Source organism: Cherax quadricarinatus, chromosome 1 (genome assembly GCF_038502225.1).
Source record: "Cherax quadricarinatus isolate ZL_2023a chromosome 1, ASM3850222v1, whole genome shotgun sequence".
Lineage (NCBI taxonomy): Eukaryota > Metazoa > Arthropoda > Malacostraca > Decapoda > Parastacidae > Cherax > Cherax quadricarinatus.
The window spans coordinates 83,096,321-83,240,499 of NC_091292.1; the positions used below are offsets into that span (position 1 = coordinate 83,096,321).

Below are 144,179 nucleotides of genomic sequence, written 5' to 3' on the forward strand. Positions count from 1 at the left end.
GGCTGGGTGGTCGGGTCTGTGGTTGGCCGGGTGGGTGGGTGGCTGGCTGGATGGGTGGGTGGCCAGGTGGGTGGGTGGGTGGGTGGGTGGGTGGCTGGATGGGTGGCCGGGTGGGTGGCTGGATGGGTGGGTGGCTGGATGGATGGGTGGGTGGGTGGATGGGTGGGTGGATGGGTGGGTGGCTGGATGGGTGGGTGGGTAGTTGGCTGACTAGCTGACCGAATGTGGCTGTCTCTTTGTATCTCTCTCTCTCTCTCTCTCACTGGCACACGTGAGTCAAGTTACCTGGAGTTTACCTGGAGAGAGTTTCGGGGGTCAACGCCCCCGCGGCCCGGTCTGTGACCAGGCCTCCTGGTGGATCAGCGCCTGATCAACCAGGCTGTTGCTGCTGGCTGCACGCAAACCAACGTACGAGCCACAGCCCGGCTGATCAGGAACTGACTTTAGGTGCTTGTCCAGTGCCAGCTTGAAGACTGCCAGGGGTCTGTTGGTAATCCCCCTTATGTGTGCTGGGAGGCAATTGAACAGTCTCGGGCCCCTGACACTTATTGTATGGTCTCTTAACGTGCTAGTGACACCCCTGCTTTTCATTGGGGGGATGGTGCATCGTCTGCCAAGTCTTTTGCTTTCGTAGTGAGTGATTTTCGTGTGCAAGTTCGGTACTAGTCCCTCTAGGATTTTCCAGGTGTATATAATCATGTATCTCTCCCTCCTGCGTTCCAGGGAATACAGGTTTAGGAACCTCAAGCGCTCCCAGTAATTGAGGTGTTTTATCTCCGTTATGCGCGCCGTGAAAGTTCTCTGTACATTTTCTTACCTTAAAATATCTGTAGTTTTAATGTAGAGTGAGAGGTGAGTAAACAAGATTAAATGAATAAATGAGAGAGAATGAGAATGTAGAATGTTCACGAGTTATGTAAACAAATGTTGTTGTTGTTACCAGCCCGGACATGAATGATTCCTGTTCACTGCCAAGCCGACCAGAAAAACATCTCATATTTGTTAATTTATATGTTATGTAGCATGTTTATTATATAATTTTGAAAAAAATCATAGATGGATTAAGCAAAATGTCTATATTAACATTTTATACACATTTAATGTGCCTCAGTGATTATTATTATTATCATTATTAATATGGTGTCTTCAAGACCAAGTACACTCTTAATGAGTGGCTCTGAGACAGACAAGCGGACAAAGACGGACACACAGGTAGACAGACACAGAAAGACAGACACACAGGTAGACAGACAGACACAGGTAGACATAAAGACAGACACAGGTAGACATAAAGACAGACACAGGTAGACATAAAGACAGACACAGGTAGACATAAAGACAGACACAGGTAGACAGAGACACACAGGTAGACAGAAAGAGACACACAGGTAGACATAAAGACACGCAGGTAGACAGAAAGACAGAAAGGTAGACCGAAAGACAGACAAACTAGTAGACAGACAAACAGACACACAGAGATACAGACAGATATACAGGCAGACAGATACAAACACGTTTATGTGCAACAGTGAAAACAAATAGAGTTCGAGAGTAAGAGCCTTTCTTGCCACAATCTCCAGTGCAAGATTCAGACTTCATCTTAGGGGACATGGTGAAATTTACTGTCCAGTTAATACAGTATGATGCTGTTGATAGGGCAGGGTTACTCAAACTGATGCTGCCTGTATGACGCATTGCCACCGTGAGTATTGTCAAATATTGTACAGCGGTGTGCATCAGCCAGCCCAGCCCAGCTGCCAGATGCAGAGTGGAGGTATGTCGACAGGTCGTAAGTCGGATGGTAGGTGTATATAGTAGGTTGGTAGACAGCAACCACCCAGGGAGGTACTACCGTCCTGCCAAGTGAGTGTGAAACGAAAGCCTGTGATTGTTTTACATGATGGTAGGATTGCTGATGTCTTTTGTCTGTCTCATAAATATGCAAGATTACAGGTATGTCTTGCTACTTCTACTTACACTTAGGTCACACTACACATACATGTACACATTTATTTATACACACTCATCTGAGTTTTCTTTGATTTTATCTTAATAGTTCTTGGTCTTATTACTTTTCCTTTTATATCCATGGGGAAGTGGAATAAGAATCTTTCCTCCGTAAGCCATGCGTGTTGTAAAAGGCAACTAAAATGCCGGGAACAATGGGCTAGTAACCCCTTTTCCTGTAAAGATTACTAAAAAGAATAATTAGAAAATTGTCAAAGTGGGAAGTCTGAATGTGCATGGATGTTGTGCAAATGATAAGAAAGAGATGATTGTGGATGTTATGAGTTATGAATGAGAAGAAGCTGGATGTCCTGGCTTTAAGTGAAACAAAGCTGAAGGGGGTGGGAGAGTTTCAATGGAGAGGAATAAATGGGATTAGGTCAGGCGTTTCAAATAGAGTTAGAGCTAAAGAAGGAGTAGCAATAATGTTGAAGGATAAGCTATGGCAGGAAAAGAGGGACTATAAATGTACTAATTCAAGGATTATGTGGAGTAAACTAAAGATTGGATGTGAAAAGTGGGTTATAATAAGCGTGTATGCACCTGGAGAAGAGAGAAGTGTAAAGGAGAGAGAGAGATTTTGGGAAATGTTGAGTGAATGTGTGGGGAGTTTTGAACCAAGTGTGAGAGTAATGGTGGTTGGGGATTTCAATGCTAAAGTGGGCAAAAATGTTGTGGAGGGAGTAGTAGGTAAATTTGGGGTGCCAGGGGTAAATGTAAATGGGGAGCCTTTAATTGAGCTATGTGTAGAAAGAGATTTGGTAATAAGTAATACATATTTTATGAAAAAGAGGATAAATAAATATACAAGGTATGATGTAGCACGTAATGAAAGTAGTTTATTAGATTATGTATTGGTGGATAAAAGGTTGATGGGTAGGCTCCAGGATGTACATGTTTATAGAGGGGCAATTGATATATCGGATCATTATTTAGTTGTAGCTACAGTTAGAGTAAGAGGTAGATGGGAAAAGAGGAAGGTGGCAACAACAAGTAAGAGGGAGGTGAAAGTGTATAAACTAAGGGAGGAGGAAGTTCGGGTGAGATATAAGTGACTATTGGCAGAAAGGTGGGCTAGTGCAAAGATGAGTAGTGGGGGGGTTGAAGAGGGTTGGAATAGTTTTAAAAATGCAGTATTAGAATGTGGGGCAGAAGTTTGTGGTTATAGGAGGGTGGGGGCAGGAGGAAAGAGGAGTGACTGGTGGAATGATGAAGTAAAGGGTGTGATAAAAGTGAAAAAGGTAGCTTATGAGAGGTTTTTACAAAGCAAAAGTGTTATAAGAAGAGCAGAGTATATGGAGAGTAAAAGAAAGGTAAAGAGTGTGGTGAGAGAGTGCAAAAGGAGAGCAGATGATAGAGTGGGAGAGGCACTGTCAAGAAATTTTAATGAAAATAAGAAAAAATTTTGGAGTGAGTTAAACAAGTTAAGAAAGCCTAGGGAAAGTATGGATTTCTCAGTTAAAAACAGAGTATGTAAAGAAAAAGGACACAAGTGCAACTAATGTGACATTTATTGTGGCAACGTTTCGCTCTCCAGGAGCTTTATCAAGCCATTACAAACAATACATGGACACAGAGGGTATATAAAGGCTCAGAGTGAGGTGCAATGCTAGTGAGGTAACGTTTCGATGTTCACTAGTGGTAGTAGTAGTAGTAGTAGTAGTAGTGGTAGTGACAAAAGTAATACAATATGGTAGAGCAATTAATTCGTACATGAGTAAAAGGATATAAAAGCTATTACTTGGGTAACATAAAAATAGGTTGGACAAATATAGACTGGAAAGAGGCAGCTTGTTTCAGTGTTCACTCTCTGTAATGTGCTTTGTGTAGTATAACAGGAGAGACTATGTGATGGCAGGGTTTACTGTTTTCAGGAGGATTCTTGCTAAGACTTCGGAGATGGTGAAGCTGCCGTTGTTTTGTTTAATTGTATTCGAAACAGCGATCAATGCTGATTCGAGGCACTTGCGTCTGCGGAAATTAGTTTCTTTGATCACTAATTGGGCGTCTCTGAATTTCATGAGATGATTGGTGGAATTTCGGTGTTGTACACAGGCGTTGTTCAAGTTATCGTTCCTACATGCGTAAATGTGTTCATTGAGGTGGGTGTCGAGGTTTCTTGCTGTTTCACCTACGTAAATCTTGTCACAGCCTCCACAGGGTATAGTGTAAACTCCTGCATTGACTGGTTCGTGGTGCTTGGATTTTGTCCTGGTTAGATCCTTTATTGAAGTGCTAGAAGCGATGGCGACTCTGGTGTTATAGATGGGGTTGTAAAGGAAGTAAATGCTAGGGTGTTCGGGAGAGGGGTGGGATTAAATTTTGGGGAATCAAATTCAAAATGGGAATTGACACAGTTGCTTTTTGCTGATGATACTGTGCTTATGGGAGATTCTAAAGAAAAATTGCAAAGGTTAGTGGATGAGTTTGGGAATGTGTGTAAAGGTAGAAAGTTGAAAGTGAACATAGAAAAGAGTAAGGTCATGAGGGTATCAAATGATTTAGATAAAGAAAAATTGGATATCAAATTAGGGAGGAGGAGTATGGAAGAAGTGAATGTTTTCAGATACTTGGGAGTTGACATGTCGGCGGATGGATTTATGAAGGATGAGGTTAATCATAGAATTGATGAGGGAAAAAAGGTGAGTGGTGCGTTGAGGTATATGTGGAGTCAAAAAACGTTATCTATGGAGGCAAAGAAGGGAATGTATGAAAGTATAGTAGTACCAACACTCTTATATGGGTGTGAAGCTTGGGTGGTAAATGCAGCAGCGAGGAGACGGTTGGAGGCAGTGGAGATGTCCTGTTTAAGGGCAATGTGTGGTGTAAATATTATGCAGAAAATTTGGAGTGTGGAAATTAGGAAAAGGTGTGGAGTTAATAAAAGTATTAGTCAGAGGGCAGAAGAGGGGTTGTTGAGGTGGTTTGGTCATTTAGAGAGAATGGATCGAAGTAGAATGACATGGAAAGCATATAAATCTACAGGGGAAGGAAGGCTGGGTAGGGGTCGTCCTCGAAAGGGTTGGAGAGAGGGGGTAAAGGAGGTTTTGTGGGCAAGGGGCTTGGACTTCCAGCAAGCGTGTGTGAGCGTGTTAGATAGGAGTGAATGGAGACGAATGGTACTTGGGACTTGACGATCTGTTGGAGTGTGAGCAGGGTAATATTTAGTGAAGGGATTCAGGGAAACAGGTTATTTTCATATAGTCGGACTTGAGCCCTGGAAATGGGAAGTACAATGCCTGCACTTTAAAGGAGGGGTTTGGGATATTGGCAGTTTGGAGGGATATGTTGTGTATCTTTATATGTGTATGCTTCTAAACTGTGTATTCTGAGCACCTCTGCAAAAACAGTGATAATGTGCGAGTGTGGTGAAAGTGTTGAATGATGATGAAAATATTTTCTTTTTGGGGATTTTCTTTCTTTTTTGGGTCACCCTGCCTCGGTGGGAGATGGCCGACTTGTTGAAAAAAAAATAAATAAAAAAATAATAATAATAATGAATTGATGAGGAAAAATGTGGGTGGTGTACTAAGGCATCTGTGGAGACGAATGGCATCCATGGAGGCAAAAGGGATAATGTACGAGAAGTGGTACCAGCTATCTTATATAGTGTGAAGTATGGGTTTTAAGCATTGCAATGAGGGCTGAGGAGGCTAGCAGCAGTGAAGCTGTTGTGTCGGAAGGCAATGTTTCTTGTAAATGTTATGCAGAGACTTCATAGTCTGGAGATTAAGAGATGAGTTTACCTGGAGGCTGTTCTGGGGGTCAATGCCCTTGCAGTCCAGTCCATGACCAGACTTCATAAAATTATTATCCAGAGGGGTTATAAAGATAGTGTGGACATTTAGACAGGATGGAGCAAAATAGGATGACTTGGAGGTTGTATAAATTTATAGTGAAGGGAAGGACGGGTAGGGGCCATCTTAGATAAGATTGGAGGGAGGGGGTGAAGGAGGTGTTGTATGTGAGGGCCTTTGACACTCGATAGGTGTATGTGAGAACGTGTTAGATAGGAGTGGAGGCAAGTGGTTGTTATGACTTGATGTACTATTGGAATGTGAGCAAGTTAACATTTATGAAGGGATTGAGAGAAACCGGTTAGCTGGACTCAAGTCCTGGAGGTTGATAGTGCAGTGCCTGTACTCTGGAGGGGTGGGGATAATGGTTTTGATGGGCATCAGAGTTGTAATGTTGGCATGCCTCTGGCAAGGCAGTGATGGCATTAATGGTGTGTTTCTACTTCTTTAAGGCACCCAACCTTGGTGGGAGACTTCCAGTGTTAAAAATAATAATAATGAGTCATGGGGAGGCATTAAACCTGGGGAATGGTGTTCTCCCAGGCATTTAGGCTCAATCTAAGGAAAGGTCCAATTACTTACATCAAGTGCCCCTCACCAGCATCAATGAAAACTCCCTTGAGGAGACTACTACTACTACTAATAATAATGATGAAAAATTTAAAAAATAGGACAACAGCAAATTATATTATAGAACTGAAGAAGGGGACAAAGAGGGTGGAACAGGAGGGGTCAGTTTTTTTTAATCAGGGAAAAAGCTCTAAGCCTAACAAATAGAACACAAAGAGTAGTAGTAAACAGAGTAAAGTCTGAGGTGGCTACGGTGAAAAGCTCTGTTCCACAAGGGATAGTACTTGCTCCCATCCTGTTCTTCATCATATCTGACATACACAGATATGTAAGCCACAGCACCATGTCTTCCTTTGCAGATGACACCCGAATTTGCATGACAGTGTCCTCCATTGAAGACACTGCAAGACTCCAGGCAGACACCAACCAAATCTTTAAATGGGCTGCAGAAAACAATATGAAGTTCAATGATGAGAAATTTCAATTACTCCGATGTGGAAAACATGAGGAAATTAAAACTATATCGGAGTATAAAACAAATTCCAACCACACAATAGAACGAAAAAACTAATATCAAAGACCTGGGAGTGATAATGTCAGAGGATCTCACCTTCAAAGACCACAGCATCGCATCTGCTAGAAAAATGACAGGATGGCTAATGAGAACCTTCAAAACTAGGGATGCCAAGCCCATGCTGACACTCTTCAGGTCTCTTGTTCTATGTAGGCTGGAATATTACTGCACACTAACAGCACCTTTCAAGGCAGGTGAAATTGCTGGCCTAGATGATGTACAGAGAACATTCACCACACACATAACTGTGATAAAATACCTCAATTACTGGGAATGCTTGAAGTTCCTCAACCTGTACTCCCTAGAATGCAGGTGCGAGAGATATATGGTTATATACACTTGGAAAATCCTAGAGGGATTAGTAACAAACCTGTACACGAAAATTACTACTTATGAAAGCAAAAGACTCCACAGACAATGCACATCCCCCCATTGAAAATCAGGGACACCACTAGCACGATAAGAGACAACACAATAAGTGTGAGGGGCCCCAAGACTGTTCAACTGCCTCCCAGCATACAAAAGGGGGATCACCAATAGACCCCTGGTTGTCTTCAAAAAGGCACTGGACAGGCACCTAAAGTCAGTACCTGACCAGCCAGGATGTGGTTTGTACAACAGGTTGCATGCAGCCAACAGTAACAGCCTGGTTGATCAGGCTCTAATCCACAATGAGGCCTGGTCACAGACCGGACCATGAGAGCATTAACCCCTGACACCTCTCCAGGTATAGGGGGTATATTGCCTAGGGAACAAGAGCATTCAGGTTCAATCCAAGGAAGGGAAGGATAAGCCTGATTCCTTGGAACAAATGTTTCAGTCAACATCAGACTGCAAGTTGCAAAGAGAGGGTAGAGCATCTGCAAGCAGGTGGAGATGGGTGAAGTGCTTATGTCCAAGTCTCAATCTACAAAGCTTTATACATATATGTTGAATTATATTAATGGAAAAGAGGTTTAGCACATACAATGAAAGGGTTATTAGTGTAGCACAGGAGAGTGGTTAAAGACATAGTAGAGAGCTAGAACAGTAGGTATTGAGGAAAAGAGAGTAGCAAAGGTCATATTTGCTTAGTTAATTGGTGATGGTTAAGAAACCATAGATTAATTTTATTATATTCATGGGAAAGTGTTAAGCACACACAGGTCTTGCAGTATTACATGGCAGAGATGACAAAAAAGGAACAGAGGGGGGACCAACAGAAGCAGTAATAAAATATTAACAAAAAGAAAGGGGAGGAGGCAGGCCACAGATGGGCCAGAACAGGTTAGGTCTGAGGAGCAGGTGACTGTGAAGGAAGGTGCTGCAGCCTCCGTGGAGTGCACTGCCAAGGGAAACCCTTCACCTACCCTCACCTGGACCAGGGAAACCCCCACCTACAGCAGTTGAGCCATTCAGATTAAGTCTGCTTTTACCTAGGCTGGATTCCTACAGATGCTTAGTCTGCATTAAGAGCAGAGCTGTTCGAGAAAACCGTTTTATAAAAGCAATAGCAGTGGCATTGGAATTGGTGGCATAAACAAGAGCAACATCAGTGGAAGCATCATTAACTATTGTGATACAAGGCAAAATTCATTTGCCTTGTATCACCAATTCTTAGGCTATAATCCATAGCAAATGTCAACACTATTTAAGCCAAAAAGAAGAGAAGTGGGGGTGTTCAGGTTTGATCCAAGGAAAGGAAAGCTCAAATTCCTCCATCCAAGAGCCCTTCACTTCAGCACAGAACTCCCTGTATAAGGCAAGCACAGAGAATCTGAAATAAAGGTGGAACAATGAGGAAGGCAGACAGCATATGCTGGGACATTAATTAAAGTTGGCATACTCTATGAAGAGTATGCCAACAGATGCTGGCATACTCTTCAACAGATGTTGAACTGTTAGGATGACTTGACAAACCTTGCAAAGGGCTCCCAGAGTAGCTGCAGAAGCTAATTATTATTTTCATAAGGAAAACACTAAATCTGTATAAATCAGATCCAGGGGAAATAGGAGGCAATCAGATTCAATACAAGGGAAAACAAACTCCAATTCCCTGGATCAAGAGCCCTTCACTGGCATCAAAGAGCCTCCACTGAGGGAAGCAGAAGCTGAAGAATATACCTGATCACCACTCTTTAAACTTAAATAACACTATGGCTAAATGAAATCAAAAGAGGATTTACATGTTGGCCCCTAAGGAGAAATGTGAAAGAATTTATGTAAATTCATTCTGCTAAGACACGTAGCGTTCAGGAATTCCAAGATTCACAATGCAGACCCAAAACTAAAGGTTGCAAACTGAAAACTTCAATAGCGAGTTGTACACGAGTGAAGGAGCATGCAACCTGCCATTAGATTGCAAAGCATGAACAGTTGATTGATTCATAGCCAATAATGACCCTCCCATTACCATCTGTCCATCCACCAAAACATGTCACCCACTGGACTGAAGCTCCAGGGCCAGGCAAAAGGAAAAAAAAATATTATTCTAATTTACATTCTTATACAAGTCCCATTCTACTGTCCTATACACATGCCAACATGTGCATCACTTCCCTCATAAAAACTAAGTTTTCAGAAACTTACCACTTGAAAGTCATACAAATTACACTATCTAAAACAAATGTGGATTATCATATGATGAAGTCATCATGATTAAAAATACATACAAGCTTAAAGTCAGGTTTATTATAAATCTTTCCTTCCTTGAATGTTGGGTTTCATATTAAAAAACTATAATTTATTAATGAAGACAACTTCAGTAGTGTAGTTATAAGTACATACAGTATCTGTAACATTGTACAGGTTGGCCATCACTAATCCGGCAATCAGTTATCCGGTTCCATCAGTAATCTGGCACTAATTTCGACTAGAATAATTTTAAATTTCATCATATTATATTGACTCAGAAATTGTGCAGACGGTTGTAAATCCACAGGAGCAAGCCAGTAGAGGAGAAAGCAGTAATGAAAATGAGGAAGATATAGCAGAAAGTCTCCACTGACAGGTTAATTAAGTGTATTCTAACCTAACCAGGATGTACATGTTTATAGAGGGGCCACAGATATATCAGATCACTTTCTAGTTGTAGCTACACTGAGAGTAAAAGGTAGATGGGATACAAGGAGAATAGAAGCATCAGGGAAGAGAGAGGTGAAGGTTTATAAACTAAAAGAGGAGGCAGTTAGGGTAAGATATAAACAGCTATTGGAGGATAGATGGGCTAATGAGAGCATAGGCAATGGGGTCGAAGAGGTATGGGGTAGGTTTAAAAATGTAGTGTTAGAGTGTTCAGCAGAAGTTTGTGGTTACAGGAAAGTGGGTGCAGGAGGGAAGAGGAGCGATTGGTGGAATGATGATGTAAAGAGAGTAGTAAGGGAGAAAAAGTTAGCATATGAGAAGTTTTTACAAAGTAGAAGTGATGCAAGGAGGGAAGAGTATATGGAGAAAAAGAGAGAAGTTAAGAGAGTGGTGAAGCAATGTAAAAAGAGAGCAAATGAGAGAGTGGGTGAGATGTTATCAACAAATTTTGTTGAAAATAAGAAAAAGTTTTGGAGTGAGATTAACAAGTTAAGAAAGCCTAGAGAACAAATGGATTTGTCAGTTAAAAATAGGAGAGGAGAGTTATTAAATGGAGAGTTAGAGGTATTGGGAAGATGGAAGGAATATTTTGAGGAATTGTTAAATGTTGATGAAGATAGGGAAGCTGTGATTTCGTGTATAGGGCAAGGAGGAATAACATCTTGTAGGAGTGAGGAAGAGCCAGTTGTGAGTATGGGGGAAGTTCGTGAGGCAGTAGGTAAAATGAAAGGGGGCAAGGCAGCCGGGATTGATGGGATAAAGATAGAAATGTTAAAAGCAGGTGGGGATATAGTTTTGGAGTGGTTGGTGCAATTATTTAATAAATGTATGGAAGAGGGTAAGGTACCTAGGGATTGGCAGAGAGCATGCATAGTTCCTTTGTATAAAGGCAAAGGGGATAAAAGAGAGTGCAAAAATTATAGGGGGATAAGTCTGTTGAGTGTACCTGGTAAAGTGTATGGTAGAGTTATAATTGAAAGAATTAAGAGTAAGACGGAGAATAGGATAGCAGATGAACAAGGAGGCTTTAGGAAAGGTAGGGGGTGTGTGGACCAGGTGTTTACAGTGAAACATATAAGTGAACAGTATTTAGATAAGGCTAAAGAGGTCTTTGTGGCATTTATGGATTTGGAAAAGGCGTATGACAGGGTGGATAGGGGGGCAATGTGGCAGATGTTGCAAGTGTATGGTGTAGGAGGTAGGTTACTGAAAGCAGTGAAGAGTTTTTACGAGGATAGTGAGGCTCAAGTTAGAGTATGTAGGAAAGAGGGAAATTTTTTCCCAGTAAAAGTAGGCCTTAGACAAGGATGTGTGATGTCACCGTGGTTGTTTAATATATTTATAGATGGGGTTGTAAGAGAAGTAAATGCGAGGGTCTTGGCAAGAGGCGTGGAGTTAAAAGATAAAGAATCACACACAAAGTGGGAGTTGTCACAGCTGCTCTTTGCTGATGACACTGTGCTCTTGGGAGATTCTGAAGAGAAGTTGCAGAGATTGGTGGATGAATTTGGTAGGGTGTGCAAAAGAAGAAAATTAAAGGTGAATACAGGAAAGAGTAAGGTTATGAGGATAACAAAAAGATTAGGTGATGAAAGATTGAATATCAGATTGGAGGGAGAGAGTATGGAGGAGGTGAACGTATTCAGATATTTGGGAGTGGACGTGTCAGCGGATGGGTCTATGAAAGATGAGGTGAATCATAGAATTGATGAGGGAAAAAGAGTGAGTGGTGCACTTAGGAGTCTGTGGAGACAAAGAACTTTGTCCTTGGAGGCAAAGAGGGGAATGTATGAGAGTATAGTTTTACCAATGCTCTTATATGGGTGTGAAGCGTGGGTGATGAATGTTGCAGCGAGGAGAAGGCTGGAGGCAGTGGAGATGTCATGTCTGAGGGCAATGTGTGGTGTGAATATAATGCAGAGAATTCGTAGTTTGGAAGTTAGGAGGAGGTGCAGGATTACCAAAACTGTTGTCCAGAGGGCTGAGGAAGGGTTGTTGAGGTGGTTCGGACATGTAGAGAGAATGGAGCGAAACAGAATGACTTCAAGAGTGTATCAGTCTGTAGTGGAAGGAAGGCGGGGTAGGGGTCGGCCTAGGAAGGGTTGGAGGGAGGGGGTAAAGGAGGTTTTGTGTGCGAGGGGCTTGGACTTCCAGCAGGCATGCGTGAGCGTGTTTGATAGGAGTGAATGGAGACAAATGGTTTTTAATACTTGACGTGCTGTTGGAGTGTGAGCAAAGTAACATTTATGAAGGGATTCAGGGAAACCGGCAGGCCGGACTTGAGTCCTGGAGATGGGAAGTACAGTGCCTGCACTCTGAAGGAGGGGTGTTAATGTTGCAGTTTAAAAACTGTAGTGTAAAGCACCCTTCTGGCAAGACAGTGATGGAGTGAATGATGGTGAAAGTTTTTCTTTTTCGGGCCACCCTGCCTTGGTGGGAATCGGCCGGTGTGATAATAAAAAAAAAAAAAAATAACCTAACCACTCTGTAATCCGGCAGACTCACTAATCTGGCACACTACAGGTTCCAATGATGCCAGATTAGTGATGGCCGACCTGTACTTACACAAGATCTAGCTTTTCAAAATAGTTACATGATAATAAATTTACTTAAAAGGAAAGCATAAAAAAATTGGCTTGAAAAATTGATTTTATTTATTTTCCAAATCATTGTTTTTTTTATTATTGTTAGAAAAGTAACATGAAGTTTCAGAATTTATTAAATGTACTGGTATCTTTTTTTCTCAGATTATTTATGAATAAAAGAATACACAATAACAAGGTGCAGTATGACTAGTTCCTGATGCCCACATCATCACTACCACAAACAAAATTCAAGGTTGTAAAAACTAAACTTTCTCATTTTATCCTCACTTCCAAGAACCATCATCATTGATTAACATTCATGTGGTCTTGTCTAATGACTATTCTCACGTTGTATATAAAGTCATACTCATGTACTATATACTACGTACGTCAAAATTTTAGTACCATAGTGAGGAGAAGAAAGAAGTTGGAAAGGAGTTTTGGTTGTGGGTTTTTGAGGTTTTGAAGGAAGAGATGAGGGCCTAGCCAAAGGAAACTGTAAGGGAGGAAAAAAGTGAAATGGAAGACGAAGTAGGAAGAATAGGAGAAGGCAAAGACATGGGAATGTCAGAGGTGAGGGCTACATAAGGATTGAACACAGGATGACTGTGGAGAAGGGAGTTGACGGTGCTGAGCCACTCTGAAGTAGGAGTCGAGCTACTGCCATAGCGTATGAAAGGCTTCTCCTCGAGACAACAGATTTCATGTTCTTTCAGTTAAACAGGGCATTAACAAGAATAAACGGGTGAACTTCACTACAGTTAAGGCAAGTGGGGGGTGGGGGGGCAGGAACAGGGAGGTGTAGGGAGCAACTCTCACACCTGTAAACATTGGTTCACTATATGAATGGAAACTGGATGCTCCTGCCTGGCAAAGGTTAGTTTAGCAATGTTGTTAGAATAATGTCTCCAGCCCTAGGCAAGGCAGACATAAGTTTCCACTTTGGTGACTGGGAGGTTCTGGGGTGAAATGAAATGTCTTTACTAGTGTATGGATTGTCAAGTATAGGTTAAGGTTTGGATAATGGCATTGAGTCAGTCTGTCCTATGACGTGTGAATGATGTGAAAATTGATGCACCACTGAGGAAGAAGCCAGAAGCATAGTCAAAGTAGAGCAAAGGTCAGAAGTATTAAAAGGGTCAACTGGAATGCTGGTACCAGTTGGGTAACAAGGTCTTGCCCAAAAGTGGTACTGGGTTTGAAGGAAGGTCCATGGGCATACCAGGGTCAGTTAGGATATCACAAGGGTATGGGGCCTAGAAAGAAGCAAAACATGAACTAGACTATTCCTGAATTAATGTTTTGTTTAGTTTTTTTTTTTTTTGTGAAAAAAAAAGGGGGAGGAACAGACAGCTCAGAGGAGAAACAGAAACAATACATCTCCCTCCCTTGTTATGACAAGTTGTATTGATACTGCATAACTGCTCCTTACTCTACCTGGTATACCAGTACCACCAGGATGGCACATCCCTCACTAACTGAGCCAGGCTCAGTCAACAACAGAGGTGGTCAGCTAGCAACATGCCAAGTCATATCTCTGGCTCCAACCTCCCATAACCAATACAGCCTCCAGAAATACTCCCATCACCCAAGGATACATGAGACCATCCACTGGGGCTCCTGGAAGGTGGCATGGCATATCCTGACAATCAAATTCCCACAGCAAACAGCACTACCACCATGGTCACTAATGGAATGGGATGGCTAATGATCCCTGTTCCCTCTGTCTAGAAGCTAAAATTAGCAAGGGAGAAATGTCTGCAAATGGAGAAAGATGGTGAAGGGGGATGGGGGGTTATTGAGATTTAATCCAAAGAAACAAGAGATTTAATTTTTCAAATCAAGAGCCCTTTACCATGCCAAGGGATTCCCCCTTCCCTTGAAGGAAGAGCCTTAGGGAATGGGTGGCATTCAGGCTTTATCCAAGGAAGGAAAGGGTAATTCCAGTGCTTTGAATTAAGAGCCCCCTTCATATGTCCAACAGGCACATGGTGTTTACAATCATTAGTACTGTTTAGTTTTTATTTCTATTATTCTTACATTCATGGGAATGTGTTAAACCTGCCTGGTTGCATGAGAGGTAATAAAAACTCATCCAACAATGAGAATTGTAGCTCCAATTCCTTGGATCAAAATTCCTTCAGTGGCACCCCAGATGACTGAAAATGAATACACTTCCTACTTGTAGCAACAGCCAACAGGGTATGGATTTTTCCATACCCTGTTGGCTGATACTGTATAGTACTGCAGTCATAAGGATAAATATATGCGTATGTATATGTATGTACATAAATTCCAGGGAAGGCCAAAACTGAAATCAATTCTTATTCCTACATAAATTATTCATCTTCTAATAGAACCAAAAACCAATAAATAATTGTAAGAGCTGCTTTAGTTCTACAGCAAAATATATAAAATTAAGTGAACCATATTTAAACACTGTACAGTATTGTAATTTAAAAATATTTATTAGCAGTGGGTTGATAGTATGTTGAAATAAAAATTACATTCTTATATACAATATTACTTTTAAATGATACAATAAATATATCACATTCATGGCACAACAGCTACCATATTTAACACTTCTGCTGCATTGCACACTCTCCCAATTGCTTCCCAATAAATGTAATTTTTCCCAAAAATTAAAGCTACTTATGTGAAACCCCTTTATTTCTTTCCTCATAAAAGACCATAAGGTTTCCATTACTGGCATAAATTTTTCTTAAGATCATTATTAGCAAAGAATATTATTTTTGAAAGTACATATAGTAATGCAATTTTTTTTATTAATGTAGGGATATGAAATTATATTGAGCTACCATTAGTAAATTTTTTTTCAACATGCTGGCCATCTCCCACCAAGACAGGGTGACCCAAAAAACATTTTAACCATCATTCACACACAATCACTGTCTTTGCAGAAGTGTGCAGATATGACAGTTCAGATGTCACTCCAAACAACAAATAACCCAAATCCCTCCTTTAAAGGTCAGGCATTATACTTCCCACCTCCAAGACTCGGGTCAGGCTAACTGGTTTCCCTGAATCCCTTCACAAAATATTACCAGCTCACACTTTAACAGTTTGTCAAGTCCCAAAAATCATTCATCAACACTCCCATCTAACATGCTCACCTATGCCTCTTGTATATCAAAGCCCCTTGTATGCAAAAACCTCTTTTACCCCTTAGACATAACATCTCCACTGCCTCCAGCTTCCTCCTTGCTGCAACATTCACAACCCATGCTCACACCCATATAAGTGTTGGTACCACAATACGTACTCTCATACATTCCCTTCTTTGCCTCCACAGATACCTCAATGCACCACCCACCATTTATTCCTTCATCAATTCCATGGTTTACCTCGTCCTTCATAAACCCATCCGCCAACAAGTCTACTTTCAAATATCTGAACGCATTCACTTCTTCCATATTCCCTCCTTCCAATTTTTCCTTGTCTAAATTATTTGATACCCTCATTGCCTTACTCTTATCCATGTTCACTTTTAAGTTTCTACCTTTACACACCCTCCCAAACTCGTCCACTAACCTTTGCAACTTCTCTTCAGAATCGCCCAAAAGCACAGTATCATCAGCAAAAAGTAAATGTCAATTTTCATTTTGTTTTTAAATCTGCATAATTTAATCCCACCCCTCTCCCCAACACCCTAGCATTTAGCATTTAGTAACATATATATGGACTAAGAATATTCTGGATACAAATATCTTGTACAAACATTGATGAGCTAATAATGGCAGTGGCAAACTAGCAGGAATGACAAAGTTATACACCTTCACCTGCCACTCCAGGATCATTAACCCTTAAACTGTCCACACGTAGATATACGTTCACGTGCGGTGGGCTCCAAACGTAGATCAACATTTTATTTTTCATTCCTTCAAATTTGGTGCGATAGGCCTGAGTCACCTAGACATGAAAGAATGGGTCTGTGCACTCAGTGTGCGCACTATGAAAAATATCGGGGACTACTTAGTACCTTGTGGGAGCACCAGTTCAACTGAGCGCCAGCTAGAGCAAATAGCATGGCAAACACCAGTGATTCACTGATGTCATGTCATATTAACATTCACATTTTAAGAGGAAAGTAAAAATAGGTTAGATAAATGCATGAGTGGGTGTGGGTGGGTGTGAATTGGACCTGACTAGCTTGTGCTACTGGGTCAGATGTCATGCTCCTTCTTTCAGTGGATGTGACCTACTAGGTGGGTCATTGGTCTAAGCCGGAGGGTGAGATGAACCTGCCTTGCATGGGCCAGTAGGCCTGCTGCAGTGTTCCTTCTTTCTTATGTTCTTATGTATTCGGCTGGCTAGCTGGCTGGTTTTGGCTGCCTCTGTCTGTATCTGTCTATATCTCTATCTATATCTCTGTCTATATCACTGTCTATTTGTATCTCTGTCCCTCACATGTACTCAAAAATACAATTATACATAATGTAAATTACCTAGGATAACCCAAAAATTCCAGGCCAAGTGCTATACAGTGTTTGTAGATATAAGACATAAATAAACATGACGCAAATAATAGCAGTGTCACTTGCTCAGCAATCAGGGAGCAGCACATACACCACAAACCAACAGGTTTACTAGCCACTCCCTGAGACAGAGACAAGCAGATGGAAAGACAGACACACACAGGTGGACAGACAGATAAGCAGAGCTAGGCAGATAGACAGGCAGATAGCTAGACAGGCAGACAGATAGACTGATAGACAGACATACAAAGACATGTTTGTGTGGAAGAGTAAAAACATATAAAGGCAAGGTTCCCCCCTCCAGCAGCGCACATTCATCAAATGTCACTTATCTGACGCTTGTCATAACACCATTATTCAAGGAGTTCATATTATACTCCAGGCACACACACAAGACAGAAAGACAGATAAGCTGAACTGGACAGACAGATAAGCAGAGCTAGGCAGACAGACAGACTGATAGACAGACATACAAAGACATATTTGTGTACAAGAGTAAAAACATATAAAGGCAAGGTTCCCTCCAGCAGGGCACATTCTGACCCTTGTCATAACATGATGCTTCAAGGAGTTTCATACTCCAGCATGTCTAAAACATTGCTGGGACCTATAAATACTTTGTATATATTTCTAGACAATAGTAAATGACCAGGGCAGGTGAAAATATTCACCTGTCAGTGTGATTGTTACAATTTGAGTACTATTTCAATACATAATATTAGTGTCAGAACAAAGATTGGCTATGAAATCACAAGAACTATTATAAATTGTAATTATCAGAACATAAAAATTATATAAATTAAAATAAAAACAAGAAAAAAAGGTAAATCGGTAACACTTCTGCAAGCGGCAGGACTGGATGTTGCCATCAGGTGAGCATCCAGACCCACCTTCACCGTCTTATATCTCGGTAAGTACTGGTCCTAAATTTTTTTTTTGGTCTTATACCACAAAGAAAATTGCCCTCTTTAATTTAAAAACAAAATTTTTTTTTTTATTTTTCAAAATATTCAGAGCGCCATGCAGGTGAACGTAGATCTACGTTTGGACAGTTTAAGTGTTAAGCAATCTCCAGTAGTACTTATAACAGTGTCTCACCAGTGTCAATTGACATGCCCTAAGGTGGTCCAATTTCCATTGTGTTGCATGTCACAACAACTGTACCATTATCAATGGAAGCTATGCTAGAACAGGGATATTTTCCTACTAATGAGGCCAAATGAAGAGATGGAGGGTACAGGCATTTAGATTTGATCAGAGGCAGGGGATAAGAGAGGGTTAACTACTGTAAGGTAAAAACGTGCCTTAAAATACTATTTGTGTTAAAAGAATTATTTTTAATATACTCCTTTAACAGGCATAAACCATTGAAAAGCATTTTCTTTTTTTTACCAACATTCAGATGTTTTCACCCTTACTGTTTTATTGATAAAGCCACACTTATAATTGTTATATTCTTGGGAAAGTACCTGGGAAATAGGAGGTAATCAGAGTTGATCCAAATTTGGCAGGTAGTTACAATTCCTTGGATCAAGAGCCCTTCACCAGCATCAAGGGATCCCCCTCCCTATGCCTCAATTATCAATACAGTAATTTCTTTTATTATACATTTTTAATCACACTGCAACATTTTCTCATTACAGTCCTATATTAAGAATGCTGCTGTATTCTTTTGCAATTTTAGTAGTTTTAAATGATATTTACATAATAAATATGAGAGAAGTTATGGCCATCATTAATGGTGCTTTGAAAATAGGAACTATGTATATTATGTACAGTGGAACCTCGGTTTTCATATGCCCTAGTGTGTATGTAAAACTATAGTTATACTCTATAAAATGTATTTTTTGGGTGTCTGGAAAGGATTACTTTGTTCCGTTCCAGACACCCAAATTATTATTATAATCAAAAAGAAGCGCTAAGCCACAAGGCCAGACACCCAAAAATATTAACAAAAAATACATTTTATAGAGAATACAGTAACTATAGTTTTACGTACAAACTAGGGCATATGAAAACCGAGGTTCCACTGTATAGAAGTCATTCTTAAAATTATTTATAATATAGGAGAAAGTGACTTCTAAGAATTATTCTTCAATAATTACTTTAGCATATTTTTTTTTCAATACAATGGCCATCTCCCACTGAGGCAGGGTGACCCCCAAAAAAGAAACACTTTCACCATCATTCACACAATATCACTGTCTTTGCAGAGGTACCCAGATATGATAATTTAGATGTCACTCCAAACAGCCAATATCCCAAACCACTCCTTTAGAGTGCAGGCATTGTATTTCCCACCTCCAGGACTCAAGTCTGGCTAACCAGTTTCCCTGAATCCCTTGACAAAATATTACCCTGCTCATGCTCCAACAGCTCATCAGGTCCCAAGAAACATTCATCTCCATTCACTCCTATCTAACATGCTCACACATGCCTGCTGCTTAGTATAAATGTTGCTTTATAATTATTTTCCAAAATTTTACAGAATTACTTTTATAAAGTGTTACAGTACTTGGCTTTTGTAGTCAATTATATCACTTCTGTTTATTGTGTTTACCTTATTTATCAGTGATAATCAAAATGAGTTAAGCATCTCATCTCATTTACACGTTAAGCTTATTAGAAAATTACATAAATATCCTAAACTACATAAATTATTGGTGTATAATGGGAGAATGTTTGTTAGTTTCTATGTAGGAAACTCTTTACTGTTACATTACAATGGGATCACTGGCCACAGGTCTTCATTAGTTCTCGCAAATGAAAGCTCTTATTGTATTTTCCAAGTTTATAAATGGTCCTGAAACTAGAATTATTATATTTACAAAGAACACTAAATCCTTAATATGAGAAAATGCTGGAAGACATAATATATCATCTAAGACAAAACACTGATCACTTCTGAGCAGAAAAGAAGCCATAATGGAGATATGCTGTATGTAAATTTGTTCAGGAATACAAATAAAACATACATTATGATTCTGCTATAATTTGTACATGATAGGCTGACTAATGAATGATTTTTATTTGTCTGCATCATTTTTTAACTCTCTAACTGTAACATACCCAGAAATAAAAAAAAATGTTTGTGGTGTGATAAAATTAAAAAAAAAAAATGTTTTCTTATGGATTGAAAGAGCATATTTTTTTCTGAATAGAACAAGATGAAAAAAAAAAAATCTGATAATAACATACCATTTTTGCTCTGTTGAAGCTGTCATAAACTGACGTGCTGTTGGCAACATTGTCGTGATGCTGCCAAGAAATATTTATGTTTTTTTTTTTTCATTTCTTATGCAAATATGCATATTTCTCCATTTTTTAGTGTATAACACTAAATACAATATATTCTAATGACTGTAGAGTTTATTTCATTTTTTAATGCTTAAAATATTCTAAGCAGCACATAGCACCATATTCACGATCACAATAAACTTATTTGTATGGATACTTTTTGTGTTCAAACATTATGTACAGGTAAATATATGTACTTACATTACAGTTATTTCAAGGTGTGGTATTCCTTGAAACATGGAATAAGGCACAATGGAATATCACACAACTTATAACAATATTGTGTATTTGTGTGCTTGTTTCTTCTTGTCAGTGAAGTGTGGACCAGCCTTTGGCCGAAATGGATCACTTTGTGATTTTTGTTGGTGACCCTGGTAGGTTTCTATTATATGTCTTATTAAAAATAAATGGAGATTAACTAGTTTGAGTTTCTTTCCATTTTTTGCAAGGAAAACATTATATGCATTTAGCACTGTAACAGCAACAGATGAAAAACAATTTCAGATACACTACCATCTGCAACTTTTTTCTGACACATTTGACAGATCTAATCTGCATGTCATATTTGTCTACCAAATGCATGATTGTGAGCGATTTCTCAATAGGTTCACTGGTCTCTCTAGCCACCTTTCCAGTTAGTTTCAAATTATGCCTCTGTAGGGCTTTCAACAATGTCAATCTCTTATGCAAGCAAAATGCCATGATATCACTGGTATGAAATATGTAACACCTCATTTCTATCAAAATGTATTTTGAATACTGGCATATTCTTCATAGTTTCTCTCACTGTCCTACACACTTCTGTTCTGTTTACCCTAAGAAAATCAGTGTTGGGCTTGTGTGCCAATTGTCAGTAAATATGAAATGCCCCTTGCTAAGGTATGTTTCCTCCATTCTCATGACAACAGCACCAGAATCCTAACAGATTTTTCAATATTTTCCTGCCTGTATACACAATGACATCTAGTACTAGACCTACTGCACAATCACGCATAACAAGTAGTTTGATACCAAAACTGATATCTTTTGCTGGGAATGCATTGCTTGAAGGAAAGCCTGTCTTTGAATAAAATCAAAGATTCATCTACAAAAATGTTTGAATGGATAAAAGAAATCACTAAATTTGTTTTTCAAATACATTACCATTTCTCTGATTTTACAGAGCAAATCATCTCTCTGGGGATTACTTTTATCACAGAAATGAAAAATCTGCAATAACAACAGAAAGAGATCAACTGATGTAATTTTCCTGAAAGCTGACGTTGATACCAGTTGATCTGTGCTCCAACATTATGACATTTTGGTTTTATGAACATGTGGCATTAGCATAAGTTATAAAAATGTATATTTCTGCAATACCAGTATGTCTCCACTCTTGCAGGTATGATTTCATTGAAATAGCTGTATTAACAATTGTGTACTAGTAATACTTGTTTGTTTGTGTCACTATTATATTCACTGGTTTATCATCAAAGTATAATAAGAAATAATCATCGGTTTGTGGATGATTAGGCTGATGTCTACTCTTCATTCATCAAAATTAACACAACTGGTACAAATGATGCATCCTCCCTATTTGCTGGTGGTTGCATGATGTTTGGTGTTGTTGGTCAGGCAAATGCTGCTGTCATGGCTGGTGCTGGTGTCACATCTAATGTCACTCTCATGGCTAGTGCTACTGTCCCGGCTAATGTTGCTCTCATGGCTGGTGCTGCTGTCACAACTAGTACTGCTCTCATGGCTGGTACTACTGTCACAGCTAGTGCTGCTGTCATGGCTGGAACTACTGTCACAGCTAGTGCTGCTCTCATGGTTGGTGCTGCTGTCACAGCTAGTGCTGCTCTCATGGCTGATGCTAGTATCACAGCTAGTGCTGCTCTCATAGATGGTGCTACTGTTACAGCTAGTGCTGCTCTCATGGCTGATGCTGGTATCACAGCTAGTGCTGCTCTCATAGATGGTGCTACTGTTACAGCTAGTGCTGCTCTCATGGCTGGTGCTGCTGTCACAGCTAATGCTGCTCTCATGGCTGGTGCTGCTGTCACAGCTAGTGCTGCTCTCATGGCTGGTGCTGCTGTCACAGCTAGTGCTGCTCTCATGGCTGATGCTGCTATCACAGCTAGAGCTGCTCTCATGGATGGTGCTGTCGTCACAGCAAATGTTGTCATGGATATGGATGATGGGGTCAAGGCTAGTGGTGTTGTCATGGCTGATGGGGTCAAGGGTGGTGGTGGTGTCATGGCTAATGGGGTCAAGGCTGGTGTTGTTGTCATTACTGATGTGACAGCTTGTGGTGGTGGGGGTAGTGAAGCAGCTGGAAATGCCACTACCATTGTCAGTACCATCTAGGTCAATATTGCTTTCATGTTCTCCTTAATCATATTATTAGTATTATTATCATTAAAAGGAAGCACTAAACCTACCAGGGTCATACAGCACCGCTCCTTAACAATAAAATAAAGAAAGTGTGTAGGAAGAATAGGACCTCGTATGCCTCACTGTCACTTTCCACCTTAGAGATATAATTATCACAGCCCTCATCAATACTGTTTCAATCAGTCATTTTTGTGGGTAAATACCTTTTTTCACTTCTGTTGTTGTGTATCAATGCCTGAGGTGGATGCCACGATATATTGTCTGTCGGACTTGCATTTAACACACTCAATGTGTTACTATCATTGTGGTTACCTTCAAAACCAGAATAGGAATCAGCATCTGTCATACAATCCTCACTATCGCTGGTGTCTAAACGGAAGATAATTCACTTTATTTTACTGCTAGTAAGGCTGCTGTGCTGGCATGTCATCATGAGGCTTAGTTTACTAAGTGATATTACCCATAATCCATGCAGCTTGGAATTTTTTTTCTTATTACAAATCAGACAAGGCCTAAAATGACAGCAAGTGGCAAATTTGAGGCCTACAAAAATTTGTGTATATACTTACATCAAGCACACTACCCCCACCTGCATTACATAGGTTATGTATAGGGAAGACTTGAGAAAAATTAACAAATTATTTAAAAAAAGTATCATGAACACAACACATGGCAAGGTCCTCATAAAAATAAAATTTTTATGTTTAAGAAAAGCTCTAAACCAGTGAGAATCATTCAATGCTGCATGATAAAAAAAAAAGAACTAACATTAGGGGGTTAAATAGGCACGAGGAAAATTACCAAGATTGGGTATGAAAGTGGAATGAGAAAGTTAGTGTCAGAGCAGTAGTCAATCACTGTTAAAAAGTCAGAGAATCTGCATTAAAGGTGAAACTTTCAAACAGGGATTAAAAGCATGACATGGCACTAGTCATCATGTTTCCTGATAATATGGACAATCAGTCAAAAAAGTGATGGACTCACAGCATGACCTGGCATTTCCTTAAAAGTGGAGCTGGATATTCCTCCGTAAAATGACCATGGATGAATCTAGTATAACCAAAGCATAGTCAGTGAGGTATGGTTTCCCTTATACAGTCAAACCTTGGTTTTTGTATGTCCTAGTTTTCGTATGATTTGGTTTTAGATGACTTTTTTCGTCAAAATTTTGTCCCAGTTCTCGTACATCTGCTCAGTTTTCGTAGTTAAAAATGGTCTGTACCAAACTCGTCCATCTGCCCGCGTGACTTGGCCACTCATTTCCTGGAATCAAGTGCTCACACAAAGCATCTCATGCGTTCATGACTCAGTCTGTCTTTGTTTCTCGTTGAGTGAGCATCACCCTGCACATTCATCTGAAACATTTTGTAATAATCCATTGTTTTTTGTGCTTGTTTATTGAGTGTGACTGCCCTTTGATAAAGAAGGTGAGAAACATTATAAAATTCAAGAAAGAACTCATAGCGAACTTGTGGCATACGCATGGCCGATCTCGCCAGGATGTACGGGAAGTTCGCATCAACGATCAGTTCCATCCTGGCAAAGAAAAAAGAAATCAAGGAAGCTTATGTTGCAAAAGGGGGTAAATGTGCTAATGAAACAGAGATTGCAGACAATCGACGATGTTGAGAAGTTGTCGTTGGTGTAGATCAACGAAAAATGGTTAACGGGAGGTAGTGTTTTGGAGGCGATAATTCGCGAAAAGGCAAGGCAGTTGCATGTGGATCTCACAAAGAATATGCCTGGAATAAGTGCTGCTGTTAGTGAATTTAAGGCCAGAAGAAGCTGGTTTGACATATTCAAGAAATGAACTGGCATACACAGTTTGGTAAGGCATGGCGAGACTACAATTACTATAATCAAAAAGAAGCGCTAAGCCACAAGGGGCGAGGCTACAAGTTCAGACAAACGTGATGCTGAGGAATTCAAGGAGTACGTAGAGGCTGAAGGTCTTCCCCCAACAAGTGTTCAATTGTGATGTGTTGCAACCCCTGAATGGGTCACAATGTATATAATGTATATTACCGTTTCAGATAATTTTATATTGCTTATATTTGCAATAATAGCTAAATCGTAAATATATTGCTTTATATTATTATTTGACTTAGTTATATTGTTAGGTAGGATGTAACATTCATATATTATTATTATGTGCTCGTAGTTCAAGTCTTGATTGTCTAACTATTGTAATTATCACTCATGGCTCGTTACTCTGCCGGCTTCTCGGTGTTGCTGGGCAGCAACTGTCCACGGAGCTATCACGTGATCAAGGGAAAGGGGGGTGTTCACACCTCGCCTGTAGTAATCAGTCTGGGCTAGACTCTCTTGGTGGTTGGACGTATTCCTAACTCTCCCTTATTGGCCCTTGTTGGAAGATCGTCTCTGTCGCTTTTTTGTTGTTGGTTCTGTATAACTCTGTTCACAGAACACTGTCTAGACTTAGTGATTTTCGACGTTGTACTGAGGTTGTGTGTCACATAGACACTGGTATCTGGTATCTGTGTACTGTCACAGTCGGTGATTTTCTTACGCTGAACTTAGATTCAGTAGTATGGGAGTTTGGTGACTTTTGTGGAGGATCTGCAGATGGTCCCTACTTAGTGTCGTTATATTATCTCCTTGTTCCTGATTCTGTGTCGCAGTTGCTTGTTATATTGTTGTTCGGCTTAGCAGTCGTTTTATTGTTCAAGCAAGCTATTCTGATTGTCAGGTGGTCAAGAAGTTAGTTTATGTGAGGACTTTGTCAGTCACTGGTTTAAATCTAGTCGAGTCGTGAGACATAGCGAACTACTTAGAGCACTTACACACATACACACAAATTTATTTGTATATATGTATTATTAAATGTTAATGTACCAGATGGTACTTAAGATGTATAAATGTGATATGTGCCATCAGCACAATACTACTGTACATGAGAGAAGTGATTATTATTAATTTGTTTAAATCGATTAATTTATTTTAATTTGATAATATACTCCTAGACATCATTATTAATAAAATGATTAAATTTTAATTTCTTTAGTTAGTAGCCTACCAGTTGTAATCCTGAAGCACTAATAATTCTTATTGAATTCTAATGGATAATTGGACCAGGATACTGACTACTTGTTATGAAAACCCAGTAACAGGCTGAATGCTAGAAGGGCAGTCCATTCTAGTATTCACTGGAGATCTCTAAGCTTATTAGAAATCGTGTTTTTTGTAACATGATGAAACAGGCCTCTTTTGAAAAAAAATGCCAAAGAGGACCTACATCACGCAGGAGGAAAAGGCACTGCCAGGACACAAGCCTATGAAGGATAGGCTAACTCTTTTGTTCTGTGGTAATGCTAGTGGGGATTTCAAAGTGAAGCCTCTACTGGTGTATCACTCTGAAAATCCCCGAGTGTTCAAGAAAAACAAAGTCATCAAGAGTAAATTGTATGTGATGTGGAAGGCTAACAATAAGGCAAGGGTCATGAGGCAAATTTTCATTGAGTAGGTCAATGAAGCGTTTGGCCTGAGTGTGAAGAAATACCAACTGGAAAATCAACTGCCACTCAAGTGCCTCCTGGTAATGGACAATGCTCCTGCTCATCCTCCAGGCTTGGAAGCCCAATTGTTAGAGGAGTTTAGTTTAATCACAGTGAAGTTCTTGTCCCAACAAGAGTTTTCAATATAGGTAAAAGTGATGTTAAATGTTCATTTATCCATTTCTTTAGTCATTTATATTAATTTTTCATTGTTTTCTTATATAAAACTATAGTTATTCTCTATAAAATATATTTTTTGTTAATATTTTTGGGTGTCTGGAATGGATTAATTGGACTTACATTATTTATGGGAAATATTGCTTCAGTTTTGATACGATTCGGTTTTCATCAGACTTTTCGAATGGATTAATCATGAAAACCGAGGTTCCACTGTATATCAATATGGCCTCTTAACCTTAAGTGGAACAAATTTACAATTTAGGAAAAAGTAAATAAATAAACAAAAAATTAACTGAAATGTGACTGCTGGAATAATTTTCAGTTACAAGTAATGAATGCACATTATTGTTTTATAAAAAAAATTTTATGAGTCACTAGCTGACATCACACTCAAGAAGACACCTACACTTTTTTTTTTTTTTTTTTCAACAAGTCGGTCGTCTCCCACCGAGGCAGGGTGACACCTACACATATGGTTGTATTTCAAGAAGCATTAAACCCATATGGGTCTTTTTCTCCACCAGTTGACTTATGCCATAGTTTATCATCCTTATTTGTTAAATTTGAAATTTTCTGTTTATTAAAGATGCAGAAAAGTTAACAAAACAAATCATCATTCAGATGGAATGTGAAAGTAATTATTTTAACTTTCATAAGTGGATCACACAAAGTGTATTTCCAATCATACAAAGTAGTCACATTGACATTATACCATACAAATTATTCCCTGAAAGTTAACTTATAAACATCAAAGTAAATATTATTGATAGCATATATTATCAATACATTAAAAAGTCCCTGAGATTAATTAAGAATCTCAAAGCAATGATTTTAACTCTTTCACTGTCCACACCCCCAAAATGAAACTTGATCTCAATGTTAAAAAACTGAAATAGAGAATCTATTTCTGAAGACAATGACACCAAAAGTACAAAATTTGAAGGAAAACTCGTGGAATTATGCTAGCGAAAAGTTAACTTACACACCGGCAATTTCACCCACTTTCAGTCCTATTGTTCCCGTCAACCAAATTCTTAGCTATATCTCAAGTATGCCTTCCATTCTATCAACTGAGCACAAGAAATCACCCATTCAACTATTTCAATTACCCAATAGTGAACAGAATTTAATTTGATTAATTTCACACAAAATTAAAATCAATACCAATTTAAAAATTGAGTCCATAATAAACAATGCAGACATTCCTGGCACTAAAACATTTCCTCTGTTCATTAGTAATGTCCCAAGGGCTCTCCTGTATTACACTTGCTTCCAATTTTGAGTTTTCATTCACATAAAAAATAATAAAATAAAACCAGGAAAGACTGTTCATGGTTTACAGCATCCCAATAACTGAATCAATCCTATTAAAAACACACAAAACAGACTGGGGGTTACAAGGAGGGGGAGTTGCCTTTCCCATCCTTTGAAATATCAGCAAAAATAGAATATTTTCATTACTTTGACTTCAATTCAAGCTATTTCCAGTTCTGAAACCAATCAACATCATCTCTATTTCAGTAAAATGTCTTCCATTCTATCAAAGGGTACCAAGAAACAGCCAATAAAACCATAAAAACCATCCAAGAAAACCACTGCAATTCTGATATTTTAAACCACACACACAGTCAAATTTATTTTTTCCCATCATGCACCACATTGGGCAGGATTTTTTTATATATGGTGCACACTCACCGCATAGACGCAGTCTCTTTTTTTTTCTTTTAACACGTTGGCCGCTTCCCACCAAGGCAGGGTGACCTAAAAAGAAAGAATAAACCCCAAAAGAAAGAAAAAACTTTCACCATCATTCATACATAATCACTGTCTTTGCAGAGGTGTTCAGGTACGACAGTTTAGATGTTCCTCCAAACTATCAATATCCTAAACCCCTCCTTTAAAGTGCAGGCATTGTACAGTGGACCCCCGCTTAACGATCCCCTCCAAATGCGACTAATTATGTAAGTGTATTTATGTAAGTGCTTTTGTACATGTATGTTTGGGGGTCTGAAATGGACTAATCTACTTCACAATATTCCTTATGGGAAAAAATTCGGTCAGTACTGGCACCTGAACATACTACTGGAATGAAAAAAGTTCGTTAACCGGGGGTCCACTGTACTTCCCATTTCCAGGACTTAAGCCTGGCTAACCGGTTTCCCTGAATCCCTTCGCAAAATATTACCCTGTTCACACTCCCAACACCTCATCAGGTCCCAAAAACCACTCTCATATCAACACCAAAATTTACCACTCACAGGTTATCTAAATAAGCTGAGCTCATGATGAAGAACTACATCAGGGACCCCTGGCCTCAATGATGTAGTTCTACACAATGGACAGCAAAACAGATAAACAGTACTTACCCAGTGTCAAAAGAACAAAGCTTTAAAAACATTTATAAATTACTTCAAAAACTTAACAGTTGGTGCAAAGCACTTCAACAAAGCTAATAAAAATTTAATTAATCCAAGAGAACTAGTGTAAGCCAAATTATCAGTGTGCAGTCTTCTTTGACCTCCACTTCTGTAACATACAAATTACTGCCGAGGATAACAGTTTTGAAAGAATTCATTAGATTTTCATACAAAATTTAATATATATCATGCAAATTATATTTATATTTAAGTACTATTTTTAAATGAATAGCATTTTAATAAGCCCCCAAAGAAATTTAATGCAGATTGACCAATGCACATAAATTACTACATTATATGAAAGCAACATTCTTCCTTGAAGATCTTGGATTTCCTTTAAGAAGTACTTTCATAAAAATATAATAAGTAGGATATATCAATAAATAATATGATTAGTTAAAACAAATAGACACTACTCTTTATCTAATACTGTTCATTTTTTCCTCAGTAATGGAGAACTGTTCTCTTCTGCGTGCATCAATTTCACGAGCTTTACTGTAGAGCAGAACTCCACCAATCACAACAGCTGTCCCTATACCACTCCACACTGTGACTGGGTTACCAAACAGAAGCACTGACAGCCAGATCAAGCAGGCTCTTTTGGTCGTGTTGGCAACACTGAAATATGAGTTGTCATGCTATAGAACACACAACTGAGGTACACGTATTAGTTTATTCTTTTAAATTAACAAAGTGAATAATAAATTAATGATATTCTAACCAATATGTGATGACCTTCGATGGTAGTAAGTAAATGCAAAATAAGATCTGATTACTAATACAAGAGGAAATTAATTTCAGATTCATTATTTGCTGTATGAATAAGTTATAGGGTTGCACTTCAAAGACCTGCTGTAAGGAGTTCTGCAATAAATAAACATTTTGGTACAGAACTGAAAAAGAATACAAAAAAAGAGAGAAAAAGAGAAAGAAAAAAAAGAGAAAAAAAAGGAAAAAGAGAAAAAAAAGAAAAAGAAGAGAAAATAAAAGGCTACTGCCGGAAAGCAGACATGCCAGAAAGCAGAACGCCATTTTTTCCACTTATAAATGAGAATAGTGAGGCTCAGGTTAGGGTGTGTAGGAGAGAGGGAGATTACTTCTCAGTAAAAGTAGGTCTTAGACAGGGATGTGTCATGTCATCATGGCTGCTTAACATATTTACAGATGGGATTGTAAAAGAAGTAAATATTAACCCTTTGACTGTCGAAGGGCCCAAACCTGAAGTTGCTCCTGGTGTCGCAAAATATTCGAAAAAAAAAAAAATGATTTTTTCTTATGAAATGATAGAGAATCTTTTCCCGATTGTAAAGACACCAAAAAAACGAAATTTGATGGAAAACTGACGGAATTACGCTCTCGCAAAGTTAGCGACTTCGGCGATATTTAAAAATCGGCAATTTCGCCCACTTTGAGCCCTATTTTCGGCTAATTCCGTTATTCCAGTCAACCAAACTCATAACTATTTCTTCAGAACTCTATTTTTTCTATCGATTGAGCACAAGAAACTGCCCATTTACCGATTTCAACTACCCAATAACATGGTCAGAAATTTGCAATTTGGCCAATTTCACGAAAATTAAAAAATACGACAATTTCAAAATAAGGTCCAGAATGAACAATGCAGACATTCCTGGCTCTAAAATAAGATTTTCTTTGTTCATCAGTCATGTCTCCAGGTCCCTGTGATATTACTCTTGCTTTTTATTTTGAAATTTTATTCAAACAAAAAATAGAAGATTTACTGTTATGCAGACTACTGCAATACTGTAATAATTGTAAAAATTACATCAACCCATTCATGACTGCGTATTAGAATGGCTATTTGGACATTTATTGGACAATGACATCATTTGTTTACTTTTGAACATCGGCAAAAATCAAACATTTCCTGTACTTTGTGCTCCATTTCCAGGTTCTTTTTATATTAAAATTAATCAAAATCACCTCCATTTCTATAATATAGTTTCCATTCTATCAAATGAGACCATGAAAACGAGAATACAACCACAAATACTATACGAAAATAGACCACAAAGTCGGCATTTTAATTAAAAAAAACGGTCGGAGTTTTTTTTTTCTCATTATGCACTGCGTGCTCCAGGATTTTTTTTATGTGGTGCACACTGACCACACAGACCCATTCTCTCACATGTGGGCCTACTAGCTTTCTCCTGCCTGATTTGAAGCCGCTAGAATTTATGAGTATATATACGTCAAACACGGTACCTCACAAACGTATATATACGGCCGCGACAGTCAAAGGGTTAAGGTGTTGGGGAGAGGGGGTGGGATTAAATTATGAGGAATCATATACAAAATGAGAGTTGACACAGTTACTTTTGGGGGATTCTAAAGTAAAGTTGCAAAGGCTAGTGGATGAGTTTGGGAGGGTGTGTAAAGGTAGAAAGTTGAAAGTGAATATAGATAAGAGTAAGGTGATGAGGGTATCAAACAATCTAGATAAAGAAAATTTGGATATCACATTGGAGGGAGGGAGTATGAAAGAGGTGAATGTTTTCAGATATTTGGTAGTTGACTTGTCAGCAGATGGGTTTATGAAGGATGAGATAAGCCATAGAACTGATGAAGAAAAAAAGGTGAGTGGTGCATTGAGATATCCATGGAAACAAAGAATGTTATCCATGGAGGCAAAAGAAGGGAATGTATGAGAGTACAGTGGACCCCCGGTTAACGATTTTAATCCGTGCAAGAGGGGTAATTGTTATGCGAAATAATCGTTATGTGAATGAATTTTCCCCATAAGAAATAATGGAAATAAAATTAATCCGTGCAAGACACCCAAAAGTATGAAAAAAAAAATTTTACCACATGAAATATACATTTTCCCACACACAAAGAGAAGGATACATGCACAATAGTAGAGTAGTACATGCACAGTATATATTGTGCATGTACTAGTCTACTAAATGAAGAATAAATGACACTTACCTTTATTGAAGATGCAGCAATGACTGATGAGACACTGTGTCCTGGGAGTGCCTTTTCCTCCTGAGTACTGTAGGTCCTGTTTGGCATTTTCTTCCAGAACAGGCCTTATCACACTGTGTATGCCACTACGATTCTTAAATCTCTCAAACCAACCTTTGCTGGCTTTAAATTCACCAATATGAGCACTAGTTCCAGGCATTTTTCCCTGTTCACCTGGGTGTTAGTCGACTTGTGTGGGTTGCATCCTGGGAGATAAGATTAAGGACCCCAATGGAAATAAGTTAGACAGTCTTCGATGACACTGACTTTTTTGGGTTATCCTGGGTGGCAAATCCTCTGGGGTTAATTGTTTCTTGGTATTCTCAATAAGCCACACCAACAACGGTGCTACAGCAGCAGCAGCAGCTGACAGTGCAGCAGCAGCAGCAGCTGACAGTGCAGCAGCAGCAGCAGCTGTACCACCAATAGTAGCGATGGTTGATTGGGGTTTATTATACAACCTGGCCAGCTCGGAGACATGCACTCCACTTTCATACTTATCAATGATCTTTTTCTTCATCTCTATTGTAATTCTCACCCTTATTGCTGTAGGGTTGGCACTAGAAGCTTTCTTGGGGCCCATGGTCACTTATTTTCCAGAAAAAGCACCGAAAACACTGTAATAATACGAAATATTCCGATTGTATGCTTGGATGTTACCGTGGAGGCTGGCTGGTAAACAATGCCACCGGCGGAACATGTGAGCGCGTCTCGGAAGAAAATTGGTAAGCGGGTTTTTAAGCGGTATGTGAGGCAAAATTTTTGCAATTAAAGTAAGCGGTATGCGAAATAATCGCTATGTGATGCCATCGTTATGCGGGGGTCCACTGTATAGTGGTACCAACACTCTTATATGGGTCTGAAGCATGGGTTATAAATGCTACAGCTAGGAGGTGGCTGGAGGCAGTGGAGATGTCATGTCTAAGGGCAATGTGTGGTGTAAATATTATGCAGAGAATTCGTAACGTAGAAATTAGGAGGAGGTGTGAAGTTACTTAATGTATTAGCCAGAGGGCTGAAGAGGGGCTGTTGAGGTGGTCTGGTCATTTAGAGAGAATGGAACAAAGTAGAAAGACTTGAAGACCATATAAATCTGTTGGGGATGGAGGGCGGGAGAGGGGTCGTCCCTGAAAAGGTTTGAGAGAGGGGGTAAAGGAGGTTTTATGGAGGAGGGGCTTGGACTTCCAGCAAGTGTGTGTGAGCGTGTTAGATAGGAGTGAATGGAGACGAATGGTTTTTGTGACCTGATGAGCAGTTGGGGTGTGAAGTACAATGCATGCATGGGAAATACAACGCATGCACTTTAAAGGAGGAGTTTACGATATTGACAGTTTGGAGGGATATCTAAACTGTTTTATCTGAGCGCCTCTGCAAAGACAGAGATTATGTATGAATGATGGTGAAAGTGTTGAATGATGAAAGTTTTTTCTTTCTTTTTGGGTCACCCTGCCTCGGTGGGAGGCGGCTGATGTGTTAAAAAAAAAAATGCATACAAATGCCAGATAAAAGTTTTATTAATATAGTATATTAAGATAACAGTATAACTAGGCATTAAAAACAATTAAATGTAAAATAAATACACAGTACATTCATTACTTACATTAAAATATTTGTAGTCTTAATGTAGGGTGAAAGGTGAATAGTATTTATTTGTAGGTAGCGGTAGGTGTGGGTAGGTATGATATTTAAAGCAGCCAAAAGCGATAAAATACACATACAGTACACTCATTACTTACCTTAAAATACATGTATGTATAGTCTTAACCCTTTCACTGTTGGTGACATACAGGTAAGGCTTAAAAGCCAGTGTCGGTGATGTATTAATACACCAAAATTCTAGTGGCTTCAAATCTAGCAGGAGAAAGCTGGTAGACCAACATGTGAGAGAATGGGTCTGCGTGGTCAATGTGCACATTATGAAAAAAAAAATCCTGCAGCACGCAGTCCATAACGAGAACAAAAAAACTCTGACTGTGTTTTTGGTTCAAAACACCAACTTTCAGGTGTATTTTTGAATGATATTTACGGTTAAGAAAGCTAAGAAAGTTAAGAAAGCCTAGGGAACGAATGGATTTGTCAGTTAAAAACAGAGTAGGGGAGTTAGTAGATGGGGAGATGGAGGTTTTGGGTAAATGGCGAGAATATTTTGAGGAACGTTTAAATGTTGACGAAGAAAGGGAGGCGGTAATTTCATGTACTGGACAGGGAGGTATACCATCTTTTAGGAGTGAAGAACAAGATGTGAGTGTGGGGGAGGTGTGTGAGGCATTACATAGAATGAAAGGGGGTAAAGCAGCTGGAACTAACGGGATCATGACAGAAATGTTAAAAGCAGGGGGGGGATATAGTGTTGTAGGGGTTGGTATTTTTGTTTAATAAATGTATGAAAGAGGGGAGGGTATCTAGAGATTGGCAGAGAGCATGTATAGTCCCTTTATATAAAGGGAAGGGGGACAGAAGAGATTGTAAAAATTATAGAAAATAAGTTTACTGAATATACCAGGAAAAGTGTATGGTAGGGTTATAACTGAAAGAATTAGAGGTAGGACAGAATGTAGGACTGCAGATGAGCAAGGAGATTTTGAAGTGGGTAGGGGATGTGTAGATCAAGTGTTTACATTGAAGCATATATTTATTTTTTATTATTTTTATTATCACACTGGCCGATTCCCACCAAGGCAGGGTGGCCCGAAAAAGAAAAACTTTCACCATCATTCACTCCATCACTGTCTTGCCAGAAGGGTGCTTTACACTACAGTTTTTAAACTGCAACATTAACACCCCTCCTTCAGAGTGCAGGCACTGTACTTCCCATCTCCAGGACTCAAGTCCGGCCTGCCGGTTTCCCTGAATCCCTTCATAAATGTTACTTTGCTCACACTCCAACAGCACGTCAAGTATTAAAAACCATTTGTCTCCATTCACTCCTATCAAACACGCTCACGCATGCCTGCTGGAAGTCCAAGCCCCTCGCACACAAAACCTCCTTTACCCCCTCCCTCCAACCCTTCCTAGGCCGACCCCTACCCCGCCTTCCTTCCACTACAGACTGATACACTCTTGAAGTCATTCTGTTTCGCTCCATTCTCTCTACATGTCCGAACCACCTCAACAACCCTTCCTCAGCCCTCTGGACAACAGTTTTGGTAATCCCGCACCTCCTCCTAACTTCCAAACTACGAATTCTCTGCATTATATTCACACCACACATTGCCCTCAGACATGACATCTCCACTGCCTCCAGCCTTCTCTTCGCTGCAACATTCATCACCCACGCTTCACACCCATATAAGAGCGTTGGTAAAACTATACTCTCATACATTCCCCTCTTTGCCTCCAAGGACAAAGTTCTTTGTCTCCACAGACTCCTAAGTGCACCACTCACTCTTTTTCCCTCATCAATTCTATGATTCACCTCATCTTTCATAGACCCATCCGCTGACACGTCCACTCCCAAATATCTGAATACATTCACCTCCTCCATACTCTCTCCCTCCAATCTGATATTCAATCTTTCATCACCTAATCTTTTTGTTATCCTCATAACCTTACTCTTTCCTGTATTCACCTTTAATTTTCTTCTTTTGCACACCCTACCAAATTCATCCACCAATCTCTGCAGCTTCTCTTCAGAATCTCCCAAGAGCACAGTGTCATCAGCAAAGAGCAGCTGTGACAACTCCCACTTTGTGTGTGATTCTTTATCTTTTAACTCCACGCCTCTTGCCAAGACCCTCGCATTTACTTCTCTTACAACCCCATCTATAAATATATTAAACAACCACGGTGACATCACACATCCTTGTCTAAGGCCTACTTTTACTGGGAAAAAATTTCCCTCTTTCCTACATACTCTAACTTGAGCCTCACTATCCTCGTAAAAACTCTTCACTGCTTTCAGTAACCTACCTCCTACACCATACACTTGCAACATCTGCCACATTGCCCCCCTATCCACCCTGTCATACGCCTTTTCCAAATCCATAAATGCCACAAAGACCTCTTTAGCCTTATCTAAATACTGTTCACTTATATGTTTCACTGTAAACACCTGGTCCACACACCCCCTACCTTTCCTAAAGCATATATGTGAACAGTATTTAGATAAAGGTAGAGAAGTTTTTATTACATTTATGGATTTAAAAAAGGTTTATGATAGAGTTGATAGGGGAGCAATGTGGCAGATGTTTCAGGTATACGGAATAGGTGGTAATTTACTAAATGCCGTAAAGAGTTTTAATGAGGATAGTGAGGCTCAGGTTAGGGTGTGTAGAAGAGAGGAAGACTATTTCACTGTAAAGTAGGTCTTAGACAGTGATGTGTAATGTCACCATGGTTATTTAATATATTTATAGATGGGGTTGTAAAAGAAGTAAATGCTAGAGTGTTCGGGAGAGGGGTGGGATTAAATTATGGGGAATCAAATACAAAATGGGAATTGACACAGTTGCTTTTTGCTGATGATACTGTGCTTATGGGAGATTCTAAAGAAAAATTGCAAAGGTTAGTAGACAAGTTTGGGAGTGTGTGTAAAGGTAGAAAGTTGAAAGTGAACATAGAAAAGAGTAAGGTGATGAGGGTATCAAATGATTTAGATAAAGAAAAATTTGATATCAAATTGGGGAGGAGGAGTATGGAAGAAGTGAATGTTTTCAGACATTTGGGAGTTGACGTGTTGGCAGATAGATTTATGAAGGATGAGGTTAATCATAGAATTGATGAAGGGAAAAAAGGTGAGTGGTGCGTTGAGGTATATGTGGAGACAAAAAACATTATCTATGGAGGAAAAGAAGGGAATGTATGAAAGTGTAGTAGTACCAACACTCTTATATGGGTGTGAAGCTTGAGTTGTAAATGCAGCAGCGAGGAGGCAGTTGGAGGCAGTGGAGATGTCCTGTCTAAGGACAATGTGTGGTGTAAATATTATGTAGAAAATTCGGAGTGTGGAAATTAGGAGAAGGTGTGGAGTTAATGAAAGTTTTAGTCAGAGGGCTGAAGAGGGGTTGTTGAGGTGGTTTGGTCATTTAGAGAGAATGGATCAAAGTAGAATGACATGGAGAGCATATAAATCTATAGGGGAAGGAAGGCGAGGTAGGGGTCATCCTCGAAAAGGTTGGAAGGAGGGCGTAAAGGAGGTGTTGTGGGCAAAGGGCTTGAACTTCCAGCAGGCGTGTGTGAGCATGTTCGATAGGAGTGAATGGAGATGAATGGTATTTGGGACCTGACGAGCTGTTGGAGTGTAAGCAGGGTAATATTTAGTGAAGGGATTCACGGAAACTGGTTATTTTTATATAGCCGGACTTGAGTCCTGGAAATGGGATGGACAATGCCTGCACTTTAAAGGAAGGGTTCAGGATATTGGCAGTTTGGAGAGATATGTTATGTATCTTGATAAGTACAGTGGACCCCCGCATAGCGACTTTAATCCGTGCAAGAGGGCTCATTGCTATGCGAAATGATCGGTATGCGAATGAATTTTCCCCATAAGAAATAATGGAAATCAAATTAATCCGTGCAAGACACCCAAAAGTATGAAAAAAAAATGCACAATATATATTGTGCATGTACTACTCTACTAAATGAAGAATAAATGACACTTACCTTTATTGAAGATGCAGCAATGACTGATGAGACACTGTGTCCTGGGAGTGCCTTTTCCTCCTGAGTACTGTAGGTCCTGTTTGGCATTTTCTTCCAGAACAGGCCTTATCACACTGTGTATGCCACTACGATTCTTAAATCTCTCAAACCAACCTTTGCTGGCTTTAAATTCACTAATATGAGCACTAGTTCCAGGCATTTTTCCCTGTTCACCTGGGTGTTAGTCGACTGGTGTGGGTTGCATCCTGGGAGACAAGATTAAGGACCCCAATGGAAATAAGTTAGACAGTCTTCGATGACACTGACTTTTTTGGGTTATTCTGGGTGGCAAATCCTCTGGGGTTAATTGTTTCTTGGTATTCTCAATAAGCCACACCAACAACGGTGCTACAGCAGCAGCAGCAGCAGCAGCAGCAGCTGACAGTGCTACAGCAGCAGCAGACGATGCTACAGCAGCAGCAGCAGCTGTACCACCAATAGTAGCGATGGTTGATTGGGGTTTATTATACAACCTGGCCAGCTCGGAGACACGCACTCCACTTTCATACTTATCAATGATCTTTTTCTTCATCTCTATAGTAATTCTCACCCTTATTGCTGTAGGGTTGGCACTAGAAGCTTTCTTGGGGCCCATGGTCACTTATTTTGCAGATAAAATCACCAAAAACACTGTAATAATATGAAATGTTCCGATTGTATGCTTGGATGTTACCGCGGAGGCTGGCTGGTAAACAATGCCACCGGCGGCACATGTGAGGCTGGCTAAGGGCGCACATTGGACGCGTCTCGGACGAAGAGTGGTGAGCGGGTTTTTGAGCGGTATGCGAGGCAAAATTTTTGCGATAAAAGCGAGCGGTATGCGGATTGAACGTTATGTGATGCCGACGGTATGCGGGGGTCCACTGTATATGCTTCTAAACTGTTGTGTTCTGAGCACCTCTGCAAAAATAGTGATTATGTGTGAGTGAGGTGAAAGTGTTGAATGACGATGAAAGTACGTTCTTTTTGGGGATTTTCTTTCTTTTTGGGTCACCTTGCCTTGGTGGGAGACGGCCGACTTGTTAAAAAAAAAAAAAAAAACTTATGGTTGCTAATAAAAGTATTAGTCAGAGGGCTGAAGAGGGGTTGTTGAGGTGGTTTGGTCATTTAGAGAGAATGGATCAAAGTAGAATGACATGGGGAGCGCATAAATCTGTAGGAGAAGGAAGGCGGGATAGGGGTCGTCCTCGTAAAGGTTGGAGGGAGGGGGGTAAAGGAGATTTTGTGGGCGAGGGACTTGGACTTCCAGCAAGTGTGCATGAGCATGTTAGATAGGAGTGAATGGAGACAAATTAGTATTTGGGACCTGACAAGCTGTTGGAGTGTGAGCAGGGTAATATTTAGTGAAGGGATTCAGGAAAACTGGTTATTTTTATATAGCCAGACTTGAGTCCTGCAAATGGAATGTACAATGCCTTCACTTTAAAGGAGGATTTTGGGATATTGGCAGTTTGGAGTGATATGTTGTGTATCATTATGCATATATGCTTCTAAACTATTGTATTCTGAGCACCTATGCAAAAACAGTTATAATGTGTGAGTGAGGTGAAAGTGTTGAATGATAATGAAAGTATTTTCTTTTTGGGGATTTTCTTTCTTTTTGGGTCACCCTGCTTCAGTGGGAGATGGCCGACTTATTAAAAAAACAATTAATCCGTTCCAGACACCCAAAAATATTCACAAAAACATATTTTTTTAAAGATTAATTATAGTTTTACATATACAAAACAATGAGAACTAAATAAAATAAATACATGAACAATTAAATCAGTATTACATACCTTTATTGAAGACTCTTCTTGGCTTATGGAAGATAGGGAGGAGGAGAGAGGGGGTTGAGAGTAACTGTACCCCTGCAACTCATTCCACTTTGCACACATGTCCTTAATCACTGAAGAAGGCACATTCTCCCCTCTCTCTTCCTCCTCCTATGAAGCAATTTCCTAAGCTGTGGTCTGTTGCTGTTCCAGATGGTCTTGCAGCTCTACCCTCTACCATCACTACCACCCTCTACCACCATCACAACCATTACCACCCTCTACCACCATCACAACCACTACCACCCTCTACCACCATCACAGCCACCCTCTACCACCATCACAACCACTACCACCCTCTACCACCATCACTACCACCCTCTACCACTATCACTACCACCACCACTCTTGTACTTTGCTACAATTTCTTTCTTAAATTCCAACGCGTTTCTTACTTTCTTTACCAAAGGAACTTTACTAGGAACTTTCTTTAGGGCCATGGGTACTTATTTCGCAGTTGCACTTAATAAATAACCACCAAAAACAATGGATTATAGTGAAATGTTTGCATGAACAAGCAGAAGCTTCCTCACTTGCCCAGAGACATGCGTCAACCCACAAAGGCGGCGGTGGGTTGACCTGTCCCATATGGCCGATAAGCGAAATAACGGGCGATAACCAGAAGCCGAAACACTGGCCGATAAGCGGAACAGCCAATAACCAAGGGACCACTGTATTTATTTTACTCTTTTATTTTTTTTATGCCTAGTTGTATTGTGCACTTAACCCTTTCAGGGTCCAGACCTCTGATCTGAAACTTGTCCACAGGGTCCAAGAATTTAAAAAAAAAATTATTTTTTCTTGTGAAATTGTAGAGAATCTTTTTCTTAATTAAGGTAAGAAAACAAAACGTATGAAATTTGATGTAAAACTAATGAATTTACTCCTCTCGTGAATTTTGCTGCATCAGTGATATTTGCACATCGGCAATTTTGCCCACTTTGACTCCCAGGTTAGGCCAATTACTTTACAGCCTTTCCTCACTTAGTGACGTACTCGTTTACCAACGCCTCGGACTTATGACAGGCTCTCTGACCAGTATTTATACCTAAATAATGTATATTGGAGCTGATTTCCTCAATTCTTTTTATTACAATATATGGTGTACTGCTGTATAAACATCTAGAAATACAGTGGACCCTGGTTTGCGATGGCATAGGTATCCGATAAATCCGGTATTCGATACATTTTAACGCAAAAATTTTGCCTTGGTTCCCGTTAAAAAACCCGGTATACGCGATTTGTCCGAGACGTGTCCACGTGTGGCCTGAACTGCCCCGTGTGTGCCAGTGTTTACAAGCCAGCCAGTGTGCTCGCATCTAAGGATACATTCGGTACATTCCATATTATCACAGTGCTTTTGGTGCTTGTTTTTGCAAAATAAGTCACCATGGGCCCCAAGAAAGCTTCTAGTGCCAACCCTTCGAGAAAAAGGGTGCTAATGACTATTGAAATGAAGAAAGAGATAATTATAAAGTACGAAAGTGGAGTGCGTGTGTCGAAGCTGGCCAGGTTGTATACAAAACCCCAATCAACCATCGCTACTATAGTGACCAGGAAAACGGCAATCAAGGAAGCTGTTGTTGCAAAAGGTGCAACTGTGATTACGAAACAGCGACCACAAGTGTTAGAAGAAGTTGAGAGACTGTTATTGGTGTGGATAAATGAAAAACAGATAGCAGGAGACAGCATCTCTCAAGTGATCATTTGTGAAAAGGCTAGGCAGTTGCATGACGATTTGGTAAAGAAATTGCCTGCAACTAGTGGTGATGTGAGTGAATTTAAGGCCAGCAAAGGTTGGTTTGAAAGATTTAAGAATCATAGTGGCATACAAAGTGTGATTAGGCATGGTGAGGCTGCCAGTTCAGACCAAAAAGCAGCTGAAAAATATGTGAAGGAATTCAAGGATTACTATAAACAGTGAAGACTTGAAACCTGAACAAGTGTTTAATTGCGACAAAACAGGCCTGTTTTGGAAGAAATTGCCAAGCAGGACCTACATTACTCAGGAGGAAAAGGCACTCCCAGGACAAAAGCCTATGAAAGACAGGCTTACTCTTCTGATGTGTGCCAATGCTAGTGGTGATTGCAAAGTGAAGCCTTCATTGGTGTATCACTCAGAAACTCCCAGAGCGTTCAGGCAAAAGAATATCCTCAAGGCTAATTTGTGTGCTGTGGAGGGCAAACAGTAAGGCATGGGTCACTAGGGACTTTTTCTATGACTGGTTACACCATGCATTTGCCCCCAATGTGAAAAATTACCTAATTGAAAAGAAATTAGACCTTAAGTGCCTCCTGGTATTAGACTATGCCCCTGGTCATCCTACAGACTTGGCAGAGCGACTTTCTGGGGACATGAGCTTCATTAAGGTCAAGTTTTTGCCTCCTAATACCACTCCTCTCCTGCAGCCCATGGACCAGCAGGTCATTTCCAACTTCAAGAAACTGTACACAAAAGCTATGTTTGAAAGGTGCTTTGAAGTGACCACAGACACTCAATTGACTCTAAAAGAGTTTTGGAAGGATCACTTTAATATTCTCAATTGTGTAAACCTTATAGGTAAGGCTTGGGAGGGAGTGACTAAGAGGACCTTGAACTCTGCTTTGAAAAAACTGTGACCAGAATGTGTAGACAAAAGGGATTTTGAAGGGTTTGAGGCTAACCCTAGGAATCCTACGCCAGTTGAGGAATCCATTGTGGCATTGGGGAATTCCTTGGGGTTAGAGGTTAGTGGGGAGGATGTGGAAGAGTTGGTGGAGGAGGACAATGACGAACTAACCGCTGATGAGCTGCTAGATCATCTTGAACAGCAAGAGGCCAGACCTGGGGAAACTCCTTCGGAGGAGGGGATAGAGAAATTGAAGAAGTTGTCTACTTCAAAGATTAAGGAAATGTATGCAAAGTGACTTGAAGTGCAAACCTTTTTTGATGAAAATCACTGACACAGCTACCGCAAGCCGTGTTGGCAACCTGTACAATGACAATGTTGTGAACCACTTTAGGAAAGTCATAAAGGAACGAGAGGCACAGGCCTCCATGGACAGATATGTTGTGCGACAGAAGTCCAGTGACTCTCAAGCTGGTCCTAGTGGCATTAAAAGAAGAAGGGAAGTAACCCCGGAAAAGGACTTGCTACCTCAAGTCCTAATAGAAGGGGATTCCCCTTCTAAACAATAAGTTTGACACTCTCCCCTCCTCCCATCCCATCAATCATCACCAGATCTTCATTAAAGGTAAGTGTCATGTATTCTATTGTTAGTAGAGTACTACAAACTGTGCATGTCTTCTTCAGTTTGTGTGCATTAAAGTTAATATTTCACGTGGTAAAATTTTTTGTTCATACTTTTGGGTGTCTTGCACGGATTAATTTGATTTCCATTATTTCTTATGGGGAAAATTGATTCACTTTTCGATAATTTTGGTTTAGTATGAGCTCTCAGGAATGGATTAATATTGCAAACCGGGGGTCCACTGTATACCAGAAATGTTATAAATAGTGTATAGGTAACATTAAAACAATATCAAAGATGGTTGACAAATCCACTACCATTACAGTATGCTCCTCATTTAGCGACGAATTCGTTTACTGACGGGGTCTTAGGTCCCTACTTCCGTCGTTAAGTGAGGACAGGTTGTATTCCAGTTGACCAAATTCTTAGTTATTTTGCTAGTATTACTTCTGTTTTATCTACTGAGCACAAGAAATTGCTCAATGAATTATTTCAACTACCCAATAAAGTGATCGGAAATTGGTAATTTGACCAATTTCACACAAAGTTAAAAATGTTCCAATTTCAAAATAAGGTCCAGGATAAACAATGCAGGCATTCCTGGCACTAAAATAACATTTCTTCTATTTATTAGTTATGTTTCTAGGCTTTACAAATGAATTCCACTTTATTGACATGTTGAATTTTTATGCACACCATAAAATAGATTTACTGTTATGCAATATTGTAATAATTGTATAAATAATATCAGCTCATTTAGCAATGCACATTAGACCCACCAGCTGACATGTATTGGATGTGTGATGTGATTTGTTTACCCTTGAACATCGACAAAAATCAAACATTTCCACTAGTTTGAGCTCAGTTTCAAGCCATTTTCAGTACTAAAACCAATCAAAATCATCTCTATTTCTGTAATTTATCTTTAATTCTATCAAATGCGACCAAGAAACCATGAACACAACTGTAAAAAAAAAATACGAAAATACACCGCAAAGTCACTGTTTTAATAAAAAAAACACGATCGCAGTTTTTTTCCTCATTATGCACTGTGTGCTGCAGGATTTGTTTTATATAGTGCACACTTACCACATAGATGCACTCTCTCATATCTAGGCCCATATTTACTGCTCACAGCTTATCTGAGTGAGCTGAGCTCATGGAGTAGAACTACGGCTTGGACCCTGGCTTCAAAGCTATAGAACTACAGGACAGACCTTCAAAGGGTTATAAAAAAAAAAAAAAAAAACGTTCTTTTCCACCTGCTGGCAATTTTCACTTATCGTATGGGGTCAGGAACCTAAGAGGGCTCTCCTTTACCTAGATTTTCCAGTTTTCCAAAAAGTCATAAATGATAAAGGTTCCTGTGATAATCACCAATATGGCTCATTCTTCTAATTCTTTTTATGAATTGGAAAAAATTATTGTAGAAATATACCAAATATAAGTACAGGTCCTCCATCACAAATCCGGCCTCATTGGTATCTGTAGTGTGCCGGATTACTGAGTTTGCCAGATTACAGAGTGGTTAGGTTAGAATATACTTAATAAAATTAACCAACTTGACTTACACAGTTCACTGGACATAGCAAAAATCGAACATTTCCACTACTTTGAGCTCAATTTCAAGGTACTTTTCGTCATGAAAGCAATCAAAATTATGTCTATTTCTGTAATATATCTTCCATTCTATCAATGAGTCCAAAAAAATGAGAATACAACCATAAAAACCATACGAAAATATACTGCAAAGAGGCGGCTAATGGCCAAGAAGTGAACTCCCTTATTTATCGTCCGTCTTTTTTATTTTTGTTGTACGTTAAGAAGCATCTTTCCATCATACACTGCCCAAGTTTCAATGAGATAGCCCAACAAACAACTGAGAGAAAAAAAATATTTACCAAAAATCATATATGGCAAGCCCAAGCCAGGTACTGGAAATAAGTCACTTTGTCTGACTTTTCTGGGTTATCCTAGGTTCTCTATACATACACTGCTATGTATGATAATCTATGTAACTGTATTTGTGTATACCTGAATAAAGTTACTTATTTACTTACTCCTAGTTTGTCGACTGAGTACAAGAAACCGCCCATTCACTTATTTCAACTACCCAATAAAGTGGTCAGAAATTGGCAATTTGGCCGATTTCACACAAATTTCAACAGATGCCAATTTCAAAATAGGGCCCAGAATAAACAATCCAGACATTTCTGGCACTAAAATAACATTTTCTCTGTTCATTAGTCACTGCTAGAGGCCCCTCTTACATTACTCTTGCTTTTCATTTGGAATTTTTATTCACAAAAAAATAGAAGATTTACTGTTATGCAGACTGCTGCATTATTGTAATAATTGTATAAATACATGTAATGCCAAGCCATTCTTGACTCCGTACTGGAATTTAGACTGGCAGGCGGACAGGTATTGGACGGTGACGTCATTTGTTTACTCTTGAGCTTCGCTAAAGAATAGAACATTTTCGCTACTGTGAACGCAATTTCAAGGTACTTTTCATCATGAAAGCAATCAAAATCATATCTATTTCTGTAATATATCTTTCATTCTATCAAATGAAACCGAAAAAATGAGAATATAACCATAACAACCATACAAAAATATACCGCTAAACGGGCGCTAATGGCTGAGAAGGGAACTCCGCTGTTTATGGTCTGATTTCTTTCATTTTTGGTGTACGTGAAGAAGTATCTTTCCATCATACATTGCCCAAGTTTGAATACGATAACCCAACAAACAACTGAGAAAATAATATAATAGTAATAATAATAATAATAATAATAATATCCTTATTTACTACACATACATGTACAAGTTATACAGGCCTAGCTGACATCAGTGACATACTACTGTATAGAAAGCCGCTTGTTATGCATAGTTATGCATACATCAGTGTCCCAGGATAACACCAACACTAGCCAGCTAACACCCAGGTACCCATTTACTGATGGGTAAACATAGACAACAGGTGTAAAGAAACATGCCTAATGTTTCTACCCTGACTGGGAATCGAATATTTACCAAAAATCATATATGGCTAACCCAAGCCAGGTACTAAAAATAAGCCACGTTGACTTTTTTTGGGTTATCCTAGGTTCTCTACACATATGCTGCTATGTGTGATAATCTAAATAGAGAAAATAACTTTTCAGGTTTATGGTGCAGTACGAGTGTATATCACAGTTAGCCCTGTGCTACACTCCGTTTTCTCTAATATAAGCCCCAAAACAGGGATAGGAGAATGGTATTTGTATACCATATCCTCTTCATACCTCCGTCGAACTGCTTGGTATTATGCCAAATATTATTCATTCTGGAGTATTTAACATGTTTTATGTTATTTAGTATATTGTTTCTTATGTCATATTAGATCAATTGCGATAGGCAAATAAGCTGTAGTGTTGATATTAGCGTAATAATAAAGCATATTCTCCTGCTTCATGAGACTGAGCTCATGGCAACCGACAGTGGCTTCAAAGCCACCTTATCTTTAATGGATAATGTACTGTGTAGGTGCTTTACATAATGAGAAGCATTTCTTTTATTCATTGGAACCATGGTTAGGGCTAAAAGTAAGCAGGTTAAAACAATAAATGGAGAAAAAGAAAATTGGAATAACTTATGCAGCAAGTAGCGCCACCAAACAGTACCAGCAGGTTGGTGTGGCGACCCTGGAAATTTGAAATTATGCTAGCCAAAATTAGTGCTGAATAACTGAAGGAACCGAATAACTGATTGCTGGATTTGTGATGGCGGACCTGTACACAGAACAATAAAAGTGTACTTGCCATCTTATATGAGCTTGAAATAGAATGAATAGGCCAGCAATCCATTTTTTTTTTTTAACAAGTCGGCCATCTCCCAAATGACAGAATTTTGGAATTTTTTTTCTAAATCCAAATTTGTTTTTATTTGAAGAGAAAATAATTATATATATATATATATATTCTTTCTTTCTTTCAACACACTGGTCATATCCCACCGACGCGGGGTGGCCCAAAAGGAAAAACGAAAGTTTCTCCTTTCATTTTTTTTTTTTTTTTTTTTTTTTTTTTTTTTTTTTTTTTTTTTTTCAACAAGTCGGCCGTCTCCCACCGAGGCAGGGTGACCCAAAAAAGAAAGAAAACAATTTTCTTCTTATTCTTTTTAGTAATCTTTACAGGAAAAGGGGTTACTAGCCCATTGTTCCCGGCATTTTAGTTGACTTTTACAACACGCATGGCTTACGGAGGAAAGATTCTTATTCCACTTCCCCATGGATATAAAAGGAAAAGTAATAAGACCAAGAACTATTAAGATAAAATCAAAGAAAACTCAGATGAGTGTGTATAAATAAATGTGTACATGTATGTGTAGTGTGACCTAAGTGTAAGTAGAAGTAGCAAGACATGCCTGTAATCTTGCATATTTATGAGACAGACAAAAGACATCAGCAATCCTACCATCATGTAAAACAATCACAGGCTTTCGTTTTACACTCACTTGGCAGGACGGTAGTACCTCCCTGGATGGTTGCTGTCTACCAACCTACTACCTACTTTCTCCTTTCATATTTAGTAATATATACAGGAGAAGAGGTTACTAGCCCCTTGCTCCCGGTATTTTAGTCGCCTCTTTCAACATGCATGGCTTACGGAGGAAGAATTCTGTTCCACTTCCCCATGGAGATAAGAGGAAATAAACAAGAACTAGAAAGAAAATAGAAGAAAACCCAGAGGGGTATGTATATATGCTTGTACATGCATGTGTAGTGTCACCTAAGTGTAAGTAGAAGTAGCAAGACGTACCTGAAATCTTGCATGTTCACGAGACAGAAAAAAGGACACCAGCAATCCTACCATCATGTAAAACAATTACAGGCTTTCGTTTTACACTCACTTGGCAGGACGGTAGTACCTTCCTGGGCGGTTGCTGTCTACCAACCTACTACCTAGTGTATATATATATATATACATGTATATATGACGTAACAGCACAGTCAGCGACGTAACAGCACAGTCAGCGACATAACAACACAGTCAGCGACATAACAGCAGAGTCAACGACGTAACAGCACGGTTTCGTTCATAAAGAATTCACTTGGATTGTCGACTCTTAGTCCGGGCAGTGGCTCACTGAACACCGAGTCATATTGGGACTTTAGTATCTCACTCATTTCTTGGCTATCATCTGTGTATGTCCCATATATATATATATATATTTTTTTTAACAAGTCGGCCGCCTCCCACCGAGGCAGGGTGACCCAAAAAAGAAAGAAAATCCCCAAAAAGAAAATGCTTTCATCATCACTCAACACTTTCACCACACTCACACACAATCACTGTTTTTGCAGAGGTGCTCAGAATACAACAGTTTAGAAGCATATACGTATAAAGATACACAACATATCCCTCCAAACTGCCAATATCCCAAACCCCTCCTTTAAAGTGCAGGCATTGTACTTCCCATTTCCAGGACTCAAGTCCGACTATATGAAAATAACCGGTTTCCCTGAATCCCTTCACTAAATATTACCCTGCTCACACTCCAACAGATCGTCAGGTCCCAAGTACCATTCGTCTCCATTCAATCCTATATAACAAAGCTCACGCACGCTTGCTGGAAGTCCAAGCCCCTTGCCCACAAAACCTCCTTTACCCCCTCTCTCCAACCCTTTCAAGGATGACCCCTACCTCGCCTTCCTTCCCCTATAGATTTATATGCTTTCCATGTCATTCTACTTTGATCCATTCTCTCTAAATGACCAAACCACCTCAACAACCCCTCTTCTGCCCTCTGACTAATACATTTATTAACTCCACACCTTTTCCTAATTTCCACACTCCGAATTTTCTGCATATTTACACCACACATTGCCCTTAGACAGGACATCTCCACTGCCTCCAACCTTCTCCTCGCTGCTGCATTTACCACCCAAGCTTCACACCCATATAAGAGTGTTGGTACTACTATACTTTCATACATTCCCTTCTTTGCCTCCATAGATAACGTTTTTTGACTCCACATATACCTCAATGCACCACTCACCTTTTTTCCCTCATCAATTCTATGATTAACCTCATCCTTCATAAATCCATCCGCCGACACGTCAACTCCCAAGTATCTGAAAACATTCACCTCTTCCATACTCCTCCTCCCCAATTTGATATCAAATTTTTCTTTATCTAAATCATTTGATACCCTCATCACCTTACTCATTTCTATGTTCGCTTTCAACTTTCTACCTTTACACACATTCCCAAACTCATCCACTAACCTTTGCAATTTTTCTTTAGAATCTCCCATAAGCACAGTATCATCAGCAAAAAGCAACTGTGTCAACTCCCACTCTGAATTTGATTCCCCATAATTTAATCCCAGCCCCTCTCCCGAACACCCTAGCATTTGCTTCTTTTACAACTCCATCTACAAATATATTAAACAACCATGGTGACATTACACATCCCTGTCTAAGACCTACTTTTACTGGGAAGTAGTCTCCCTCTCTTCTACACACCCTAATCTGAGCCTCACTATCCTCATAAAAACTCTTTACAGCATTTAGTAACTTACCACCTATTCCATATTCTTGCAACATCTGCCACATTGCTCCCCTATCCACTATCAGATGCCTTTTCTAAATCCATAAATGCAATAAAAACTTCCCTACCTTTATCTAAATGCTGTTCACATATATGCTTCAACATAAACACTTGATCTACATATCCCCTACCCACTCTAAAACCTCCTTGCTCATCCACAATCCTACATTCTGTCTTACCTCTAATTCTTTCAAGTATAACCCTACCGTACACTTTTCCTGGCATACTCAGTAAACTTATTCCTCTATAATTTTTACAATCTCTTTTGTCCCTTTTCCCTTTATATAAAGGGACTATACATGCTCTCTGCCAATCCCTAGGTACCTTCCCCTCTTTCACACATTTTTTTTTTTTTTTTTTTTTTTTTTTCAACAAGTCGGCCGTCTCCCACCGAGGCAGGGTGACCCAAAAAAGAAAGAAAATCCCCAAAAAGAAAATACTTTCATCATCATTCAACACTTTCACCACACTCGCACATTATCACTGTTTTTGCAGAGGTGCTCAGAATACAACAGTCTAGAAGCATAAACATATAAAGATACACAACATATCCCTCCAAACTGCCAATATCCCAAACCCCTCCTTTAAAGTGCAGGCATTGTACTTCCCATTTCCAGGACTCAAGTCCGACTATATGAAAATAACCGGTTTCCCTGAATCCCTTCACTAAATATTACCCTGCTCACACTCCAACAGATCGTCAGGTCCCAAGTACCATTCGTCTCCATTCACTCCTATCTAACACGCTCACGCACGCTTGCTGGAAGTCCAAGCCCCTTACCCACAAAACCTCCTTTACCCCCTCTCTCCAACCCTTTCGAGGACGACCCCTACCCCGCCTTCCTTCCCCTATAGATTTATATGCTTTCCATGTCATTCTACTGTGATCCATTCTCTCTAAATGACCAAACCACCTCAACAACCCCTCTTCTGCCCTCTGACTAATACTTTTATTAACTCCACACCTTCTCCTAATTTCCACACTCCGAATTTTCTGCATAATATTTACACCACACATTGCCCTTAAACAGGACATCTCCGCTGCCTCCAACCGTCTCCTCGCTGCTGCATTTACCACCCAAGCTTCACACCCATATAAGAGTGTTGGTACTACTATACTTTCATACATTCCCTTCTTTGCCTCCATAGATAACGTTTTTTGACTCCACATATACCTCAACGCACCACTCACCTTTTTTCCCTCATCAATTCTATGATTAACCTCATCCTTCATAAATCCATCCGCCGACACGTCAACTCCCAAGTATCTGAAAACATTCACTTCTTCCATACTCCTCCTCCCCAATTTGATATCCAATTTTTCTTTATCTAAATCATTTGACACCCTCATCACCTTACTCTTTTCTATGTTCACTTTCAACTTTCTACCTTTACACACATTCCCAAACTCATCCACTAACCTTTGCAATTTTTCTTTAGAATCTCCCATAAGCACAGTATCATCAGCAAAAAGTAACTGTGTCAATTCCCATTTTGAATTTGATTCCCCATAATTTAATCCCACCCCTCTCCCAAACACCCTAGCATTTACTTCCTTTACAACCCCATCTATAAATATATTAAACAACCATGGTGACATTACACATCCCTGTCTAAGACCTACTTTTACCGGGAAGTAGTCTCCCTCTCTTCTACACACCCTAACCTGAGCCTCACTATCCTCATAAAAACTCTTTACAGCATTTAATAACTTACCACCTATTCCATATACTTGCAACATCTGCCACATTGCTCCTCTATCCACTCTATCATATGCCTTTTCTAAATCCATAAATGCAATAAAAACTTCCCTATCTTTATCTAAATACTGTTCACATATATGCTTCAATGTAAACACCTGATCTACACATCCCCTACCCACTCTAAAACCTCCTTGCTCATCCGCAATCCTACATTCTGTCTTACCTCTAATTCTTTCAATTATAACCCTACCGTACACTTTTCCTGGTATACTCAGTAAGCTTATTCCTCTATAATTTTTACAGTCTCTTTTGTCCCCTTTCCCTTTATATAAAGGGACTATACATGCTCTCTGCCAATCCCTAGGTACCTTCCCCTCTTTCATACATTTATTAAACAAAAGTACCAACCACTCCAACACTATATCCCCCCCTGCTTTTAACATTTCTGTCATGATCCCATCAGTTCCAGCTGCTTTACCCCCTTTCATTTTACGTAATGCCTCACGTACCTCCCCCACACTTACATTCTGCTCTTCTTCACTCCTAAAAGATGGTATACCTCCCTGACCAGTGCATGAAATTACTGCCTCTGTTTCTTCCTTAACATTTAAAAGTTCCTCAAAATATTCTCGCCATCTACCCAATACCTCCATCTCCCCATCTACTAACTCCCCTACTCTGTTTTTAACTGACAAATCCATATTTTCCCTAGGCTTTCTTAACTTGTTTAACTCACTCCAAAATTTTTTCTTATTTTCATTAAAATTTCTTGACAGTGCCTCTCCCACTCTATCATCTGCTCTCCTTTTGCACTCTCTCACCACTCTCTTTACCTTTCTTTTACTCTCCATATACTCTGCTCTTCTTATAACACTTCTGCTTTGTAAAAACCTCTCATAAGCTACCTTTTTCTCTTTTATCACACCCTTTACTTCATCATTCCACCAATCACTCCTCTTTCCTCCTGCCCCCACCCTCCTATAACCACAAACTTCTGCCCCACATTCTAATACTGCATTTTTAAAACTATTCCAACCCTCTTCAACCCCCCCACTACTCATCTTTGCACTAGCCCACCTTTCTGCCAATAGTCGCTTATATCTCACCCGAACTTCCTCCTCCCTTAGTTTATACACTTTCACTTCCCTCTTACTTGTTGTTGCCACCTTCCTCTTTTCCCATCTACCTCTTACTCTAACTGTAGCTACAACTAAATAATGATCCGATATATCAGTTGCCCCTCTATAAACATGTACATCCTGGAGCCTACCCATCAACCTTTTATCCACCAATACATAATCTAATAAACTACTTTCATTACGTGCTACATCATACCTTGTATATTTATTTATCCTCTTTTTCATAAAATATGTATTACTTATTACCAAATTTCTTTCTACACATAGCTCAATTAAAGGCTCCCCATTTACATTTACCCCTGGCACCCCAAATTTACCTACTACTCCCTCCATAACATTTTTACCCACTTTAGCATTAAAATCCCCAACCACCATTACTCTCACACTTGATTCAAAACTCCCCACGCATTCACTCAACATTTCCCAAAATCTCTCTCTCTCCTCTACACTTCTCTCTTCTCCAGGTGCATACACGCTTATTATAACCCACTTTTCACATCCAATCTTTATTTTACTCCACATAATCCTTGAATTAATACATTTATAGTCCCTCTTTTCCTGCCATAGCTTATCCTTCAACATTATTGCTACTCCTTCTTTAGCTCTAACTCTATTTGAAACCCCTGACCTAATCCCATTTATTCCTCTCCACTGAAACTCTCCCACCCCCTTCAGCTTTGTTTCACTTAAAGCCAGGACATCCAGCTTCTTCTCATTCATAACATCCACAATCATCTCTTTCTTATCATCTGCACAACATCCACGCACATTCAGACTTCCCACTTTGACAATTTTCTTCTTCTTATTCTTTTTAGTAATCTTTACAGGAAAAGGGGTTACTAGCCCATTGTTCCCGGCATTTTAGTTGACTTTTACAACACGCATGGCTTACGGAGGAAAGATTCTTATTCCACTTCCCCATGGATATAAAAGGAAAATTAATAAGACCAAGAACTATTAAGATAAAATCAAAGAAAACTCAGATGAGTGTGTATAAATAAATGTGTACATGTATGTGTAGTGTGACCTAAGTGTAAGTAGAAGTAGCAAGACATGCCTGTAATCTTGCATATTTATGAGACAGACAAAAGACACCAGCAATCCTACCATCATGTAAAACAATTACAGGCTTTCGTTTCACACTCACTTGGCAGGACGGTAGCACCTCCCTGGGTGGTTGCTGTCTACCAGCCTACTACAATCCTACCAGTGCAAAATATTTAACAACGAACCAGCCATATCCCACTGAGGTAGGGTGGCCCAAGAAAGAAAGAAAAAAATTTCTCTTCATAACTTTAGTAATGTATACAGAAGGGGTTATTAGTCCCTTGCTCCCAGCATTTTAGTCACCTCTTATGATATGCATGACTTACAGAGGAAGAATTCTATTCCACTTCCCCATGGAGATAAGAGGAAATAAACAAGAACTAGTAAGAAAATAGAAGAAAACCCAGAGGGATGTGTATATATATGATTGTACATGCACGTGTAGTGTGACCTAAGTGTAAGTAAAAGTAGCAAGACGTACCTGAAATCTTGCATGTTCATGAGACACCAGCAATCCTACCATCATTGTAAAACAATTACAGGTTTCCATTTTACACTCACTTGGCAGGATGGCAGTACCTCCCTGGGAGGCTGCTGTCTACCAACCTACTACCTAGGTAGTAGGTTGGTAGATATCTACCTAATAGGTAGATGACTGTATATAATACACAACTTACCTGTATGTAACAGGATTCACATATGACATAAGAACATACGCAGTAATAGTTTGTCCATGGAAAGATATGCCATCCAGAATAATAGCAGAAAGGAGGTTATGGTCCAGTTGATTGTATAATTTATCAAAATCTACCAAGAAGTACCAAGTTGGAAACTGCAGCAACACAGCAGCCAGGTTGGGATAGAACTGCAGCTCTGCTGGGCTGTTGAAAAATAAATCGTAAGGGCAACAGAACACGTCTTTTTATTTTTAATATGGCCGTTTCCCACCAAAAACGGGGTGACTTGTCTTATTTAAACCTTAAAATACAACCAAGATACATAAGCTCTGATCCAGACAATTTTGGATAAAAGAGGTCCTACTGTATTGGTATATGCTGAAATATTATTGTATATTTTCTAACAGATGTAAAAATCTTTTACATTCAATAAAAGCAGCAGCTGTTTCACACAATGTTTTCCTGGAGAATGAAAATTACTAAATCATAGAAAAGGCTAGGAAAAAAATACAGTAGACAACCACCTTTTGTGCCAGTTAGGCCCCAGAAAAGTGGAGCTGTATGTGAAGACGTGATGGGTGGAATGAACAACATATGTGAAAAAATTGGGTTATGTGCCATGACACCTTGAAAAAAGTCATGAGTTTTTTCTTTCTATTTTTAAATCATCAATATTCATAATGTTTTTGGCAATTTACATTGTAGATGTTGTTTTTTGTTGATCTAGAAATGTGTGGGGAGGGTTTATGCTGACCTACTAGTCCTAGCTGAATGAAATGAAGTTTAAACTCTCAAATGTGTACAATATTAAATGAGTTATCCAAGGTTAAATTTACATTATATACTTTTTGTGTGTTCATAATGTGTGTGCCATCAAGAACATTGTAAAATATTGTATGATATGTACCCAGAACCTAAGTAAAAAAAATATATTAATAAACTTACTTAAGTAAAGCACAGTGGGAAGCTTATGTTTGACACAGTTATTGTGTATTCCTTCCATGGAAAATGAAGATACTCCTTCCAGAGAAAATGAACATGGTTAATACAACATGGAGGGTTTTATTTCTTCACAGTTTTCTTTTTAGCATCTCCAGTATCTAGTATTCCTTTTTTATTCCATGGTTAATATCCAGAGACAAGACAAGGTGTTAAAAAGAAAAAAAAAACAGAGTGACTACAAGAGTAGGTGGGTGGACAGTGAAGAAGCAGTGCAAGACAGCCAGCCACCTCACCACAGTGTCTCAAGATGGCAAGCATTGAGCATCTCCTTTCAGTCACTCATGGTTTTCAACTATTAAATCTGTGGTCCTTGACCAATCTCTTACAAGAAAATGTGAGCTCTCTTTGCATATACAGAGTGATCATACTTCTTCTTTCAACGTACCAGCCGTATCTCACCGAGGTGGGGGTGGCCCAAAAGAAAAAACTAAAGTTTCTCCTTTTAAATTTGGTAATATATATAGGAGAAGGGGTTACTAGCCCCTTGCTCCCGGCATTTTAGTCGCCTCTTACGACACGCATGGCTTACAGAGGAAGAATTTTGTTCTACTTCCACATGGAGATAAGAGGAAATAAACAAGAACAAGAATTAGAAAGAAAATAGAAGAAAACCCAGAGGGGTGTGTATATATATATGCTTGTACATGTATGTGTAGTGTGACCTAAGTGTAAGTAGAAGTAGCAAGACGTGCCTGTAATCTTGCATATTTATGAGACAGACAAAAGACACCAGCAATCCTACCATCATGTAAAACAATTACAGGCTTTCGTTTTACACTCACTTGGCAGGACGGTAGTACCTCCCTGCGTGGTTGCTGTCTACCAACCTACTACCTACAAGAGTGATCATACACAAAGTATAAATGCATTTGGCTAGAAACTAACCAAGGAAAAATTAATGGTACTAATTCATCTTTAAGAAAAATTTAAATATAAAATCCATGGTTGTTGATCAATCTCTACCAAACAAATCTGAGCTCTCAATTGAATACATGCACAAAATAAGCATACACACAGTATGAGTGGATGAATCTGGTAAAAAAAAAATTAACAAACAGAACCTTTACAGTTTAACTATCAAAATTGACATGATAAAAAAAATAGTAGTGACTGCAATAGGCAGTGAAATTTCAGAATGAAAGGTGGAAATAGATACAAAAATTCAATTGCAAACAGGCAGAAACACAGTAGGTGGAGGCACAAAAGGTGATAGTCTATTGTATTATAAAATTTGTAGACAATGTGACTTCAAGTGTGAAAGCAACTTATGAAGCTCACCTGTAAATGTAGGCTTTATTGGAGAGCAGTGACTTAGATACTACACTCTGCACACACTCACATAGGTTTGTTGTCAAGGCACATAGGAATCCAATTATGCTAAATGAAAGTTCATTACTAGAGCAGAGTGCTAATCCAAGCATGACTGGGATCAGTGAAAAGAACACAAATGCACCTGTTCGTTCACCTGAAAAGATATGAAACTTGAGTTATTTAAATTTCTTTAGTAAAGAAAAAGAAAATAAGCTAAAAATTATTTCTTTATTTTAGTTCAAATGTTTATAAAAAACATTTAAAAAATAATAATTTCAGTACATGTGTAGTGTAATTTTCCTAACCTCACATTCATCACTGCAGTATTCTCTCAATTAAATTTTTAATACATTAACGTAAAAACTATATATGAAATCTGTTATTTTGATATCTTATTGCTTTTAGGGGTAAATGACTAAACTGCCCCCGTGCTTTAATGACATTTAAAAGGACATACAAAACTTTTACTTAATGATTCCACATGCTGGCTTGACTACTATACACTGCCTGTGAAAAAAGTGGCAACTTAATTCACTGATGAAAAAGAATACATTGAAAGAATGGGACTCTCTTAGCCAAATATATACAACTGAGAGAGAAAGAATGATGAAGATGCAAATTAGGGTAAAAAGACAAATAACAGTAAAACTTGCCACCTAACTCAAAGGTTACCAAATTTTTGAATATTGATAATATAAGGATACAACTTGGTGCAAGATGGCCTTGTGTTAAAAAAGAAAAAGTAATAAAAATATATTATTAAATCAGGAAATCATATTTCTTTTGCATTAAATTAGGTCAATGTATATGAGGTTTTTGCAAAACAGGAACAGGATTTGTTGACTTTAATGCGCCAAAGATAAAAGAAAAAAGTACTTACCTAAGACAAAATAGGCGATTAAAACAGTAAATAATGGTGCAGAACTCTTCACAGTTTCAGCAAAGCTCACAGCCACATAATAGATGGCTATCAGCCCAAACATTATTGTACCAAGTCTGAAATAATGTACATATTTAATTCTTAAAATATTCACAACAAATTCATTACTTAATAAATATCTAGTACCATAGTGCAAAACATTTTCAAACAAAATGAAATTATCATGCAGTCTTACAAAATCCATTTTCTTAACAAAATGAAGTTATCATAATTCTGTGGTCCTATAACAAAACATTTACTTAATATAATGAAGCTATTGCAATTATGCAGTGTCATTAACATACAGAAGTCATCATAATTATGCAGTCTTGCAAAAATAATTTTCAAACCCTACTGGGGTCAGCTTATCAGTTTTAAAAATAAAAATGATATATGGAAAGCAGAGTATATGGTTAGAAATAAGAGGATAAATGAGTGGTGAAGGAGACGATAAGAGAATGGATGAGTCTATTAGCAAACTTTGCTATTAGACTCACCCATTAATAAGCTGAGAAAGCCTAGAGAGCAAAGACCATGCAGTTATAAATGAATGAGGAGAGATGTTAGGTGGGAAGATGGAAGTGTCGGAAAGATTAAGAAAATATTTTGAGTTGTTAAATGTTGATGATGCAAGGGAGGTGGTACCATCAGGCAATTAACAAGAAGGAATAAAATCTGGCTATGTGTAGAAAGAGATTTGGTAATAAGTAATACATATTTTATGAAAAATAGGATAAATAAATATACAAGGTATGATGTAGCATGTAATGAAAGTAGTTTATTAGATTATGTATTGGTGGATAAAAGGTTGATGGGTAGGCTCCAGGATGTACATGTTTATAGAGGGGCAACTGATATAATGGATCATTATTTAGTTGTAGCTACAGTTAGAGTAAGAGGTAGATGGGAAAAGAGGAAGGTGGCAACAACAAGTAAGAGGGAGGTGAAAGTGTATAAACTAAGGGAGGAGGAAGTTCGGGTGAGATATAAGTGACTATTGGCAGAAAGGTGGGCTAGTGCAAAGATGAGTAGTGATGGGGGGGGGTTGAAGAGGGTTGGAATAGTTTTAAAAATGCAGTATTAGAATGTGGGGCAGAAGTTTGTGGTTATAGGAGGGTGGGGGCAGGAGGAAAGAGTGATTGGTGGAATGATGAAGTAAAGGGTGTGATAAAAGAGAAAAAGGTAGCTTATGAGAGGTTTTTACAAAGCAGAAGTGCTATATGAAGAGCAGAGTATATGGAGAGTAAAAGAAAGGTAAAGAGAGTGGTGAGAGAGTGCAAAAGGAGAGCAGATGATAGAGTGGGAGAGGCACTGTCAAGAAACTTTAATGAAAATAAGAAAAAATTTTGGAGTGAGTTAAACAAGTTAAGAAAGCCTAGGGAAAGTATGGATTTGTCAGTTAAAAACAGAGTAGGGGAGTTAGTAGATGGGGAGATGGAGGTATTAGGTAGATGGCGAGAATATTTTGAGGAACTTTTAAATGTTAAGGAAGAAAGAGAGGCAGTAATTTCATGCACTGGTCAGGGAGGTATACCATCTTTTAGGAGTGAAGAAGAGCAGAATATAAGTGTGGGGGAGGTACGTGAGGCATTACGTAGAATGAAAGGGGGTAAAGCAGCTGGAACTGATGGGATCATGACAGAAATGTTAAAAGCAGGGGGGATATAGTGTTGGAGTGGTTGGTACTTTTGTTTAATAAATGTATGAAAGAGGGGAAGGTACCTAGGGATTGGCGGAGAGCATGTATAGTCCCTTTATATAAAGGGAAAGGGGACAAAAGACTGTAAAAATTATAGAGGAATAAGTTTACTGAGTATACGGTAGGGTTATAATTGAAAGAATTAGAGGTAAGACAGAATGTAGGATTGCGGATGAGCAAGGAGGTTTCAGAGTGGGTAGGGGATGTGTAGATCAAGTGTTTACATTGAAGCATATATGTGAACAGTATTTAGATAAAGGTAGGGAAGTTTTTATTGCATTTATGGATTTAGAAAAGGCATATGATAGAGTGGATAGAGGAGCAATGTGGCAGATGTTGCAAGTATATGGAATAGGTGGTAAGTTATTAAATGCTGTAAAGAGTTTTTATGAGGATACTGAGGCTCAGGTTAGGGTGTGTAGAAGAGAGGGAGACTACTTCCCGGTAAAAGTAGGTCTTAGACAGGGATGTGTAATGTCACCATGGTTGTTTAATATATTTATAGATGGGGTTGTAAAGGAAGTAAATGCTAGGGTGTTCAGGAGAGGGGTGGGATTAAATTTTGGGGAATCAAATTCAAAATGGGAATTGACACCATTACTTTTTGCTGATGATACTGTGCTTATGGGAGATTCTAAAGAAAAATTGCAAAGGTTAGTGGATGAGTTTGGGAATGTGTGTAAAGGTAGAAAGTTGAAAGTGAACATAGAAAAGAGTAAGGTGATGAGGGTATCAAATGATTTAGATAAAGAAAAATTGGATATCAAATTGGGGAGGAGGAATATGAAAGAAGTGAATGTTTTCAGATACTTGGGAGTTGACGTGTCAGCGGATGGATTTATGAAGGATGAGGTTAATCATAGAATTGATGAGGGAAAAAAGGTGAGTGGTGCGTTGAGGTATATGTGGAGTCAAAAAACATTATCTATGGAGGCAAAGAAGGGAATGTATGAAAGTATAGTAGTACCAACACTCTTATATGGGTGTGAAGCTTGGGTGGTAAATGCAGCAGCGAGGAGACGGTTGGAGGCAGTGGAGATGTCCTGTTTAAGGGCAATGTGTGGTGTAAATATTATGCAGAAAATTCGGAGTGTGGAAATTAGGAAAAGGTGTGGAGTTAATAAAAGTATTAGTCAGAGGGCAGAAGAGGGGTTGTTGAGGTGGTTTGGTCATTTAGAGAGAATGGATCAAAGTAGAATGACATGGAAAGCATATAAATCTATAGGGGAAGGAAGGCGGGGTAGGGGTCGTCCTCGAAAGGGTTGGAGAGAGGGGGTAAAGGAGGTTTTGTGGGCAAGCGGCTTGGACTTCCAGCAAGCATGCGTGAGCGTGTTAGATAGGAGTGAATGGAGACGAATGGTACTTGGGACCTGACGATCTGTTGGAGTGTGAGCAGGGTAATATTTAGTGAAGGGATTCAGGGAAACTGGTTATTTTCATATAGTCGGACTTGAGTCCTGGAAATGGGAAGTACAGTACCTGCACTTTAAAGGAGGGGTTTGGGATATTGGCAGTTTGGAGGGATATGTTGTGTATCTTTATATGTGTATGCTTCTAAACTGTTGTATTCTGAGCACCTCTGCAAAAACAGTGATAATGTGTGAGTGTGGTGAAAGTGTTGAATGATGATGAAAGTATTTTCTTTTTGGGGATTTTCTTTCTGTTTTGGGTCACCCTGCCTCGGTGGGAGACGGCCGACTTGTTGAAAACAAAAAAAAATGAGTAAGGAACAGCCAGAGATGATTGTAGGGCAAGTGTGTTTGGCAAAGGATAGAATGAAACTGGGTAAAGCAGCTTGTACAAATAAGATTAAGACTAAGGTTTAAAGTAGGTGGAGATGTAGTTTTAATTGGTATGTGTATTTGTTCAACACATGCATGAAAGAAGGGAAGGTACCTAAGGACTGGCAGAGAGCATGCATGGTTCCTTTGTATACAGTAAAGAGAATAAGAATGTAAAAACTATTGGAGAACAAACCTGTCGAGAATATTGGGTCAAGTGAAAGAATTAGGGGTAAGACAGAAATTTGTATTGCAGAAGAACAAGAAGGATTTAGGAATGGTAGGGGATGCATAAACCATTTGCATTGAAGCAAATAAGTGAACAATACTCAGATAAAGGTAAGGAACTATTTGATGAATTTATGGGTACAGAAAAGGAACAGAAAAGTGTCCTGTAGCTTGATTGCTAGTGCACTCAGCTCACACACTGAGGTCCAGGGGAAAAGGGGTCATCCTTGGTATGGTTGGAAAACATTAGGACATATTTCCATAAGACACCTGCTGTCCATGTTCACCCATCAATTAGTATGGGTCGCATCCTGGGACAAAACTGACCTAATTTGCCCAAAATGCTCTGCATAACAAGGGGTTGTCTATACAGTATTATGTCACTGATGTCAGCTAGGTCTGTATACCTTGTATATGTACTTGTACATGATTATTTTCAAAGGCCTTAGACAGGGATGTGCGATGTCACCATGGTTGCTTAATATATTCATACATGGGTTGTAAAGAAGATAAATACTAGGGAGTTATGGAGAGGCATGTGACTGAAACATAATCAATTTGATATGAAAAGTTAGTTGTAACACCTGTTCTTCTGGGAGATTCTGAAGAGAAGTTTTGAAGGTTGGTGGAGGAATTTGGGAGGGCATATAAAAGAAAGAAATTAAAAGTGAAAATAAAAAAAAAGATTATGAGAATAACAAAATTTAATTTTGTTGCAGTGGAACCTCAAATATCAAACTTAATCCGTTCCAGGAGTTAGTCCTAAATTCGAAAAGTCTGAAAAGTGAAGCAATATTACCCATAAGAAATAATGGAAATAAAATTAATCCATTCCAGAAACCCAAAAATATTCATGCAAAAAAACAAAAAAACATTTTATAGAGATTAATTATAGTTTTACATACACACAACAAATATAGTGTTCAATTATGTATTAATAAATTTAAATAAACATATAAAATAACACTGCAAGTATATGGAATAGGTGGTAAGTTACTAAATGCTATAGAGAGATTTAATGAGGATAGTGAGGCTCAGGTTAGGGTGTGTAGAAGAGAGGGAGACTACTTCCTGGTAAAAGTAGGTCTTAGACAGGGATGTGTAATGTCACCATGGTTGTTTAATATATTTATAGAGGGGTTGTAAAGGAAGTAAATGCTAGGGTGTTCGGGAGAGGGGTGGGATTAAATTATGGGGAATCAAATTCAAAATGGGAATTGACACAGTTACTTTTTGCTGATGATACTGTGCTTATGGGAGATTCTAAAGAAAAATTGCAAAGTTTAGTGGATGAGTTTGGGAATGTGTGTAAAGGTAGAAAGTTGAAAGTGAACATAGAAAAGAGTAAGGTGATGAGGGTATCAAATGATTTAGATAAAGAAAAATTGGATATCACATTGGGGAGGAGGAGTATGGAAGAAGTGAATGTTTTCAGATACTTGGGAGTTGACATGTCGGCGGATGGATTTATGAAGGATGAGGTTAATCATAGAATTGATGAGGGAAAAAAGGTGAGTGGAGTGGTGCGTTGAGGTATATGTGGAGACAAAAAACATTATCTATGGAGGCAAAGAAGGGAATGTATGAAAGTATAATAGTACCAACACTCTTATATGGGTGTGAAGCTTGGGTTGTGAATGCAGCAGCGAGGAGCCGGTTGGAGGCAGTGGAGATGTCCTGTCTAAGGGCAATGTGTGGTGTAAATGTTATGCAGAAAATTTGGAGTGTGGAAATTAGGAGGTGTGGAGTTAATAAAAGTATTAGTCAGACGGCTGAAGAGGAGCTGTTGAGGTGGTTTGGTCATTTAGATAGAATGAATCAAAGTAGAATGACATGGAGAGCATTTAACCCTTTCAGGGTCCGTCCCGTAGATCTACGGCTTCACGTTGAGTGTCCAAACCGTAGATCTATGCCAAAATTCTAGCGCCGTCAAATTTAGCGCGAAAGCGCTCATAGGCCTACATGTGAGAAAACGGGTCTGCGTGGTGGGTGTGCGCCATAAACAAAAAATCTAGGTGCCCGCATAGCATTGTGGGAACGCCGGCTCAGTTACCCTTGTTCACCATGAATCGTCGCAAGTCAGCTCTCACTCCACGGAAAATTGGGACTCTCCTCTTCCTATCTGATAGTTCTGACACTGATGGAAGTGGAAATGAAGACGAATTCTATGGCTTTGATCAGTTAGTGACCGAAAGGAATGACCAGGATATCGATAATAGTGCAGAAAACCCTGACGATCCTCAACCTTCTACCTCTGGTGTGGGCACTCATCAGTCACGGTCAGTTGTACCTCAACGCAAGAGAAAACTAATATTTTCGAATGGCCAGGCCTCTGACTTCAGTAATGATGATGATAGTGACGTGGATTGTGATTTTATTGCGCTTGACGATCATTCGAGTAGTGATAGTGAGGAATCATATTCACCAGTGAAGCGTCAGTATGTACGCCACCGCATGCGCCCGGGTAGTGTACCCTATGCTGTGCCCAGGGGACGGAGTACATCCCGGAGTACATCCCGTGGCCCTACACCAGGTTTAGATAGTGATAGTGAGGATGTGGCTACACTTGGCATGGATAGACCACAAGCATCAGTAGATGGTGGTAGTGGTGATGGTAGTGGCACCGCCATGCGTGACTCACCAGCCCAGGCTGGGACCCACGCTGCTGACTCCTCAGTTCAAGGACAAAGCGGAGCGTCAGCCACCAGCCCACCACAACCACAACCACCCGCACAACCAGCCCATGATGTCCAGTATCCACCAGCAAACCGTATCTGGGATTGGCAGCAAAATTCCAATTTTGTCCCCAAGCCCCACCACTTTGATGACTCTCAAAGTGGAATTCTACCTACTTGTCCCCTTGGAACCACGGCCAATGAACTGGGATTCTTTGAATTATTCTTTGACCAGCCATTGATGGAAACTATTGTCAGGGAAAGTAATAAGTATTTTGAGTACACCATGGCAAATACGATCATATCACCACAGTCAAGACTACACCGGTGGAAAGAGACGACTGTTGCAGAAATGTATTTGCTTTTTGCAACAATAATGCTTATGCCTCATGTCTATAAGCATAATATAAAAGCATACTGGTCCACAGATCGGCTAATTTCTACCCCGGCCTTCGGTGAAATCATCCCAGTGAACAGGTTTATCTTATTGTTACGTATGTTGCACTTCTCTGACAAAACCAGGCCTGACAGAAGTGACAGGTTATACAAGATTAGAAATGTTTTTATGTATCTCAAACAAAAGTTCAGCATATACTTTTATCCATTCAAGAATCTTGTAATTGACGAGTCTTTGATTTTGTTCAAAGGTAGACTGTCATTCAAGCAATATATACCGAGCAAGAGGAAACACTTTGGTATAAAACTGTTTGTACTCTGTGATTGTGACAGTGGCCTGGTGTTGGATATTGTTGTATACACGGGAAGTAAAACATTGAAAGATACCAAGATGTTATTGGGTATCTCGGGTGACGTAGTGAGAAACATGATGGCACCTTATCTTGGTAAGGGGCATACATTATATACCGATAACTGGCACACAAGCCCATTGCTCAGTGATTTCTTGCGAGTGAACAAGACAGATGTGTGTGGCACAGTGCTTTCTAATCGTAAACACATGCCCAGGCTCAATGCAGGTGCTCGTGGTGATGACGTGCAGGTGTTTACTGCCAATGACATCATGGCATTACGGTGGCATGACAAACGAGATGTCACATTGTTGACAACCATTCACCATAATGAAATGCAAGACAGTGGCAAAGTTGATCGAGTGACTAATGAACATATTCAAAAACCAGTGACAGTGATTGATTATACACAAAACATGCACTTGGTTGACAAATGTGACATGCAAATTGGTTTTGTTGATTGTGTTCATAAGAGTTACAAGTGGTACATGAAACTTTTCTTCCATCTCATGGACATTTCAATGCTCAATGCATATAATATGTACCAAATAAAGACTGGCAACAGACCACCGTATGGTGAATTTTGTTTGTCTGTTGTCAGACAACTCACAGTGAAGTACCAGGTAAGAACACCTGCTATACAACAAGGTCCTCGAATTCCTCAGGATATACCCAAGCGTTTGAGGAGGGAAGGTGATCATTTCATAATACAGCTTCCTTCAACTCAAAAGAAATTTGCTCAGAAGAGATGCACCGTCTGTGCACAAACAAAACGATGGCAACAAAGACACAAAGACACTCGGTTTATGTGTGAGGAATGTACGGCGCCTCTGTGTATGGTGCCTTGTTTCAAGGAGTTCCACAAGCTCCAGCAGTTCTAAAACCATGTCCAGTGATTGTAAATATGTAAATATATGATAGAACATTAGTATTATACAAAATTTGTGCATGTTTATTGTAATAAACAAAAGTGGTAAACAATAATATGATAATAACTTTAGTGCGGTTATTGTGTTCAATACAGTGATTTTATATATATACATTATATACAGTATTGGTCTCTCAGGCCCCAAATGTTAGTAGGAAAAGAAAAAAAATTGGAAAAGAAAAGAAAAAACTACAAAAACCGCTAAATAAAGTAATGTGCGTATGTGGAATTCGTCGATGTTGCCGCCACCACATCATTTTGGGCAAACTTCTTGGCACTGTATCTTGGTAAGTACTGATCAGAAAATTTTTTTTTTGTCTTATTACCTTCATAAAAATATGCTCTTTAATTCTGTAAGAAAAACTAATTTTTTTTTTTTTTTTCAAAATTTCTTGGACACTGAAGCACCACTTCAGATTTTGGCCTTGGACCCTAAAGAGGTTAAATCTGTAGAGGAAGGAAGGCGGGGTAGGGGTCACCCTCGAAAAGGTTGGAAGGAAGGGGTAAGGGAGGTTTTGTGGGCAAAGGGCTTGGACTTCCAGCAGGCGTGCATGAGCGTGTTCGATAGGAGTGAATGGAAACGAATGGTATTTGGGACCTGACAATCTGTTGGAGTGTGAGCAGGGTAATATTTAGTGAAGGGATTCAGGGAAACCGGTAATTTTCATATAGTTGGACTTGAGTCCTGGAAATGGGAAGTACAATGCCTGCAATTTAAAGGAGAGGTTTGGGATATTGGCAGTTTGGAGGGATATGTTGTGTATCTTTATATGAATATGCTTCTAAACTGTTGTATTCTGAGCACCTCTGCAAAAACAGTGATAATGTGTGAGTGTGGTGAAAGTGTTGAATGATGATGTAAGTATTTTCTTTTTGGGGATTTTCTTTCTTTTTTGGGTCACCCTGCCTCGGTGGGAGAAGGCCGACTTGTTGAAAAAAAAAAAAAATTCAGGGAAACCGGTTATTTTTATATAGCTGGACTTGAGTCCTGGAAATGGGAAGTACAATGCCTGCAATTTAAAGGAGGGGTTTGGGATATTGGCAATTTAGAGGGATATGTTGTGTATCTTTATATGTATATGCTTCTAAACTGTTGTTTCCTGAGCACCTCTGCAAAAACAGTGATTATGTGTGAGTGAGGTGAAAGTGTAGAATGATGATGAAAGTATTTTCTTTTTGGGTCACCCTGCCTCGGTGGGAGACAGCCAACTTGTTAAAAAAAAAAAAATATTTTACTTACTTTTATTGAAGATTGGTGATGGCATCTGGAAGACAGGTAGGAGGAGAGAGGGAGTTGGGGTTAGTGTTTGGAAGGAGAATCCCCCTCCATGAGGACTTCAGGTATCAAAGCCCTCTCTGGAGTTACTTCCCTTTTCTGTCTTTTAATGCCACTAGGACCAGCTTGAGAGTCACTGGACACCTGTCTCACAAAATAACTGTCCACAGTCCTCTGTTTCTGGTGCCTCTTTAAGATTTCCCTAAAATGGGACATGGTTCTATCACTGAACTTGTTGCAAAGATGACTTGTTTCAGCTTGTTCAGGGTGGTACTTCTCCACAAACATTTGGACATCATTCCACTTGGACATCATTCCACTTCTGCATTATTTCCTTCACATCTATGGTGTTTCTCACTTTCTTTACCACCGGGGTACCACTAGCAACTTTCTTTGGGCCCATTGTACCTTATTTCACAGTCCCACAAGCACTAAACACAATGAAATAATCATAAAATGTTGGAATGAGAGCACAGGTTAGTGTTCACTCAAGCATCAACAAAACAAGACTGGCTCACAACGCCTGCGTGGGGACGCGGACAGAGTGGGCTGCCGGACAGGTCCGGTACCCGGCGGTTCGAAAATAGGGGCGAGTTCAATAATAGGGACAAAGTTGGTTCGAAAAAAAGGTTCTATTTTCGAAGAATTCGATAAGTGATACGTTCGAAATTTGAGGTTCCACTGTATTATGAGAATAACAAAATTTAATATCAGAGTGGAGAGGAGGAGGATAGAGGAAGTGAATGTTTCTAGACATTTGGATCTATGCAGATGAACTGAACCATAAAATAGGTGAAGGGAAAATGATAGGGAAAATATTGATGTGTCTGTGGAAAAAAATTAGTTTACCTACAAAGGCAAAATGGGAAATGTAACAAAGTATAGTAGTACCACCAACCCTTTACAAGGGTGTGAAGAATGGGCTTTAAGTACTGTAGTGAGGAGGAGGCTAGAGGCAGTGGGTTTAGGAGCAATGGGTAGTATTTATATTATGAAAAAAATTCCGAGCCAAGAAATTAGAAGACAGTGAGGGTTTAGGAAAAGTATATTATTATTACAATCAAAACTAAGTGCTAAACCAGGAGGTTCAAGGAAAGGTCAACATTTTTCTATGAGTGACTTCGGTCCTAATAGGACTGATTAAGCCATTCAATCCAACATGTTTCCTTTAATAAGTGTCTTGAATTGTACACAAGTATTGTTTTTCACCATGCCATTTATATACACATGTCTGATCTTAGAAAAAAGTGAGCTTGAAAATTAACTATTCACTCAGTGGGCCAATGCTAGCCAGGTCCATCACAAATCTACCCCTTTTCACTTTTATATTTGTCTAACCTATTCCTACAGCTACTCAAGGTGTTAGTAAAAGAACAAAGTTCTCTGCAAATTAATTTAACAATGTACTTCTTGGTTGCAATGAAAAACTTAGCAGCAATGAATGACTATACTTTTACTAACTGTAAAAGACCAAGGATGAGCATGCTCTTCTTGAAGTTGTCAGGTTTTTGTTGGCCTTTAATATGTTTGTATGTGCCTAGGGGATATCGCATCTGAACCAACCCACAGAACATTGTTATCAGCATCTGCATGCCACCTGAAAGAAATACTGGAAGATAGTAATACTGTACTACTTAAATTACTACAACTTATACAATGAAATTACTGGCAAAAATGCAACTGCATACACTAATTCATGAATCATTTTTTCAAAGCATTTTATTAAAAAAAAAAAAAAAAGCACACAATAATATGTAATGTAAAAAAATAAAACAGAAGCACAATTAGGGCACTCATGTATTTACAAATGCATTTATCATGCTTATCTGGCATGTCACATATATGAAAAATTCACTTGCTAATACAATACAGTATTAATTAAATAATGTAAATCTGAATTGAACTGTGATGTCTGTATACTTCTGGCAAGACAGCTAATGATGAACATATTTTCTTTTTTGAGTCACCCTACCTTGGTAGGAGATGGCCATTGTGTTAAAAAAAAAAAAAAAAAAGTTTTAACCAAGCAAACGAACCCATGGAGAAAGCCTGCACAAATAAAATATGAAAAACACAAATTCCCAGAAAGTATACAAGAGAAACAATAAAAAAAAGATATATGAGTAAATGTCAAAAAATGATGAATAGGTACTAATAAGGTATGTATTGCAAAAGTATTAAGATATTTATCAGCAAGTCAGAATGTGATTCAACCAAAGAAATACTTTACTTTGTGATGAAGGTCAAGCAGTAGCTGTCTGTCATACAAACAATTTAGATGTACATTACATTTAGAGAAACATTTAGATGTAATTACATTTAGAGAAAAATACAAATGCATAGATAGGGTCCACCTCTGGTGTAAATTGTGAGACCCATAGCCTCAGAGAAGTGGATAAAAAAAAGCTTCAAGGAAGAATATTTGGATTTCTTCCTGAAGCCGTTTGAATATTCCACTTCCTCTACCACCCTATCTTTTCATTTTCTACCAATAGATATATTTTATTACATAATATGGTATAAAAGATTGATTTAAGAGATACATTGTTGATGTATTTTCTTTTTGAGGATTTTCTTGGTACGAGATGGGTTACTTGTTAAAAAAAAAAAAAAAAAAAATTGTTGATATAAAGATGGCATATACAGTACATGAGATGTGAGAGACATATGTCTAGTACATATTGTTACATGTCTGACACACATAATTAACCACATCTTTTATTATAATTAGTGTACCATTATCATTATTAAGTAAACTTGACTGGTACTGCAATCCCAAGAAATATCTTTCAACCCAGAAATGCCTGCATTCTGAGGCAAAGTGGCAGAATACCAAGCATGTGTTGCATATTCTGACCATGATACCACATATCAAGTGGACTCTTACTATTGATTTAAGCCCCATTTTCTGGGTGCACAGACCAATATCATTATTGCATCAAATATGAGGCTTCAGACCATGCTGGTGCACCGAACGATGATTTAGGCTATGTTGATGTACTGCAGTTACTTACCACATTTTGGGATAACCATGTCCCAGAATTACCATATCAATGACTGAAAACAAGCTTACAAGGTGGTTCAGCCAAGTACAGTGTAAAATGTGCAAAATAAATGTCACCTAATTTTGTAGCAATAATGTACATTTTGAAAATAAATTTGTTTGTAAGATCAAGAGAACGAAAAAGCAAAAGAGAAAAGACACCGAGGAGGGGGGGGGGGAAGGAATAAAGGAAGGGAGAAAAGGGGTAAAAAGTGTTGCGGATTGAAGGGGAGAGGAAAAGTGTGTATATTACACCACTGTGGCCATGTCAAATATATGGAGCCCAGATACATATTTGCAATTAGAAGAGGGAGACAAAATGACACCAATGTATCTACTGTATATATTAATTGAAATAAAAATTATTCAGCAATATGCAAATTTATAACTGAAATTCATGGTAACTTTAATGATTAAAGCTTAATTCATCACCAATATATTACATGATCAGTATACTTCATTTTAGTTCATTTTTTTTTTATTTTTATATGAAGGAGAGAGGGGGTAAAGGAGGTTTTGTGGGCAAGGGGCTTGGACTTCCAGCAAGCGTGCGTGAGCGTGTTAGATAGGAGTGAATGGAGACGAATGGTACTTGGGACCTGACGATCTGTTGGAGTGTGAGCAGGGTAATATTTAGTGGAGGAGGTGAACGTATTCAGATATTTGGGAGTGGACGTGTCAGCGGATGGGTCTATGAAAGATGAGGTGAATCATAGAATTGATGAGGGAAAAAGAGTGAGTGGTGCACTTAGGAGTCTGTGGAGACAGAGAACTTTGTCCTTGGAGGCAAAGAGGGGAATGTATGAGAGTATAGTTTTACCAACGCTCTTATATGGGTGTGAAGCATGGGTGATGAATGTTGCAGCGAGGAGAAGGCTGGAGGCAGTGGAGATGTCATGTCTGAGGGCAATGTGTGGTGTGAATATAATGCAGAGAATTCGTAGTTTGGAAGTTAGGAGGAGGTGCGGGATTACCAAAACTGTTGTCCAGAGGGCTGAGGAAGGGTTGTTGAGGTGGTTCGGACATGTAGAGAGAATGGAGCGAAACAGAATAACTTCAAGAGTGTATCAGTCTGTAGTGGAAGGAAGGCGGGGTAGGGGTCGGCCTAGGAAGGGTTGGAGGGAGGGGGTAAAGGAGGTTTTGTGTGCGAGGGGCTTGGACTTCCAGCAGGCATGCGTGAGCGTGTTTGATAGGAGTGAATGGAGACAAATGGTTTTTAATACTTGACGTGCTGTTGGAGTGTGAGCAAAGTAACATTTATGAAGGGATTCAGGGAAACCGGCAGGCCGGACTTGAGTCCTGGAGATGGGAAGTACAGTGCCTGCACTCTGAAGGAGGGGTGTTAATGTTGCAGTTTAAAAACTGTAGTGTAAAGCACCCTTCTGGCAAGACAGTGATGGAGTGAATGATGGTGAAAGTTTTTCTTTTTCGGGCCACCCTGCCTTGGTGGGAATCGGCCAGTGTGATAATAAAAAAAAAAATAATAATTCAGGGAAACCGGTTATTTTCATATAGTCGGACTTGAGTCCTGGAAATGGGAAGTACAATGCCTGCACTTTAAAGGAGGGGTTTGGGATATTGGCAGTTTGGAGGGATATGTTGTGTATCTTTATATGTGTATGCTTCTAGACTGTTGTATTCTGAGCACCTCTGCAAAAACAGTGATTCTGTGCGAGTGTGGTGAAAGTGTTGAATGATGATGAAAGTATTTTCTTTTTGGGGATTTTCTTTCTTTTTTTGGATCACCCTGCCTCGGTGGGAGACGGCCGACTTGTTGAAAAAAAAAAAAAAAAAAAAATGAAGGCAAGATACAGCATTCAAATCTATCACAGTGGATAAGAGACTAGTAGTATTTTATGACAAGAAACCAACCAATGTGTTTCATCTGAACTGGCAAAAGTGGTTGGTTAGGCTTTAATCCTGTTTATATACTGTTGGTTAATCAAGTGATCAATGTGTGGTATTTGAAATTTCAAGCACTACAATCTGTAATAGTCATTGATGCCATTAATACAATTAATACTAGAAAGCTCTTGGTTCTGACAGTACAGCAACTGCAAACCAATGAATTATTACAATGCACTAAGACTGTGATCATGGCAGTTATAATTAACCCCTAAATGGTCCGAACGTATATACAGTGGACCCCCCCCCCCCAAGTTTCAGCAGCCTCGACTTTCGCGAAATTCAACCTTCGGCGAGTTTTTTGAGAAAAATTTGGCCTCGAGTTTAGTGAAAAAACTCGTGTTTCGGCGACTGTCCGGTACCCGTCCGCCCGTCACCACGCACACAAAGCCAGTCTCCCACGCCATTCACGCTCAGTGTGCCATTGTTTACCAACACGCGACCATCACCCCGCGGGTTCATACAATACATTTCATAATAATCCATTGTTTTTTGTGTTTGCAACTGCTAAATAAATCATGGACCCAAGGAAAGCTAGTGCAAGCCCTTTGGTAAATAAAGTGAGTGACAGGGATGTGGAAGAGTTGGTGGAGGACCACAGGGAAGAGCTAACCACTGACGAACTGCAAGAGCTTCAACTGGAACAGCATCAGACCACAGCCGAGGAACTTGCTTCAGAGGAGGAGGAAGAGGGAGTGGATGAGATGCCTTCTTCAGTGATTAAGCCTTTGAGGGTCGACAGGCCCTCTCCGAGACTCATTCTCAGGGTCGGCCAAATTAAAAAAAAAAAAAAAAAATTCTCTTATGAAAAGATAGAGAATCTTTTTCTGATCATAATGACACCAAAAGTTTGAAATTTGATGGAAAACTTACGGAATTATGCTCTCGCAAAGTTAGCGGTCTCGGCGATGTTTACGCATCGGCAATTTTGCCCACTTTGAGAACCCCATTTTCAGCCAATTCCACTGTACTAGTTGACAAAAACCATGAATATTTTGCTAGAACTCCATTTTTTTCTATCGATTGAGTGCAAGAAGCCACCCATTTATCAATTTCAACTATCCAGTACAGTGGTCAGAATTTAGCAATTTTGCCAATTTCACACAAATTTCAAAAGATGCCAATTTCCGAATAGGGTCCAGAATAAACAAGAAAGACATTCCTGGCACTAAAATGACATTTCCTCTGCTCATTAGTCATGTCTCAAGGCCCCTCTAATATTCTTTTGCTTTCCACTTTGAATTTTTATTCTCACAAAAAACAGAAGATTTACTGTTATGCAGACCACTGCATTAGTGTAAAAAATGGTATAAAAAATATTGGCGCACTTGCGAAAGAATATTAGACTCACCAGTTGACATGTATTGGACGCTTGGCATGATTTGTTTACTTTTGAACTTTGGTAAAAATCGAACATTTCTGTTACTTTGAGCTCAATTTCAAGGTACTTTTCATTGTAAAACCAGTCAAAATCATCTCAATTCCTGTAATATGTCTGCCATTCTATAAAATGAAACCAAGAAAACTAGAAAACAACAATAAATACCATACGAAAATACAGTGCAAAGTCCCTGTTTTATTCCAAAAAAACGGTCAAAGTTTTTTTTTTCTCATTATGCACTGTGTGCTGCAGGATTTTTTTTATACTGTGCACACTGACCACATAGACCCATTCTTTCATATGTAGGCCTACCAGCTTTCTCCCACTAGATTTGAGGGCGCTAGAATTTAGGAGTACTAGTACGTCAAAAACCCTGGGTCGTAAGCCGTACTAGTACGGCCGAAACCCTCAAAGGGTTAAGGACATGTGTGGAATGTGGAATGAGGTGCAAAGTTTTGTTGAAAAGTATCACCCTGACCAAGCTGAAACAAGCCATATCTGCAACATGTACAATGACAGTGTTGTGTCCCACTTCAGGGAAATCTCAAAGAAACGCTAGAAAAAGACCTCTCTGGTTAGATATTTTGTGCGCCAGGGTCCAGTGACTCTCAAGTTGTTCCCAGTGGCATTAAAAGAAGAAGGGAAGTAACCCCAGATAAGGACTTGCTACCTAAAGTCCTAATGGAAGGAGATTCTCCTTCCAAACAATAGTGTACACCTTCCTCCTATCACCTCCTCCCATCTTCCATCCACCCACAACTCTTCAGTAAAGGTAAGTGTAATGTTATTATTATTTTAAATGCATGTACTTGATTTCTGATTGTTTTCATTATGTAAATCTTTATTTAATTTGAAAAAAAATATTTTATTTTAATATTTTTGGGTGTCTGGAACGGATTAATTTTATTTCCATTATTTCTTATGGGGAAAATGGTTTTGAGTTTCGTGAATTTCGACCTTCGGCGGGTTCTCTGGAACGGATTAATCACGAAACTCGGGGTCCACTGTATGTATGTTCTTACGCGTAACGCCCCAAACGTATATATACGTTTTATTTTTCCTGCCTTCAAATTTGGCACGATTGGCCTGAGATGCCTTGTCAGCATAGAATGGGTCCTAACACTCAGTGTGCGCGGTATTAAAAAAATCTGGGACCACTTAGCACCTTGTGGGAGCGCCAGTTAAATTGAGCACCAGCTAGAGCAAACAGTGCGGCAAACACCATGGATTCACTGATGTAATGTCATATTAACACTCCTCTTTTAAGAGGAAAGTGATGTTAACCCCAAGTTTAGGGTCTGTCTATCTCTGTATCTCTGTCTATCTCTGTCTGTCTATCTCTGTCTGTCTATCTCTGTCTGTGTCTACCTCTGTCTCTATCTGTGTCTGTCTCTATGTCTCTATCTGTCTTTGTCTATCTATCTCTGTATCTCTTTCAATCTGTCTCTGTCTCTATCTGTCTTTGTCTATCTGTCTCTGTCTCTATCTGTCTTTGTCTATCTGTCTCTGTCTCTATCTGTCTTTGTCTATCTGTCTCTGTATCTCTTTCAATCTGTCTCTCTTTCTATCTGTCTGTCTATCTCTGTCTCACAGGTACACATAAATACAAGTATACATAGTGTAAATTACCTAGGATAACCCAAAAAATCCAGACAAAGTGCTATACTCTGCTTGAAGATGCGAGTAAACGTGATGACGACACAGTCTTGTGGCTCTCTCTGAGACAGAGAGCTAGACGGATAGACAGATAGACAGGGAGCTTGACAGACAGACAAATAGACAGACAGACATGTTTGTGTGCCAGCGAAAACAAAGTGAGGGCGATGCTCATCAAATATCACCTCTAATCTTTTCTTATCAGCTGCACCCTCCCCCACCCTCGTGTATGCTCATCAAACGTCAGCTCTTATCAGTTATCTTATCATGTCACTGTCAGGGGTGGACTTTGTTTTTCATTCTTCAAGGGAACTTATTATTACCTATTATTATTATTACGTATTATTCTTCTCCTCCTCCTTCTCTTCCTCCTCCTCCTCCTCCTCCTTCTCCTCCTCCTCCTTCTCCTCCTCCTCTTTCTCCTCCTCCTCCTCCTCCTCCTTCTCCTTCTCCTCCTCATTGTTATTATATACTTCCACATATCCAAAACATTGCTGGGACATATAAATACTTTGCATATATTCCAAGACAGTAGTAAATGGCTAAGTCAGGTGTAAATGTCCACCTGTCAGTGTGTTTGTGACAATTTTAGTACAATTTCAGTACCTAATACTAGTGTCAGAACAAAGGTTGGTTATAAAATGACAAGAACTACTACAAATTGTAATTATCAGAACATAAAAATTACATAAAATAATATGAAAATTAAAGATGCAAGACTTCAGGTACATTTTGCTACTTTTACTTACACTTAGGTCACACTACACATACATGTACAAGCATATACAGTGGACCCCCGGTTTACGATATTATTTCATTCCAGAAGTATGCTCAGGTGCCAGTACTGACCGAATTTGTTCCCATAAGGAATATTGTGAATTTGATTAGTCCATTTCAGACCCCCAAACATACACATACAAATGCACTTACATAAATACACTTACATAATTGGTCGCATTGGGAGCTGATCGTAAACCGGGGGTCCACTGTATATACATACCCCTCTGGGTTTACTTCTATTTTCTTTCTAGTTCTTGTTCTTGTTTATTTCCTCTTATCTCCATGGGGAAGTGGAACAGAATTCTTCCTCCGTAAGCCATGCGTGTTGTAAGAGGCGACTAAAATGCTGGAAGCAACGGGCTAGTAACCCCTTCTCCTGTATATATTACTAAATTTGAAAGGAGAAACTTTAGTTTTTCCTTTTGGGCCACCCCACCTCGGTGGGATACGGCTGGTACGTTGAAAGAAGAAGAAGAATATGAAAAATAGAAAAAAAGGTATATCGGCAACACTTCTGCAAGCGGCAGGACTCGATGTTGCTGTCACATGAGCATCCAGTGCCAACTTCTCGGCCTCATATCTCAGTAAGTACTGGCCCTAATTTTTTTTTTATTCTAAAATATATCAAAAAATGTGTTCTTTTTTTCTATATATTTTTTTTTTTTTTTCAAAATATTTGGGGCGCTGCGCGAGTGAACGTATATATACGTTTGGACCATTTAAGGGTTAACTAAGGTGAAGAGTGGCTCCTGACTACTGAAAGAGGAAAAAATTGTCAAAAGAATGGACATGAAACTACTGTACGTACAAAGCACATGAGGGTCAGCTTTTTGGTATGTGAGAATATACTTGTTGAGGAAGAGGGTAATGCCACTAAAGATGTACCACAGCACGAGGAAGGTGACAGCCCGGGGATGTTGCAGTCCTACATTTTTAATCTTTTTACTTCTTCCTACAGAATCCTTTGATGCTGATCCACTGTATTGAGAAATGAGAATGTCATCTTCAGAGAGGCTGGCCTGTAAAAGGTATATGCAGTATTTAATGTAACTTTACATTAGAATCCACATTCAAATCATTACTGCATATACTGTATCTATTTCTGTCACTCTCTAAAAATTTACAAATAAAACAAAATGGGAAAATATCAACAACAATTTCACATAGTAATCAACTGTACTTATTTGTTAGTTTTATTAAGCAAAAGGAACAAATTATCCATATACATACTGCACAGTACAATGATTTCAAAATCTTTACAGACAAGTGTAACCCCCCCAGCACACACACATACACACTACAAAGTAGTACATACAGTATATATGGTACTTTCCTGGTAACTGCAGTGTTTACATGAAAACATGCTACATAAAATGAATAATGTGGAAAAAAAATGGGTATTGGTCCTGGACTCTTTAATTCATCTAACACAAAAATTTTAGAACCAAGGTTAACAGCAACAAATATGTAAAAAAAAAAATGAGATAGGAATGGTAGCAACACATTGGATATAATATTTATTTCTTTTAGATGAAACACTCACCCTTGGATATTGTCTACCATGTATTCCTGCAATGAAACAATGAGACTTGGATATACTGTACTGAGGAGAGGATAGATGAATGATGGAATTTAGCATGGATAAGTGACAACAGAAGCCTGTAATTGTTTTACATGATGGTAGCATTGCTGGTGTCCATTTTTCTGTCTCATAAACATGCAGGATTTCAGGTGTCTTGCTACTTCTACTTACACTTAGGTCACACTACACATACATGTACAAGCATATATATACACACCCCTCTGGGTTTTCTTCAATTTTCTTTCTAGTTCTTGTTCTTGTTTATTTTCTCTTATCTCCATGGGGAAGTGGAACAGAATTCTTCCTCCGTAAGCCATGCATGTTGTAAGAGGCGACTAAAATGCCGGGATCAAGGGCCTACTAACCCCTTCTCCTGTATAAATTACTAAATTTAAAAAGAGAGACTTTCGTTTTTCTTTTTGGGCCACCCTGCCTTGGTGGGATATGGCTGGTTTGTTGAAAAAAAATATATATATACAGTGGAACCTCTACCTGCGAGTTTAATCCGTTCCATGACCTTGCTCGCAACTTCATTTGCTCGTTTGCAGAGTCAATATTCCTCATTTAAATTAACTGAAATGCAATTAATCTGTTCCAGTGGAATTCTGTACTTCAATAATTTCGCTAATATCAACTCTACGGCTTATTTATCTATCTCACTTCATCTAATATGACATAACAAACAATATAAATAACATAGAAACCTGATGTATACTCAAAATGAATAAAATATGTCATTCATGTAGTGGTATGGGCGGTGTCGGCGGTGGACGAGAGTTTGTCTGGAGACCAGGCAAAATACCTCATGAATAATTTCGCTAATATCATCTATACGGCTTATTTATCTATCATAATTCATATAATATGAGATAAACAATATAAGTGACATAGAAACATGATATGTATTCTAGAATGAATAAAATATGTCATTCATGTAGTGGTATGGGCGGTGTCAGCAGTGGACGAGAGTTTGCCTGGAGACCGGGCAAAATATGTACTTCATGAATAATTTCGCTAATATCATCTATACAGCTTATTTATATATCACAGTTCATCTAATATGACATAACAAACAATATAAATAATATAGAAACATGATATATACTCCAGAATGAATAAAAAATATCATTATGTAACAGGTGGAGGCGACCACAACCGCTCCCTCTTTGTCGTGGTAAACATTGCCATCTAGTGACGGCCTTTTGAAGCCATCTAATTATTATATGTAGTACATTATTATTATATATGTATTATTATTATTATTATTATTATTATTATTATTATTATTATTATATATGTATTATTATTATTCAAATTCAAATTCAAATTCAAAGTTTATTCTCTATAAAGATTACAATGTTGAATTTACAGAATTTGGTTATTGTGTGGTTTACATGTAGTAAAATAATAATTACAGAGTGTACCACTAGAACGCCTAGCATGGCTAGGCATTTCGGGCAGACTTAGTTTATTTCTTAATTTTAAAATATTACAAATTATGAGGTAAGTTGGTATTATGGCTAAGTGACTAAATACTAGTTTGTGAGTTTAGCAATGTGAATGCTTTTTTGGCACAGTACATAGTTTCAGTATTGGAGTATCATAGGATTCATTATTTTAAGATTGAGATTAATATTTCTGTTTATGGTCAAATGGGTGAGTGAGTGTAAGTGTGAACTACCAGGTGGTATTCGTGTAGTTAGTTGATGGGGTGTATCAGGGAGATAAGATGTTTTCTAATGGTAGTTTTGAAGGTGATGAATGTGTCTGCAGTTCTAGAGTTCTCAGGTAGGGTATTCCAGATTTTAGGGCCTTTGACATACATTGAATTTTTGTAAAGGTTTAGTCGGACATGGGGAATGTCGTAGAGATGTTTGTGTCTGGTGTTATGCCTGTGGGTTCTGTCACAACTATCAAGAATGCATTTTAGGTCAAGGTTGATATTGGAGTTTAAGGTCCTGTAGATGTAGATTGCACAGTAGTAAGTGTGGATGTACTGAACAGGGAGTAAGTTCAGATCTATGAAGAGTGGTGGGGTGTGTTACCAGGGATGGGATTTAGTGATTATTCTTACTGCAGCTTTTTGTTGGGTTATTATTGGCTTTAGGTGTGTTGCTGCAGTTAGTGGAGTTAGAGCTAAAGAAGGAGTAGCAAAAATGTTGAAGGATAAGCTATGGCAGGAAAAGAGGGACTACAAATGTATTAATTCAAGGATTATGTGGAGTAAAATAAAGATTGGATGTGAAAAGTGGGTTATAGTAAGCGTGTATGCACCTGGAGAAGAAAGATGTGTCGAGGAGAGAGAGAGAGATTTTGGGAAATGTTGAGTGAATGCGTGGGGAGTTTTGAATCAAGTGTGAGAGTAATGGTGGTTGGGGATTTCAATGCTAAAGTGGGTAAAAATGTTGTGGAGGGAGTAGTAGGTAAATTTGGGGTGCCAAGGGTAAATGTAAATGGGGAGCCTTTAATTGAGCTATGTGTAGAAAGAGATTTGGTAATAAGTAATACATATTTTATGAAAAAGAGGATAAATAAATATACAAGGTATGATGTAGCACGTAATGAAAGTAGTTTGTTAGATTATGTATTGGTGGATAAAAGGTTGATGGGTAGGCTCCAGGATGTACATGTTTATAGAGGGGCAACTGATATATCGGATCATTATTTAGTTATAGCTACAGTTAGAGTAAGAGGTAGATGGGAAAAGAGGAAGGTGGCAACAACAAGTAAGAGGGAGGTGAAAGTGTATAAACTAAGGGAGGAGGAAGTTCGGGTGAGATATTGGCAGAAAGGTGCGCTAGTGCAAAGATGAGTAGTGGGGGGGTTGAAGAGGGTTGGAATAGTTTTAAAAATGCAGTATTAGAATGTGGGGCAGAAGTTTGTGGTTACAGGAGGGTGGGGGCAGGAGGAAAGAGGAGTGATTGGTGGAATGATAAATTAAGGGGTGTGATAAAAGAGAAAAAGGTAGCTTATGAGAGGTTTTTACAAAGCAGAAGTGTTATAAGAAGAGCAGAGTATATGGAGAGTAAAAGAAAGGTGAAGAGATTGGTGAGAGAGTGCAAAAGGAGAGCAGATGATAGAGTGGGAGAGGCACTGTCAAGAAATTTTTATGAAAATAAGAAAAATTTTTGGAGTTAAACAAGTTAAGAAAGCCTAGGGAAAGTATGGATTTTTCAGTTAAAAACAGAGTAGGGGAGTCAGTAGATGGGGAGAGGGAGGTATTAAGTAGATGGCGAGAATATTTTGAGGAACTTTTAAATGTTGAGGAAGAAAGGGAGGCGGTAATTTCATGCACTGGCCAGGGAGGTATACCATCTTTTAGGAGTGAAGAAGAGCAGAATGTAAGTGTGGGGGAGGTACGTGAGGCATTACGTAGAATGAAAGGGGGTAAAGCAGCTGGAATTGATGGGATCATGACAGAAATGTTAAAAGCAGGGGGGGATATAGTGTTGGAGTGGTTGGTACTTTTGTTTAATAAATGTATGAAAGAGGGGAAGGTACCTAGGGATTGGCGGAGAGCATGTATAGTCCCTTTATATAAAGGGAAAGGGGACAAAAGAGACTGCAAAAATTATAGAGGAATAAGTTTACTGAGTATACCAGGAAAAGTGTATGGTAGGGTTATAATTGAAAGAATTAGAGGTAAGACAGAATGTAGGATTGTGGATGAGCAAGGAGGTTTTAGAGTGGGTAGGGGATGTGTAGATCAAGTGTTTACATTGAAGCATATATGTGAACAGTATTTAGATAAAGGTAGGGAAGTTTTTATTGCATTTATGGATTTAGAAAAGGCATATGATAGAGTGGATAGAGGAGCAATGTGGCAGATGTTGCAAGTATATGGAATAGGTGGTAAGTTACTAAATGCTGTAAAGAGTTTTTATGAGGATAGTGAGGCTCAGGTTAGGGTGTGTAGAAGAGAGGGAGAATACTTCCTGGTAAAAGTAGGTCTTAGACAGGGATGTGTAATGTCACCATGGTTGTTTAATATATTTATAAATGGGGTTGTAAAAGAAGTAAATGCTAGGGTGTTCGGGAGAGGGGTGGGATTAAATTATGGGGAATCAAATTCAAAATGGGAATTGACACAGTTACTTTTTGCTGATGATACTGTGCTTATGGGAGATTCTAAAGAAAAATTGCTAAGGTTAGTGGATGAGTTTGGGAATGTGTGTAAAGGTAGAAAGTTGAAAGTGAACATAGAAAAGAGTAAGGTGATGAGGGTATCAAATGATTTAGATAAAGAAAAATTAGATATCAAATTGGGGAGGAGGAATATGAAAGAAGTGAATGTTTTCAGATAGTACTTGGGAGTTGACGTGTCAGCGGATGGATTTATGAAGGACGAGGTTAATCATAGAATTGATGAGGGAAAAAAGGTGAGTGGTGCGTTGAGGTATATGTGGAGTCAAAAAACGTTATCTATGGAGGCAAAGAAGGGAATGTATGAAAGTATAGTAGTACCAACACTATTATATGGATGTGAAGCTTGGGTGGTAAATGCAACAGCGGGGAGATGGTTGGAGGCAGTGGAGATGTCCTGTCTAAGGATAATGTGTGGTGTAAATATTATGCAGAAAATTCGGAGTGTGGAAATTAGGAAAAGGTGTGGAGTTAATAAAAACATTAGTCAGAGGGCAGAAGAGGGGTTGTTGAGGTGGTTTGGTCATTTAGAGAGAATGGATCAAAGTAGAAAGACATAGAGAGCATATAAATCTATAGGGGAAGGAAGGAGGGGTAGGGGTCGTCCTCGAAAGGGTTGGAGAGAGGGGGTAAAGGAGGTTATGTGGGCGAGGGGCTTGGACTTCCAGCAAGCGTGCGTGAGCGTGTTAGATAGGAGTGAATGGAGACGAATGGTACTTGGGACCTGACATTGGACTTCCAGCAAGCGTGCGTGAGCGTGTTAGATAGGAGTGAATGGAGACGAATGGTACTTGGGACCTGACAATCTGTTGGAGTGTGAGCAGGGTAATATTTAGTGAAGGGATTCAGGGAAACCGGTTATTTTCATATAGTCGGACTTGAGTCCTGGAAATGGGAAGTACAATGCCTGCACTTTAAAGGAGGGGTTTGGGATATTGGCAGTTTAGAGAGATATGTTGTGTATCTTTATAAGTATATGCTTCTAAACTGTTGTATTCTGAGCACCTCTGCAAAAACAATGATAATTTGTGAGTGTGGTGAAAGTGTTGAATGATGATGAAAGTATTTTCTTTTTGTGGATTTTCTTTCTTTTTTGGGTCACCCTGCCTCGGTGGGAGACGGCCGACTTGTTAAAAAAAAAAAATTATTATTATTATTATTATTGTATTATATTATTATACTATTATTATTATACATATTATTATTATACATATAATTATTATATGTAATATTATTATTATTATTATTATTTTATAAATAATTTGTAATTTTTATTCACACAAAAAATATAAGATTTACTGTTATTCCTTAGTGCAATAACTGTATAAATAATGTCAACCCATTCATGACTGCATATTGTTTACTCTGAAACAGCCAAGCAATGGACCATCTCTCCTAGGCTGAGCTCTATTTCAAGGTGCTATTTGTTGTGAAAGCAATCAAAATCATATCTATTTCTGTAATATATCTTCCATTCTATCAAATGAGACGAAAAAAATGAGAATACAACCATAAAAACCATTCAAAATTACTGCTAAGGGGTGACTAATTGCTGAGAAGTGAACTCCATTATTTATGCTTAGATTTCTTTAATTTTTGGTATACGTTAAGAAGCATCTTTCCATCATACATTGCCCAAGTTTCAGTAAGATAGTCCAACAAACAAATGAGATACAATTCCCGAGATCAAGAGCTAGAGCCCTTCACCAGTGTCAAGGAACCTGCCTTGAGGTCTGCTCGCTTGTGGAAATTTTGCTCGCGTATGGAAGCAAAAAATCGACCCATCGACTGTTCGTATTTGGAAAAACTCGCACGTGGACACACTAACAAGTAGAGGTTCCACTGTATATATATACACACCCCTCTGGGTTTTCTTCTATTTTCTCACTAGTTCTTGTTCTTCTTTATTTCCTCTTATCTCCATGGAGAAGTGGAACAGAATTCTTCCTCCATAAGCCATGCGTTTCGTAAAAGGTGACTAATATGCCAGGAGCAAGGGGCTAGTACCCCTTCTCCTGTATACATTAGAGTTAAAATGAGAAACTTTTGTTTTTGTTTTTGGGCCACCCTGCCTCAGTGGGATACAGTCGCTTTGTTAAAAGAAGTGACAAGTAAAGTAAGTGAAGTAAAAACAAGCCACACAAAGAACAAGGATTGTGTTATGAAATTATTAAGCATTAAACAGAGCAAGAGACAGAAGAGTTATCAATGAGGAAAGATTGCCACTAGAAAAATCATATGAAATACTACAGTGAGAAACTCTTATGTGATACTGGTCAACTTTAAAGCAGCCATTAAAATTAGTAGCAGCAGGTTAGTAAACAGCAACTACCCAGGGAGATACAACCATCCTGACAAGTGAGTGTAAAATAGAAGCCTGTAATTATTTTACAGGATGGTAGGATTGCTGGTGTCTTTTTTCTGTCTCATAAACATGCAAGATTTCAGGAACGTCTTGCTACTTTTACTTATACTTAGGTCACACTACATATGCATGTACATGTTTATGTATCCACACTCATCTGAGTTTTCTTTGATTTTACCTCAAAACTTCTTGTTCTTTTACTTTTCCTTTCATATCCATGGGGAAATGGATTAAGAATCTTTCCTCTGTAAGCCATGTGTGTTGTAAAAGTCAACTAAAATGCCAGGAGCAATGGGGTTAATGACCCCTATTCCCTGTATAGCTTACTAATAAGAAAAAGAAGAAAATCGTCAAGGTGGGATGCTTGAATGTGTGTGGATGTAGCGTGAATGATAAGAAAGACGATTGTGGGAACGAATGGATTTGTCAGTTAACCCTTAAACTGTCCAAACAGATCTAATTCACATGTGTAGTGCTCCAAAAGTAGATCTACATTTTTTACATATTTTCAAATATAACAAAAAAAAAAAAGTAAATCAAAGTTTTTTTACACGTTTTCAAATGTAAAAAAAAAAAAAACAAAAAGATCTACGTTTTTTACATACTTCCAAATGTTGAAAAAACGTAGATCTACGTTTGGACAGTTTAAGGGTTAAAAACAGAGTAGGGGAGTTAGTAGATGGGGAGATGGAGGTATTGCATAGATGGCGGGAATATTTTGAGGAGCTTTTAAATGTCGACGAAGAAAGGGAGGCAGTAATTTCATGCACTGGCCAAGGAGGCATACATCTTTTAGGAGTGAAGAAGAGCAGGATGTGAGTGTAGGGGAGGTGCGTGAGGCATTACGTAGAATGAAAGGGGGTAAAGCAGCTGGAACTGATGGGATCATAACAGAAATGTTAAAACCAGGGAGGGATATAGTGTTAGTGGTTGGTATTATTGTTTAATAAATGTATGTTAGAGGAGAAGGTGCCTAGGGATTGGCAGAGAGCATGTATAATTCCTTTATATAAAGGGAAAGGGGACAAAAGAGATTGTAAAAATTATAGGGGAATAAGTTTACTGAATATACCATGTAAAGTGTATGGTAGGGTTATTATTGAAAGAATTAGAGGTAAGACAGAGAGCAGAATTGCAGATGAACAAGGAGGCTTTAAAATAGGTATGGGATGTGTAGATCAAGTGATTACATTAAAGCATATGTGTGAACAGTATTTAGATAAAAGTACGGTAGTTTTCATTGCATTTATGGATTTAGAAAAGACATATGACTGAGTGGATAGAAAAGCAATGTGGCAGATGATGCAAGTGAATGGAATAAGTAGTAAAAGTTACTAAATGCTGTAAAAAGTTTTTATGAGGATAGTGAGGCTGAGGGTAGGGTGTGTAGGAGAGAGGGAGACTACTTCCCAGTAAAAGTAGGTCTTAGACAGGGATGGGTAATGTCACCATGGTTGTTTAATACATTTATAGATGGGGTTGTAAAAGAAGTATATGCTAGGGTGTTGGGGAGAGGGGTGGGATTAAATTATGGGGAATCAAATACAAAATGGAAATTGACACAATTACTTTTTTGCTGATGATGCTGTGCTCTTGGGAGATTCTAAAGAAAAGTTGCAAAGGTTAGTGGATGAGTTTTGGGTGTGTGTAAAGGCAGAAAGTTGAAAGTTAACATAGACAAGAGTAAGGTGATGAGGGTATCAAATGATTTAGATGAAGAAAAATTGGATATCACATTGGAGGGAGGGAGTATGGAAGAAGTGAATGTGTTCAGATATTTGGGGGTTGACTTGTCAGCAAATGGGTTTATGAAGGATGAGGTTAACCATAGAATTGATAAAGGAAAAAAGGTGAGTGGTGTGTTGTGGTATCTGTGGAGACAAAAAACATTATCCATGGAGGCAAAGATGGGAATGTACGAGAGTATAGTGTTACCAACACTCTTACACGAGTGTGAAGCACGTGTTGTAAATGCTACAGCAAGGAGGAGGCTGGAGGCAGTGGAGATGTTATGTCTAAGGGTAATGTGTGGTGTAAATATTAGGCAGAGAATTCATAGTGTGGAACTTAGGAGGAGGTGTGGAGTTACTAAAAGTATTAGTCAGAGGGTTGAAGAGGGAATGTTGAGGTGGTTTGGTCATTTAGAGAGAATGGAACAAAGTAAAATGACTTGAAGAGCATATAAATCTGTATGGGAAGGAAGACCGGGTAGGGATTATCCTTGAAAAGGTTGGAGGGAGAGGGAAAAGGAGGTTTTCTGGACAAGCATGTGTGAGTATATTAGATAAGAGTGAATGGGGACGAATAGTTTTTGAGACCTGACGAACTGTTGGAGTGTGAGTAGGGTAATATTTTGAGAAGGGATTCAGGGAAATTGGTTAGCTGGACTTGAGTCCTGGAAATGGGAAGTACAATGCCAGCACTTTAAAGGAGGGGCTAGGGATATTGGCAGTTTGGGGGGACATCTAAACTGTCGTATCTGAGTGCCTCTGAAAGACTGATTATGTATGAGTGATGGTGAAAGCGTTGAATGATGATGAAAGTTTCTTTCTTTCTTCTTGGGACACCCTGCGTCGATGGGAAATGGCCAATGTGTTAAAAAAAAAATTAAAGTATTGATGGTGAAAATGCTAAAAATACTATTAGCAACATATGTTAGAACAAAATTAGAGTATGTAGTAGTAATATTGTGAGTTTTCTTAACCCTTTCAGGGTTGAGAGGCCCTCTCCTAAACTCGTTCTCAGTCGAAAAATTTTCGGAAAAAAAAAAAAAATTTCTTATAAGATGATAGAGAATCTTTTCCCAATCATAATGACACCAAAAGTATGAAATTTGATGGAAAAATTACGGAATTATGCTCTCGGAAAGTTAGCGGTCTCAACGATGTTTATGCATCGGCTATCTGGCCCACTTTGAGCCCTATTTTTGGACAATTCCAGTGTACTAGTCGACAAAAATCATATATATTTCACTAGAACTCCATTTTTTCAATCGAATGAGTACAAGAAACCTCCCATTTACCAATTTCAACTATCTAATAAAGTGGTCAGAAATTGGCAATTTTGCCAATTTCACACAAATTTCAGATGCCAATTTCCAAATAGGGTCCAGAATAAACAAGACAGACATGCCTGGCACTAAAATAACATTTTCTCTGTTCATTAGTCATGTCCCCAGGCCCCTCTTACATCTCTTTTGCTTTCAATTTTGAATTTTTATTCTCACAAAAAATAGAAGATTTACTGTTATGTAGACTACTGCATTAGTGTAGAAATGGTGTAAATAATATCAGCGCACTTGTCAAAGAATATTAAACTCACCAGTCGATGTGTATTGGACGCTTGGCATGATCTGTTTACTTTTGAACTTTGGTAAAAATCAAACATTTCTGCTACTTTGAGTTCAATTTCAAGGTACTTTTCATTAGGAAACCAATCAAAATCATCTCAATTTCTGTAATATGTCTTCCATTCTATCAAATGAGACCAGGAAAACTAAAATACAACCACAAATACCATACGAAAATACACTGCAAAGTTGCCGTTTTAAACCAAAAATATGGTCGGAGTTTATTTTTCTCATTATGCACTGTGTGCTGCAGGATTTTTTTTATACTTTACACAGTGACCACATAGACCCATTCTTTCATATGTAGGCCTACCAGCTTTCTCTCACTAGATTTGAAGGCGCCATAATTTAGGCGTACTAGTACGTGCGTAAGCCGTACTAGTACGTTGGAAACCCAAAAAGGGTTAAAAAATAAGTTAACAAACTAGAAAAAGATGAATTGCAAAATGGCTCATAGAGCTATAAAACATAACTTATGAAAAAATACTGAAAACATCAAACATCCATTTTTGATAAAGGGAAACAAGGAGACAGAACAACCAAATAGAAGAAAATAAAGTTAATGAAAGGATATAAGAGGAGTAGTATGGAAGAAGTGAATGTTTTCATATATCTGGGAGCTGACATGTCAACAGATGGATTTATGAAGGATGAGGTTAATCATAGAACTGATGAAGGAAAAAAGGTGAGTGGTGCATTGAGGTATATGTGAAGACAAAAAGAAGGGAATGTGTGAAAGTATAGTAGTGTGTATAGTAGTGGGTGTGAAGTGTGGGATGTAAATGCTGCAGCGAGGAGGCGATTGGAGGCAGGAGAGATGTCCTGTCTAAGGACAATGTGTGGTGTAAATATGCAGAAAATTCGGAGTGTGGAAATTAGGAGGTGTGGAGTTAATAAAAGTATTAGTCAGAGGGGTTGTTGAGGTGGTTTGGTCATTCAGAGAGAATGGATCAAAGTAGAATGATATGGAGAGCGTATAAATTTGTAGGGGAAGGAAGGCGGGGTAGGAAAAGGTTGGAGGGAGGGGGTAAAGGAGGTTTTGTGGGCGAGGGGCTTGGACTTCCAGCAAGCGTGCCTGAGCTTGTTAGATAGGAGTGAATGGAGACGAATGGTATTTGGGACCTGACGAGCTGTTGGAGAGTGAGCAGGGTAATATTTAGTGAAAGGATTCAGGGAAACCGGTTATTTTATATAGCCAGACTTGAGTCCTGGAAATGGGAAGTACAATGCCTGCACTTTAAAGGAGGGGTTTGGGATATTGGCAGTTTGAAGGGATATGTTGTGTTGTATTCTAAGCACCTCTGCAAAAACAGTGATTATGTGTGAGTGAGGTGAAAGTGTTGAATGATGATGAAAGTATTTTCATTTTGGGGATTTTCTTTCTTTTTGGGTCATCCCGCTTTGGCGGGAGACGGCTGACTTGTTAAAAAAAAAAAAAAAAAAAAAAAAACGTGGTAAGAAAGATATCCAAACACCAGAAGAAACAGATGTCACAGCTATAAATGAAGTAAAGCAAGAGCTGAAAGGATACTATTGAGTATTCCCCACTAAAGGTTATCCCAGAAAGCCACAGAATGCAATACGTACTCTAGTCTATATTTAGTGGCTTACAGGCATTACAGTATAACATTGTGTAGTAAATAGTCGTAGCTACTGTGTAAAGTAGGATACTTAAAAAAAAAAAATTTGGTTGCCTCAAAGGGCATGATTTTCTTTTAAAATAGCTGTCTAGCCCTTCAGTCACAGTACTGTACCTTCTTTTTAAAAGTTTTCAATTTAGGAGGAGGTGACCAAGCTGACCTGAATAACTATAGACCAGTATCTAACTTATCACTCCTCTCTAAAATTTTTGAAAAATTAATTCATAGATGGCTTTACTCCTACCTCGTCTCACATAACATACTAAACCCCTGTTAGTTTGGATTCAGGAATAATAAAAGCACAAATGATGCTATCATACATATGCTAGAATTAATACATACTGCTCTCGAAAAGAAAGAAGTCCTGCTGGGAATTTTCATTGATTTACATAAACTGCTGTACACTAAATTAACACACTATGGTATAAGAGGACACTCCCTCAACTACCTAAAGTCATACCTTAGTAACAGAAGCCAATATGTGTATACAAATGGTGCAAACTCTTCCATTCAACCAATCACAGTAGGAGTCCCAAAGGGAAGTGTCCTTGGACCACTCCTCTTTCTCATCTACATCAATGACCTACCGAATGCATCACAGCTACTCAAACCCATATTATTTGCAGATGACACTACATACGTCTTCTCTCACCCAAACCCAGTCATACTCGCCATCACTGTCAATGCCGAATTACAGAAAATATCTGCCTGGATGATGACTAATAAACTTACCCTGAATACTGACAAAACCTACTTCATTCAGTTTGGAAGCAAAGCCGCAAATGTACCAATTAACATAACGCTTAACGGATCACCCGTCACAAGACTCGCGGAGGGAAAATTCCCAGGAATCCACCTTGACAGTAGCCTCAAGTTCCAGACACATATAAAACAAATCACCAAGAAAATCTCTAAGGCATACTATCAAAGATACGATACTATGTTCCACAATCAGCTCTCCTTGCACTGTACCATTCACTCATCTACCCTTATCTCACATATGGAATTTGTGCATGGGGATCAACAACATCAAATCAACTAAGACCACTAATAACCCAGGAAAAGGCACCAGTCAGAATGATAACAAATTCCCACTCCCAACAGCATACTCCACCAATATTCAAAAGTATAAATCTGCTCACTATTAAGAACATCCATACTTATTCATGTGCCTATTACATACAAAGAACAATACATGCAAACATAAACCCTCCATTCAAACTTCTCCTCACCAACCATAACAGGACACACGACCATAACACAAGACATAGATCTCTTTTTGATGTACCCCGTGTCCACATCACACTGTGTAAAAGCTCAATGCACATAAAGGGCCCCAAAATTTGGAATTCATTACCAGAAAATACTAAAGTAACCCAGTCTGAAAATCAATTTAAGACTCTTCTCAAAAGCCACTTAATCACCCTAGACTAAATACTCAATACTCAATAAATCTACCAAATTACCTTAATCCTGAAACTTCAAGACTAAACAACCAAGTTCATCTAGTATTGACAAATTACCACATGGAAGTATACATACCTACCAAAAGCAGTACTGCCCTTCACCAAATTGTAGCATTCTCATACTGTTAACTACTGTAAACTACTCTTGAATCATGTTTCATAAAAAGCATTCTTGAATATATGAATATATCCTTTGGTTTGTATAAATTAGACTCACTTATAATTAATAGAACTACTGTACAACTACGATAAATTTCTTTAGTGTTAAGTAGTGAGTAAGCTAATAAATTAAGTCGGCCCATAATGCCTAGGCATAATAGGAGCTCTCTTTGCACTGCAACCCATTATTGTAAAAATATAATCTCAATGTACTATTTGCAAGGAAATAAATAAATTTGAATTTGAATTTTGAATTTGAATGATCCACCATACAGAGATTAACCTACAGTTGAAAATATACTGTACAGTACTGAGGATAACAAAAAGATTAGGTGATGAAAGATTGAATATCAGATTGGAGGGAGAGAGTATGGAGGAGGTGAACGTATTCAGATATTTGGGAGTGGACGTGTCAGCAGATGGGTCTATGAAAGATGAGGTGAATCATAGAATTGATGAGGGAAAAAGAGTGAGTGGTGCACTTAGGAGTCTGTGGAGACAAAGAACTTTGTCCTTGGAGGCAAAGAGGGGAATGTATGAGAGTATAGTTTTACCAACGCTCTTATATGGGTGTGAAGCGTGGGTGATGAATGTTGCAGCGAGGAGAAGGCTGGAGGCAGTGGAGATGTCATGTCTGAGGGCAATGTGTGGTGTGAATATAATGCAGAGAATTCGTAGTTTGGAAGTTAGGAGGAGGTGCGGGATTACCAAAACTGTTGTCCAGAGGGCTGAGGAAGGGTTGTTGAGGTGGTTCGGACATGTAGAGAGAATGGAGCGAAACAGAATGACTTCAAGAGTGTATCAGTCTGTAGTGGAAGGAAGGCGGGGTAGGGGTCGGCCTAGGAAGGGTTGGAGGGAGGGGGTAAAGGAGGTTTTGTGTGCGAGGGGCTTGGACTTCCAGCAGGCATGCGTGAGCGTGTTTGATAGGAGTGAATGGAGACAAATGGTTTTTAATACTTGACGTGCTGTTGGAGTGTGAGCAAAGTAACATTTATGAAGGGATTCAGGGAAACCGGCAGGCCGGACTTGAGTCCTGGAGATGGGAAGTACAGTGCCTGCACTCTGAAGGAGGGGTGTTAATGTTGCAGTTTAAAAACTGTAGTGGAAAGCACCCTTCTGGCAAGACAGTGATGGAGTGAATGATGGTGAAAGTTTTTCTTTTTCGGGCCACCCTGCCTTGGTGGGAATCGGCCGGTGTGATAATAAAAAAAAAAAAAATAAGTACTGCATCTGTATACTGTACATCTCTCCCTTACTAGACTAAGATGTATTCATAAATTTTTGTGAAAATTTAGTAGTCATCAATGTAAGGTATTTAAAATATCCCGGAAAATTTGTAGAAAATTTTTTCTTTAAGTCCAAATTACTAGTGCAATAAGACTCTGATTTATGGTACCTCAATCATGTCTTACCACCTAAAGAATATCCTCCTCTGAAGAAACTTTTTTAGCTAAAACCACGTCTTATGATCCTTAATCCTAAAGAAATATTATCAGACACAAGAAAACATACCTTTATACCTGCCATGTTTGATAATCGACTTCGAGTAGCAAGAGTTGGCCCAGGAGGTTTCAGGGAAGTGATCACACCAGGTCCTTCAGACATGCCTATTATTGCAAACTTTTTGTTAGCTTTAATTTGAAACTTAAAAAAAATCATTAATGAATTAAATCATCATCTTGCTTCATGCCTTTATGTACAGTAAACAAATGCTGTACTAGAGGCACAAAGCCAGAGAATATGAATTTACAGTAACAGCATTTAGAAAGGATTATGCACAGGGATCTTAAAATGAACACACCCAAAAACACAAATTCACATATACATATATATGCCCACACAAGTGCACAAATTACATGCACACTAAAAAACACATTACAGATCATCAGTTTGGAGGTGTAGCAACACTTGGTGCCATCTCTCCCCTCCAAGTGGAGAGGAAGTATCCATACTTACTCCACTCCATTCTCTCCCACCAGTTGGAAGAGAAAATCCATCAAGCATCCATTACAACATGGAATAAATAGCTTCATAAATATATCTGCATATGATTAAAAGAAATCCTAGAGAAAATGAGAAATAAAACAAATTGATTGTAAATCATGACAAGAATATTTACATCAAGTGAGCAAGTGGAATGATAAATGAATAATGAAATTTAACCCTTTCACTGTTGTGACCCCCAAAATTATAAGTTCTGACAGTGTCAACTTTTTCTAAAGTTTTATTTTTTTTTTTAACAAGTCGGCTGTCTCCCACCAAGGCAGGGTGACCCAAAAAGAAAGAAAATCACCCAAAAGAGAATACTATCATCATCATTCAACACTTTCACCTCACTCACACATAATCAGTGTCTTTGCAGAGGTGCCTAGATACAACAGTTTAGAAGCATATATAAAGATATATGTATAACATACCCCTCCAAACTGCCAATATCCCCAACCCCTCCTTTAAAGTGCAGGCACTGTACTTCCCATTTCCAGTACTCAAGTCCAGCTATATAAAAATAACCAGTTTCCCTGAATCCCTTCAATAAATATTACCCTGCTCACACTCCAACAGCTTGTCAGGTCCCAAAAACCATTTGTTTCCATTCACTTGTATCTAACACGCTCACACATGCTTGCTCGAAGTCCAAGCCCCTCGCCCACAAAACCTCCTTTATCCCCTCCCTCCAACCTCTTCTAGGATGACCCCTACCCCTCCTTCCTTTCCCTACAGATTTATACACTCTCCAAATCATTCTATTTTGATCCATTCTCTCTAAATGACAAACCTAATTCTTTCAATAATAACCCTACCATACACTTTTCCTGGTATACTCAGTAAACTTATTCCCTTATAAGTTTTACAATCTAAAGGTAATGACATCAAAAATATAAAATTTGATGAAAAACTAATGAAATTATGCAGGCACAAAGCTGGTGGTCTGGATGCAATTTACCATCTACAATTTCCTATTTTCAGAAAATTCCATTGCTTAATTTGACAATTCCTAACTATTATGCCTTGCATTACATCAACTGAGGGCAAGAAACTGCCCATACAACTGTCAGAACAACCCTATAAAGGACACAGTAGCTGGTAATTTGGCCACTTTTATACAAAAGTCAACAAATTGTAATTTAAAAACTAAGTCTTTAATAAACACTGTAGGCATATCAGTCACTAAAGAAACTTTTTCTCTGTTCATTAATCATGTCCCTAGATCTCTCCTGTATAACACTTGCCCTCCATTTTGAATCCAACATTAAACAAAAAATTGGTTTTACTCTTATTTTTCAGATAATAAAATATAACTAAGATTACCCATGCTTAGGCCATCCCAATAATTGAAGTAGACTGAAGTACAAATCTATAAAACAAACTGAGGAGGGATGGAAGGAAAGGGCACTACCCTTCCTCAGGGAAACTGCAAGAAACTAATATTTCTGCCACCTGAAGCCCCTTTTCAAGTTACTTTCTGTCTGAAACCGACTACTCTAGTATATTTTCCATTTCTCAAGTATATTTTCCATTCTATCAATTGACATCATGAAACAGTCAATAAAACAATAAAAATCTCCCTACAAACCACCTTAAAGTTGCCATTTTAAACCAAACACAAGGTCAGAGGTTCACTTTTCCCATCATGAACTGTACGGGGCAAGAATTTTTTATACTGTACACACTGACTGCACAGAGCCACAGACCCATTCTCTCACATCTATCCCAAAATTTACTGCTCTCAGTATATATGAGAGCACTGTACTTGTGATGTAGATGTATGTGAATGACACTGGCATCAATAACATAGATCTACATGAAAGACAATGAAAGAGTTAATGTACATAAGTGCCATGTAATGGAACTAGGAAAAATTGTAAAGAGGTTATAAAATCTTTAAAATAACTGAGAAGAAAAAAGAATCTGAGGCATTATTAAGTTATCACCTAAAAATCACATATATGCAGTAGTGAAAAAAGGAACATGCTATACAATGCTGGTAAAAATAATAAAACTTTCAAACATATGGAAGGCAAAAAATGCTATGAATTATTCACAACATATGTTAGACCTGAACTGAAATATGCAGCCACAGTATGGTTTCCACACCCAGAAAACAAAACAGAAAAAAGTTCATGCATCAAAACAAAACAAATTTCAGAATAGTCTACCTATTTACCACAGCTGCATCAGAGCTGCTGTTGAGAAATACAAACTTTCCCCAAGTGTGATCCTAGCTGAATAATTCTTTCAACCTGTATTGTCCCTGTCCTTGTCGATCCATACTTCATCTCACGTACCTAGTGTCATCCTTAATATAGCATTAATTATATCTCTTTTATTGAATTACTAAATATACCTCCAATATTTTAAAAACTAAGTACAGTGGAACCTCAAATATCGAACTTTCTTCAGTCCAGAAGGCTGTTCGAGTGCCTTTACCGAATGAATTTATTCCCATCAGGAATAATGTAAATTAGATTAGTCCATTTCAGACCCTCAAAAATACACTTATAAAAGCACTTACAAAAATACACTTACATAATTTGTTGTGTTGGGAGCAGTTCGATTTTTGAGGTTCCACTGTACTATTCTTATTCTCATATACAGTGGTACCCCGAGTTTCGTACAGCTCCCAACTCAAACAATTATGAAAGTGTATTTTTGCAAGTGCTTTCGTAAGCATATTTTTGGGGGTCTGAAACAGATTAATCTAATTTACATTATTCCTTATGGTAACAAATTCGTTCGGTAACGGCACTCGAACAGCCTTCTGGAATGAATTATGGCCGAAACTCTGGGTACCACTGTACTTGTAATCATAATTTAGTTTTAAGGCTGCCTGAAATGCTTTGTATAGCAAGAGGCTTTCTATAAAGTAGTTATATATGTCAATTATTCTCCATGGGTAAGTGGAGAAGAATCCTTCCTCTATAAGCCATGCATGTCATAAGAGGTGACTTAAATGCCAGGAGCAAGATGCTAGTAACCCCTTCTCCTGTAAAAATTACTAAATATAAAAAGAAAAACCTTCATTTTTCTTTTTAGGTCACCCTACCTCAGTAGGAGACAGCTAATACTTTAAAGAAAAAAAAAAGTCAATCACCTTAATTGTATAATGTACTAAACTCCATTTTATAGAAATAAAGTTTTTGTTGAGTAGTAGTAGTAGTAGTAGTAGTAGTCCTATTTTAAGATAATTCCAGTGTTTCAGTCAACTAAATTCTTAGCTATTTTGCTAGTATGCATTCTATTCTATCGAATGAGCACAAAAAATTGCCCATTCAACTATTTTAACTACCTTATAAAGTGATCAAAATTTGGTAATTTAGCCAATTTCACACAAAATTAAAAAAAATGACACTTTAAAACTAGAGCCTAGTGTGACTTTGTCAATGGTCCAAGTCGGACCGAAACGTCGTCGTAAGCTTCTCTCTTTTATGTGCGGGTTATTTGTGTATCGTTCCAGTCACGGTATTGTGCCTTTTTTTATTATTATTTATAGAGCCCATAATAAACACGGTAGACATTCCTGGCACTAAAACGTTTCCTCAGCTCATTAGTCATGTCCCCAGGCCTCTCCTATATTACACTTGCTTTCCATTTTGAATGCTTATTCACAAACAAAAAAGATTTACTCTATTTCTCAGATAATAACCAAGAAAGATGGATCATGGTTTACAGCATCCCAATATGTAATTGAATCAGACCTACTAAAAAAACAAAAAAAAAAAACAAAAAAAAAACAGACTTGGGGTTGTAGAAGGGCTTTACCCATCCTCTGGAATATTGGCAAAAACTGAATATTTCTGTTAATTTGAGTTCAATATCAACTTACTATTGTTCCTGGAACAAATCAAAATCATCTCTATTTAAGTAACAGATCTTCCTTTCTTCTGAATAATAAAAAAAAAGCCATTAAAACCACAAAAATCCTTCAAGACAACACAGCAGTGTCACTATTTTATACAAACACAGATTCCCAGTTTTGTTTTTCCCATCATGCACCATGTGCAGCAGGATTTTTTTTATAGGGTGCACACTCATTGCACAAACTCATATTTCATATCTAGTCCAAAATTTACTACTTACAGCTTATCTGAGTGAACTGAGCTGATGACATAAAACTACATGAGGAACCCTAGCCTCAACGATATAGTTCTACGTGATGGCTGATAAAAGGGTTAAATTGGAAACAAACTAAAAGATTTTGTTGAATTTGAACAAAAACTTAGGTTTACCGGATTTCCCAAACTGATTCTCTCTTCTTTCTAGATGTTATTTCTCTTGAAATGTCAATATTAATAGGCTAAGCAATATTTAGAGATATGGCATCAGAAACACAGAGGCCCAAATCTGAAACAAAAATTTACTATGCGGACAAAATTTAGTGGCATTCACTGATTCTTAGTTCATAATAGTTGTTAGCAACATAACCCCTGTACACAATCTGTGACTGCAGTGTTGTATTTACTATACCATACTTCTGCATCAGATGATGCTCAAATTATCCACAACACTTGTACAGTAACTGCATAAAAAAACTGGATGAGGACATATACTCTTTTATGGAAAGTCATATTTTACAATGCTTATACAGTGGACCCCCGCTTAACGATCACCTCCAAATGAGACCAATTATGTAAGTGTATTTATGTAAGTGCGTTTGTACGTGTATGTTTGGGGGTCTGAAATGGACTAATCTACTTCACAATATTCCTTATGGGAAAAAATTCGGTCAGTACTGGCACCTGAACATACTACTGGAATGAAAAAAGTTCGTTAACCGGGGGTCCACTGTATAATGCTGGTATATATATTGCTTTTACTAAATGTACAGTACTCAGACTTCATTAGTGTCCATATTTACAGATTTTCTGAATTGAGAGAGCTCCTCGAAAACTATGCTGTGTGGTGCATTCTAATCCTAGCCTTTATAATCTGAAAGAGTAAAATTCATAAAGAAAAAAAAAAAGAAAACTACATTTTTAAGTTATACTGTGCTCAAAGGGATTTTGTTGTTGTTACTGTTACTGAAAACAGGGGCTATTTGTTTGTGTTAGTACAGGTCGGCCATCACTAATCCGGTTCTATCAGTAATCCGGCACTATTTTTGGCAAGCATAATTTCAAATTTCTTGGGTCGGCACACCAACCTGCCAATACTGTTTGGTGGCGCTACTTGCCGCGTAAGTCATTCCAGTTTTTTTTTCTTTATTTATTGTTATAATCTGCTTACTTTTAGCCCTAGCCATGGTTCCAATGAGTAGAAGAAATGCTTCTCGTTGTGTAAAGCATATGTACACTGTACACTGTCAATAAAAGATAAGGTGGCTTTGAAGCCACTGTTGGTCACCATAAGCTCAGCTCACTCAGATAAACTGTGACTGGTAAATTTGGGCCTACATATGAAAGAATCGGTCTGTGTGGTAAGTGTGCACTATATAAAAAAATCCTGCAGCATGCAGTGCGCAAAGAGAAAAAAATGGTGACCACGGTGTAAAACAGTGAATTTGTGATGTATTTTCATTTGTTTTTTTGGTTGTTTTCTCATTTTTTGGTCTCATTTGATAGAATGGAAGATATATTACAGAAATAGATATGATTTTGATTGGTTTCACGACAAAGAGTACCTTGAAATTGAGCTCAAAGTAGTGGAAATGTTTGATTTTTGCTAATGTTCAAGAGTAAACAAATGACATCCCTGTCCAATATGTGTCCAACTAGCCGGTCTAATACACAGTCATGAATGGGTTGACATTATTTATACAATTACTACAATAATGCAGTAGTTTGCATAACAGTAAATCTTCTATTTTTTGTGTGAGTAAAAATTCAAAATGGAAAGCAAGAGTAATATAAGAGGGGCCTGGAGATGTGACTAATGAACAGAGAAAATTTTATTCTAGTGCCAGGAATATCTGCATTATTTATTCTGGACCCTATTTTGAAATTATCATCTTTTGAAATGTGTGTGAAATTGGATAAATTATAAATTTTTGACCACTTTATTGGGCAGCTGAAATATGTGAATGGGCAGTTTCTTGTACTCAATTGACAGAACAGAAGGAATACTAGCAAAATAGCTAAGTTTGGTAGACTGGAACAATGGAATGGGCCAAAAATAGGGCAAATAGTGGGTGAAATTGCTGATGCACTAATATCGTCGTTGGGTTAAGTGTATTCTTACTTAACTACTCTTTAATCCAGCAAAATCACTAATCTGGCACCCTACAGGTTTTCGATGATGCCGGATTAGTGATGGCCAACCCGTACAGCAAAAAAAACAATGGAGTGTAATGGTGTTAGAATTACGTTAATATGAGTAAACCATCTTACTTACACTGGTGAACTTTAGTTACACTGAAGATCTTGAATAACTGTCAAGTCATAGAGGTGTGTGTATGTGCGCCTGTAAAAATTCATCAAGTGTTCGTAGTCTTTTCTTAATAATATCTATATTATACACATAAATCCTATGTATAAAGCATTCCAAAAGAAATTTATTGGTGAAAGCACAAAAACAATTATGCATGCAAAAATTCACTCCCTCATGCACAAACATGTGCAGTATACCTATGGTAAACATTTGTAATGGTATACGGCACATGGTTGCTGAAGACTGTGCAACAGGGCCTGGACTGTAATTGGGACTTTCCAGTTGAAGAGCACTAGTATTTTAGGGTGAATTTTAATCCACTGTGAATAAGACATTCATTCTCCAGCAGTTAAATATTGCAGATCATTAGCTCTGTGTAAAAGAAAAGGAGGGAGGAAACTGGGAAGAAAAAATGTGGATTTTAGCCACTGAAATTAGAACTAAGCACCATATGTTACTGATAAAGATTTTTTTTAGTGGCTGATATGTAGTAGTAATGCAAACCTTATTTAATCTAACTGGGTTGATATTGTAAGCCACAGCTGTGACATGTATATATTTAGTTAAGGAGGAAAAAATTTAGTTACATTACCCTTACTTGAAATTATTAAAATTGTATTTGACATATCAAAGAACAGTATGAGATAAACCAGTGGCAAAAAGAAAATTTTGAACCTGCAAATCTATTAATCAGTTGCAATACACATACATAAAGCAAACAAATGAAAAAAAAAAAAAAATGAAAAGAATTTCTTAGGTTTACATCAACAAATTGAAAGGGTATGCAAGAATAAATTTTTATTGCTGTTGTTTCAATTCAACATGGCATGTCAATGCTCTTGCACTTTTTACAAGTACCTTAAGCATACTAACTTGTGTGAATTATCATAGTGTTTCTTTGTCCCAAATAACTGAACATTCTGTGATGAATTATAAACTTTGTATTTGTTCTTACAGTGTAGTCATTGACAATGCACTCCTGCCAATATGTTGCTTTTATATCAAAATGTGTACTGTACTCTAAAGCTTTTTTTTGTCTAGAAATATACATTATTATTATTATTATTATTATTATTATTATTATTATTATTATTATATAGGGTTCTATACCTTGCAGTTTTTCTGTATGGGAGTGATATTTCTAATCTAGATTTACTTTTCGACATCAGGAGGGTAAAAACATCTTTTGAATGTTGGTCATTTAAACAGTAGGATGGCTTTCTGCAGTAGGGAATCCATTTCAAGCTCAGGAAGACATGACATTTGGATAAATTTGCACTCAAAAATGAGAAGGACATGCCCTACTGGCACTCCATACATAGCACCAACTATGCTAATTTTGTCTGTTCACACCATTCATTTGAAGCAAGTGGAAATTTCAATGGAAATACTCTAAGTCACACTAACTTTAATGGGTTATCCTAAGTAATATATATACTGTGTATGTATGTATGTATGTATGTATGTATGTATGTATGTATGTATGTATGTATGTATATATATATGGTATAAACCATATAAAGTCGGTCGTCTCCCACCGAGGCAGGGTGACCCAAAAAAAAAAAGAAAGAAAATCCCCAAAAAGAAAATACTTTCATCATCATTCAACACTTTCACCACACTCACACATTATCACTGCTTTTGCAGAGGTGCTCAGAATATAACAGCTTAGAAGCATATACGTATAGAGATACACAACATATCCCTCCAAACTGCCAATATCCCAAACCCCTCCTTTAAAGTGCAGGCATTGTACTTCCCATTTCCAGGACTCAAGTCCGACTATATGAAAATAACCGGTTTCCCTGAATCCCTTCACTAAATATTACCCTGCTCACACTCCAACAGATCGTCAGGTCCCAAGTATCATTCGTCTCCATTCACTCCTATCTAACACGCTCATGCACGCTTGCTGGAAGTCCAAGCCCCTCACCCACAAAACCTCCTTTACCCCCTCTTTCCAACCCTTTCGAGGACGACCCCTACCCCTCTTTCCTTCCCCTATAGATTTATATGCTTTCCATGTCATTCTACTTTGATCCATTCTCTCTAAATGACCAAACCACCTCAACAACCCCTCTTCTGCCCTCTGACTAATGCTTTTATTAACTCCACACCTTCTCCTAATTTCCACACATTGCCCTTAGACAGGACATCTCCACTGCCTCCAACCGTCTCCTCGCTGCTGCATTTACCACCCAAGCTTCACATCCATATAAGAGTGTTGGTACTACTATACTTTCATACATTCCCTTCTTTGCCTCCATAGATAACGTTTTTTGACTCCACATATACCTCAACGCACCACTCACCTTTTTTCCCTCATCAATTCTATGATTAACCTCATCCTTCATAAATCCATCCGCCGACACGTCAACTCCCAAGTATCTGAAAACATTCACTTCTTCCATACTCCTCCTCCCCAATTTGATATCCAATTTTTCTTTATCTAAATCATTTGATACCCTCATCACCTTACTCTTTTCTATGTTCACTTTCAACTCTCTACCTTTACACACATTCTCAAACTCATCCACTAACCTTTGCAATTTTTCTTTAGAATCTCCCATAAGCACAGTATCATCAGCAAAAAGTAACTGTGTCAATTCCCATTTTGAATTTGATTCCCCATAATTTAATCCCACCCCTCTCCCGAACACCCTAGCATTTACTTCTTTTACAACCCCATCTATAAATATATTAAACAACCATGGTGACATTACACATCCCTGTCTAAGACCTACTTTTATATATATATATATATATATATATATATATATATATATATATATATATATATATATATATATATATATATATATATATATATATATATGTATGTATGTATGTATGTTACTCTGTAAGACAATTGTAAAAATCTAAGCTTGTGTAATGTACCTGAATAAACTTTTTTACATACAATACAGTAGGGCCCCACTTATACGGCGGGTTAGGTTCCAGGCTGTCGCCGGAAAGTAGACATCGCCGGAAGGCAGAACTCCATTTTTTTCCATTTATAAATGCATATAAATGCCAGACAACAAGTTTACACTAAATTATATTAAGTTAGTAATAGAACTAGGCATTAAAAACACACAAAGTAAAATACATCACAGTAAATTCATTACTTATCTTAAAGTATTTGTAATCTTAATGTGGGGAGAGGTGAGTAGTACTTATTTGTAGGAAGTCAGGTGCAGGTAGCCCAGGTGTAGGTAGCACTGGCTCCCCGTCTCATACTTAATATACGATATTTAAAACATCCCAGAGAGGTAAAATGCACATACAGTACACTCATTATTTACCTTAAAATATGTGTAGTCTTAATATAGGAAGAGAGGTGAGTAGTATTTATTTGTATAAACTCAGTGTAGGTAGCCGATAGGTGTAGCCTGGGCTACACCTACCGGCTACCTACACTGTGGCCCAGAGCCATATTATTAACATAGACATGCCTTGTTCACTGGAATTAATCATTTCTAACAACTACTTTTAGATGTCATCATAAACGAAGGTAGAAGTAATGAATAATTCATGCTGAAAATTGTAAACAAAAGTGGAGTGGGGGAGTGGCTGGACTAAACGCAGATTCATACACGTTTTCTCTGATAGCTGAACAGAGAAAACGTAATGTTGTCCCTCCACCCGGCTCCACAAGTATTATTATCAGAGCATATAAAATATGCAATAAATGCCAGACAACAAGTTTACACTAACTTATATTAAGTTAGCAATAGAAATAGGCATTAAAAACACAATAAAAGGTAAGATACACACAGAGTAAACTTATTACTTACCTTAAAATATTAATACAGTGGACCCCCGCATACCGATTTTAATCCGTGCAAGAGGGGTCATTGTTATGCGAAATAATCGGTATGCGAATGAATTTTCCCCATAAGAAATAATGGAAATCAAATTAATCCGTGCAAGACACCCAAAAGTATGAAAAAAAATATTTTACCACATGAAATATACATTTTCCTACACACAAAGAGAAGGATACATGCACAATAGTAGAGTAGTACATGCACAGTATATATTGTGCATGTACTAGTCTACTAAATGAAGAATAAATGACACTTACCTTTATTGAAGATGCAGCAATGACTGATGAGACACTGTGTCCTGGGAGTGCCTTTTCCTCCTGAGTACTGTAGGTCCTGTTTGGCATTTTCTTCCAGAACAGGCCTTATCACACTGTGTATGCCACTACGATTCTTAAATCTCTCAAACCAACCTTTGCTGGCTTTAAATTCACCAATATGAGCACTAGTTCCAGGCATTTTTCCCTGTTCACCTGGGTGTTAGTCCACTTGTGTGGGTTGCATCCTGGGAGACAAGATTAAGGACCCCAATGGAAATAAGTTAGACAGTCTTCGATGACAATGACTTTTTTGGGTTATCCTGGGTGGCAAATCCTCTGGGGTTAATTGTTTCTTGGTATTCTCAATAAGCCAACGGTGCTACAGCAGCAGCAGCAGCTGATGGTGGTACAGCAGCAACAGACGATGCTACAGTAGCAACAGACGATGCTACAGCAGCAGCAGACGATGCTACAGCAGCAGCAGACGATGCTACAGCAGCAGCAGCAGCTGACGGTGGTACAGCAGCAACAGACGATGCTACAGCAGCAACAGACGATGTTACAGCAGCAGCAGACGATGCTACAGCAGCAGCAGCAGCTGACAGTGCAGCAGCAGCAGCAGCTGACAGTGCAGCAGCAGCAGCAGCTGTACCACCAATAGTAGCGATGGTTGATTGGGGTTTATTATACAACCTGGCCAGCTCGGAGACACGCACTCCACTTGCATACTTATCAATGATCTTTTTCTTCATCTCTATTGTAATTCTCACCCTTATTGCTGTAGGGTTGGCACTAGAAACTTTCTTGGGGCCCATGGTCACTTATTTTCCAGAAAAAGCACCGAAAACACTGTAATAATACGAAATATTCCGATTGTATGCTTGGATGTTACCGCGGAGGCTGGCTGGTAAACAATGCCACCGGCGGAACATGTGAGCGTGAATCAGGCCGCACATTGGACGCGTCTCGGACGAAAATCGGTGAGCGGGTTTTTAAGTGGTATGCGAGGCAAAATTTTTGGGATTAAAGCAAGCGGTATGCAGATTAATCGTTATGTGATGCCATCGGTATGCGGGGGTCCACTGTATTAATGTGTGAGAGGTGAATGGCAGGGTGTTTATTGAAAAAAATCAAAATGGCACACCATCATCCTCTAACTTGGCACTTAAAGCAAGAGGCTTACGACTTCTCTTTTTATTACAGCTAACCTTAGACGCTATCGTCAATGAGAGCCAACTAGTTAACGAAAGAGTAAACAAGAGAGAGAACGAGATACAGAGTTGAGACAATGTAAGAACGCAAACTGAACAGGTAGTGGACGATCACTTGGTCAGGCGAAATAAATGCGTATTAACGTGTCTACTTTTAGTTCATTCACGTCCATTTGTAAGAGTTTGTAAAACATTTACCTCAATATTTTTTTATTTTAATAATAATTACCTCACAATACAAATACTCTTACATTGTGTACAAGTTGTACAAGTTAGTTCAGAATAAACAAACAGCAACACACCATTTTTAGAGTGAATGAAGATAATAATATTAATGATAATAATATTAATAATAATAATAGTAGGTTGGTAGACAGCAACCACCCAGGGAAGTACTACCGTCCTGCCAGATGACTGTGAAACAAAAACCTGTAATTGTTTTGCATGATGGTAGGATTGCTGGTTTCTTTTTCTGTCTCATAAACACGCTAAGATAACAGGGATATCTTGCTACTCCTACTAACACTTTGGTCACACTTCACAGACACGCACATGCATATATATATATACATACATCTAGGTTTTTCTCCTTTTTCTAAATAGCTCTTGTTCTTTTTTATTTCTTCTATTGTCCATGGGGAAGTGGAAAAGAATCTTTCCTCCGTAAGCCATGCGTGTCGTATGAGGCGACTAAAATGCCGGGAGCAATGGGCTAGTAACCCCTTCTCCTGTATACAATTACTAAAAAAGAGAAGAAGAAAAACTTTATAAAACTGGGTTGCTTAAATGTGCGTGGATGTAGTGCGGATGACAAGAAACAGATGATTGCTGATGTTATGAATGAAAAGAAGTTGGATGTCCTGGCCCTAAGCGAAACAAAGCTGAAGGGGGTAGGAGAGTTTCAGTGGGGGGAAATAAATGGGATTAAATCTGGAGTATCTGAGAGAGTTAGAGCAAAGGAAGGGGTAGCAGTAATGTTAAATGATCAGTTATGGAAGGAGAAAAGAGAATATGAATGTGTAAATTCAAGAATTATGTGGATTAAAGTAAAGGTTGGATGCGAGAAGTGGGTCATAATAAGCGTGTATGCACCTGGAGAAGAGAGGAATGCAGAGGAGAGAGAGAGATTTTGGGAGATGTTAAGTGAATGTATAGGAGGCTTTGAACCAAGTGAGAGAGTAATTGTGGTAGGGGACCTGAATGCTAAAGTAGGAGAAACTTTTAGAGAGGGTGTGGTAGGTAAGTTTGGGGTGCCAGGTGTAAATGATAATGGGAGCCCTTTGATTGAACTTTGTATAGAAAGGGGTTTAGTTATAGGTAATACATATTTTAAGAAAAAGAGGATAAATAAGTATACACGATATGATGTAGGGCGAAATGACAGTAGTTTGTTGGATTATGTATTGGTAGATAAAAGACTGTTGAGTAGACTTCAGGATGTACATGTTTATAGAGGGGCCACAGATATATCAGATCACTTTCTAGTTGTAGCTACACTGAGAGTAAAAGGTAGATGGGATACAAGGAGAATAGAAGCATCAGGGAAGAGAGAGGTGAAGGTTTATAAACTAAAAGAGGAGGCAGTTAGGGTAAGATATAAACAGCTATTGGAGGATAGATGGGCTAATGAGAGCATAGGCAATGGGGTCGAAGAGGTATGGGGTAGGTTTAAAAATGTAGTGTTAGAGTCTTCAGCAGAAGTTTGTGGTTACAGGAAAGTGGGTGCAGGAGGGAAGAGGAGCGATTGGTGGAATGATGATGTAAAGAGAGTAGTAAGGGAGAAAAAGTTAGCATATGAGAAGTTTTTACAAAGTAGAAGTGATGCAAGGAGGGAAGAGTATATGGAGAAAAAGAGAGAGGTTAAGAGAGTGGTGAAGCAATGTAAAAAGAGAGCAAATGAGAGAGTGGGTGAGATGTTATCAACAAATTTTGTTGAAAATAAGAAAAAGTTTTGGAGTGAGATTAACAAGTTAAGAAAGCCTAGAGAACAAATGGATTTGTCAGTTAAAAATAGGAGAGGAGAGTTATTAAATGGAGAGTTAGAGGTATTGGGAAGATGGAAGGAATATTTTGAGGAATTGTTAAATGTTGATGAAGATAGGGAAGCTGTGATTTCGTGTATAGGGCAAGGAGGAATAACATCTTGTAGGAGTGAGGAAGAGCCAGTTGTGAGTGTGGGGGAAGTTCGTGAGGCAGTAGGTAAAATGAAAGGGGGTAAGGCAGCCGGGATTGATGGGATAAAGATAGAAATGTTAAAAGCAGGTGGGGATATAGTTTTGGAGTGGTTGGTGCAATTGTTTAATAAATGTATGGAAGAGGGTAAGGTACCTAGGGATTGGCAGAGAGCATGCATAGTTCCTTTGTATAAAGGCAAAGGGGATAAAAGAGAGTGCAAAAATTATAGGGGGATAAGTCTGTTGAGTGTACCTGGTAAAGTGTATGGTAGAGTTATAATTGAAAGAATTAAGAGTAAGACGGAGAATAGGATAGCAGATGAACAAGGAGGCTTTAGGAAAGGTAGGGGGTGTGTGGACCAGGTGTTTACAGTGAAACATATAAGTGAACAGTATTTAGATAAGGCTAAAGAGGTCTTTGTGGCATTTATGGATTTGGAAAAGGCGTATGACAGGGTGGATAGGGGGGCAATGTGGCAGATGTTGCAAGTGTATGGTGTAGGAGGTAGGTTACTGAAAGCAGTGAAGAGTTTTTACGAGGATAGTGAGGCTCAAGTTAGAGTATGTAGGAAAGAGGGAAATTTTTTCCCAGTAAAAGTAGGCCTTAGACAAGGATGTGTGATGTCACCGTGGTTGTTTAATATATTTATAGATGGGGTTGTAAGAGAAGTAAATGCGAGGGTCTTGGCAAGAGGCGTGGAGTTAAAAGATAAAGAATCACACACAAAGTGGGAGTTGTCACAGCTGCTCTTTGCTGATGACACTGTGCTCTTGGGAGATTCTGAAGAGAAGTTGCAGAGATTGGTGGATGAATTTGGTAGGGTGTGCAAAAGAAGAAAATTAAAGGTGAATACAGGAAAGAGTAAGGTTATGAGGATAACAAAAAGATTAGGTGATGAAAGATTGAATATCAGATTGGAGGGAGAGAGTATGGAGGAGGTGAACGTATTCAGATATTTGGGAGTGGACGTGTCAGCGGATGGGTCTATGAAAGATGAGGTGAATCATAGAATTGATGAGGGAAAAAGAGTGAGTGGTGCACTTAGGAGTCTGTGGAGACAAAGAACTTTGTCCTTGGAGGCAAAGAGGGGAATGTATGAGAGTATAGTTTTACCAACGCTCTTATATGGGTGTGAAGCGTGGGTGATGAATGTTGCAGCGAGGAGAAGGCTGGAGGCAGTGGAGATGTCATGTCTGAGGGCAATGTGTGGTGTGAATATATTGATGTAAAATAAGACATTTAGTGTGCCCAAGAGTGATTATTATTACGTAGTATTGGTGTCATGAGTAGAGACAGACTTAGCGATTTTAATGTGTACCTGAACACCAGCACAGTGTGTAAGTCTATTTAGGTACAGGTACACATAAGTATAATTATCAGAGTACATATAAAATATGCAAGTATATTTAGGTACAGGTACACATAAGTATAATTATCAGTAACTTTAAAACACTTTAAATTTTGGAAAGTTTCCTGACATAATAGACGTGGTCACGGAAAATGTAAACAAACTGGGTGGGGGGCGCCGTATTTAACCCTTTGAGGGTCGACAGGCCCTCTCCGAAACTCGTTCTCAGGGTCGGCCAAATTTAAAAAAAAAAAAAAAAAATTCTTATGAAAAGATAGAATCTTTTCCCGATCATAATGACACCAAAAATATGAAATTTGATGGAAAACTTATGGAATTATGCTCTCGGGAAGTTAGCGGTCTCGGCGATGTTTACGGATCGGCGATTTTGCCCACTTTGAGCCCCATTTTCGGCCAGTTCCACTGTACTAGTCGACAAAAAACATGAATATTTCGCTAGAACTCCATTTTTTCTATTGAATGAGTGCAAGAAACCACCCATTTACCAATTTCAACTATCCAGTACAGTGGTCAGAATTTAGCAATTTTGCCAATTTCACACAAATTTCAAAAGATGCCAATTTCCGAATAGGGTCCAGAACAAACAAGAAATACATTCCTGGCACTAAAATGACATTTCCTCTGTTCATTAGTCACGTCTCATGGCCCCTCTTACATTCTTTTGCTTTCCACTTCGAATTTTTATTCTCACAAAAAATAGAGATTTACTGTTATGCGGACTACTGCATTAGTGTAAAAAATGGTATGAATCATATTGGCACACTGGCAAAAGAATATTAGACTCACCAGTTGACGTGTATTGGACGCCTGGCATAATTTGTTTACTTTTGAACTTTGGTAAAAATCGAACATTTCTGCTACTTTGAACTCAATTTCAAGGTACTTTTCATTGTAAAACCAGTCAAAATCATCTCAATTTCTATGATATGTCTTCCATTCTATAAAATGAGATCAAGAAAACTAGAATACAACAATAAATACCATACGAAAATACAGTGCAAAGTCGCTGTTTTATTCCAAAAAAACGGTCAAAGTTCTTTTTTTTCTCATTATGCACTGTGTGCTGCAGGATTTTTTTTATACCATGCACACTGACCACATAGACCCATTCTTTCATATGGAGGCCTACCAGCTTTCTCCCACTAGATTTGAGGGCGCTAGAATTTAGACGTACTAGTATATCAAAAGCCCTGGGTCGTAAGCCGTACTAGTACGTCCGAAACCCTCAAAGGGTTAAAAGACCGCTTGCCATATAACAAATTTTGGTCATAATTTTACATCTTAGTGTAACGCCATAAGGCGAAACGCCGTAAAGCGAGGCCTTACTGTACTCATTATCATCACTCATTAACAATAAATCTCACTTTTGTTTGTGACTTTGAAAACTGTTTCCAGTTTTAAATATTTCATGCAAGCAATTTTAATCACACAAGAAACAAGAGAAGTGGTTGATGCCACATTGTAGCTAAGGAATAAACTTATGGTGTTAAAAAACAATAGCATTGTGTGTTTTTCAGCAGTGACAGTAGCTCACTTTCACCTGCCCAAATAGCTGTCATTTTGTAATTGATGTACAGTACTTATTTACCCACTTCATTTCTCCCTCTCATCACCTCTGTTTCCCCTGTCCTTCTCTTACCAATTCCATTTTTCTTCAGCTATATCTCTCTCTCTACCTGTCCTTTCTCCCTTCTCCTATTATTCTCTTTGTCTTTTCCCTCTCCCACAGCTTCACTCAAAAACTGAGATAAACTAGCACAGTTCATAAACATGGGTCTCCTCACTTAAATCATGACACCCAAATATGCAACATGAAATTTCTATGTGAATATGATAATGGTATACAATACTGACAAGTTGATAAGTAAGACATATGCAACAGTTAGATGTCTTTATTCCAAAAGCCACAGCACAGTGCTAATATAGGCCTATAGTGATAGCTCAGAAAGTGCAGAAGATTAATCTGATACTATTTAAATCACTCTAGCTTTGCTACTAATTACAAACTCCTTCGACAGACTGAAAGAAATTAAGTGATAAAGTTTAACACTCACTGGAAGCGTTGACCCTTTACTCTTTGAGGAAATAAAGTGTTGGCGTCTATCAGTATGTTTTATATGATAATAATAGACACTTGCATCATCATTACAGTTCCTGGTTCAGTTTATTTTTTTCTGAAATCAATTCAAGAACTTATAAAAACATAAGAAATTGACTAATTGCCAAAGTCTAATTCACAAGTTACAAATTCCACAAAAACATTAACAATGCTAATTTTATCGTGATATCATACACACACTGTATACTGTATTTAAATTAGTTTGTAAACGAAAGAGACAATTCTGCCTAAACATCATGCTATACATACTATACATGGAAACAAATAAGTAAGACAATTGGACAAATTAAGTAAATAAATATACAGTGGAACCCTGGTTTTCGAACTTAATCCGTTTTAGGTGGTTCTGAAACCAAAACGTGGAAAAACTGAATCAATTTTTCCCATAAGAAATAATGTAAATACAATTAATCTGTTCCAGACACCCAAAAATATTCACAAAAAATTCGTTTTTTAAAGAATATAGTTTTACATACACAAACCAATGATAAATATAAATAAATATAAGCATTACAAACCTTTACTGAAGACTCTTTTTGGCATATTGAAGAAGGCAAGGAGGGGAGAGGGAATTGGGGTTATTGTTTGGAAGGGTAATCCCCCTCCATAAGGACTTCAGGTATCAAGTCCTTCTCTGGGGTTACTTCCCTTCTTTGTCTTTTAATGGCACTAGGACCAGCTTGAGAGTCAATCTATCCAGAGAGGTCTGTTTCTGGAATCTCTTTAACCCTTTCAGGGTCCGTGCCGTAGATCTACGGCTTTACGTTCAGGGTCCAAACCATAGATCTACGCTATGAGTTCAGCTCACTCTGATAAGCTGTGAGCAGTAAATTTGGGCCTAGATATGAAAGAATACATCTATGTGGTATGTGTGCACCACAAAAACAAATCCTGCAGCACACAGTGCATAATGAGAGAAAAAAAACTGAGACCGTAATTTTTTATTAAAACAGCGAAGTTTGCAGTGTTTTTTCGTATGTTTTTTATAGCTGTATTTGCAATTTCTTGGTCTCATTTGATAGAATGGAAGATATACTACAGAAATAGAGATGATTTTGATTGATTTTATTACTGGAAATGGCTTGAAACTGAGCTCAAAGTAGCAGAAATGTTAAATTTTTGCCGATGTTCAAGAGTAAACAAATGACCTCACAAGTCTAATACATGACAGCTGGTGGGTCTAATATACATTCACAAATGTGGTAATATTATTTATACAATTATTACAGTATTGCATAACAGTAAATCTTCTATTTTTTGGTTTGAATAAAAATTCATTATGTGAATAAAAAACCAAAATGGAATTCATTTGTAAAGCCTGAAAACATAACTAATGAACAGAGGAAATGTAGTTTAGTCAAAGGAATGCCTGCATTGTTTATTTTGGACCCTATTTTGAAATTGGAATATTTTGAACTTTGCATTAAATTGGCCAAATTACCAATTTCTGGTCACTTTATTTTGTTGTTGAAACAGTTGACTTGGCAATTTCTTGTGCTCAATCGATAGAACAGAAGTAATACTAGTGAAATAGCTGAGAATTTTGGTTGACTAGAATATTGTAATTGCCCTAAAATGGAAGTCAAAGTCGGCAAAATCGCCGATGCGTAAATATCACCGACACATCAAAATTCGCGAGAGCATAATTTTGTCAGTTTTCCATCAAATTTCGTACTTTTTGTTTTATTACCTTCAGAAAAAGATTCTCTACCATTTCATAAGAAAAAATAACAAAATTATTTTTTGAAAATTCTTGGACCCTGGTGCACACTTTGAAATTTGGCCTCTGAACCCTGAAAGGGTTAAGATTTGTCTGAAGTGAAACAAGGTTCTGTCAATGAACATGTTGCAGATATGGCTTGTTTCAGCATGGTCAGGGTGGTATTTCTCCACAAAACCTCCCTCCACTTCGCACAAATGTCCTTTGATCACTGAAGATGGTACCCTTTCCCCTCTCTCTACCTCCTCCCCTGAAGCAATTTGCTTAGCTACAGTCTGTTGCTGTTCGAGTTGAAGGTCTTGCAGCTCTTCAGTGGTTAGCTCTTCCCTGTGGTCCTCCACCAACTCTTCCACCTCCTCATCACTCATATCCCCAATGACACAATACATTCCACAACAGGCAGAGGGTTGACAGCGTCAGCCTCAAACCCTTCAAAATCCTTCTCTTGGACACAGTTTGGCCACAAATTTCTCTACGCAGAGTTCAAAGTCCTAGAAGTCACTTCCTGCCAAGCCTTACCTATAAGGCTTATGCAATGGAGGATACTGAAGTGATCCCTCAGTATCCAAGGTCACTTCGAAGCACCTTTGAGACATTGCTCTGGTGTTGAGTTTTTTGAAGTTAGAAATGACCTGCTGGTCCATGGGCTGGATGAGAGGAGCGGTGTTAGGGGGCAAGAATTTCAATGATACAAAACTGAAGTCCCTAGACAATTGGTCTTCCAAGTCTGGAGGATAAGCAGGAGGTACTTGACTGGCAATTTCTTTTCCAGGAGGTATTTTTTCACACTCGGGCCAAACACACCACGGACCACTCTTTGAAAATTTGCCTCGTGGCCCATGCCTTATTATTAGCTTTCCATGTCACACACAATTTACTCTTGAAGACATCGTTTTTCTTGAACACTCTGGGATTTTCAGAGTGATATACCAGTAAAGGCTTCACTTTGAAATCCCTGCTAGAGTTAGCACAGAACAAGTGAGTTAATCTGTCATTCATAGGCTTGTGTCCTGGCCATGCCTTTTCCTTATGCATGATGCAGGTCCTCTTTGGCATTTCCTTCCAAAAGAGGCCTGTTTTGTCACAATTAAACACTTGTTGGGCGAGGAATTCTTCAGCCCCTACGTACCCCTTGAATTCATGCACGAAATTTTCAGCTGCATGTTTGTCTGAACCTGCAGCCTCACCATGCCTTACAACACTGTGTATGCCACTATGCTTCTTGAATCTGCTGAACTAACCTCTGCTGGCCTGAAAATCACTAACAAGAGCACTCATTCCAGGCATATTCTTTATAAGATCCGCATGTAACTGCCTTGCCTTTTCACAAATGATCGACTCCACAACACTATCTACTGCTAACTGTTTTTTGTTAATCACACCAACAACAACAACTCCATATCTTCCACTGTTTGTGATCTCTGTTTTGTTAGCACATTCACCCCTTTTGCAACTTTAGCTTCCTTGATTTCTACTTTCTTTGCCAGGCTGGAGAAGATTGTTGTTTTCGACTTCCCATACATCATGGCAAGGTTGGTTAAACGTATGTCACTTTCATATTTTTCTACGAACTTTTTCTTTGTTTCTATCATGTTTCTTGCCTTCTTTATCAAAGGGCTGGCACTAGAAACTTTCTTTGGGCCCATGTTGGCTTAATTTGCAGTCACAATTAAAAAACAAGCCCCAAAAACAAGGGATTACATATTACAAAATGTTTTGGAATGTGCAAAGTAATGCTCATACAATCAGTGACCGAGGCAGACTGAGAGGTGTAGTGGAGGTGTCCACCTGGCACGCAAACGTGTATAATACTATGTCCGATTACCGGAGCAAGGTCCGATATCCGGAACAAAGTTTCACACAAAAAACAGTCCTAAAACCAAAACGTCCGATAACTGAAGCGTGCGAAAACCAGGTTTCCACTGTATACAAAATATTCTCATCACAAAGCTCCAAGCAATTCTGGAATAATCTATCTCACCTGACACTCACTGTGTAAACTTATTTAATACCAATACACTGTACAAACATATAGGACAAGCTCTGTTTAGGAAATTTGCAAATGACTTTACAGACAGTAGTAAAAATTTGTACAATAATTCAAAGGGGCACATAGATATTTTATGTACACATAAAGGGAACATCACTTGGTACATTTATCCTAGTATAGCTCTATAAAAGGAAACCAGTTAGTATATTAAATTATGCTGGCAATTGCTTTCAAACAACTTCATGAGTAAAGATATACAGTGGACCCCCGGTTAACGATATTTTTTCACTCCAGAAGTATGTTCAGGTGCCAGTACTGACCGAATTTGTTCCCATAAGAAATATTGTGAAGTAGATTAGTCCATTTCAGACCCCCAAACATACACATACAAAGGCACTTACATAAATACACTTACATAATTGGTCACATTCGGAGGTAATCGTTATGCAGGGGTCCACTGTATTATAATCCCACTTTCTCTAACAAGTACAGTCGAACTCTCAAATTTGTGGGGGTTTGGCTACTACAGGACTTCATGAATCCAAATTCCATGAATAGTGTGTATCACTAAAATATGGTATGTCCACATATCCATTTGGCATCAGATTTTTAGCTCATTTTATGTTTGAGACAAACACTCTCTTTCAATCCTCTGATTAACTTTTTAGTGGTTGAGAGCCAGGCTATGAAAAAAGGTGCAAAATGGCTTGAGATATCAACACATAATAAAGTTCGTGAAAGACACAAAATACAAGCGCTAGGACATTTTATTGGAAACATTTCAGTTCTGGGACCAAGGAATGAAAAACTTCCAACAAAATCTTCTAGCATTTGCATTTTGTAAGTAAAAACGAAAATGGACTCCACAGAAAAGGTGTATATAACTGAAGTTAGGCTACAGAGATCTTTCAGTTAAAACATTGGATAACGAAAGAACGCAAATCAGGAAACTTGCAAATTACGAAACTTACAGTGCATGTGGGGGGGGGGGATATGGAAGGTATTCAGACTCAATACAGGGAACTGGAGCACAGATAGAATTCCCTAGATCAAGAGCCCCTCACCAGCATCAAGGAACCTTCCTGGGGGAAGATTTGAGAGTGCAAGACTCTCAATATGTATTACCTATTACCTGGAGTTTACCTGGAGAGAGTTCCGGGGGTCAACGCCCCCGCGGCCCGGTCTGTGACCAGGCCTCCTGGTGGATCAGAGCCTGATCAACCAGGCTGTTGCTGCTGGCTGCACGTAAACCAACGTACGAGCCACAGCCCGGCTGATCAGGAACTTACTTTAGGTGCTTGTCCAGTGCCAGCTTGAAGACTGCCAGGGGTCTGTTGGTAATCCCCCTTATGTGTGCAGTTGAACAGTCTCAGGCCCCTGACACTTATTGTATGGTCTCTTAACGTGCTAGTGACACCCCTGCTTTTCATTGGGGGGATGGTGTATCGTCTGCCAAGTCTTTTGCTTTCGTAGTGAGTGATTTTCGTGTGCAAGTTCGGTACTAGTCCCTCTAGGATTTTCCAGGTGTATATAATCATGTATCTCTCCCTCCTGCATTCCAGGGAATACAGGTTTAGGAACCTCAAGCGCTCCCAGTAATTGAGGTGTTTTATCTCCGTTATGCACGCCGTGAAAGTTCTCTGTACATTTTCTAGGTCGGCAATTTCACCTGCCTTGAAAGGTGCTGTTAGTGTGCAGCAATATTCCAGCCTAGATAGAACAAGTGACCTGAAGAGTGTCATCATGGGCTTGGCCTCCCTAGTTTTGAAGGTTCTCATTATCCATCCTGTCATTTTTCTAGCAGATGCGATTGATACAATGTTATGGTCCTTGAAGGTGAGATCCTCCGACATGATCACTCCCCGGTCTTTGACGTTGGTGTTTCGCTCTATTTTGTGGCCAGAATTTGTTTTGTACTCTGATGAAGATTTAATTTCCTCATGTTTACCATATCTGAGTAATTGAAACTTCTCATCGTTGAACTTCATATTGTTTTCTGCAGCCCACTGAAAGATTTGGTTGATGTCCGCCTGGAGCCTTGCAGTGTCTGCAATGGAAGACACTGTCATGCAGATTCGGGTGTCATCTGCAAAGGAAGACACGGTGCTGTGGCTGACATCCTTGTCTATGTCGGATATGAGGATGAGGAACAAGATGGGAGCGAGTACTGTGCCTTGTGGAACAGAGCTTTTCACCGTAGCTGCCTCGGACTTTACTCTGTTGACGACTACTCTCTGTGTTCTGTTAGTGAGGAAATTATAGATCCATCGACCGACTTTTCCTGTTATTCCTTTAGCACGCATTTTGTGCGCTATTACGCCATGGTCACACTTGTCGAAGGCTTTTGCAAAGTCTGTATATATTACATCTGCATTCTTTTTGTCTTCTAGTGCATTTAGGACCTTGTCGTAGTGATCCAATAGTTGAGACAGACAGGAGCGACCTGTTCTAAACCCATGTTGCCCTGGGTTGTGTAACTGATGGGTTTCTAGATGGGTAATCTGGATTAATCAGAGATGGGGGAGAGTAGCTCCGATTCCATGGATCAAAAGTCTTTCACCAGCATCAAAGCACCTCAAGTGAAGCACTAGATATACAGGAGACAGAAGGCTGTTATGGGTCGCATCCTAAGGATCTAAGGACTCCAATGGGAAATAAGCCACAGTGATCGGCTTGGATTACCCCTGGGTTATAAGCTATCAGGATATTAATCATTATTATTATCACAGGGGAGCGCTAAACCCGTAAGGAGTATACACCACATGTGAGGTGGGGCGGGAATTGAAAGCATTCAGGCTTAATTCAGGGAATTGGTGCACAGATCCAATTCCCTAGATCAAGAGCCCCTCACCAGCATCAAGGAACCTTCCCTGAGTGGAGGATATTAATCAGATTAATATCCGGATTAATTTCAAGCTAGATGTTAGCAAGACTACTGAGAGTAGCATCCTAGGAGATGATCTCCATGAAAACAACTTATGCAACATGACTCTGTCGGTTATTCCAGAGTAAATAAGCCACTGAGGGGGAAATAAGGAAGACGACTACAACTCACAAAGACGTGTAACAACCAGCCAGGATGCTGTCATCTCCGGCACTGTGTTGTTGGACACATCAACACAACACAAAACAAATAATACACCTTTACATATCACGATCCAGTTTCTTTATATATACTATTATCATTCATTAAGTCAACGCAGTGAAGTAAATGTTAAATTAACTTGAATTTACATTTTATGAACCAGGTAGCAGAGAAATTTATTTGCAGCTTATTGAATAGTTACTATAATGTATGGCCCATTAGGGACAGGCGGGAAATTCAATAATTAAATATTGATATATTCATGAAGATTCGCTAAATCTGTAAGGATCATGCAACGCCTGGGAACTAGATGCGGGGCCAGGAGCTGTGACTCTACCCCTGCAATCACATATAGGCGAGTGTGCAGCACTTGAGTAGGTAAGACACATATGCAACAGTTAGACAACTTTATTCCGAAACGTTTCGCCTACACAGTAGGCTTCTTCAGTCGAATACAGAAAGTAGGCAGGAACAGTAGAGATGTGAAGACGATGTAATCAGTCCATCACCCTTAAAGTCGTAGAATTTGAGGTTGTCAGTCCCTCGGCCTGGAGAAGTTCAGTTCCATAGTCAGGAACTATCTGAAGATCAAGCGACTATGGAACTGAACTTCTCCAGGCCGAGGGACTGACAACCTCAAATTCTACGACTTTAAGGGTGATGGACTGATTACATCGTCTTCACATCTCTACTGTTCCTGCCTACTTTCTGTATTCGACTGAAGAAGCCTACTGTGTAGGCGAAACGTTTCGGAATAAAGTTGTCTAACTGTTAGGTAAGACACATATGCAACAGTTAGGTATCTTTATTTCGAAACGTTTCGCCTACACAGTAGGCTTCTTCAGTCGAGTACAGAAAAGTTGATAGAAGCAGAAGATACTTGAAGACGATGTAATCAGTCCATCACCCTTAAAGTTTTGAGGTGGTCAGTCCCTCAGTCTGGAGAAGAGCATTGTTCCGTTGTCTGAAACAATATGAAGTTGAAGTGACAGAATGAGGCTTTATATAGTGCCAGGAGGTGAGACGTAGGTTGCTTTGGGAGGGCAGGTCCCTCTCAAACCCAGCCGTTCTCACTAGTAGAGGTTGTCGAAGTTGATGGTCTGTACCAAGGGTGATGGACTGATTACATCGTCTTCAAGTATCTTCTGCTTCTATCAACTTTTCTGTACTCGACTGAAGAAGCCTACTGTGTAGGCGAAACGTTTCGAAATAAAGATACCTAACTGTTGCATATGTGTCTTACCTAACAATCTGTCGGTATTTTATACCATTTTAATGTTCATTCTGTCAGACACTGCAACACAAGGGTATCTTGGTACAGACCATCAACTTCGACAACCTCTACTAGTGAGAACGGCTGGGTTTGAGAGGGACCTGCCCTCCCAAAGCAACCTACGTCTCACCTCCTGGCACTATATAAAGCCTCATTCTGTCACTTCAACTTCATATTGTTTCAGACAACGGAACAATGCTCTTCTCCAGACTGAGGGACTGACCACCTCAAAACTTTAAGGGTGATGGACTGATTACATCGTCTTCAAGTATCTTCTGCTTCTATCAACTTTTCTGTACTCGACTGAAGAAGCCTACTGTGTAGGCGAAACGTTTCGAAATAAAGATACCTAACTGCTGCATATGTGTCTTACCTAACAATCTGTCGGTATTTTATACCATTTTAATGTTCATTCTGTCAGACACTGCAACACAAGGGTATCTTGGTACAGACCATCAACTTCGACAACCTCTACTAGTGAGAACGGCTGGGTTTGAGAGGGACCTGCCCTCCCAAAGCAACCTACGTCTCACCTCCTGGCACTATATAAAGCCTCATTCTGTCACTTCAACTTCATATTGTTTCAGACAACGGAACAATGCTCTTCTCCAGACTGAGGGACTGACCACCTCAAAACTTTAAGGGTGATGGACTGATTACATCGTCTTCAAGTATCTTCTGCTTCTATCAACTTTTCTGTACTCGACTGAAGAAGCCTACTGTGTAGGCGAAACGTTTCGAAATAAAGATACCTAACTGTTGCATATGTGTCTTACCTAACAATCTGTCGGTATTTTATACCATTTTAATGTTCATTCTGTCAGACACTGCAACACAAGGGTATCTTGGTACAGACCATCAACTTCGACAACCTCTACTAGTGAGAACGGCTGGGTTTGAGAGGGACCTGCCCTCCCAAAGCAACCTACGTCTCACCTCCTGGCACTATATAAAGCCTCATTCTGTCACTTCAACTTCATATTGTTTCAGACAACGGAACAATGCTCTTCTCCAGACTGAGGGACTGACCACCTCAAAACTTTAAGGGTGATGGACTGATTACATCGTCTTCAAGTATCTTCTGCTTCTATCAACTTTTCTGTACTCGACTGAAGAAGCCTACTGTGTAGGCGAAACGTTTCGAAATAAAGATACCTAACTGTTGCATATGTGTCTTACCTAACAATCTGTCGGTATTTTATACCATTTTAATGTTCATTCTGTCAGACACTGCAACACAAGGGTATCTTGGTACAGACCATCAACTTCGACAACCTCTACTAGTGAGAACGGCTGGGTTTGAGAGGGACCTGCCCTCCCAAAGCAACCTACGTCTCACCTCCTGGCACTATATAAAGCCTCATTCTGTCACTTCAACTTCATATTGTTTCAGACAACGGAACAATGCTCTTCTCCAGACTGAGGGACTGACCACCTCAAAACTTTAAGGGTGATGGACTGATTACATCGTCTTCAAGTATCTTCTGCTTCTATCAACTTTTCTGGACTCGACTGAAGAAGCCTACTGTGTAGGCGAAACGTTTCGAAATAAAGATACCTAACTGTTGCATATGTGTCTTACCTAACAATCTGTCGGTATTTTATACCATTTTAATGTTCATTCTGTCAGACACTGCAACACAAGGGTATCTTGGTACAGACCATCAACTTCGACAACCTCTACTAGTGAGAACGGCTGGGTTTGAGAGGGACCTGCCCTCCCAAAGCAACCTACGTCTCACCTCCTGGCACTATATAAAGCCTCATTCTGTCACTTCAACTTCATATTGTTTCAGACAACGGAACAATGCTCTTCTCCAGACTGAGGGACTGACCACCTCAAAACTTTAAGGGTGATGGACTGATTACATCGTCTTCAAGTATCTTCTGCTTCTATCAACTTTTCTGTACTCGACTGAAGAAGCCTACTGTGTAGGCGAAACGTTTCGAAATAAAGATACCTAACTGTTGCATATGTGTCTTACCTAACAATCTGTCGGTATTTTATACCATTTTAATGTTCAAAGTTGTCTAACTGTTGCATATGTGTCTTACCTAACAACCTGTCGGTATTGTATACCATTTTGATGTTCAGCACTTGAGTAACTTTATTGCTGAAACGTTTCGCCTGCACAGTAGGATTCTTCAATGGAATACTGAGGTGACTTCAAGCAGAGAGAACAGAAGTAATTTTGAAGCGGTCAGTCCCCTCAGAGCCTTGACCAGTGTGATCAGAGCCTCGACCAGTGTGATCAGAGCCTCGACCAGTGTGCTCAGAGCCTCAACCAGTGTGATCAGAGCCTCAACCAGTGTGATCAGAGCCTCAACCAGTGTGATCAGAGCCTCAACCAGTGTGATCAGAGCCTCAACCAGTGTGATCAGAGCCTCAACCAGTGTGATCAGAGCCTCAACCAGTGTGATCAGAGCCTCAACCAGTGTGATCAGAGCCTCAACCAGTGTGATCAGAGCCTCAACCAGTGTGATCAGAGTGTGATCAGAGCCTCGACCAATGTGATCACAGCCTCGACCAGTGTGATCAGTCTAGACCAATATGATCAGAGTCTCGACCAATGTGATCACAGCCTCGACCAGTGTGATCAGAGCCTCAACCAGTGTGATCAGAGCTTCGACAAGTGTGATTAGACCCCAATGGAAATAAGTCACTCTGTCTGACTTTTTGGGGTTATCCTAGGTTCTCTACACATATGCTGCTATGTATGATAATTCTATGTAACTGTATTTGTGTATACCTGAATAAACTTACTTACTTACTTACTTACTCAGAGCCTCGACCAATGTGATCACAGCCTCGACCAGTGTGATCAGTCTAGACGAATATGATCAGAGTCTCGACCAATGTGATCAGAGTCTCGACCAGTGTGATAAGAGTCTAGACCAATGTGATCAGATTCTAGACCAGTGTGATCAGAGTCTCGACCAGTGTGATCAGTCTAGGCCAATGTGATCAGAGCCTCGACCAGTGCGATCAGAGCCTCAACCAGTGTGATCAGAGCCTCAACCAGTGTGATCAGAGCCTCAACCAGTATGATCAGAGCCTCGACCGATCAGAGCCTCGACCAGTGTGATCACAGCCTCGACCAGTGTGATCAGTCTAGACCAATATTCAATTCAATTCAATTCAAAGTTTATTCTCTATAAGGATTACAATGCTGAGTATACAGAATTTGGTACACTACACAAATAACCCGCACATAAAAGAGAGAAGCTTACGACGACGTTTCGGTCCGACTTGGACCATTGACAAAGTCACACTAACAGAGGTGGAGCAGGACGGCTATATATAGGCAGGAAGAGGTGGTAGTAGTAGTAGTAGTACAAGAATTGTATATAATACCGACAGGATGAAATCAAGACACATGCACAACGCCCGGGCATCCCCATCGTAGACGTTTCGCCATCCAGCCAGCCACTGGATGGCGAAACGTCCACAACAAAGACAACCAGACGCCGCACATGTGTCTCAATCTCAACAGTAGTTGTAGTAGAAGAAGAAGAGGTAGTAGTAGTGGTAGCGGAAGAAGTGGGAAATAAGGAAGACGAGCCAGTCAAATACAAAGGAAGGGGAGCACTGCAAGAGAGCTAGATACCCACAGAGGGAGAGCAAGCGCACAGAGGTGCGTGAAAGGGGAAGTGGTGAAATAAAATAAATGAAGAAGGAACAGAAACACGAGGCAGGAGAGAGAAAGACAACCCAGAGGAGAAAAGGAGAGAGGAAAGGGGAAGAGGAAGAAGAAAAAGAAAAAGAAAAAGTGAGGATTCAGGTTAAGTAAAACATGTCATCGAAAATGTCTCTGAGTCTATGTCTTCCATTTGTAGGTTCTCTCAAGTTCGATAATTGTGGCCTTCAGGGAGAGAAACCCCGCTTATGCGTCACACCTTCATTCGTTATTTTTCATATTCATAATAATAATAATATGTTCCATATTCCCCCCTCCCCCTTCCCCGCAGAAACTTCAGCTGTTAAATGTTTATCTCAGTGTAACTAATGTATTTTTGTTTTAGCATACAAATTCTAATACAAAAATTCTATTAGTAGGTATATAAAACCTACGGTAATACAAACCATTGTCTCGTTCATTGGTATTATCTTGACCAAACAAGAACATAACTGCCATAAACCCTTTAATATCTCCATCTTCAAGACAAGGAAGGATTAAAACTCATCTCATTTCTTTGGTGCCTTTAAAACCTTAAAAGTTCATCGCTGACCATTGCATGGAAAATCCTAGAGGGACTAGTACCGAACTTGCACACGAAAATCACTCACTACGAAAGCAAAAGACTTGGCAGACGATGCACCATCCCCCCAATGAAAAGCAGGGGTGTCACTAGCACGTTAAGAGACCATACAATAAGTGTCAGGGGCCCGAGACTGTTCAACTGCCTCCCAGCACACATAAGGGGGATTACCAACAGACCCCTGGCAGTCTTCAAGCTGGCACTGGACAAGCACCTAAAGTCAGTTCCTGATCAGCCGGGCTGTGGCTCGTACGTTGGTTTGCGTGCAGCCAGCAGCAACAGCCTGGTTGATCAGGCGCTGATCCACCAGGGGGCCTGGTCACAGACCGGGCCGCGGGGGCGTTGACCCCCGAAACTCTCTCCAGGTAAACTCCAGGTAAACGGGTGTTCTGAAGTTTGGAGCATTTTACAATGTAGTGGGAGAGGAAGTCATCTACAGAGACGAAGCCAGGGCTAAGGTTCATACAAGGAAAGTTGTGTATTAGAGAGGATTCAACTAGACGGCGACTGTTCGAGTTGGAAGTAGGGAAGACAGTTTTAGCAGAAGACCAGTCAATAGGATGGCTATGATCTCTGACGTGACAGAAAAGAGCATTGTTAGTGTCGGCAAGCCTAACACTATTTTTGTGCTCCCTAAGTCTGTCAGAAAGAGATCGACCAGTTTCTCCGAAGTATTGAAGAGGACAGGAGGAGCAAGAAATAGAGTAGACACCAGGAACATCTGTAGAGGGAGGAGAGGTATGAACGAGATTAGTGCGAAGAGTGTTAGTCTGGCGGAAGGTAAGCTTAATGTCTAAGGGACGGAGAGAATTGTTGAGATTAGAAAGACCGGAAATGTAGGGAAGGCAGAGGATAGAAGAGTTCCCATGAGTAGAGAGTTTGGGAGAGAAGAAATTGCGTTTAGCACGTGAGAGGGCAGAGTCTATGAAATGGGAAGGGTAGCCAAGACGGGAGAACGAATTATGAAGAGTGGAAATATCTGCTGGAAGGAACTGAGGATCACAGATGCGGAGGGCACGGAGAAAGAGGGAGATAAGAACACTTTTCTTGACAGGGGAAGCATGATAGGAAAAGTAGTGAATGTACATGCCACTGTGCATAGGTTTACGGTAAACGGAAAAGGAAAAACCTGTATCTGAGCGGTGGACATGGACATCAAGGAAAGGAAGTAAGGAATTAGATTCCCATTCAGCTTTAAACTTTATGGAAGGGGCAAGATTATTAAGAGCTTCAAGAAAAGGTTGGAAGAGACTGGAGTCATGAGGCCACAGAGCAAAGATGTCATCCACATAGCGGAGCCAGAGTGAAGGTTGCACATCGAGGGTAGGAAGAAGAACAGTCTCGAAGTATTCCATGTAAAGATTAGCAAGGACAGGAGAGAGAGGAGAGCCCATAGCGACACCGAAGGTTTGAGAATAATATTTCCCTTGGAAGGAAAAGGAGTTAGAGTCCACACAGAGGCGGATCAGATCAAGAAAGACATCCTGCCCACCTCCGTCACTCTCAAGACTTCATTGAACGGGTTCGCTCTCTCCCAACCTGTAAGATGCTTAGTCTTGACGTTGAGTCCCTCTTCACCAATGTCCCTCTTGATGATGTCCTTGATTTCCTTAGAGAGAAGGCCCATGAAGGGTTTCTTCATCTCCCTATCCCCACTGTTGTCTTTCTTGATCTGATCCGCCTCTGTGTGGACTCAATGACTTCCGTGGGCTCAGTTGGTGCAAGATAGAAGGAATTAGGGAAATTCCCATCTAGGTATGGGCATTGGTAAGTGGGATTTTACTGGCGAGATTAGATCCTATGTTTGAGAAGAAGTCGTTTATCTTGTTAGCTGTGTCAGTGGGATGTAGTGGTGTTTCATTAGGTTTAGTTAGGACAATATTCTTGGTTTTTCTCAGTTTGTGGGTCCCTAGAATCTGAGAGAGTGTTTTCCAGGTCTTTTTTATATCTCCTCTAGTGTCTGTGAATCTAATGGAGTAGTATAGTTGTTTGGCTTTCTTTATTACTTTGGTGAGAGCTGATGAATAGTGTTTAAGAGCATCTTTGTGTATTAAGCCCTGTCTATATTGCTTTTCATATTGGTGTTTCTTGTCAATGGATTTCAGAATGGTGCTGGTTAGCCATGGGCAACCAAGCCGTTTGTTTGTGATCTGTTTTGTTTTTATAGGACAATGTTTGTTGTATAGTCTAAGTAATTTGTTAAGAAAAATGTCTGTCCAGTCATCAATACCATTGGCCTTGGAGAATTCTGTAGGCCAATCAACAGTCTCTAGGTCAGCTGTGAACTTCCTTACTGAGGCCTCGTCATGGAGTCTAAATGAGACTTTGTTGTATTCAAGTGGTGGTTTACTAATGTTTGTCAAGAGGAAGGTAGGGTAGTGGTCTGTAGTGCTATCTGTGATTATCCCTGATTTAAGGGGGGCTAGTATATTGGTCCATATGTGGTCTATTATGGTTGCACTTGTCTCAGTGAGCCTGGTTGGTTTAGTTATTGTTGGTATGAGAAGTGTGTTGTTCATATTGTTGATGAAATCAGTTACAGGCTGATCATCTAGTAAGCCAAGGTTGATGTTGAAGTCTCCAGCTAAGAGAAGGTGGTGATTATTCATTTGTCTGTTTGTTATTAGTGACTTTAATTTCTCACTGAAATTTGGGATGTTTGTGTGAGGTATCCGGTAAATGGCACCGATTGTTATAGGCGTCTTAAGGTTTTTTACAGTAAAATTAGCAAAAATGTATTCCCCATATTCATCACTAAAGCAAGTGGTGCTAAGACAAGATAATTGGTTAGAGTAATAGATTGAAATACCACCCCCAACTTGGTTTGGTCTGCAGTTGTGAATTGCTGTGTATCCTGGTAGAGGGTAGATATCTATTGTGTCCTGCTTAAGCCAGGTCTCAGTAAGAATAATGCAGGAGAAGGGTGTCTTTAGTGATTCTAGGAGTGCTAGGAGGTCATCATAGTGTTTGCTTAAGGACCTGATGTTGTAGTTAAGTACTGATAGACTTTTAGCATTGTTTAGGATAGTGGTGGCTTGTGATGCTGTGTAATAAAGGCAGTTACTTTCCAATAGGTTTTGATTGGGTGTCAGATTATGGAGGTTTAGATCAGGGTCAACGTGATCAATCATCTTCTAGGTTTAAATAATGGTTATTTATATCCTGAGTTGTGTGTTGAGTTCTGGTACTGATATCTGTAGTGGTAGGAAGTTTGGACAAGTATATAGCTAGAGTATTTTGGTCATGTAGGGTATAGTCACTACTACACATAATGAAGTTGATGTTGTCTATGTGTTGTGCTGGAATGAACTAAAGTACAACTAGGTATAAACTAGTAATATAAAAATACAAATTAAAAATAGAACAAGACTCTCACTTGTAATTGCAGTAAGGTCTAATAATGACTTTTGTGGAGTCTATGTTTTGAGCTAGAATGAGCTAAAGTAGTTAGTTAGTTTAGTTTAGTTTAATATGTTTATTATGCATCCCATGCCCATCCTGTGGGCGGTAGTCAAAAGATTACAGAGGTACATAATGGGTCCAGGGACTGGGCCTCAAAGTTTTGATAGCTGAGCAAGTTACAGAGGTAATGAATTCACAATTTACAAAGGTAATGAACTCACAATTTACAAAGGTAATGAACTCCAGGTAGGTCTAGTCACAATCATGACAAATTACAAAGGTATTTACAGATTACAGAGGTACACAATGGGTCCAGGGACCGGGCTCCAAAGTTTTGATGGCTGAACTAGGTACAAGGTAATGAACTCACAAGTTACAAAGGTAATGAACTCACAAGTTACAAAGATAATGAACTCACAAGTTACAAAGGTAATGAATACTGTAAGAATGGTTACTTACGTTTATACATGGCTGCAATCATGAACAAATTTTAGAGTAATGAGCAATTCACACTTCCACACCCGGTCACAACTGTAGTGAGTTATTGGTGCAAATGTTGATTGCTGAGTCTCTCTCTCACACACACACACACACACACACACACACACACACACACACACACACACACATACAAATTCATACACACACACATAAACACACACACACACACACACACACACACACACACACACACACACACACACACACACACACACACACACACACACACACATACACAAACTCATACACACACACACACACACACACACACACACACACACACTCACACACTCATACACATACACACAAACACACCAACACACACACACACACACACACACACACACACACACCCACGCTCACACACTCATACACATACACACAAACACACACACACACAGACACACACACACACACACACACACACACACTCACACACTCATACACATACACACAAACACACACACACACAGACACACACACACACACACACACACACACACACACACACACACACACACACACACACACACACACACACACACACACACACACACACACACACACATGCACATATGTGGTAATGCTTTATTTACAGCTAGCAAAGTCAGGGTATTTCTCCAGAATGGTCTGTAATATACCACTGTGGATAAAATACTTAGCCATTTCTTGAAAACTTCTGAGTGAGTTGTTTCTAAATTCATTAATTTTATCGCACTCCAGTACATAATGACGCAAGGTGTGACAATAATCCATCTGGCAAAGTTTACATTTCGTTTGGTCTACATCTGGTGGTGGTGATTTAACCTGCCAAAGATACTTGTAACCCAGCCGGAGCCGGGTGGTAGTGACATCCAAGAGTCTGCTTATTTTGTTGGAGCTAAAGTACAATAGGTTTAATCTAATAATATAAAAATACAAATTAAAAATAGCACTAGTCTCTCACTAGTATTTGCACTATGGTCTAGTATAGTGAATTTGGTATTGACTATGTATTGAGTTAGAATGAGCTATGGTACAACTGAATTTAATCTAATAATATAAAAATACAAATTAAAAATAGCACCAGTCTCTCACTAGTAATTGCACTATGGTCTAATGTAGTGAATTTGGTATTGACTAGGTATTGAGCTAGAAAGAGCTATAGTACAACTAGGTTTAGTCTAATAATATAAAAATACAAATTACAAATAGCACCAGTCTCTCACTAGTAATTGCACTATGGTCTAGTATAGTGAATTTGGTATTGAGTATAGTGAATTTGGTATTGACTATGTATTGAGCTAGAATGAGCTAGAGGGCGCACGTACGGACATGTGCACACGAGCGTACAAATATATGCATACACACAAGGATGCACGCACACACACCAACACCCACACACACACACCCTCACACACACCCACACACACACCCTCACACACACCCACACACACACACACCCACACACGCACACACACACCCACACACGCACACACACACACACGCGCACACACACACACACACACACCCACACACACACACACACACACACACACACACACACACACACACACACACACACACACACTCACACACACCCACACACACACCCTCACACACACCCACACACACAGCACCTTTCAAGGCAGGTGAAATTGCCGACCTAGAAAATGTACAGAGAACTTTCACGGCGCGCATAACGGAGATAAAACACCTCAATTACTGGGAGCGCTTGAGGTTCCTAAACCTGTATTCCCTGGAACGCAGGAGGGAGAGATACATGATTATATACACCTGGAAAATCCTAGAGGGACTAGTACCGAACTTGCACACGAAAATCACTCACTACGAAAGCAAAAGACTTGGCAGACGATGCACCATCCCCCCAATGAAAAGCAGGGGTGTCACTAGCACGTTAAGAGACCATACAATAAGTGTCAGGGGCCCGAGACTGTTCAACTGCCTCCCAGCACACATAAGGGGGATTACCAACAGACCCCTGGCAGTCTTCAAGCTGGCACTGGACAAGCACCTAAAGTCGGTTCCTGATCAGCCGGGCTGTGGCTCGTACGTTGGTTTGCGTGCAGCCAGCAGCAACAGCCTGATTGATCAGGCTCTGATCCACCAGGAGGCCTGGTCACAGACCGGGCCGCGGGGGCGTTGACCCCCGGAACTCTCTCCAGGTAAACTCCAGGTAAACACACACACACACACACACACACACACACACACACACACACACACACACACACACACACACACACACACATGCACACATGTGGTAATGCTTTATTTACAGCTAGCAAAGTCAGGGTATTTCTCCAGAATGGTCTGCAATATACCACTGTGGATAAAATACTTTGCCATTTCTTGAACATTTCTGAGTGAGTTGTTTCTAAATTCATTAATTTGATCACACTCCAGTACATAATGACGCAAGGTGTGACAATAGTCCATCTGGCAAAGTTTACATTTCGTTTGGTCTACATCTGGTGGTGGTGATTTAACCTGCCAAAGATACTTGTAACCCAGCCGGAGCCGGGCAGTAGTGACATCCAAGAGTCTGCTTATTTTGTTGGATGCACCATAGACATGTGGCTCCTCCTGCATGATGGAATGATGATAGATGGACTGACTTGTGTCAATCTCCCTAAGTCTTAAGTCAATAAAGTTCATTTGAAGTTCTTTTCGTATTATTGTTCTCAAACTGCTAACTGACAACCCAAGATTGTAATCTACCCCCTCTTTGAAAGCATACAGCTTAGCCAATTTATCAGTTCTATCATGCATCTGAAGACCAATGTGAGATGGAATCCACAGCATGTGCACTCTGACTCCACTGTCCACAATCTTACCATATCTATGTCTGGCTTCTGACACAAGCATGCCACAATTTATACTTAATGAGTTGAGAGCATTTATGGATGACAGAGAATCAGTTACAATTAAAGTGTCAACCTTAGATACATGGACACATTTGAGTGCAAGGAGTTCTGTTTGAAGGGTAGAGGCCCAGTTGTTGATGCGTGCTCCAATTTCTTTATGAGAGTCATCACTCTGTGTGACAACAGCAGCACTACCAGCTGCACCAGTGGACTGGTGAACAGAACCATCGACGTAAATAATTTGTGAAAGAGTGTTCTGTGTGACTAAGTTATCAATACAGTTTAAGGCATCATGTTTGGCTTCAAGACGAAGCTTTGGTTGTGATTTAAGAAGAGTTTTGGGGGGAAATGGAGGAATGGTAGTTTGGAATGGGGTAATATCCCATGGAGCAGGGAAATGTCTCTGTTGTCTAACTTGATATAGATCATGTAGCTGGTTCATGCGGAGGTCGGTTCCAGTTTTTTCGATCCATCTGGAAGGATGTTCACCAGTGCTGAGGAAAGTTTGGAGGGCTTCTGTGCAGGGGTTTGAATGGGCTAGCCTAAGCATATTGACCCCAATAAGGATATTTCTTTCAGTAACACGATCTCTAATGCTTGGAATATTAAGTTCTTTCCGCATATTTAAAATTTTGGCAGTACGAGGGCATCCTAGGATGATCCTCATTGCTTGGTTTTGCAGTTTTTCCAGCCCTCCAAGCTTCCAGTCGGACACGAGTGCAAGTAGTGGCGTCGCATAATCAACCAATGATCTAATATAAGCAAGATACATCATTTTCACAATTTTAACATTAGCACCATACCTGGGATGAAAACCTGCCACAACTCTAAGTGCTCTCAGCCTTTCTTTGTATTGGCGACAAAGTCTCGTTACAACAGGTCCAAGTAGTGGAACCTCAAAGCCTAGATACCTGTATCTGCTTACATATTCTAGAAGATACCCATCATGCAACTGGATCTGACGAACTGTGCCTCTTTGCCGAGGAGGACGCCTGTTGAGTATCTTTGTTTTATCCCCTGAGATTATTAACCCCAGGTCCTGACACGAGGCTAGTACATGATTAAGAATGTTTTGGGTGTTGGAGAATCCGGTAGTGTGAATCATTATGTCATCAGCAAAACTAACCATATAATGATGGGGCTGGCTAGGCATGGCATTAAGTAAGGCATTAATCAAAATGTTGAAAAGGGTGGGACTACCGGCCGGGAGAATACCGGCGAATCTTTAATAATAATCCTGTACTTAACATACAGCACACAGAGGTCCAGCGGGAGCATCGACATCATGCCCAGCCCTTCTAGAGCAGGGTAGGTGCCTGAGCCAGAACTTTCAGCTCACAAGACTGTCATTCCCATTAGCCCCCTTGGGGCGGGGATGGCAGACCAGAGAGGTCTAGCTTCTCCCTACGAGCCCCGTGAGGGCGGGGAATGTGGCTAGGTCTGGGGACAGTTGGTCCCAGAGATGAGGAGTACGATCGACACCATGCCCAGCCCTTCTAGGGCAGGGTTGGTGCCTGAGCCCGAGCTTGTAGCTCACAAGATGAGGGGGTACTTGTGCCTCCTCCCATGGAAGACTTAGGTCTCAGACACTCCCTAGACAGGGAGCCAGTGCTGGGCCACCACTTGGAGAAGGCCCGGGCCGGGAGAATACCGGCGAATCTTTAACAACAATACCTAGTCAGTGCCGGATCAGCCGGGCTGTGGCTCGTACGTTGGACTGCGTGCGGCCAGCAATAACAGCCTGGTTGATCAGACCCTGATCCACCGGGAGGCCTGGTCATGGACCGGGCGTTGATCCCCGGAATAACCCCCAGGTAACCAGGTATACCCCCACCATCCCTCATAGGATGAGTTGTGGTTACTCAGCAAAAATCAGCTCTCAGAATAATCACTCATTAGGCTCAAAGCAATATAGTCGCCTTCTCTCCTTATTTAAAAGTTTAGATTATCTTAAGATGGCATAAAATACAATAAGAGTTTGTTCAGATTTTTAACCCGGAAGGTTAGCCACTCAAAATAACCCAGTCAAGTGCGTCATCGAGGACTGTCTGTCTTATTGCCAATGGGCTCCTTTTATCTTATCCTCCAGGATGCTACCCACACCAGTCGACTAACACCCAGGTACCTACTTACTGGTAGGTGAACAAGGGCAGCAGGTGTAAAAGAACATGCTCAATGTTAAGGGGACAAAAAGATACGAAACATCCATGCCATGGGAAAACCTGGGTAGCCACAGCCACTCAAGAGTGAGGGGATTTTTAGTGCCAGGAAGGAAAAAAACTGACAGGAAATGGCAGAAATCGTACGCCAAATCCAGTCGTTTTATTATTATTATTATTAGATTAAACCTAGTTGTACTATAGCTCATTCTAGCCCAATACACAGACAATACCAAATTCATTCTATTAGACCTTAGTGCAATTACAAATGAGAGTCTGGTGCTATTTTTAATTTGTATTATTATATTATTAGTTTATACCTAGTTGTACTTTAGCTCATTCCAGCACAACACATAGACAACATCAACTTCATTGTGTGTATTAGTGACTATACCCTACATGACCAAAATACTCTAGCTATATACTTGTCCAAACTTCCCACCACTACAGATATCAGTACTAGAACTCAACACACAACTCAGGATGTAAATAACCACAATTTAAATCTAGAAGATGATTGATCACGTTGACCCTGATCAAAACCTCCATAATCTGACACCCAGTCAAAACCTATTGGAAAGTAACTGCCTTTACTACACAGCATCACAAGCCACCACTATCCTAAACAATGCTAAAAGTCTATCAGTTCTTAACCACAACATCAGGTCTTTAACCAAACACTATGATGACCTCCTGGCACTCCTTGAGTCGCTAAAAGCACCCTTCTCCTGCATTATTCTTACTGAGACCTGGCTTAAGCAGGACACAATAGATATCTACCCTCTACCAGGATACACAGCAATCCACAACTGCAGACCATACCAAGTTGGGGGTGGTATTGCAATCTATTACTCTAACCAATTATCTTGCATTAGCACCACTTGCTTTAGTGATGAATATGGGGAATACGTTTTTGCTAATTTTACTGTAAAAAACCTTAAGACGCCTATAACAATCGGTGCCATTTACCGGATACCCCACACAAACATCCCAAATTTCAGTGAGAAATTAAAGGCACTAATAACAAACAGACAAATGAATAAGCAAAACCTTCTCTTAGCTGGAGACTGCAATATCAACCTTGGCTTACTAGATGATCAGCCTGTAACTGATTTCATCAACAATATGAACATACCAAAAATAACTAAACCAACTAGGTTCATTGAGACAAGTGCAACAATAATAGACCACATATGGACCAATATACTAGCCCCCCTTAAATCAGGGATAATCACAGATAGCACTACAGACCACTACCCTACCTTCCTCTTGACAAACATTAGTAAACTACCACTGGAATACAACAAAGTTTCATTTAGACTCCATGACGAGGCCTCAATAAGGAATTTCACAGCTGACCTAAAGACTGTTGACTGGCCTACAGAATTCTCCAAGGCCAATGGTATTGATGACTGGACAGACATTTTTCTTAACAAATTACGACACGGGGGTCGTCCAACAGTTACTAAAAACAACAGACATAGCCCCACTCCACAAAGGGGGCAGTAAAGCAACAGCAAAGAACTACAGACCGATAGCACTAACATCCCATATCATAAAAATCTTTGAAAGGGTCCTAAGAAGCAAGATCACCACCCATCTAGAAACCCTTCAGTTACACAACCCAGGGCAACATGGGTTTAGAACAGGTCGCTCCTGTCTGTCTCAACTATTGGATCACTACGACAAGGTCCTAAATGCACTAGAAGATAAAAAGAATGCAGATGTAATATATACAGACTTTGCAAAAGCCTTCGACAAGTGTGACCATGGCGTAATCGCGCACAAAATGCGTGCTAAAGGAATAACAGGAAAAGTCGGTCGTTGGATCTATAATTTCCTCACTAACAGAACTCAGAGAGTAGTCGTCAACAGAGTAAAGTCTGAGGCAGCTACGGTGAAAATCTCTGTTCCACAAGGCACAGTACTCGCTCCCATCTTGTTCCTCATCCTCATATCCGACATAGACAAGGATGTCAGCCACAGCACCGTGTCTTCCTTTGCAGATGACACCCGAATCTGCATGACAGTGTCTTCCATTGCAGACACTGCAAGGCTCCAGGCGGACATCAACCGAATCTTTCAGTGGGCTGCAGAAAACAACATGAAGTTCAACGATGAGAAATTTCAATTACTCAGATATGGTAAACACGAGGAAATTAAATCTTCATCAGAGTACAAAACAAATTCTGGCCACAAAATAGAGCGAAACACCCCAACGTCAAAGACCTGGGAGTGATCATGTCGGAGGATCTCACCTTCAAGGACCATAACATTGTATCAATCGCATCTGCTAGAAAAATGACAGGATGGATAATGAGAACCTTAAAAACTAGGGAGGCCAAGCCCATGATGACACTCTTCAGGTCACTTGTTCTATCTAGGCTGGAATATTGCTGCACACTAACAGCACCTTTCAAGGCAGGTGAAATTGCTGACCTAGAAAATGTACAGAGAACCTTCACAGCGCGCATAACGGAGATAAAACACCTCAATTACTGGGAGCGCTTGAGGTTCCTAAAACTGTATTCCCTGGAACGCAGGCGGGAGAGATACATGATTATATACACCTGGAAAATCCTAGAGGGACTAGTACCGAACTTGCACACGAATATCACTCACTACGAAAGCAAAAGACTTGGCAGACGATGCAACATCCCCCCAATGAAAAGCAGGGGTGTCACTAGCACGTTAAGAGACCATACAATAAGTGTCAGGGGCCCGAGACTGTTCAACTGCCTCCCAGCATACATAAGGGGGATTACCAACAGACCCCTGGCAGTCTTCAAGCTGGCACTGGACAAGCACTTAAAGGCGGTTCCTGACCAGCCGGGCTGTGGTTCGTACGTTGGTTTGCGTGCAGCCAGCAGCAACAGCCTGGTTGATCAGGCTCTGATCCACGAGGAGGCCTGGTCACAGACCGGGCCGCGGGGGCGTTGACCCCTGGAACTCTCTCCAGGTAAACTCCATACAACAAACACTGTCCTATAAAAACGAAACAGATCACGAATAAACAGCTTGCTTGCCCATGGCTAACCAGTTCATTCTGAAATCCATTGATAAGAAACACCAATATGAAAAGCAATATAGACAGGGCTTAATACACAAAGATATTCTTAAACACTATTCATCAGTTCTCACCAAAGTAATAAAGAAAGCCAAACAACTATACTACTCCAGTAGATTCACTGACACAAGAGGAGATATAAAAAAGACCTGGAAAATACTCTCCCAGATTTTAGGGACCAACAAGCTGAAAAAAAACCCAAGAATATTGTCCTAACTAAACCTAATGAAACACCACTGCATCCCACTGACACAGCTAACAAGATAAACGACTTCTTCTCAACCATAGGATCTAATCTCGCCAATAAAATCCCATGTACCAATGCCCATGCCGGGGCCTACCTAGATGGGAATTTCCCAAATTCCTTCTATCTTGTACCAACTGAGCCCATGGAAGTCACCGAGATTATAAAGTCACTTAAAAATAACTCAGGGAATCTGTCTCATGTCCCACCATTATTGTACAAGTGAGCGGCCCATGTCCTTTCGCATGCTATTTCATTACTTTTTAACAAGTCACTAGAAACTAGCACCTTCCCGAAACTACTCAAGACAGCAAGGGTTACACCAATACATAAAGGTGGTGACCCTACAGATTTAAACAACTATAGTCCAATATCAAACTTACCATTGCTATCCAAAATCTTTGAGAAACTCGTGCACAGGAGACTATATTCATTTATAACGACACAAAACATACTCAACCCCTGCCAATTTGGATTCAGGAAAAATAAAATCACTAATGATGCAATTATAAAAATGCTAGATCTGCTTTACACAGCATTAGAAAATAAGGAATATCCACTAGGAATTTATATTGACCTAAGAAAAGCTTTTGACACAGTAGACCACCGCATCCTACTCCACAAACTTGACCATTATGGTATAAGAGGCCATGCACTTGCATATTTCAAATCCTACCTTACTAATAGGTATCAGTATGTCACCATTAAAGACACAGCATCATCAACATGGCCACTTGACACTGGAGTTCTGCACTGTAGTCTGCACAGTTCTCCACCGTAGTCGTGGAGAATCTCCACGACTACGGTGCTCTTCGCACCTACTCCAAGGTTGAGGGACTGATTACCTCATCTTCTGTATATAGTCCTACTGTCTTCAAGTTATGTCCTAGAATTTGTATTGATAAAGCCACTGGATGGCGAAACGTCTACAATAAAGATACCCAGATGTTGCACATGCGTCTTAATTTCAATTAGTATTTTACTACATGTAAACCACACAATAACTAAATTCTGTAAACTCAGCATTGTAATCCTTATAGAGAATAAACTTAATTTATGGAGTGAAGCCACAGTCGATGGCCTCCACTCCAAACCAACAGATACAGATACTAGTGCCGGAAAAAAAGTCCCCCCCAGTACCACCAATACCACCAGTCCGATGACATTCTTCTTTGCAAATATACAAGGTCTAAAGCCAGCAACGAACAACAAAATACCTTTCATCCGTGGACTGCTTGCAGAGGCAAATGCAATGTTCGCGGCTTTCACAGAGACCCACATAAAGGATCACTTGGACAACGAAATATGGATCCCAGGTTACAACCTATACAGATGCGACAGAGTGAACAGGCAAAGGGGAAGGGGTTGGCCTGTATATCGCAGTCACTTCTTTGCACAGACTGCTTAATGCCTCAAATGATGAAGTGGAAGTTTTAGCAGTAAAGATCAAGAACCAAAACCTAGTCATTGCAGTAGTCTACAAGCCTCCGGATGCAACGTCCCAGCAATTCCAGGAACAGCTGTTAAAAATTGACCACTGTCTGGAAAATCTTCCAGCTCATGCCCCCAACATCTTGCTCCTGGGGGATTTCAACTTAAGGCACCTAAAATGGAGGAATATAGCAAATAATGTTGTTACAGTGATAACACCAGGAGGCAGCTCTGATGAAAACTCACACTCACACGAGCTTTTAAATCTCTGCACAAAATTAAACTTAAACCAGCAAATAATAGAGCCTACTAGACTGGAAAATACACTATACCTCATCTTCACTAACAATGATGATTTGATACGAAATGTCACCATATCAAAAACAATATCCTCAGATCACAACATAATCGAGGTTCAGACATGTATGCGCGGAGCCCCAGACCGACAAAATGAGATTAGTCACGAGGGAGCCTTCACCAAATTCAACTTCAATACCAAGAACATAAAGTGGGGCCAAGTAAACCAAGTCCTAAACGATATAAACTGGGAAGATAGACTAAGCAACACAGACCCCAACTTATGCCTAGAACAGATTAACTCTGTGGCACTCGATGTATGATCAAGGCTTATTCCTTTAAGAAAAAGAAAGAGTAGATGTAAAATAGAAAGAGACAGGCGCTCCCTTTACAGGCGACGGAAAAGAATAACAGAGAGGCTAAAAGAGGCCAATATATCTGAAATGCGTAGGGAGACACTGGTCAGAGAAATAACAAACATCGAACTAAAGCTAAAGGAATCTTATAGGAGTCAGGAATCGCGGGAAGAACTAAAAGCCATAAAAGAAATCGAAAGAAACCCAAAGTATTTCTTCTCCTATGCCAAATCAAAGTCGAGAACAACATCCAATATTGGGCCCCTACTTAAACAAGATGGGTCCTACACAGATGACAGCAAGGAAATGAGTGAGCTACTCAAGTCCCAATATGACTCAGTTTTTAGCAAGCCACTAACCAGACTGAGAGTCGAAGATCAAAATGAATTTTTTATGAGAGAGCCACAGAATTTGGTTAACACAAGCCTATCTGGTGTTATCCTGACGCCAAATTACTTCGAACAGGCGATAAATGACATGCCCATGTACTCTGCCCCAGGGCCAGACTCATGGACCTCCGTGTTCATCAAGAACTGTAAGAAGCCCCTATCACGAGCTTTTACCGTCCTATGGAGAGGGAGCATGGACACGGGGGTCGTCCCACAGTTACTAAAAACAACAGACATAGCCCCACTCCACAAAGGGGGCAGTAAAGCAATAGCAAAGAACTACAGACCGACAGCACTAACATCCCATATCATAAAAATCTTTGAAAGGGTCCTAAGAAGCAAGATCGCCACCCATCTAGATACCCATCAGTTACACGACCCAGGGCAACATGGGTTTAGAACAGGTCGCTCCCGTCTGTCCCAACTACTGGATCACTACGACAAGGTCCTGGATGCACTAGAAGACAAAAAGAATGCAGATGTAACATATACAGACTTTGCAAAAGCCTTCGACAGGTGTGACCATGGCGTAATAGCGCACAAAATGCGTGCTAAAGGAATAACAGGAAAAGTTTGTAGATGTATCTATAATTTCCTCAAACAGAACACTAAGAGTAGTAGTCAACAGAGTAAAGTCTGAGGCAGCTACAGTGAAAAGCTCAGTTCCACAAGGCACAGTACTCGCTCCCATCTTGTTTCTCATCCTCATATCTGACAGAGACAAGGATGTCAGCCACAGCACCGTGTCTTCCTTTGCAGATGACACCCGAATCTGCATGACAGTGTCTTCCATTGCAGACACTGCAAGGCTCCAGGCGGACATCAACCAAATCTTTCAATGGGCTGCAGAAAACAATATGAAGTTCAACGATGAGAAATTTCAATTACTCCGATATGGTAAACATGAGGAAATTAAAACTTCATCAGAGAACAAAACAAATTCCTGCCACAAAATAGAGCGAGAAACCAACGTCAAAGACCTGGGGGTGATCATGTCGGAGGATCTCACCTACAAGGACCATACCACTGTATCAATCGCATCAAATTCAATTCAAATTCAAATTCAAAGTTTATTCTCTATAAGGATTACAATGCTGAGTTTACAGAAATTTGGTTATTGTTTGGTTTACATGTAGTAAAATTGTGATTACAGAGTGTACCACTAGAACGCTTAGCATGGCTAGGCATTTCGGGCATACTTAGTTTTATTCTTAATTGTAAAATATTACAAATTATGAGGTAAGTTGGTCTTATGGCTAAGTGACTAAATACTAGTTTATGAGTTTAGCAATGTGAATGCTTTTGTTTTGGCACAGTATATAGTTTCAGTATTGGAGTATCACAGGATTCATTATTTTAAGACTGAGATTAATATTTCTGTTTATGGTCAAATGAGTGAGCGAGTATAAGTGTGAACCACCAGGTGGTATTCGTGTAGTTAGTTGACGGGGTGTATCAGGGAGATAAGATGTTTTCTAATGGTAGTTTTGAAGGTGATGAATGTGTCTGCAGTTCTAGAGTTCTCAGGTAGGGTATTCCAGATTTTAGGGCCTTTGACATACATTGAATTTTTGTAAAGGTTTAGTCGGACACGGGGAATGTCGTAGAGATGTTTGTGTCTGGTGTTATGCCTGTGGGTTCTGTCACAACTATCAAGAAAGCGTTTTGGGTCAAGGTTGATATTAGAGTTTAAGGCCCTGTAGATATAGATTGCACAGTAGTAAGTGTGGATGTACTGAACTGGGAGTAAGTTTAGATCTTTGAAGAGTGGGGGGGTGTGCTGCCAGGGATGGGATTTAGTGATTATTCTTACTGCAGCTTTTTGTTGGGTTATTATTGGCTTTAGGTGTGTTGCTGCAGTTGATCCCCAAGCACAAATAGCATAGGTGAGGTATGGATAAATAAGTGAGTGGTATAGTGTGAGAAGGGCATTTTGCGGCACGTAGTATCGTATCTTGGAGAGGATCCCAACCGTTTTGGATACTTTTTTGGCTATATGCTGAATATGGGTGCTGAAATTCAGGTTGTTGTCAAGGTATAAGCCTAGGAATTTTCCCCCATTATTTCTGGTAATTAGAGTGTTGTCAATCTTAATGTTAATTTGTGCATCTCCTGCTCTGCTACCAAACATAATATAGTAAGTTTTGTCAGTGTTAAGCGTAAGTTTATTGGCTGTCATCCAAGTCGATATTTTAATCAGCTCCTCATTCACAATGGTGTTGAGGGTGGCAAGATTAGGGTGAGAGATGACATAAGTCGTGTCATCAGCAAAGAGAATGGGTTTCAGGTGTTGGGATACGTTTGGAAGGTCATTGATGTATATGAGGAAGAGCAGGGGACCAAGGACACTTCCCTGCGGAACTCCAGTATCAAGTGGCCGTGTTGCTGATGCTGTGTCTTTAATGGTGACGTACTGATACCTATTAGTAATGTAAGATTTGAAATAAGCAAGCGCATGGCCTCTTATACCGTAGTGGTCAAGTTTGTGGAGTAGGATTTGGTGGTTTACTGTGTCAAAAGCTTTTCTTAGGTCAATAAAAATTTCTAGTGGATATTCTGCTAGAAAAATGACAGGATGGATAATGAGAACCTTCAAAACTAGGGATTCCAAGCCCATGATGACACTCTTCAGGTCGCTTGTTCTATCTAGGCTGGAATATTGCTGCACACTAACAGCACCTTTCAAGGCAGGTAAAATTGCTGACCTAGAAAATGTACAGAGAACCTTCATGGCGCACATACAGGAGATAAAACACCTCAATTACTGGGAGCGCTTGAAGTTCCTAAACCTGTACTCCCTGGAACGCAGGCGGGAGAGATACATGATTATATACACTTGGAAAATCCTAGAGGGATTAGTACCGAACTTGCACACGAAAATCACTCGCAACGAAAGCAAAAGACTTGGCAGACGATGCAACATCCCCTCAATGAAAAGCAGGGGTGTCACTAGCACGTTAAGAGACAACACAATAAGTGTCAGGGGCCTGAGACTGTTCAACTGCCTCCCAGCATAAATAAGGGGGATTACCAACAGACCCCTGGCTGTCTTCAAGTCGGTGCCTGACCAGCCGGGCTGTGGCTCGTACGTTGGTTTGTGTGCAGCCAGCAGTAACAGCCTGGTTAATCAGGCTCTGATCCACCAGGAGGCCTGGTCACAGACCGGGTCGCGGGGGCGTTGACCCCCGGAATTCTCTCCAGGTAAACTCCAGGTAATACTGGTTTTGGTTCCCAGCCTTGACAAACTTGGTTAAACCAATCTGATGAAGATCCATTGTGATCTTTGTTATACTAATTTTTGCTCTACCGCTCACAGGATGAGCATAGGGTGCACAATAAACTAGTCAGTCAGGCGGTATAACTAAAAACGATCTTCTCAGTTCTCAATAGCCATGACAGGACTCGCAGAAATGGTTTTAAGTTGGAAAAAATCAGATTCAGGAAGGATAAAGAAAAGCACTGGTTTGGTAATAGAGTTGTGGATGGGTGGAACAAACTCTCGAATGCCTTCATAGAAGCTAAAACGTTGTGTAGTTTTAAAAATAGGTTAGATAAATACATGAGTGGGTGTGGGTTGGACCTAACTAGCTTGTGCAAATAAGTCTTATGCCGTGCTCCCTTCCTTAAGTGGATGTGACCTGATCTGACTTGGTTTGGCATTGATTTAAGCCAGTAGGAGATTTGGATCTGCCTCGCATGGGCCAGTAGGCTTGCTGTAGTGTTCCTTCTTTCTTATGTTCATTCAGCTTTGAGCACTATTTTTTCCCCAGAAACTTGGGAGCAGGGCTCGATACGGCGTAAGCTGTGATGGCCCTATAAACCCTCAACAAAACACGGCGGAAGCTTTTATTCAGGTGCAGGTTTACGACTTCTGCGCCAGCCTTCGTCGAGTGTGGACGTCTCTCTCTCGCTTGAGTATCAGTGACAAATTTCCCCCGTTCTCACTGGGACGCTTGTCCTCATCTATTTTGCCCACCTGGCACTTGACAGGAGGGGCACCTGTTCATCGGCTTACTTTAGCCAGCTCCATTTTTTCCGCTCTGCGGGAAATTCTTTAACGGTCTTTGGTGGGAAGCCGGTTACTCAACTCAGGTGGGAGTGTAGGCGTCCCTCCCTGCTGGGGCTTGGCAAGGGCGTCCACCGTATCTAATTGGAAACTTCAAGTTTCTATCTCTATTTACAAAGGAACTTTTGTTCCTTTTCTCTCATCGTCCAGCCTTGGGCAAAAAAAATTTTTTCTCGTACCATCGAGAAACCGGGCTCGATACAGCGTCTGCTGTCAGTGGCCCTGATAAACCCAACAAAGAAAGAAAAGAAAGTGCAGGTTCACATAAATTTATTTATTTATTTATTAATTTATTAATTTGAACATGATACAGAGAAGTAAAAAAGGAATACAATAAAGTGCAACATGCCAAAGCCCCTTGTATACAGAGCATTATGGGCTGGCTTAAAATTAACTTAAGATTAACTAAGCAATAATATATTCAGTGGTAAAACATTATTGTAAACAGATAACAATTAAGCACAAATGAGTATTACAAAGACAGGTCATATGGTCATTTACTGTATTGCTGTGCATTCAGTACCCCTCAAGGAAGGTTCCTTGATGTTGGTGAGGGGCTCTTGATTTAGGGAATTGGATCAGTGCTCCAGTTCCCCGAATTAAGCCTGAATGCCTTCCACATCCCCCCCCCCAGGCGCTGTATAATCCTCCGGGTTTAGCGCTTCCCCCTTGATTATAATAATAATAATAATAATAATGTGCATTCAGTAGACTGGAGTATTCTGTTAGGTAATGTAATTAAAAAATAACAAAGTTTGATTGGGTCTGAGGTTAAACATTTCTGAGATACAATTATGAGAAACATTTATGAGTTACAATTTATAAGATAAAATTATTCAGTATTTATTTGGTTTTGGGTGAGTAAGTGATTTTTGAGAAGTAACTTGAATTTATAAACAGACAGTGTTTCTTTTATATTTACAGGTAATGAATTCCAGATTTTAGGGCCTTCTGTGCCAGCCTTTGTCGGGTGTGGACGTTGCTCTCTCTCTCTCTCTCTCTCTCTCGCCTGAGTATCAGTGACAAATTTCCCCCATTCTCTTTGGGACGCTTGTCCTCATCTATATTGCCCACCGGGCACTTGACAGAAGGGGCACCTGTTCATCGGCTTTTAGCCAGCTCCATTTTTTTCCACTCTGCGGGAAATTCTTTATCGGTCTTTGGAGGGAAGGCGGTTACTGAACTCAGGTGGGAGTGTAGGCGTCCCTCCCTGCTAGGGCTTGGCAAAGGGGTCCACGGGATCTAATTGGAAACTTAAGTTTTTGTCTCTATTTACAAAGGAACTTTGTTCCTTTTCTTACATCGCCAACCTTGAGCAACAAATCTTTGTCATGCCATCGAGAAGTCGGGCTGGATATGGCTTATGTTGTCAGTGGCCCTGATAAACCCAACACAGAAAGAAAAGGTACACATAAATACAGTTACATAGATTATCATACATAGCAGCATATGTGTAGATTCCCATTCTTGTTGTTAAGGCAGAGTACCATGAAGAACAAGACATTGTATAAAAGCTAGACATAGGGTCCTGCGAGCTTCAGTTGCGTCAATTGTATATGCTCTAAAAGAATAAAAGATAGTAAGTTAGTTTATTTACGGCGTAAGCTGTCAGTGGCCTTGATAAACCCAACACACAAAAAAGAAAGAAGTAAGTTTATTTAGGTACACATAAGTAAAATTATCATATAGAGTAACTTGTGTAAATTACCTAGGATAACCCAAAATATGCCTGCTACAATGTTCCTCTGTTTTTATGTTCTTAGGTGTCCTGTAGCTCAATTGCTAGTGCACTCGACCAGTAAATAAGTTTATTCAGTTACAGGTACACACAAATAGTTATATAAATTATCATACATAGCAGCAGATGTGTAGGTTACCTAGAATAACCTAAAAAAATTCAAAGTGACTACAGTGGACCCCCGCATAACGATCACCTCCGAATGCGACCAATTGTGTAAGTGTATTTATGTAAGTGCGTTTGTACGTGTATGTTTGGGGGTCTGAAATGGACTAATCTACTTCACAATATTCCTTATGGGAACAAATTCGGTCAGTACTGGCACCTGAACATACTTCTGGAGAGAAAAAATATCGTTAACCGGGGGTCCACTGTAATTTCCATTGGGGTCCTTGTAATAACAAATTATTCAAACAATGAAAGAAGATATACTAGGAATAAGGTAAAGTGAGTTATTTACACTAGCATTAAAGATAGGATCAGATCACAATAATAGGTACATGTATGTTAGCTATACAAGAAATCACTCTCCTTTCTTTCTGTAGCTACATTCATTAGGTACCTTTTTGTTCTCTTCTTGAACTGGCTCATGCTGTAGCAGGTTTTGAAGTTTGCAGGCAGTCTGTTCCATTCCATTATTGCTGTACAATAAAATGTGTTTGTAGCCTGGCCACTGACTGGGGTTACTACGAAGTTGTGCTTCCTTCCCCTAATACTATAATTGTTCTTCTCAGTTTTTAAAAATTTGGCAGCAAGATGTTCTGGACACTGTTTGTGATCAGTTTTATAAACATGATTTAGGTTCAGTTGTTTTACTCTGTCTTCAGCATTTACGTATTTGTACTCGCCTATTTGTGGTTGCAGGGGTCGAGACTCAGCTCCTGGCCCTGCCTCTTCACTGATCACTACTAGGTCCTCTCTCTCCCTGCTCCATGAGCTTGATCATACCTCATCCTACTTCCACTACATCACTTGCCAGACTATTCCACTTCCTGACAGCTCTATGACTGAAGAAATACTTCCTAACATCCCTTTGACTCATCTGAGTCTTCAACTTCTAATTGTGACCCCTTGTTTCTGTGTCCCATCTCTGGAATATCCTGTCTCTGTTCACCTTGTCTATTCCTCGCAGAATTTTGTATGCCGTTATTGTGTCTCCCCTAACTCTCCAGTCCTCCAGTGTTGCCAGGTCGATTTCCCTTAACCTTTCTTCATAGGACATACCCCTTAGCTCTACAACTAGCCTTGTTGCAAACCTTTGCACTTTCTCTTATTTCCTGATGTGCTTGACGTGTGGATTCTAAACTGGTGCTGCAAACTCCAGTATGGGCCTGACGTACTTGGTGTACAGAGTTTTGAATGATTCCTTACTGAGGTATCGGAACGCAATTCTCAGGTTTACCAGGCGCCCATATGCTGCAGCAGTTATCTGGTTGATGTGTGCTTCCAGAGATGTGCTCAGTATAATACTCTTCCCAAGATCTTTCTCCTTGAGTGAGGTTTGCAGTCTTTGGCCACCTAGCCTATATTCTGTCTGGTGTCTTCTTTGCCCTTTCCCAATCTTCATGACTTTGCATTTGGCAGGGTTAAATTCAAGGAGCCAGTTGCTGGACCATGCGTCCAACCTGTTCAGGTCTCTTTGTAGTCCTGCCTGATCCTCATCTGATTTAATTCTCCTCATTAACTTTGCATTGTCTGCAAACAGGGACACTTCCATCATGTCATTGATATAATACCAAAAATAGCACTGGTCCTAGGCCTGACCTTTGTGGGATCCCGCTCATCACAGGCGTCCACTGTGATACCTCATCCCATACCATGACTTCTTGTTGCCTCCCTATCAGATCTTCTCTGATCCATTGCAGTGCCCTTCCTATTATATGTGCCTGATCCTCTAGCTCCTGCACTAATCTCTTGTGAGGAACTGTGTTGAAGGCCTTCTTGCAGTCCAAGAAAATGCAATCAACCCACCCCTCTCTCGTGTTTTACCTCTGTTATCTTGTCATAAAATTTCAGTAGGTTTGTGGCACCAGGATTTGCCTTCCATAAATCTGTGCTGATTGTTGTTTATAATCTTGTTCTGTTCTAGGTGCTCCACCATTCTCCTCTTGTTAATCTTCTCCATGACTTTGCATATTATACATGTCAATGACACTGATCAGCATATCTAGTTGTTGTAATTCATCCTGACCTACATGCTGTCTCAGACCCAGGTCCAGGATGAATCTTACCATTTTATTTTGTGTCAATTGTA

At 39.5% G+C, this 144,179-nt stretch overlaps 2 protein-coding genes across 17 annotated transcripts in view; one reads left to right on the forward strand and one right to left on the reverse strand.

Annotated features, from left to right (window-relative positions):
• Nucleotides 1-15,042: 15,042 nt before the first annotated feature.
• On the reverse strand, nucleotides 15,043-115,939 carry LOC128688670 (solute carrier family 35 member E2A). 5 transcript variants are annotated; one of them, XM_053776635.2, is made up of 10 exons: nucleotides 115,846-115,939; nucleotides 109,016-109,135; nucleotides 98,084-98,152; nucleotides 91,268-91,362; nucleotides 75,860-76,070; nucleotides 67,748-67,883; nucleotides 56,915-57,030; nucleotides 56,002-56,188; nucleotides 53,722-53,925; nucleotides 15,043-29,498 (listed from the first exon to the last, which is right to left on the reverse strand). In XM_053776635.2, the coding sequence occupies exons 4-10, from the start codon at nucleotides 91,358-91,360 to the stop codon at nucleotides 29,300-29,302; spliced, it is 1,146 nt and encodes a 381-aa protein (XP_053632610.1). In that variant the 5' UTR covers nucleotides 91,361-91,362; nucleotides 98,084-98,152; nucleotides 109,016-109,135; nucleotides 115,846-115,939; the 3' UTR covers nucleotides 15,043-29,299. The 5 variants fall into 5 exon arrangements, with proteins under 5 accessions (XP_053632610.1, XP_053632619.1, XP_053632629.1 ...); XM_053776644.2 differs by lacking the exon at nucleotides 98,084-98,152; XM_053776654.2 differs by lacking the exon at nucleotides 109,016-109,135 and having other exon boundaries at nucleotides 115,846-115,901.
• A 23,951-nt stretch (nucleotides 115,940-139,890) lies between these two features.
• LOC128688687 (nitric oxide synthase-interacting protein homolog) overlaps nucleotides 139,891-144,179 on the forward strand; it is a 73,820-nt gene continuing 69,531 nt past the window's right edge. For 3 of the 12 annotated variants that reach the window (XM_053776666.2, XM_053776695.2, XM_053776704.2), the window contains exon 1: nucleotides 139,985-140,445. The gene's annotated coding sequence lies outside the window, so the exon portion shown is untranslated. The other 9 variants (XM_053776678.2, XM_070083316.1, XM_053776687.2 and 6 more) reach the window with 7 other exon arrangements.

What these genes read in the sequence shown, in the direction of transcription:
- LOC128688670 (XM_053776625.2), bottom strand. Translation starts at nt 115,879, where the DNA reads ATGACAGCATCCTGGCTGGTTGTTACACGTCTTT. An exon ending in AGCTGACCCTCATGTGCTTT is followed by an intron (nt 67,884 to 75,859) that starts GTACGTACAGTA and finishes TATTTCTTTCAG; the next exon opens with GTGGCATGCAGATGCTGATA. An exon ending in GTGAATCCTGTTACATACAG is followed by an intron (nt 29,499 to 53,721) that starts GTAAGTTGTGTA and finishes CTCATATTTCAG; the next exon opens with TGTTGCCAACACGACCAAAA.